Here is a 143,267-nt window from a genome sequence, read left to right on the forward strand (position 1 = left end):
AAGAACGGGCAGACAATGCCCAGAAATTCAAACTTTGTATAACTGGAATTGATGGAGGAGAGGGATACAGAATAGGGGGATGCAATACTTATTCAACAAGATTATTACCTAAAATTTCCCTAATCTTAAAAGATAAAATCTCACCTACATATCAGAAGTATACAGAACACCTAGCAAACAGGATCCAGGAGGAGCACTTCTAGACACATCATAGTAAAAAAAAGAAGAGAGGAGACCCAAATCCATAAGATCAGGGATGCCAGAGCAAAAATTACAACAAACATCCAAGACATCAAAATGATCATAAAGAACTATTTCCAGAATCTTTATTCACTAAACAAGGAAAACCTAGCAGAAATGGAACACTACTGCACTGATGGTGGGAATGTACACTAATATAACCACTCTGGAAAGCAGTCTGGAGGGTCCTCAGAAAGCTAAGTTTAGACCTCCCCTATGACCCAGCCATACCACTCCTAGGCATCTATCCTGAGCAACAGGAACCAGGATACAAGGAAACATGCACCTCCATGTTCACTGCAGCACTGTTTACAATAGCCAGGATATGGAAACAACGCAGATGCCCCACTACAGATGAATGGATCCAAACACTGTGGTACCTATATACAATGGAATATTATGCAGCCATTAGAAAAAACAAAACAATAGCATTTGCAGGGAAATGGATGGAACCAGAAGAAATCATGTTGAGTGAAATAAGCCAAGATCAGAGAGACAAACGGCACATGGTCTCCCTGATATGCAGATGTTAAATTCAAACTGCAACAAGATAGGACAACGTAAACAGGACTCAAGAAGCAAAGGACCTCTTCTTAATTTGTTGCATCATTGTTAGATGACTCCATGTTCCTGACCTCATGGTATATATACCTGCACACCTGAGGGAAGTCAGGAGGAGGGCAAAGCACCAGAGGGCAATGGATGAAAAAATACACCACAGGAGTCCATCGGCTGCACCGGACCTTGATGAACGTGAACTAAGCAACTCGAGGGCAGCGATGGGAGGGAGGGGACGAGCGAGAATGATGGAATGGCTGACACTGAGCAGAAGGAAAGAAATGTATGTATTACCCGACTTGGAAAAGATAGGTGTAGTGTCAAAGTTTGTAGCGTTCCTAAGCTTTGTAGACCATGACAATGGTTAAAATGTGTCTGTGAATTTAGGTAAGACCAACCCCCCCACAATACTGTGAAATTTACTTCTCACTTAATCTCAGTAAAGAAATAAAAGGTTCTTATTTGAAGGACCTTGACGTAAACAAACAGAATAACCTTTGATGTAGTCCTGCAACACTTTACACACTTGCCATTACATGAGCACTCACGTAAGGGGAAAGCTCTGGCACATTTGTAAGGTGCCCAATCTTCTGAGCTTCTTCGCGGTTTGAGTTTTAAAGCTCACGTTTTTTCTGTTGGCCTGCAGAGCCAGTTAAGCAAAGATATGACAGAAGCACTCTAGTTTGGTAGAAAAGACTTCTTCTCACACCATGATGAGTTTTTATGCATTAAAATGAGGTTGTTTTCAGCAAGTTCATCACACACACACACACACATACTTACTTGAGCACAAACGTTTTGAGTCACGCTTAGAGTTGTTTTGGGGTGTTTTTTTATAAGGATACTTGTTGGCTCAATTAGATTAGTCAGACTTTGCCAGGGAACCACACAGACATTCAGGTACAAAGAACAATGAACAGGTTTATTGCTAGGAAAGGGGGACCAGCAAGACCCCTTCTCACAAGGGAGAAGTGAGAAGCAGCGCCGGCTATTGTCTGGGGTGACCTATGTAACCTAGGGGGTTAGGAGGGGCTGGGAGGGGCCAGGAGGCGGAGACCCTGGTGTGGACGTGCGGGCCAGGGGCTTCATCGTGGTGGACTAGGATGTATAGTAGACAAGGGTCCTGCAGCTGCCCAGACCTGAAGTCACTCTAAGGGGCTCTGGCGGCCTTCTAGGGTGGTAGCTGCCCCAGAGGAGTGCCATCCCAAGGTACAGAGGGCTGGAGGCTGATGATTTACTGACTTTACTACATGGGTCTGGTATTGCCTAGGAAGGGAGCATGCTGAGCAGTGGAGAGGGGAAGGAATGGACTAAGCTATGGGAAAGGACTCATTTTGCTAATTCTGTACAGAGGGGTTACAGTTATGTCAGCAAGGTAATGAGTCCATTTCCTACACTTGGGTTTTAAAAACAAAAGTTGGCTGTAATGTTCTGGAATTTCAGTGGCAAAGCATTTTTCCCCAATGTGTGATAGAACCACATGGTCAATGCCACAACAACAAAAGCTTAAAAACAAATACTTTTGCCAACAAAATATTTAATAGAATTTAATAGAATCTCCAGGCTTAAACATGGGCTGCCTGAGCTGGCTTGGAACTGTGGTCCCCCAATCTTAGTCTCCTGAGAAGCTGAGATTACAGATGTGAGCCACAGTCACAGAGTGCAGAGCCAAGTCCTCTCTACCTTTCATCCTTAAATACATTTCTGGAGGTGCTGACGATGGAGTTCGCCAACCTAGCAATCCAGAGGGGAAAATGCTAAGGAGACACAGCTGTTTAATGGCAGCAATGAAACTCTGGCAGGTGTCTTAACTTTCATCTGTGATGTGTGAACCGCCCTTTACTGAGTCACCTTCAAACTAGAATTCACTACAAAGGTCCAGCCATCCATTGACAGGACCTAAGGACCTAATCTTAGCACAAGGCCTTCTTCTGCTCCTATACATACCACCAGGGACACGGAGATGACTGGTGAAGCCAATGGGCAGAAAGGAGGAGACAGACCACAGAGCCACACGTGATGCGAAGACTTCACCTCCAGCCATGCGCTCACTTGCTGTTATCAATTCATAATTCACCTGTTGCACTCTCAACTTTAACCACCAGTAATGGGGCAGATCCATGTTGTCCTCAATGGTGACGGTTTTATTTAACTTGAAGAGCTTTCCAAAGGTGGGAAATGTAAGGTAAGAAATGGATGTGTATAATACTCTTAGAGAAAAACCCTCTGTGCCTCTGATCAGACAGAATAATATTTATCAAAATGAACTCCAGGAAATGGAAACAAGAGGTTTCTATAGCTGTTGTTGTTTTGTCTTGTATGGTCATTTATCTGTCTTCGGGAGGGTAGACGGTGACACAGAAATGAAGTACAAAGGGTGCTCACTGCACATGATAAGGGAAGTGAACTCTGCAGCTGGTGGGTGGGGGCTGGAGGGAACAACTGGGAGAGAGCACGGGAAGGGGGGACGTTGTCCAAGAAGAAATGTACTTATGATCTGACTTACAGCACTGTCGTCTCTCTGTCCATCGCCTTTATAGTAACAAAAAAAAAGAAATGGATGCCTATACTTGTAGCTACTCGAGGCTGAGAGCTGAGGATCACAGGTCGAAGCCAGCCTGGGCTGGAAAGTCTGTGAGACTCATCTTTAAGGAACCAACAATATTCCAGAAGGGGAGCGGTGCTAAACTAACAGAATGCTAAGCTTGAGCAGAAAAGCTCGGGGCCAGTGCTTAGGCCCTGAGTTCAAGCCCTAGGACTAGTACACGCACATGTGTGAATACACACACATACACACAGTTTGCTTAGAAAAACAGAAGTGGTATAAGCAGTGGTTGTGTGGACAAGTCTTTGTTTCTGCGGGAAGCATAGAGGGCACCCCGGGGCCGGCCCTCTCCTCTTCCCTGCGTACAAAGGGAGCCACAAGCTGCGGAGCACCTATGGAGGAAGTTGGAGAGCAGCCTGTGTTGGTGGGGGTGGAAACCTTTCTTGACCACCCTCCTATTCTAGAAGCCCTTTCTCTCATGCCAGGGGAACAAAGAGGCCGTGCATACCTCTGCTGTACCCCCAAATACTTGGATCTACTTTCTTTGGGCCTTCAGGTTCTACCTCATGCTTCAGCCCCATTCTCTGTCGTAGATGTTTCCTCTGGGACCATGCTGGAAGTCCCACCGCACACCTGTGTGAAAGTCTGAGGTCTCTCCCCCAGCCCCTGGACACCAGGGTCAAACCCCATTTGATCCCCACACCCTGGATCTACCCCGCATCTAGAGAGAGCCACCCGAGGGCATGGCTTACACACTGTACCAATGACACACAAGGATCACGCCTATAATCCTGGCTCCCGAGGTAGCTGAGAGATGAGGATCCCAGAGGCTTTTAGTTCCAATGAACCAGAAAAAAAGGCAGAAGTGTAGGTGTGACTCAAGTGGTAGAGCACCTGCCTTGAGCACAAAAGATGAGCAAGAGTGTGAGGCCCTGAGTTCATATCCCACTACTGTCATGATCAGTATGTAGCTAGGAGAGAGAGACAGAGACAGAGAGACAGAGACACAGACAGAGAGACAGAGAGACAGAGAGACAGAGACAGAGACACAGACAGAGAGACAGAGAGACAGAGACATAGACAGAGAGACAGAGAGACAGAGACATAGACAGAGACAGAGAGACAGAGACATAGACAGAGACAGAGAAACAGAGACAGAGAGACAGAGACAGAGAGACAGAGACAGAGAGACAGAGAGACAGAGGCTGAGACAGAGACAGAGAGACAGAGACAGACAGACAGACACAGAGAGACAGAGACAGAGAGACAGAGGCAGAGACAGACAGAGACAGAGAGAGACAGAGGCAGAGATAGAGAGAGAGACAGAGAGACAGACAGAGTGACAGAGAGACAGAGGCTGAGACAGAGAGACAGACAGAGACAGAGACAGAGAGACAGAGACAGAGACAGAGAGGCATTAATGTAAGTCTGTATTTTCAGGTTTCTTCCTTCCATGGCTCCTTTCTCTTTCCCATGTTTCTGAAGCAGTCTTACATTGGTTTCAATGACTCTCCCCCATTGGCCAAAGAGAGAGAGCTGGTGAAGGACAGAGAAAGGAGGTGGATTCAGGGCAGCCGGGGGCTGACAGCACCTGAGGACGTCTTCGGCGTCTTCAGGGTGCAGACACGGGCTTCAGGTTCAACAGGGAGAATTGTGGTTGGGGTGGGGGGACTGGGTGGGAAAGATCTGCAGAGTGACCATTGCAGTCTTTGATGCAGCCTTTGTCCTTGGAGGAGATCCGTGGGATCGCTGTCCTTGATTCCCAGGATGGAGCAGGAGCGAGGTGAGCTCCTGAGTTTGGGTGTTCGCCTTGAGATGCTCAGAAGGAGGCATGGCTTTTAAGAGGAAGTTTGCCTGCCACAGGAGCTGCTGCTCCCAGAATTTTGTGTAGCTTGTGGAATAGCAAAGGGGCTGCAGCAGAGACCATCTCAGATCACAGGGGGCAGGTATGAAGTCGGGGGCCGTTTAGTTAGCTCAGGCCCCAGCAAGAGCATCTCTTAGGTTTGCCTCTGACATTTCTGCATGTTTCTTTGCTTTTTTTTGGGGGGGGGGGAGAGGAAGAATGTATACTGGTTTCTTCCGATGTGAGCCATGTCTCTTGTCAGCAGCAAAGGCGAGAGTGAGCGCAATGAAAGTCAGAACCTGCAGAGGAGCCACAGGCCATCATGAGCCCGGTGAAGCAGCTGTAAAGCCAGCTGGCCGAGCTCAAGGAGCAGGAGTAGAGTGGGTGAGGGGCTTGGGCACCAGGGGCCAAGCCTCCGGTGGGGGCCGACCTCCGGTGTGACCTGGGCCTCCTGGGGGTGCCGGGCCTCCGGTGGGGAGCCAGGGAGAGGAGGCTGTGGAGCAGGCAGGGTCTCCCCCACCTTGCACCAGGGGCCCGGGAGGTCCAGGGAGGCTTGATGGCATCTCTGAGGATTCTAAGTTCCACCAAAGAAACCACCGGTGGCTCACCCTGAAATACAGATTACTCAGGAGGCTGAGATGGGAGGATGGAGGTTCTAACCCTGCCTGTGCAGGAAAGTCTGTGAGACTCTTATCTCCAATTAATCTCACAAAAAAGCCAGACGTGGAGCTGTGGCTCGGGTGGTAGAGCGCTAGTCTTCAGCACAAAAGCTCAGTGGCGGTGCCCAGGCCCTGAATGCCCTGTGTCTTTTCCTCCCCAGATGACAGAACAAAGGGAGAACAAGCAGAGGCTTCCTGGGCTGCCACATCCCCACGTGAGCCGTCCCTTGTCCCCACGCTGAACGCAGGGGGACAGCGTGACTGGCCTCTCCCATTGGGGTCCTTTCTCCTCTCTGAAAAGAAGACTTGAAAGGAGGAGCAGAACGGTGCCTATTGTTTACAAAGTGGCTGAGCTCCAAGAACGACTGGTAACTGGCTTTTCATGGTGGAGAAGCAGCAGCCAAAAAGACAAGCAGCTTGAACACAGCTCACGCGCTCAGTGCAAGTGGGGGCCGCCTGCTCCCAGGGCCGTGGAGGGTGGAGGAGCCAAGCGGCCGGAGGCTCGGGGATGGCAGAAACACTGTCTGCTGGATCCATGGGCGACGTCTAGACTGAAATACAGACAGCTCTGCGTGGCTGGAATTTCTTTCTTTTCATCGTGGTCTGGGGAAGAAACTTTGGTGGCCACGTTTTGCTAAGGCAAATCACTGGATGGCTTCAAAAGCAGACTCTCGGAGAAAGGGTTCAGCTGGCCATGTGCTGGTGGCTCTTGCCTGAATCTCAGCTGGAATATGACGGCTTTTGTCCGAATACCAATGAATTGTTAGAGCACAGCACAAAAGGGGATCTTCATGTAACTTGTTAAGAATGGGTTTTAAGGCAGGTTCAGGTGAAGACTGCAAAAGACTTGCAGGAAAGAGGCTACTAATAATTCCCGGGCAAGAATTCTAGAAGAGTGTGTATCTATTAAAATATACTGAAGCTGGACCTTGTGGCCCATCCCAGAATTCCTAATTTCACAGTGGACTGAGATCTAACTATCACAGTTTGAAGACAGCACAAGCAAGAAAGTGCATGAGATTCTCATCTTCAGGGAACTGGCAAAATGTTAGGAGTCAGGCTGTGGCTTAATTGATAGATAGAGGGCCAATCTTGAGGGAAAATGCTCAGCAACAGTGCCCAAGCTTTGAGTTCGGTCCCTAATACTGACACACAAAAATGTATATATAATATTAATATTAATATTAATATTAAGATTGGGAATGTTTCAAGATGACCTGGAATATTGAAAAGTTAGGATGGTGGACTTCCTTGTCTGTTTTGTTTTGTTTTGTTTTTGGTTCAGTCCTGAGCCTTGAACTCTGGGCCTGGGAGCTGTCCCTCAGCTGTACAGCTCCAGGCAAGTGCTCTACCACTTGAGCTACAGTGCCACGTCTGATTTTCTGGTGGTTAATTGAAGATAAGAGTCTCACAGACTTTCCTGCCCAAGCTGGCCTCCCTCCCTCTCTCACTCCCTTTCTCCTCTCCTCTCCTCTCCTCTCCTTTCTTTTCGTCCCTCCCTCCCTCCTTCCATCCCTCCCTCCCTCCTTCCCTCCTTCCCTTCCTTCCTTTTTCTTCCTTCCTTCCTTCCTTCCTTCCTTCCTTCCTTCCTTCCTTCCTTTCTTTCTTTCTTTCTTTCTTTCTTTCTTTCTTTCTTTCTTTCTTTCTTTCTTTCTTTCTTTCTTCCTTCCTTCCTTCCTTCCTTCCTCCTTTCCCTTCCTTCCCTTCTTCCCTCCCTCCATCCTTCCTTCCTTTCTTCATTCCTTCCTTCCTCCTTCCCTCCTTCCTTTCTTACTTCTGTGTTTCTTCTTGTGTCCATCCTAGAACTTTAACTCTGAGCCTGGGTGCTGTCCCTTACCTCCATATTGTCAGGTAGTGCTGATCTACTTGAGCCACAACATTACTACTCACTTTTCTGGGGAGTTTATTATAAATAAGAGGCTTGATACTGGCAGAGAAAAAGCTGTTTACTAGAGGACCATATAAATACAGTATGAAAAGACAATCGTGGCCCCAAAGAAGATAGATAAATGGCAGAAATTACCAAACACTTCTCAGTCCTGTCAATATTCACAGACTTAACTCCTAATTAAATGACATAGATTGACTAACTGGATCCTAAAGCAAGATCCACCTATCTTCTGTCACCAAAAAGCACACATTGCCCAAGGAAGCAAACATTCTGAATGTGAAAGGCTGGAATAAAATCTATCAAGCAAAGAGCCCCATAAACAGGCCAGAACAGCAAAACCACTAGTGGATAGAAAAATAGACTTCAAATTAAAATTATGAGAGGACACTAAGAAGGACGTGACATATTAATAAATGGATCTCTCCTACAGGAGGACATAACAATTCTTTTTCTTTTTTTGGGTCTGGCTGTGGGGCCTAAACCCTGGGCCTGGGCGCTGTCCCTCAGCTCTTCAGCTCAAGGCTAGTGCTCTATCACTTGAGCCACAGTGCCACTTCGGACTTTTCTCTTTTTGCTTATGTGGTGCTGAGGACTCGAGCCCAGGGCCTCATACATGCAAGGCAAGCACTCTATCACTGAGCCACCTTCCCAGCCCAGGACATAACAATTCTAAACATCTATACGCCAAATGCTGGAGCATCTAATCTCATCAAACTGATACTTTTTACCCTAAAACACATGTGGTTACAAGTGAACAGATTGTTGGTGAGTTTAATACATCAAGTCATCTCTCAATAGATCAACCCAGCAAAAATTAATCAGAGAAAACTCAGAACTAAAGAACTTCATTGACCAATTAGACTTCACAGATGTCTATAGAGTATCTCACCTAGCAGCATCAGAATACACGTTCTATTCAGAAGCACATGCAATTTACAAAATGGGTTATATTTTAGGTTCTAAAGAAAATCTGTGCAAATTCAGAAATGTTGAAATTATCTCCTGCATTCTCTCAGATCAAATTGGAATAAAATTAGAGCTTAACATCAAAAGCCATCATGAAAAATTCTCTAAATCATGGAGACTGAAGGTACCCAGTGTGTGTCCTGTGCATACACCCTCAGGACTTGGAGTATCTGACCTGAAAAGAACTGGAAAACAATATTCTTTTCCTTGATGGTTATAAGCAACCCTCTGAGATGTGGGACAATCCCTTACTATCTATAATTTACTGTATCAATCAATCATAAATAGAGCTCATTTTTCAAAACCATGTAATGAAAGTGCTGTTTTTGCCTAGAATCCTAGCTACTCCAGATATCTGAGATCTGAGGATCACAGTTCAAAGCCAGCTTTGGAGGACCTCTGGCTCCAAAAGAGCCAGAAGTGGGCCTGGGGCTTAAGCATAAGATCAGGAAAGCTCAGGGACAGCACCTAGGCCCTGCGTTCAAGACCCACAGCTAGCACAACAGAACACAACAAAACAAACAAGGAAACAAACCCCTGACCAACCTCAAACATACGAAGGTCAAATTCTGTGGAAAAGCTAGAGAAAGAATTCAAAACCAAATGCCAAAAGACATCCCAATGTATTTGGGACGACAAATCTCAGGATGTAAAGCCAGTTCAGAGTTGACCTAACTTTCCTTGAGAATGGAGGCCACACATCATTTGCTCTTCTACAAGTGACATTCGCTTCCTGCCCACCCAGATGTACACACAACAGCCAGGTCCCACACCTACGAAAATGTACAAACAGAAAGGTATGATTACTTAATATCTAACCATCATCAGTGAAATGGGGCCTCAGAAAGACTTCTTACTGAGTTCAGCTCTCAGTACTGGCCCAGAGCCAAAAACCAAAACATACTCTAAAAATGCTACACAACACACAGCCTGTGAATATCTGAGCACCCATCCAGGGAACTGGTAGTGAAGGTGCTGAGGAATCAAGCTGTTATCCGTGTGTGACCCCTTCCAGCTGGCAAACCCTGCTCTATTAGATAAACCAATGTTTGGTGCTACTACCTATTGAGGATGGAAATTAAGAAGGGAAAAGGAGTGAGGAACAAATAGTAAATGCAAGTAGCAGGTAGGTTACGTAGTGGAGCTGAGCAAAGTGCCTGAGTGGGGAAAGAACTCCCCTTCGTAATAATAGTCTGTGAGCATCACTGAGACCTTTTACCTTCTTTTGCCTCAAGGATGGTGGCGGAGCAACTAATACAATAGAGATGGTAGAAAAGTACCAAAGGCTTTTAGCTGCTCGGGTAGCACTGGGGGTGGGGGGTGCTTTTAGATTGTCAGTGTTCATTTATTCAGAGATGTTAGGGCCGATGGGTCATCATTTGTCAGTTAGTGGGGCCCAAAGCAGAGATAGCATAAGAGCAGAAATGTACAGCTCTGAGAATGGCTGTCTCTGCATCCCATGGCTCTGTAACTGCTGACCCCTGACCATAGATGATTGGTGGGGGGCATGGGGACGGGGGGACTACTTTCTCCTGTGTGGTGTTTGCCACACTTCTGGTGTGTGTGTGTGTGTGTGTGTGTGTGTGTGTGTGTGTGTGTGTGTGTGTGTGTGTGTTTGTGGTCCTGGGGCATAAAAACAAGACTTAAATGCTGTTGGGCTCCAGGCTCCAGGCTAGCAATCCACTTCCAGCTCTTTGCTGGTTCATTGGAGATAAGAGTCTCATGGACGTTCCTGCCCTGGCTGGCTTTGGACCACGATCCTCAGAGCTCAGCCTCCTGAGTAGCTTGCTTTACAAATGTGAGACATGGGGGTCACTATGTTCGTTTAGGTATTTCATTATTTAAATACTTTTTATGAGTATATATCAGTTGCTCAAAGTGAGGGGTGGGTGGCTTTCATTGTTACACAAACATACAAACTCCCAATTTTTACTCATGTTTATGCAGTTCCTTATCAGGAGAAGCCATTGTCACAGCTAAAATCATACATATCAAATCTAGAAAGATCTGTGATTGGATCCTGATTCAAGTTCTTATTTACCAAGCACCATATATAAGAAGCACCTTTGTTATATGTTTTAATTCTCATACAGTTCATGTGCGAAGTTAATAGATTCCTCTACTCTTAATTTCCTTTCTTTTGGTTTTAGTATTCAGGGTCTCACAATCTTTCTTAGCCTTTTCTACTCAAGGCTAGTGCTCTACCACTTGAGCCACACTACCGCATCTGTTTTTTTGATGGTTAATCGGGAATAAAGTTCTTTTACCACTATCAGCTGCCTGGAGTTTTAAACTGTGGTCCTTAGTTCTCAGCCTCCTAGTCTCTGGGATTACAGAAATGTGCTGCAGGAGTGCCAAGGTGCACTATACTTTTTGATGGATATGTACTTCTCATTAAACTGCAGATCTGTGTGGTTTTATTTGTGTGTTAATCACTTCTCACCAATAAATACCTACAAATGAAGCTGACACATTGCAGTCACTTTCTGTCTTGAGTTTAATTGTCCTACATGCAATCTTGTCACTTCTAATCTTTATTGGAATCATACAGTGGCCAACCAGCTCTGGAGGAGTTGTCTCATTCCCTGCCAGACTTATTCAGTCCTGTGGACTGAATGTCTATACTTCTTGATGTAAGGTTCGTTGAAAGGAAACCACCTCGTGGTCCAGGCAGAAAAGAGTTTATTTGGGGGGACAGCAAACTGTGAGCCCACACAGGATGGAAAGAGAGAGGGGAAGGAAAAATAATAAAAGAGGAGGGGACTCGTGTTAAGCCAAATTACACAGGGAAAGGTGGGAGGCGAGACCAGCATGGAGGCAGAAGTAATTCCTCAGCTTTTTAACTCGCAGCTCCCACTCTACTTCTTGAGCCACAACTCCTCTTCCAGCTTTTTGCTGGTGTACTGGAGAAGCTAGGAATCCATAGAACATTCCTTAATATAACAAAGACTGAATATGACAAACCTACTGCCAGCATTAGATTCAATGGTGATCAGTGAAAAGCATTCCATTTAAAATCAGGAACAAGAAAGGGATGTCTTCTCTCTCCACTCCTCAACAATATAATATTGAAATTCCTAGCCAGAGCAATAAGGAAAAACACAAACATAAAGGGAATACAAATAGGGGGAAAAAAGAACCTCATAAATTCCTAACCAAAGTTACAGCAACTAATCTGAAATTTTGACAAAGTGGCAGGGTGTGAAATTAATAATCAAAAACCAGTAGTATTTTTTATGCCAACCACGAGGAGAGCAAGACCAAATTCAGGAAAGCAATTCCATTTGCAATAACATAAAAAACGCAACAGAACAATTGACTTAAAGATACAAAGAACCTCTATGATGAAATTTAAAATTTAAAGCAGATTGAAGGAACTGGAAAAACTTCCTATGTTCCTGGATTGGGGGATTAACATTGGGAAAATGGCAACACTGCAAAAAGATCTACAAATTCAATGCAATACCCATCAAAATCCCTATGACCTTCTTTCATGATATGGAAGATGCAATCCAAAAAATTCATGTGGAATAATAGAAGATATTGGATACCAAAAACAATCCTCAGCAGGAAGAACAGTGCTGGTGGAATATCAAAACCAAGCTTCAAACTCTATTATAAATCCATAGCAATAAAACAGTGTGATACTGGCACCAGAATAGGCCTTAGGACCAAAGGAAGACATGACCCATAAATGGACCTCAGACCTATAACCACCTTACATATGATAAGGGAGCCAAAAACAGAGGAATGAAAGGGTACTGGCAAAATTGGCCATGCACATAGAGAAAACTGAAGTGATTTCATTCTATATCATCCTGCACCAGAATCAATTCCAACTGGATAAAAAAATCAGTGGAAGAGCAGATACCCTGAAAATACAACAGGAAGGTATATGGGAAACATTAGGGCTCCTTGACATTGTAGAAACTTCCAGAGTAAAGATCCCAAATCCTAAAAAATAAAAGAAAAACTAGATAAATGGAATTGTATAAATTGAAGAGTTTCTTCATGGCAAAGGACACAGCTAGCAAGACAAATATCCCACAGAATGGAATAAGATCTTTACTAGCTATGCATCAGACAAGGACCTTATATCTAAAACATAATTAGAGCTCAGAAATTAAACCCACCAAAACAAAACCTCAAATAAATGACAACCCAATTAGTATGTGGGCTAGAGACTTATAGACTTCCCTGAAGAAGAAATAAGAATGGCCAGTAGACACACGAAGAGATGTTCCATGTCCCTGGTCATAAAAGAATTGCAAATCAAAACAATTTTGAGATTCTACCTCATCCCAGTTAGAATGGCCATGATAAAAAAAATAAGCTAAAAATAACACATGACAGAGGGAATGTCACCAAAAGGGAACAGTTCTACAAATATTGGTGGGAATGTAAACTTGTTCAGCTACTCAGGAAAGTAGTATGGAGGTTCCACACACAACTAAACATAAAACTTCCCTCTGACCCAGCACCTCAGTCCTGGGTATTTATGCAAAGGACCACAAACCAGAACACACGGAAGCCACCAGCACAAGCATGTTCACTGCAGCATGGTTTGCCCAGATAAGACAGGGAATCAATCCAGAAGCCCTCAATGGAATTATATGATTCCTCCAGAAAGAACGACATTTCACCATTCATGCAGAAATGGAAAGACTTGGAGAAAATTACACTAAGTGAAACATAGGCTGCATGGTGTCCCTCATTTGTAATCATTAGAATATGTTTGTAAATCTACGAGTGAACCCAATGGACAGTAAAAGACAAGATTAATTAAACAGCACTGCAAATATCCATCCAGTGAGAACAAAGGAGGATATTCTTAGGAGAGGATCACAAGGGCTGGACCTCCTGAGCCACACAGCCAGGCTGGGCCATTTGAGATGAGGACTCTATCCTGTCCTTCTGGGGACAGTGCCAGTGCCAGTGCCCTGGGACCATCTACACTGAGGGATTTGCCTAAGTTTGGGCTGGGTTGGCACATGTTTGGAAGGCAAAAGGACAACCCAGAAGGTCCAGATCTGTACTCATTTCTGCAGCCTCAGAACAAGTGTCAATTCTATAACCTGAGGCTGGATGGCAACTGGATGCTCACATAGGAAGGTCTCCCTGGCCTTTCTGCTCTGTCTGTGTCGTTGGGCACCTCTCTCCTGAGCTGCCAAAACAACAGCCACACAACTCAAAAGCTTGAAGGTTTTCACAGCAAAATCCGCCCAGCACTCTGGGGGCAGTAACGGGTAGTATGGAGACCCAGGCTGCAGGGTCAGTGTGTACAGCCGCTCTGAGTGTCCATATCCATGGTCTCTGCCCACAAAACCTTTCTTTAATATTCTCGCATTATAATAATATGCTCATCTTTCCAAATAATCCCACTGTGCCAGGGTATTTCTCCCTTACCAAGCTCTCATTGCCTGAATCAACTAAAGACAATTTGAGGACAAGACTAGGATCTTTCTGAATATATATATGTATATATATATATATACATATATATATATATATATATATTGTGTATGTATGAGAGAGAGAGAGCACACATGTGCACACATCACATGTGTACTGGACATGAACAGCATTTAGGTGCTGCCCTTAGCTTTTTATTACTAAAGGCCAATGTTCTATCACTGGAGCCATAGCTCTACTCGTGGCTCTTGCTGGTTCTTTGGAGATGAGAGTCCCATGGACTTTTCTGCTAAGGCTGGCTTTGAACCTCAATCCTCAGATCTCAGCCTTCTGAGTAGCTCGGGTTATGGGTGTGTGCCATCAGTGGCCATTTTGAATATTTTTAGATATTCAATGCAATGCTTCTTTTTCTTGTGAAGTTAATGAATTTCTTGCGTTCCTTTGCCCTGAACCACAGGAAGATAAATAAAAACAGTTACTTAAGCACAATGATCATGAGTCAAATTGTATTTATTCCATGTTTATAAAAGGCAAGGAAAAGCCGGATGCTGGTGGCTCATGCCTGTCATCCTAGCTACTCAGGAGGCTGAGACCTGAGGATCACACAGTTCAAAGCCAGCTTGGGCAGGAAAGTCTGTGAGACAATTATCTTCAATTAACCACCAGAAAATCAGACGTGGCACTGTAGCTCAAGTGGTAGAGCACTTGCCTGGAGCTGAACAGCTGAGGGACAGCTCCCAGGCCCAGAGTTCAAGGCTCAGGACTGAACCAAAAACAAAACAAAACAGACAAGGAAGTCCACCATCCTAACTTTTCAATATTCCAGGTCATCTTGAAACATTCCCAATCTTAATATTAATATTAATATTAATATTATATATACATTTTTGTGTGTCAGTATTAGGGACCGAACTCAAAGCTTGGGCACTGTTGCTGAGCATTTTCCCTCAAGATTGGCCCTCTATCTATCAATTAAGCCACAGCCTGACTCCTAACATTTTGCCAGTTCCCTGAAGATGAGAATCTCATGCACTTTCTTGCTTGTGCTGTCTTCAAACTGTGATAGTTAGATCTCAGTCCACTGTGAAATTAGGAATTCTGGGATGGGCCACAAGGTCCAGCTTCAGTATATTTTAATAGATACACACTCTTCTAGAATTCTTGCCCGGGAATTATTAGTAGCCTCTTTCCTGCAAGTCTTTTGCAGTCTTCACCTGAACCTGCCTTAAAACCCATTCTTAACAAGTTACATGAAGATCCCCTTTTGTGCTGTGCTCTAACAATTCATTGGTATTCGGACAAAAGCCGTCATATTCCAGCTGAGATTCAGGCATGAGCCACCAGGACATGGCCAGCTGAACCCTTTCTCCGAGAGTCTGCTTTTGAAGCCATCCAGTGATTTGCCTTAGCAAAACGTGGCCACCAAAGTTTCTTCCCCAGACCACGATGAAAAGAAAGAAATTCCAGCCACGCAGAGCTGTCTGTATTTCAGTCTAGACGTCGCCCATGGATCCAGCAGACAGTGTTCCTGCCATCCCCGAGCCTCCGGCCGCTTGGCTCCTCCACCCTCCACGGCCCTGGGAGCAGGCGGCCCCCACTTGCACTGAGCGCGTGAGCTGTGTTCAAGCTGCTTGTCTTTTTGGCTGCTGCTTCTCCACCATGAAAAGCCAGTTACCAGTCGTTCTTGGAGCTCAGCCACTTTGTAAACAATAGGCACCATTCTGCTCCTCCTTTCAAGTCTTCTTTTCAGAGAGGAGAAAGGACCCCAATGGGAGAGGCCAGTCACGCTGTCCCCCTGCGTTCAGCGTGGGGACAAGGGACGGCTCACGTGGGGATGTGGCAGCCCAGGAAGCCTCTGCTTGTTCTCCCTTTGTTCTGTCATCTGGGGAGGAAAAGACACAGGGCATTCAGGGCCTGGGCACCGCCACTGAGCTTTTGTGCTGAAGACTAGCGCTCTACCACCCGAGCCACAGCTCCACGTCTGGCTTTTTTTGTGAGATTAATTGGAGATAAGAGTCTCACAGACTTTCCTGCACAGGCAGGGTTAGAACCTCCATCCTCCCATCTCAGCCTCCTGAGTAATCTGTATTTCAGGGTGAGCCACCGGTGGTTTCTTTGGTGGAACTTAGAATCCTCAGAGATGCCATCAAGCCTCCCTGGACCTCCCGGGCCCCTGGTGCAAGGTGGGGGAGACCCTGCCCGCTCCACAGCCTCCTCTCCCTGGCTCCCCACCGGAGGCCCGGCCCCCACAGGAGGCCCAGGTCCCACCGGAGGCCAGGCCCCCACCGGAGGCTCGGCCCCTGGTGCCCAAGACCCTCACTCACTCTACTCCTGCTCCTTGAGCTCGGCCAGCTGGCTTTACAGCTGCTTCACCGGGCTCATGATGGCCTGTGGCTCCTCTGCAGGTTCTGACTTTCATTGCGCTCACTCTCGCCTTTGCTGCTGACAAGAGACATGGCTCACATCGGAAGAAACCAGTATACATTCTTCCTCTCCCCCCCCCCCAAAAAAAAGCAAAGAAACATGCAGAAATGTCAGAGGCAAACCTAAGAGATGCTCTTGCTGGGGCCTGAGCTAACTAAACGGCCCCCGACTTCATACCTGCCCCCTGCGATCTGAGATGGTCTCTGCTGCAGCCCCTTTGCTATTCCACAAGCTACACAAAATTCTGGGAGCAGCAGCTCCTGTGGCAGGCAAACTTCCTCTTACAAGCCATGCCTCCTTCTGAGCATCTCAAGGCGAACACTCAAACTCAGGAGCTCACCTCGCTCCTGCTCCATCCTGGGAATCAAGGACAGCGATCCCACGGATCTCCTCCAAGGACAAAGGCTGCATCAAAGACTGCAATGGTCACTCTGCAGATCTTTCCCACCCAGTCCCCCCACCCCAACCACAATTCTCCCTGTTGAACCTGAAGCCCGTGTCTGCACCCTGAAGACGCCGAAGACGTCCTCAGGTGCTGTCAGCCCCCAGCTGCCCTGAATCCACCTCCTTTCTCTGTCCTTCACCAGCTCTCTCTCTTTGGCCTATGGGGGAAAGTCATTGAAACCAATGTAAGACTGCTTCAGAAACATGGGAAAGAGAAAGGAGCCATGGAAGGAAGAAACCTGAAAATACAGACTTACATTAATGCCTCTCTGTCTCTGTCTCTGTCTCTCTGTCTCTGTCTCTGTCTGTCTCTCTGTCTCAGCCTCTGTCTCTCTGTCACTCTGTCTGTCTCTCTGTCTCTCTCTCTATCTCTGCCTCTGTCTCTCTCTGTCTCTGTCTGTCTCTGCCTCTGTCTCTCTGTCTCTGTCTCTCTGTCTCTCTGTGTCTGTCTCTCTGTCTGTCTCTGTCTCTCTGTCTCTGTCTCAGCCTCTGTCTCTCTGTCTCTCTGTCTCTGTCTCTCTGTCTCTGTGTCTCTGTCTCTGTCTCTCTGTCTCTGTTTCTCTGTCTCTCTGTCTATGTCTCTGTCTCTCTGTCTCTGTCTATGTCTCTGTCTCTCTGTCTCTCTCTGTCTCTCTGTCTATGTGTCTGTCTCTCTGTCTCTGTCTCTCTGTCTCTCTGTCTGTGTCTCTGTCTCTGTCTCTCTGTCTCTCTGTCTCTCTGTCTGTGTCTCTGTCTCTCTGTCTCTGTCTCTCTCTCCTAGCTACATACTGATCATGACAGTAGTGGGATATGAACTCAGGGCCTCACACTCTTGCTCATCTTTTGTGCTCAAGGCAGGTGCTCTACCACTTGAGTCACACCTACACTTCTGCCTTTTTTTCTGGTTCATTGGAACTAAAAGCCTCTGGGATCCTCATCTCTCAGCTACCTCGGGAGCCAGGATTATAGGCGTGATCCTTGTGTGTCATTGGTACAGTGTGTAAGCCATGCCCTCGGGTGGCTCTCTCTAGATGCGGGGTAGATCCAGGGTGTGGGGATCAAATGGGGTTTGACCCTGGTGTCCAGGGGCTGGGGAAGAGACCTCAGACTTTCACACAGGTGTGCAGTGGGACTTCCAGCATGGTCCCAGAGGAAACATCTACGACAGAGAATGGGGCTGAAGCATGAGGTAGAACCTGAGGGCCCAAAGAAAGTAGATCCAAGTATCTGGGGGTACAGCAGAGGTATGCACGGCCTCTTTGTTCCCCTGGCATGAGAGAAAGGGCTTCTAGAATAGGAGGGTGGTCAAGAAAGGTTTCCACCCCCACCAACACAGGCTGCTCCCCAACTTCCTCCATAGGTGCTCCGCAGCTTGTGGCTCCCTTTGTACCCAGGGAAGAGGAGATGGCCGGCCTCGGGGTGCCCTCTCTGCTTCCCGCAGAAGCAATGACTTGTCCACACAACCACTGCTTATACCACTTCTGTTTTTCTAAGCAAACTGTGTATGTGTGTGTATTCACACATGTGCATGTACTAGTCCTAGGACTTGAACTCAGGGCCTAAGCACTGGCCCCGAGCTTTTCTACTCAAGCTTAGCATTCTGCTAATTTAGCACCGCTCCCCTTCTGGAATATTGTTGGTTCCTTAAAGATGAGTCTCACAGACTTTCCAGCCCAGGCTGGCTTCGACCTGTGATCCTCAGCTCTCAGCCTCGAGTAGCTACAAGTATAGGCATCCATTTCTTTTCTTTTTTTTTTTTTTTTTGTTACTATAAAGGTGATGGACAGAGAGACGACAGTGCTGTAAGTCAGATCATAAGTACATTTCTTCTTGGACAATGTCCCCCCTTCCCGTGCTCTCTCCCAGTTGTTCCCTCCAGCCCCCACCCACCAGCTGCAGAGTTCACTTCCCTTATCATGTGCAGTGAGCACCCTTTGTACTTCATTTCTGTGTCATCGTCTACCCTCCCGAAGACAGATAAATGACCATACAAGACAAAACAACAAGAGCTACAGAAACCTCTTGTTTCCATTTCCTGGAGTTCATTTTGATAAATATTATTCTGTCTGATCAGAGGCACAGAGGGTTTTTCTCTAAGAGTATTATACACATCCATTTCTTACCTTACATTTCCCACCTTTGGAAAGCTCTTCAAGTTAAATAAAACCGTCACCACTGAGGACAACATGGATCTGCCCCATTACTGGTGGTTAAAGTTGAGAGTGCAACAGGTGAATTATGAATTGATAACAGCAAGTGAGCACATGGCTGGAGGTGAAGTCTTCGCATCACGTGTGGCTCTGTGGTCTGTCTCCTCCTTTCTGCCCATTGGCTTCACCAGTCATCTCCGTGTCCCTGGTGGTATGTATAGGAGCAGAAGAAGGCCTTGTGCTAAGATTAGGTCCTTAGGCCCTGTCTATGGATGGCTGGACCTTTGTGGTGAATTCTAGTTTGAAGGTGACTCAGTAAAGGGCGGTTCACACATCACAGATGAAAGTTAAGACACCTGCCAGAGTTTCATTGCTGCCATTAAACAGCTGTGTCTCCTTAGCATTTTCCCCTCTGGATTGCTAGGTTGGCGAACTCCATCGTCAGCACCTCCAGGAATGTATTTAAGGATGAAAGGTAGAGAGGACTTGGCTCTGCACTCTGTGACTGTGGCTCACATCTGTAATCTCAGCTTCTCAGGAGACTAAGATTGGGGGACCACAGTTCCAAGCCAGCTCAGGCAGCCCATGTTTAAGCCTGGAGATTCTATTAAATTCTATTAAATATTTTGTTGGCAAAAGTATTTGTTTTTAAGCTTTTGTTGTTGTGGCATTGACCATGTGGTTCTATCACACATTGGGGAAAAATGCTTTGCCACTGAAATTCCAGAACATTACAGCCAACTTTTGTTTTTAAAACCCAAGTGTAGGAAATGGACTCATTACCTTGCTGACATAACTGTAACCCCTCTGTACAGAATTAGCAAAATGAGTCCTTTCCCATAGCTTAGTCCATTCCTTCCCCTCTCCACTGCTCAGCATGCTCCCTTCCTAGGCAATACCAGACCCATGTAGTAAAGTCAGTAAATCATCAGCCTCCAGCCCTCTGTACCTTGGGATGGCACTCCTCTGGGGCAGCTACCACCCTAGAAGGCCGCCAGAGCCCCTTAGAGTGACTTCAGGTCTGGGCAGCTGCAGGACCCTTGTCTACTATACATCCTAGTCCACCACGATGAAGCCCCTGGCCCGCATGTCCACACCAGGGTCTCCGCCTCCTGGCCCCTCCCAGCCCCTCCTAACCCCCTAGGTTACATAGGTCACCCCAGACAATAGCCGGCGCTGCTTCTCACTTCTCCCTTGTGAGAAGGGGTCTTGCTGGTCCCCCTTTCCTAGCAATAAACCTGTTCATTGTTCTTTGTACCTGAATGTCTGTGTGGTTCCCTGGCAAAGTCTGACTAATCTAATTGAGCCAACAAGTATCCTTATAAAAAAAAACACCCCAAAACAACTCTAAGCGTGACTCAAAACGTTTGTGCTCAAGTAAGTAAGTGTGTGTGTGTGTGTGTGTGGGTGTGTTTGTGTGTCATGAACTTGCTGAAAACAACCTCATTTTAATGCATAAAAACTCATCATGGTGTGAGAAGAAGTCTTTTCTACCAAACTAGAGTGCTTCTGTCATATCTTTGCTTAACTGGCTCTGCAGGCCAACAGAAAAAACGTGAGCTTTAAAACTCAAACCGCGAAGAAGCTCAGAAGATTGGGCACCTTACAAATGTGCCAGAGCTTTCCCCTTACGTGAGTGCTCATGTAATGGCAAGTGTGTAAAGTGTTGCAGGACTACATCAAAGGTTATTCTGTTTGTTTACGTCAAGGTCCTTCAAATAAGAACCTTTTATTTCTTTACTGAGATTAAGTGAGAAGTAAATTTCACAGTATTGTGGGGGGGGGGTTGGTCTTACCTAAAGTCACAGACACATTTTAACCATTGTCACGGTCTACAAAGCTTAGGAACGCTACAAACTTTGACACTACACCTATCTTTTCCAAGTCGGGTAATACATACATTTCTTTCCTTCTGCTCAGTGTCAGCCATTCCCTCGTTCTTGCTCGTCCCCTCCCTCCCATCGCTGCCCTCGAGTTGCTTAGTTCACGTTCATCAAGGTCCGGTGCAGCCGATGGACTCCTGTGGTGTATTTTTTCATCCATTGCCCTCTGGTGCTTTGCCCTCCTCCTGACTTCCCTCAGGTGTGCAGGTATATATACCATGAGGTCAGGAACATGGAGTCATCTAACAATGATGCAACAAATTAAGAAGAGGTCCTTTGCTTCTTGAGTCCTGTTTACGTTGTCCTATCTTGTTGCAGTTTGAATTTAACATCTGCATATCAGGGAGACCATGTGCCGTTTGTCTCTCTGATCTTGGCTTATTTCACTCAACATGATTTCTTCTGGTTCCATCCATTTCCCTGCAAATGCTATTGTTTTGTTTTTTCTAATGGCTGCATAATATTCCATTGTATATAGGTACCACAGTGTTTGGATCCATTCATCTGTAGTGGGGCATCTGCGTTGTTTCCATATCCTGGCTATTGTAAACAGTGCTGCAGTGAACATGGAGGTGCATGTTTCCTTGTATCCTGGTTCCTGTTGCTCAGGATAGATGCCTAGGAGTGGTATGGCTGGGTCATAGGGGAGGTCTAAACTTAGCTTTCTGAGGACCCTCCAGACTGCTTTCCAGAGTGGTTATATTAGTGTACATTCCCACCATCAGTGCAGTAGTGTTCCATTTCTGCTAGGTTTTCCTTGTTTAGTGAATAAAGATTCTGGAAATAGTTCTTTATGATCATTTTGATGTCTTGGATGTTTGTTGTAATTTTTGCTCTGGCATCCCTGATCTTATGGATTTGGGTCTCCTCTCTTCTTTTTTTTACTATGATGTGTCTAGAAGTGCTCCTCCTGGATCCTGTTTGCTAGGTGTTCTGTATACTTCTGATATGTAGGTGAGATTTTATCTTTTAAGATTAGGGAAATTTTAGGTAATAATCTTGTTGAATAAGTATTGCATCCCCCTATTCTGTATCCCTCTCCTCCATCAATTCCAGTTATACAAAGTTTGAATTTCTGGGCATTGTCTGCCCGTTCTTGGACTTCTCTTTGGTAAGTTCTGAGTATTTTCTCCAAATCTATGACTTTTTCTCCAGCTGCTGCATTTTGTCTTTGGCTCCTGATATTCTATTTTCCATCTCATTCATTCTGTCAACTATGGCTTCCATTGTGTTTTGCATGGTGGAAATGGAACCATTTATGATATCTATATCGGTTCACAAAGTGTTAATTTCATTTTTAACAGCTATGTACCATGTCTATTCTTGACTGTATCTCTTGAAATTCTTTGGCTATCTCTTCTTTGTATTTGAATCGTGGATCTATTCATCACCCTATTTCTTTGGCCAATTCCTTCATCATCTCTTTCATTGATCATTTGTCCTCCATTTCTTCTTTACTCTCACTAGAGTTCTTTCCTGAGTTGCTGCTGGCTATGGAGTTGTTTTTCTGTCTTGACGATTCATGCGTTTTATAATTTTTTTGCTGCGATGTTCACCAGAGGATCTGGGGATTAGCAGAGTCAAAGCCCAAACTCTGACTGATTTTGGTCAATAGGTGGCAGCCTTTGCTTGGTTCTGGGTTTGTTCCTGGTTGGTTGTCAGTGGTGATCTCCAGTCACAGGCTGGCTGAAAGGAATTCTGCCCAGTCTGCAGCCAAGAATGAGCGGGTTGATGGGTTTTCCAGGGTAGTAATTACTTTCAGAAGGGTTGGGCTTGTGATGGGTGCACTGGGTGTGTTTTTGGTTGTGTGTGCCTTGGCCCTGGGTGGTTTCTCTCCTCTCCAGGGGTGCTTGATCCCTTGCTTCTTATGCATACGGGCGTGCTCCGCCCACGGTCAGCACGCACACTTATGGCACCTCAGACTGGACAGGGATTTCAGCACACACAACACCCGTGGGAGTGTGCTGGCCGCGGGGTCAGGTATGCTCTTTCCCTGCAGGAGCTGTAATTCAGGTGCCCCGGGTGGGCAGATCCTGTGAGGAGAGAGGCCCAGGCCTCCAGCCACAGGGTTGTGGCACACACATCGGTGCCCTGGGTGCTGGGGGGGGTAGGGAGTGGACGTCCTCTGCTGCTGGGCATCCCAGCTAGCAGGGGAGGGGTGGACACTTGCCTCTGAGCTTTGCCAGGTGTGAGTGCAGCTTAGCTCCCCAGCTTGGCAGGTTTGGGTGGGGGTAGTGGTGGAGGAGTCTTCTGTCCTCTCTGCCCCCTTACAGTGCCGCAGTCCTTCCTGGGCAGGGCAGTGGGGGTCCAGTAAGCCCTGCTGGTCACCGCCAGTGTTGGCCTCTATGGAGGAGGCCCCCCCCCCTGGCAGGATACGCAGGGTCCTGGGACCGGTTGTGGATTGACCAGTGTGCTGTGGGAGGTGCTGCACTCCTGGTCTCAGCCTGTCTGCTCTATCCAGGTGGGACTCTTCTACATCAGGGTTCCCACAGATCCCTGATGGTGCTGAGATGCTGAGCAGCTGCAGGGCGCTGTCCAGGCCTGGGGTGCTGAAACATGTTCCCGCCCTGTGTACACAGGGAGGTCCCTCTTAGTGTGCACAGTTGACTTGCTTCCCCACCCTTCTTTTCTCTGTCTGTTCCTGTGATTCTCTCTTACTCAGTTGTTTTGCTGTTGGAGGTCTCTTGGAGGGTTTAGGGGGTGTGGATTCTCCTTTCTCTCTTTTTGGTTGGAGAGACTTAGGGTGAGTCTTGGGGTCCTCCAAATAAACACCTATAACTCAAATGTTATTTTCCATTGTTTAAGGTCTGTTTCCCCGAGTATGTAAGGTACAGTGGATACAGTGCCAACAATGGTTTCAATCTTCATTAGTAACCTACAGGGCTATATTCAGCTAAATTTAATCAGTTCCATAAGTTGTGGTTTCTAAACTCTCATCATGACCACGATTGAGATTTGTTGTCACAGATTTGATCCTCTGCAACATTTACAGTCAGACACACAGAAAGATAAACAACTCTTACCAATATTTTTTGGTCAAACTTAACTTTTATTGTTAATAAGTTCCAGGTAAGCCTTGCTTAAAAAATGATTTATGAAGTTCTCCTCGTTGCTTCAATTGGAAATGAAAAGGGCCTCTTGGCATCGACGCTCTCTTGATCTGCCAGTCACTCCCTATCCACCATGGGACATGCCATCTCAGCACCTAGTAAGAAGAGACCTCCTAGACCCCCGGGACAGAGCTAGTCCTGGTGATAAAGTCTACCCTGAGGCACTTGGAAAAAACTGCATAAATGAGGGTGGATGGTGCGAGATCCTAAATGGAGTCACTCGGTGCTTGCCCTTCAAAACTCACCAGAGCGAGAAGGTCAAAAGAAAATATTTATAAGTATGCCTATTTAATGCCCATACCCGTCTTTCTTGTAAGTGGACAGGAACTTACACTCTTGACCTTGATACCTACTACGTCTACTTATACCGGGTCTCCCATACATACTCTGTAGTGCAAACATCTGTAATCCAGGTATCTATAGTCCAGATACCGTAAGATCAAGGCCTCCCACTGGGATCTTAACCACTGCAATCCAGCCATAGCTTCAGAGTGGTAATTCTTAACCAGTCCATTTTGCTCTCCCCTATGCAGTTGCTGGATATTAATCAGTCAGAAGTAGTCAGGGACCTGATCCACCAGTCACAGGGCCACCTGGATTGCAAGAGAGAGGGACTTGCCAGATCATCCACCGTTTGCCCTTTCCACTGTGACTGGATGGCTGCCGGTCCCTCTGTGTTTGTGTGCCCTCTAGTAATGTTTTGACTTACTGTTCAGTCTCTGCCTCATAAGACTTCTTTCAGATTTCAGCCAAGGATGCTTACATGTGTTCACCACCCAGGAAGGGTTACTGCTGCCTCCTCCTGGACCACATGACACCTCTGCCTTCTTATCCCCAAGCTTAACTCCACCTGCTAGTAGGAAGTAGCTATAGAGATTTGGTGCTCCTTTTTAACTATCAAAAGTTGGGAATGTTAAGCATGCTCAGGGAACAATGGACGCTTCTCTTCTCTCTTCTCCAGGGGAAAGCATATGTGGATGCACAACCCTTTGGTATCCCCAAGGGACAGCAGGCAGAACAACCTAGAAGTCTCTGCCCAGCACCATATACCCAGATAACTGGTGTACCTGGGAGTACCCCATGCTAATGGGTCACTTCTACATTGGTAGCCATACCCCCTCGTGCCTGCCCTAAGTTGGCTCTGTGCACACCAACAGATCATGAAGGGTACAAGATGGGCTCTCCCCAATGAACTCCCTTCTTCCTGAACCACGTGGCAGTCTCCTCTCAGAAAACTGTACACTTGGGTGCTGAGAAATCATAACCTTCTGCGTACTTTTTTGGAAATGACTTTATTGATTCATTAATACAGTAAATTGTGAACAGTCAAGGACTGCCCTAGAACATGATCCAGTTGCTAACAATCATTTAGAAAAACAAGGTAATGGTCCAGTTCTTTCCAGGCTGAATCCACTACAGATTCCTGATAATGTGTGCCCATGTAGCCCAACATAGTTATGATTGAAATGAAAAGTCCAGAAACAGAGGTTCTCTCTCTTTCACCCATTTAGAATGTTGGGGACAGTGCTCCTGGAGAATGCTCATATGTCACATCTTTCATTTTGTCTTTTTCTTTCTTAATTTTTTCCAGCCCAATGACTTTAAATAAGGACCTAGACACTGTCTCTGAGCTTCTTTTGCTTAAGGTTAATACTCTGCCACATGAAAAACAGTTCCACTTCCAACTTTTTCTGTGTATGTGGTACTGATGAAACAAACAAGGGCTTCGTGTAAGCCAGGTAAGTGCTCTACCACTGAGCCACAATCCCAACCCCAACTTTCATTTTGGAGTGTTCAGATGAGAGCCCAGGAGAGGCTCCTGACTACAGAGGCAGAGCAGAAAGGCGAGGAAGATTCTCGATAGAGATGACCCAGTAGCCATCAGGCCCCAGGGTGTAAAATGTCCAGTATTTGTAATGATGACAGAAACCGATACAGATCTGGACCTTCTGAGGTGTCCCCATGTCTCTCAATGACTGCTCCAACTGAGCCTGAACCTGGGCAAATCTCTCAGGTTCGAAGTCCCCTACCCACCGTTCATGATGGGAGTAGCACTCCAGAGGGGCAGGATAGATCCCTTGTCTCAAACAGCTCAGTCTGGCTGTGTGGCTCAGGAGGCTCTGCAGGACAGAAATGGAGATGTGGTTTCCATAGAAACTGAAGAAGCTGAGGTGGGAGCACTGGCTCAGGGCGGGCAGCATGCACAAGAGCTGGGGATCCGTGATGGCACAGTCCTCCAGGGCCAGGGTTTCCAGGGTGCCGGCCCCGTGCTCCAGTAGGGCTCTCAGGGGCTCAGGACTGAAGTTGTCCAGGGGCAAACTCCTCAGACGCAGGTGCTTGAGCTGCCTGGAGCAGGGACACTGGGACAGGAACCACAAGTCAGCCTCGTTCAGTGGACACGAACTCAGAGACAAGGTCTTCAAAAGGGTGAGGTTCCTGAGGATGGTGGGCAGCTGTCCATAAAGGAAGAAGACTTTGTGCACATACAGCTCCTGCAGATGCTGCAGCTGTCCCAGATGTTCAGCGTATTTGCAGGAATATGAGAAATTCTTGTATCTGCAAGTGACGTTGACTCTCATCCTGGAGAATTGGAGGATGCGAAGGTCCTTCATCTGACTTAGGTAAGGGACAACTTTTTTCATGGTTTCTCGATGCCAGAATTTATTCACCTTTAGCTCCTGGATGGAGTCCAGCCTCACCACACGCAGAGCCTTCTGGATTTCAGAGATGGAGTCAGACAGAATCAGCAGCTTCCTGGAGCACAGCTGGACTCGTTCTCCCCTCTCCCTGGCCCACTGGAGCAGGCGGGCTTGGAGAACATCCTGGGCGCCATCTTTGATGGTCAGGTCCATGAGTACAATCAAGGGCTGCTCTTCAGTCATCATTAAACGACAGCTCTCTGCTGGCTTGTCAGTCAGGACATCTGGATAAGCGACTCGGGCCATTGAAGGGTAGCCCTCTATCCAGATGTTGGGGTGCTCATTCCGCAGGTCGAGAACTTGCAGTTTCCACTGACTGGGGCGCTCTTTCTTGGCCAGTAGCAGATGGAGCCCATCCAGGACAGTGCTGAAGGTTTCCAGGTCTGGAGACTCTGCCAGGTCCCCCAGGGGGAGGCAGGAGAAGGGCCAGGCCTGCACCAGGGCCTTCAGCATCTCTGTGTGGGCCCTGGCATAGACCTCCACGAACAGCGAAGGGAACAGCAACACCGGTAGATCGTCCAGGGCAGAGATGGCCAGGGCCTGGTTGCTCAGCAGGCTCTGCATGGCCAGATACTGGAGCGAGGGTGGGGTCCTGTCGCTCATCTTCAAGGCCAGAAGTGGAGCAGATGTGGACCAGGTGTGCAGGACTCTCTGAATCCCAGCAGGGCTAAGCACTCAAGGCAGACTCAAGGCCTCTGCTCTTCTCTGGCCCTTTGGCATCTTTATACCCCAGTCCCACCCTCCCCTCTGTGTATCTAGCAATGGGAGAGCAGATTCTGATGGGATTTCTGAGTAACACCCACCACACCCTGGCTGGGTCTAACAATCTAGATTACTTGAAAGAGAGATTCTACTCAGAGTGATAAGATTATAGGCAGGACCCACTGGGCCCAGCTTCCATTTCAAATGTGTAACACACACACACACACACCCACACACACACACACACTCACACACTTACACACTCACACACTTTGGCCCTTATTTGTTAACCCTTTGAGAAATTTCCACTGATATTTCACTACCTTGAGCCTGCAAACGTTCCAAGAACATCAGCCAGCCCAATCTGATAGCATCCACAAACACTTCTCTAGAAAATTATTTCCCTCCCTCCCTCCCTCCCTCCGTCCGTCCCTCCCTTCCTACTTCCCTCCCTTCCTCCCTCCTTCCCTCCCTCCATCCCTTCCTCCCTCCCTTCCTTCCTTCCTTCCTTCCTTCCTTCCTTCCTTCCTTCCTGTGTTTTTTTTATTGTTCATCTCACAACTTGAATTGAGGGCATGGCCAGTGTCCTTGAGCTTCTTTTCCTCAATGCTTTTGCTCCAACATTTGAACCAAAACAGTACTTTCATCTTTTTTCTGTGGAGTTCATTGAAGATAGGAATATAAGTCATGGCAGAGATATGGCTGTTTATCAGAAAAGCAGAGAAATACAGTGAGATATGTCAAGGCAGAGTCCCTAAAAAGGTGGATAACATGGCAGGATTACCAAACACTTCCTAGTCCTCACTCTCAATGTTAATAGACTTAACTCTTTAATTCAATGACATAGATTCACTAGTAGGATAAAAGAGCAAGATCTATCCATGTGCAAGACACATCTTGCCAAGAAAAACAAACATTTTGAATGTGAAAGACTGGAATAAAACTTTTCAAGAAAATTGCTCCCATAAACAGGTTGGAGTAGCAATAATAATATCAGAAAAATAGATTTCAATTTAAAATTAGAAGAGACAAAGGGCATTACAAACCAATAAAGGGATCTCTTCTAGAAGTTTCTAACAATTCTAAATATCTATTCACCAATATCAGAGCACCCAACTTCATCAAACTAAAACTACAGGACCTAAAAAAACCCCATAGAATCAAAAATAGTAATTGTTGGTGATTTTAACACACCACTGTTGCACTGGATAAATGAACCCATAAAGTGTAACAGAAAAACCTCAGAACTAAATCCCCTAAATATCTGCATTGACTGACTAGACTTCACAGACATCTACAGAATATTTGACCAGGCATCATCAGAATACATATTTTTCTGAGAAGCACATGGAATATTTTCCAAAACAAATAATATGTAAGTCTGTGCAGAAAGTCTGCACAAGTTCTGAAATACTAAAATTATTCCCAGCATTCTGTCAGACCACATGCTGTATTATTATAGTTCAATATAAACAGTCATCATGGGCTGGGAAGTCAATGGAACACCAGACCCCCTGGAAATATTACTGGAAGGGATAGGAGAAGCAGGAAGGCTCCTTGGCATAGGCCAAAACTTCCTAAATAAAGATCCAGAATCACCACAAGTTAAATAATAACTAGATGAATGGAACTGAAAAAACTGAAGAGCTTCTGCACAGCAAAGGACACAGTAGCAAGACAAATAGCCCACAGAATGGGATAAAATCTTTACTTGCATTTTATCTGACTAGTGCCTCCTATCTAAAATATAAGTACAGCTAAACAAATTAAACCTACCAAAAACAAAATCTCAAAGTAATGACTAGCCAGCTAGAGATTTAAAGAGTGATTTCTATGAAAAAGAAACATGAATGGCCCATAAACACATGAGGAGTTGTTCCACATCCCTAGCCATAAAAGAAATACAAATCAAATCAACATTGAGATTCTACCTCATCCCAATTAGAATGGCTACTATCAAAAAACAAACAAACAAAAAAATCATCCAAAAATCCCTAACAATAACAGATGATGTTGAGGATATAGCCAAGAGGGAACAATACTACAAATGTTGGTGGGGAATGTAGACTTGTGTAACTAAAAAGTGTACAACAGGTGCTGTAACCCTGGGCTTGGGGCCGCCTCTCAGCATTGTAGGCTGCTGACTTGTACACAGCGGGAGGGGGGAGAGGGGTTGAGAGGGGGAGGGCAATAGGGAGACCAAGCTTCAGTTTGAAATAAAGACTCCTTTGCTTTTACATTGGTGACAGTCTCTGGTGGTCTTTTGGGTAAGGATTTCCGAATCCAGCTTTACCTTATGATCCTGAGATTTTCAGGTCAATTGTAGCTCTGGAGCCCCAGGTGTTTTTGGGTACTTTCGGGGTACATGTGTCCTGTGCACCCACCATCAGAAATCTCAAATGAATTCTGCCTAGAAAGAACTCAAATACGATCTTGTCTTTCTAAATTGTTGTAAGCAAACTTCTGACTGTGTACAGTTTTCTATGTCTACACATCAATTAATTCATTTCCAAAGAAAAAAGAACAGTAAGCAGAAGGATGTCATTTCTCAGAATCCAAAAATCAGAGTACTGCTTCTGCCCAGAATTCTAGCCCCTAAACCACTTAGAAATCTGAGAATCACAGTTCAAAGACAGCTGGTCAGGAAAGTCCACGAGACTCTCATCTCTAGTGAACCACCAGAAAACCAGAAGTGGAGCTGTGGGTCAATGTGGTAGAGTACTGGCCTTGAGCAAAAGAGCTCTGCATTCAAAGTCAAGATCAGTAACAACAACCCAAAGAGAATAAGTCACCCCTCAGGCTCAGGCTGGTGGCTCACACCTGTAATTATAACTAGTCTGGGGATCACAATCTGAGGATCACATTTCACCTTCAATCTGGGCAAGAGCCTCTTAGACTCTTATCTCCAATTAGCCACCAAAAGCTGGAAGTGGAATCTGTGGGTCATGTGGTAGATTGCCAGCTTTGAATGGAAAGAGCTGGGGGACAGACAGTGCCAGACCATGAGTTCAAATCCCACTAGAAGCACACACACACACACACACACACACACACACACACACACACACACACACACACAAAGACACACACACACGCACATACACACACACACACACACACACACACACACACTGAAAGAACAAAGAAGAGAAAACCAGAAAGCATGAAAAGAAGAAATAATCTTGCCTTCTTAGAGACTGAAAGCATTTTTTGAATGAATCAATAAAATAACTGAATTAATGAATATGTGTGTCCTGCTTTCTGGATGATACTTACAAAGAGCAGTCAAATGCCCTTTCTTATCTTCCAAATCTGATGCTGAACCGCAGGGTTGGTGATATCAGCTGGGCCCAGCATGTACTGAACACAACAGGTTGAGACCTTAGAAAGAGAGAGGGCCTCTGTCCTGTCCTACAAAAGAAACTAGCTGCTGGCACCTAGTGTATCACTCTTGTAATCCCAGGCAAAGAGGAGGCTGAGCTCTGAGTTTCATGGTTCAAAGCCAGTGAGGCAGATGAGTTCAAGGGATTCTTGTCTCCAGTAAACCCACAAAAAAACAGAAGTAGAGCTGTGGCTTGAGTGCTCGGCCATCAGCCTTGAGGGAAAAAGCCAAATCAAAACAAGAGGCCCTGAGTACTTGCATAAAAAGAGAGGGGGCAAGAGGGAGGGAGGGATGGTGAGAGAGAAGGTGAGAGAGAGCAGAAAAAGGGATAGAAAAAGAAAAAAGGGACAGAGAGAGAGGGTGAGAGAAAAAGCAAGAGCAAGAAAGAGGGAGAGAAAGAGAGAAAAGAGAGAAAGGGAAAGAGGGAGGGGCAACGTAAGCAAAGGAGGACAGGAAGGAAGGAAGTGAAAGAATTTTCTAGAAAAGTGTTTGTGGATGCTATCAGATTGGGCTGGCTGATGTTCTTGGAACATTTGCAGGCTCAAGGCAGTGAAATATCTGTGGAACTTTCTCAAAGGGTTAACAAATAAAGGCCGGATGTGTGTGTGTGTTTGTGTGTGTGTGTGTGTGTGTGTGTGTGTGTGTGTGTGTGTGTGTGTGTGTGTGTGTTACACATTTGAAATGGAAGCTGGGCTCAGTGAGTCCTGCCTTTAATCCTATCAGTCTGGGTAGAATCTCTGTTTAAATTAATCTAGATGGTTAGACCCAGACAGGGTGTGGTGGGTGTTACTCAGAAATCCCATCAGGATCTGCTCTCCCATTGGTAGATACACAGAGGGGAGGGTGGGGCTAGGATATAAAGATACCAAACAGCCAGAAAAGAGCAGAAGCCTGGAGTCTGCTGTGATTGCCTGGCCCTACTGAGATTCAGAGTGTCCTGCACACCTGGTCCATATCTACTCCACTTCTGGCCCGTGAAGATGAGCCGCAGAACCCTACCCTCGCTCCAGTATCTGGCCATGCAGAGTCTGCTGAGCAACCAGGCTCTGGCCATCTCTGCCCTGGAGGATCTACCGGTGTTGCTGTTCCCTTTGCTGTTCGTGGAGGTCTATGCCAGGGCCCACACAGAGATGCTGAAGGCCCTGGTGCAGGCCTGGCCCTTTCCCTGCCTCCCCCTGGGGGACCTGGCAGAGTCTCCAGACCTGGAAACCTTCAAGGCTGTCCTGGATGGGCTCGATCTGCTACTGGCCAAGAAGGAGCGCCCCAGTCGGTGGAAACTGCAAGTCCTCGACCTGCGGAATGAGCACCCCAACATCTGGATACAGGGCTACCCTTCAATGGCCCAAATCTCTTATCCAGATGTCCTGACTGACAAACCAACAGAGAGCTGTGGTTCAATGATGACTGAAGAGCAGCCCTTGATGGTCATCAGGGATCTCACCATCAAAGATGGCTCCCAGAAAGCTCTCCAAGCCCACCTGCTCCAGTGGGCCAGGAAGAGGAAAGAACGAGTCCAGCTGTGCTCCAGGAAGCTGCGGATTCTGTCTGGCTCCATCTATAAAATCCAGAAGGCTCTTCATGTGGTGAGACTGGACTCCATCCAGGAGCTGCTGGTGAGTAATTTCCCATGTCAAGAATTTCTGAAAACATTTGCCCCTTACCTGGGCCACATGAAGAACCTTCACATCCTCAACTTCTCCAAGATGTGTGGCAGCTTCTTCACTTCCAGCTCCAGGAATGGCTGGTGTTCCTGCAAATTTGGGGCACAGCTGGGGCAGCTGCAGCATCTGCAGGAGCTTTATGTACACGATGTCTGCTTCCACTACGAACAGCCGCCCTCCATCCTCAGGATGCTGACGTCCTTAAAGACCTTGTCTCTGAGTTCATGTCTGCTGAGCGAAGCTCACCTGAGGTTCCTGTTCCAGTGTCCCTGCACCAAACAGCTCAAGCACCTGCGTCTGAGGAGCCTGTCCACGGTCTGCTTCAGTCTTGAGACCCTGCTAGACCTGCTGCATGGAGTGGCCGGCACCCTGGAGACCCTGGCCCTGGAGGACTTAGCCTTCACGGATGTCCAGCTCTCGGCCATCCTGCCCGCCCTGAGTCAGTGTTCCCAACTCAGGTTCTTCAGCTTCTATGGAAACCACATCTCCATGGCCGCCCTGAAGATCCTCCTGTGCCACACGGCCCAGATGGGCCATTTGAAACGAGGGCTCTATCCTGCCCCTCTGGAGAGCTACTACCCTCAAAATCAGTGGCCATGGGACATCCACCCGGAGAGATTTGCCCAGGTTCTTGCTGTCTTGGCACAGACTTTGAGGGACATGGGACCAAGCCATAAAGTCCAGATCTGTACCAAATTCAGTCATTACCTGAACAAATACCGATTCTGTACCCTGGAGTCAAATGGCTCCTGGCTGCTCACAGAAGAGCATCTTTCTGGCCTTTCTACTCTGTCTTTGTAGTTGTGCACCTCTCTTCTAGAATTGCTTCCTAGCAGCAGAAATGAAAGCCAGGAAGAGCATTCTCCAGGGGGCACAGACCCCCGTGTTCAGTGTAGATGGAAGAGACAGGGCATCTGGTCCTGAGTTTGTCAGTTCAATTGTAACTCTGGAACCCCAGGAGTTTGTGAGTGCTTTGGGGTTCCATGTGTTCTGTGCACACAGCAGCAGGAATCTGGAGTCAATTCTGCCTGGAAAGAACTGGATCATGATTTTGTTTTTCTGAATGGTTGTAAGAAAACCCCTAAGTTGTAGAATAATCCCTTACCATCTATAATTTTCTGTATCGATCAAAAATAAAAAAATGAAAAAGCATGAGTAGAAAGATATCATTTTTCAGCACCAAAGAATGAGGAGTGTGCATACCTAGAACCTTAACTCTGCAAGTCGGAGATCTGAGCGTTTCCATACATAGGCAGCCTGGGCACAGACATCTTTGAGACTCTTATCTCTAGTGAACCTCCAAAAGTGGCAAGAAGTGGAGCTGTGGCTCAAGTAGTAGAGTTCTGGCATTGTGAACCAAAGCTCAGAGATAGCACCTAGATGCAAGAACTGGCACAAATACACAAACAAATAAACCCTTACCCAAGGTCTAGAATGGGGATTAAAAAGAAACTTGCAAGAAAGGAAGGGAGGAAGTTGCCCAAACTGAGCAAAGAAGAAGTTAACCAATTAAATAAGCCAATATCCTATAATGAGATACAGGAAGCTATCAAAAGTCTTCCAACAAAAAAAAGCCCAGGACCAGATGGATTCACAGCAGAATTCTATAAGACCTTTAAACAAGAACTAATACCCATACTCCTCAAGCTCTTCAGAGAAACAGAGAAGGAAGGAACTATCCCAAACTCATTCTACGAAGCCAATATCACACTCATCCCCAAACCAGGCAAAGACCCAACCAAAAAGGAGAATTACAGGCCAATCTCCTTGATGAACACAGATGCAAAGATCCTTAACAAGATTCTAGCTAACAGAATCCAGAAACACATAAAAAAAATAATTCACTATGACCAGGTAGGCTTCATCCCTGAGACACAGGGATGGTTTAACATACGTAAGTCAATAAATGTAATCCAACATATCAACAGAGCCAAGGTCAAGAATCACATGATTATCGCTACAGATGCAGAAAAGGCCTTTGACAAAATTCAACATTCATTCATGCTAAAAGCTCTGGAGAAAATAGGAATAGAAGGAACATTTCTAAAAACAATAAAAGCCATTTATGACAGACCAATAGCCAATATTATACTTAATGGGGAAAAGCTACAACCAATTCTCCTAAAATCAGGAACAAGGCAAGGATGCCCACTGTCTCCACTCCTCTTCAATATAGTCCTAGAACCCTTAGCCAGGGCAATAAGGCAAGAAAAAGACATTAAAGGGATCCTCATAGGAAAAGAAGAAGTTAAACTATCCCTTTTTGCAGACGACGTGATACTATACCTCCACGATCCCAAAAACTCCATCCCCAAACTCTTAGAAATCATAAATCACTTTGGCAAAATAGCAGGATACAAAATAAACCCACAAAAATCAGTTGCCTTCCTATACACTGATAATGTACAGGAAGAGAGGGAAATAAAGGGAGCAACCCCATTCACAATAACCTCCCGAAAAATAAAATATTTAGGAATTAACCTGACCAAAGATGTAAAAGAACTATTTAATGAGAACTATAAAAAGTTAAAGAAAGAAATTGCAGAAGACACTAGGAAATGGAAAGACCTCCCATGCTCCTGGATAGGCCGACTTAATATAGTAAAGATGGTAATACTTCCAAAACTAATATACAAATTCAACGCAATTCCTATTAAAATCCCAATGACGTACATCACTGAAATACAGAAAACAGTCCAAAAATTCATATGGAACAACAAAAGACCTAGAATAGCCAAAACAATTCTAGGGGATAAAGACAATATGGGAGGGCTATCCATGCCGAACTTCAAACTCTACTACAGAGCTATAATAACAAAGACAGCATGGTACTGGCACAAAAACAGACCCGAAGACCAATGGAACAGAATAGAAGATCCAGAAATAAATCCACAGGCCTACAGCCAGCTGATATTCGACAAAGGAGCCAAAGACATACAATGGAAGAAACACAGCCTCTTCAACCGCTGGTGCTGGGAAAACTGGGCAGCCACATGCAGAAAACTAAAAGTGGACCCCAGCCTATCACCATGCACCAACATCAACTCAAAATGGATTAAAGACCTTAACATTAAACCTGAATCTCTGAAACTACTGCAGGACAGAGTAGGAGAGACACTTGAACTAATAGGCACAGGAAGGAACTTCCTGAACAGAGTCCCAGGGTCACAACAAATTGGAGAGAGACTCGACAAATGGGACTACCTTAAAATAAAAAGCTTCTGCACAGATAAAGCTATCGCAACCAAGCTAGAAAGACAACCAACTAATTGGGAAAAAATATTTACCAGCAATATATCAGACAAGGGGTTAACATCCTGTATATACAGGGAACTCAAGAAACTAATCCCTCCCAAACCCAACACACCAATTACTAAATGGGCAAGGGAACTAAAGAGGGACTTCTCAAATGAAGAAATAAAAATGGCAAAGAAACACATGAGGAAATGTTCATCATCCCTGGTGGTGAAGGAAATGCAAATAAAGACAACCCTGAGATACCACCTTACCCCAGTCAGAATGTCCCACATCCACAAATCAGCCAACGACAAATGCTGGAGGGGATGTGGAGAACGAGGAACGCTATTACACTGCTGGTGGGAATGTACACTCATACAACCACTTTGGAAAGCAGTCTGGAGGGTCCTTAGAAAGCTAAAGATTGACCTCCCTTACGACCCAGTCATACCACTTCTAGGCATCTACCCTGAACAACAGGAACCAATATACAAGGACACGTGCACCTCCATGTTTATTGCAGCACTGTTCGCAATAGCTAGGATATGGAAACAACCTAGATGCCCCACCACAGATGAATGGATCCAAAAATTGTGGTATCTATACACAATGGAATATTATGCAGCCATTAGAAATGACAAAATAATGGCATTTGCAGGGAAATGGATGGAGCTAGAAGGAATCATGTTGAGCGAGGTAAGCCAAGAACGAAGAGACAAACAGTACATGGTCTCCCTGATAAGTGGATGATGAATCCAAAATGTTAGGTGATATGACAAAAGTAACAGGACTTAAGAAACAAAGAACTCCCACTCATCTGGTTGAACCACTACTAAATATCCCCATGCTGCTGATCACATATATGGTATATAACATATGAGCACCGTTATATATTACAGACTGTGATAGACAATTTGCTCCAGGAAAGTTAGAATGAACTTGTGACTTTAAATGAGCATCATTATTCCACAATACTGTGAATTTCCGGAAATTAAGTAATCACTTAATCACGATCAAAAAAAAAAAAAAAAAGAACCTTGGGGAAGGGAGGGAGGGAGGGGATGGTAGGGGGAAAACAATGGAGGGGGTAACAATGTTCAAGAGGAAGTGTACTCATTACCTCACTCATGTAACTGTAACCCTCTGTATAGTATCTCTACAATAAAAAAAATTAAAAAAAAAAAAAAAAAAAAGAAAGGAAGGGAGGGAAGGATATACGAAGAGAGGGAGGGAGGGAGAGAAGGAAGGAAGGATGAAGAAGAATAGGAAGGGATTCAGAGAGGGAAAGAACTCCAGAGAAAAGATTTCCTGCAGGCTTTGTGGATGTTATCAATTCGGATGACTTCTCTCCTTGCAGGCTTTGCAGTGGAACATCTGTGAGAATGTCTGGAGGGATTAAGGAATAAAAGTGGAGGTCATTTTGATAAAGTGTGATTTACAATACAGAGAGAAGCTGGGCTGTGTGGGACAGGCCTTTAAACCTATCCCTTTTTGGTTAAAATCAATATTTGAATTAATCTCAAATGCAAAAGCCAACCAAGGTGTGCATGGTGTGTCTCAAAAATTCCATCAGAAGCTGCTCTCTCATTGGCAGGTATGCAATGGTGAGGCTGGGGTTGGGCGTGAAGGATATCTAGGGATCAGAGAACAGAAGAAGAATTCTGGATTGCACAGTGAGTGCCTGGCCCTGTTGGGATTCAGAGAGCCCTGCACACCTGGCCCACATCTGGTCCATCAAGATGAGCATTGGAGCCCCACCCTCGCTCCAGCATCTAGCCATGCAGAGTCTGCTGAGCAACCAGGCCCTGGCCATCTTTGCTGTGGACGATCTTCCTCTGCTGCTGTTCCCTTCACTGTTCATAGAGATCTATGCCCAGGGCCACACAGAGGTGCTGAAGGACCTGGGGCAGGCCTGGCCCTTCCCCTGCCTCCCCCTGAGGGATCTGGCAGAGTCTCCCGACCTGGAGACCTTCAAGGCTGTCCTGGATGGGCTGGATCTGCTACTTGCCAAGAAGGAGCTCCCAGGCAATGTAAACTACAAGTTATCAATCTGTGGAGATATGGACATGGGGGTATGTCTCCATGCCCGCATCGCTCCTCCAGATGTTCTGACTGACAGGCGAGCTGTAAATCACTGCTCAGCAAAGACTGCAGAGAAACCCTTGGTGAAAATTATGCATCTGCTCATCGAAGATGGCGCCCAGGATGCCCTCCAAACCCACCTGCTACACTGGGCCAGGGAGAGGAGAGAATGAGTCCAGCTGTGCTCCAGGAAGCTGCAGATTTGGTTTGACTCCATCTCTGAAATCCAGAAGGCTCTGCTTGTGGTGAGGCTGGACTCCATCCAGGAACTGGTGGGGAGTGAATTTTGGCATCCAGGAATTAGGAAAGAACTTGCTCCTAACTTGGGTGGAATGAAGAACTTTCACATCCTCAACTGTCCCAATACGGGTGGCGACTTGGACCCTTACCCTCACAAGGAGTTCCAGTATCCCTGGATGATCAGGGAGCATCTAGGACAGCTGCAGCATCTCCAGGAGCTTCATGTGCATCACATTGTCTTGCTTAATGCAAATATACCCACCATCATCAGGAGCCTGCCGCCTTTGAAGACCTTGTCTCTGACTTCATGTCTTCTGAAGGTGTTATGCTAAGGTCACAGGCCCCCCTCCAAGAAGACCACCAAGAGTCAGACTCTATAGCTGTTTTATCTAAATGGGCTGCAGCTCAGGCCTCTTCCTACACTCCGACACAGCGGAGCCTAGGAGGAGAGCCCCGAGCTAAGGATTTGCAGGTCTTATAAAGGCACACAATCAACGAGGCATTTTGATTACCACCATATGTTGCTTTGCTAGATAGAAACAAGCAACAAGTGGTCACTGCCTCAAACTTTAACCTTTCATTCCCCTCCTTGACTTATGGTCCTGAGCCACAATCTTGTAGCTCTGGCCCGAAACTAAACTCCAACAGCTCTTGATCTTGAATGAGTATACCAATAACAATCAGTCCATTTTTCTTTTCTTGAGGCGTATGCGGAGTGGTTGGGTAGGATGCTTGGAGACTTCCCATGTTTCTCCATGGTCGTCCAGGGCAAAGGGGTCAGCCGGTCTGGCGTGGGAGCAGTGGATCCAAGCAGCAATGCCATCCACCTTAAGAGCAGTGGGTGTAGCCAGTAGCACCATGTAAGGTCCCTTCCACCATGGTTCCAGAGATCTCAAGTTGTGCCTTCGAACACCCAGTCCCCTGGTTTAAACAAATGGGGGGGGTAGGAATAGAAGCAGAACCTTATAATGCTCTAAGCTGGGGCCACATATGCCCCAGCTGTAAATAGTCAAGCTTACACAGAAATTCAGTATCATCCAAATCAGCAAGCAATTCAGTCTGAAGGCTAGGGATAATGGGTGGAGGCTGTCCATACATTATTTCAAAAGGAGTAAAGCCAAGCCGATAGGGTGAATTTCTTATTCTAAACAAGGTGAAAGGAAGGAGTGATACCCAGTCTGCGCCAGTCTCTAAGGCCAATTTAGTTAAGGTCTCTTTTAGAATCCCATTCATACCTGCCCTGAACTCTGGGGTCTATAAGCACAGAGCAATTTCAAATCCATCCCCAGTGCTGCGGCTATTCCCTGACTTACTTTTGAGCCAGTACATTGTCTGACCCGATGGTGGATGGGAAGCCATACCTGGGTAGGATTTTTTCCAGGATCTTCTTAGCCATGATGTTCGTGGTCTCATGCTTTGTTGGGTAAGCTTCAACCCATACTGAAAAGGTGTCTACAAAAACTAGCAAATATTTATATCCAAATTTTCCAGTTTTAATTTCTGTGAAGTCTACTTCCCATTACACACCTGGCCTATCTCCACCGAGGCAAGCTCTTTTGGAACCGGTTGATTGGGGGCATTGGTGAGCTGACAGGCTTTGAAATTTTTTTTTTAATTGTATTTTATTTTATTTGAGAACATACTGTACAGAGGGGCTACAATTACATGGGCAGGATAATGCATACATTTTTACCAAGCATTGCAGCCTCCTCCTTTGTTTACCCTTCACCTCCCTTCCCAGCCTCCCCCCTCCCCCCACCCAATTATACCCCCCTCCCCCCCACACCGACATTGTAAAGTTGGTTTTGACATGACATTTTGTACTTCTCATTGTTGCAACAGGTCCACCTGAATCCTTAAACGACTTGTTTGTCCCCATCTCCTCCACATGTTATACTGACATCAAATATAGCGAAAGCGGGGGTTACACTGTGGGGGAGGGACATACAAAGCAACAAAGAAATAATCTTATAAATGCGTTAGAAACACATGCATGAAAGAAACGAAAACATTAAAATACATATTTAAGGGTTCGTTTTCCTAACATCACATTATCTGACCTTTTCTGCTTGACTCATACGTATACTAGATATTGCAAATAAGGGAAACCATGGGACCTATGCTTCTTTGGGCCTGGCTTACTACACTTAATATAATTTTTTCCAAGCCTTTCCATTTCCTAACAAATGGGGAAATGTCATTTTTTCTGATGGAGGCATAGAATTCCATTGTGTATATATACCACATTTTCTTGATCCATTCATCTACTGAGGGGCATCTGGGTTGGTTCCATATCTTAGCTATGGTAAATAATGCTGCAATAAACATAGTTGTGCTGGTAGCTTTAGTGTGGTCTTGTTTGTAAACATTTGGTTAAATGCCCAAAAGTGGGATTGCTGGATCATAGGGGAGATCTATGTGAAGTCTTTTGAGGAATCTCCATACTGCTTTCCAAAGTGGTTGAACAAGTTTACATTCCCACCAACAATGAAGTAAGGTTCCTTTCTGTCCACATCCCCTCCAGCATCTGTTGTTGTTAGAGTTCTTGATTTTTGCTGTTCTAACTGGAGTGAGGTGATATCTCAATGTTGTTTTGATTTGCATTTCTTTTATGGCTAGGGATGTTGAACATTTCTTCATGTGTCTATTGGCCATCCTTCTTTCTTCTTCAGAGAAGCTTCTCTTTAAGTCTTTCGCCCACTTATTTATTGGGCAGTTGTTTCTTTGAGGATTTGTTGTTGGGTGGTTTAATTTTTTGAGTTCCAAGTATATTTTAGATATGAGACCCTTGTCCGTTGTATGGCTAGTAAAGATCTTCTCCCAATCGGTGGGCTTTCTATTGATCTTGCTAGCTATGTCATTTGCCCTGCAGAAGCTCTGCAGACACTAATTGTTGGGGATTTTAACACACCACTCTCCCCACTAGATAGATCAACTCGGCAAAAACTCAACAGAGAAACAGCAGATCTAAACAGCTGCATAGATCAACTAGACTTAACAGACATTTACCGAACATTTCACCCAGCAGCATCAGAATACACGTTCTTCTCAGCAGCACATGGAACGTTTTCTAAAATAGACCACATTTTAGACCACAAAGCAAACTTGTCTAAATTCAGAAACATTGAAGTTATACCTTGCATTCTCTCTGACCACAAGGGAATAAAATTAGAACTCAACACCAAAAGCCACCAAAGAAAGTCCGGTATCACATGGAGGCTGAACAACACACTGCTGAATCATGAGTGGGTCATGGAAGAGATTAGAATGGAAATTCAAATGTTCATGCTATTCAACAAAAATGAACACACAAATTACCAGCTCCTCTGGGACACAGCAAAGGCAGTACTCAGAGGCAAGTTTATAGCTCTGAGCTCCTACATCAACAAATTGGAGAGACCTGAAACTAACAATTTAATGACACATCTAAACCTCCTTGAAAAAGAGCAGCAAGATAAACCCCAATCCAGTAGACGGAAAGAAATAATCAAAATTAAATCAGAATTAAATGAATTAGAATCCAAAAAAAACTATAGAAAGAATCAACAAAACAAAGAGTTGGTTCTTCGAAAAACTTAACAAAATTGAAAGACCCTTAGCAAACTTTATCAGAAAAAGGAGAGAACACCCCCAAATTAATAAACTCAGAGATGAGAATGGAAACATCACCACGGAAACAACCAAGATTCAGAACATTATAAGGGAATACTTCTCAAAACTATGCTAATAAGTTTGAGAACTTGACAGAAATGGACCTTTTCCTAGCAAATATTGACATGCCAAAACTAAACCAAGATGAGTTAAACGAGCTTAACAGGTCCATATCAAGCATTGAAATAGAAACAGCAATAAGAGACCTCCCAGCTAAGAAAAGTCCAGGACCAGATGGTTTTACAGTGGAATTTTACAAGGCCTTCAAAGCAGAGCTCACACCAGTACTCCTCCAACTCTTCAATGAAATTGAAAGAGAAAGCTCACTACCGAACACATTCTATGAAGCCATCATAACCCTCATCCCCAAACCAGGCAGGGACTCATCAAAGAAAGAGAACTATAGACCCATTTCTTTGATGAACATTGATGAAAAATTCTCAACAAAATTTTGGCCAAACGACTTCAAAAATTCATCCGAAAAATCGTACACCATGATCAAACAGGATTCATTTCAGGGATGCAAAGCTGGTTCAATATACGCAAATCAATTAATATTATTCATCACATCAACAGGAGCAAGAATAAGAACCACATGCTTATCTCAATAGATGCAGAAAAAGCATTTGACAAGATCCAACACCCCTTTATGATGAAGGTTCTGGAAAAATTAGGAATCCATGGATCATTCCTCAATACAATAAAGGCTGTATATGACAAACCTACAGCCAGCATTATACTCAATGGTGAAAAACTAAAGCCAGTTCCTCTTAACTCAGGAACAAGACAAGGATGCCCACTCTCTCCACTTCTCTTCAATCTAGTATTAGAATGCCTAGCTACAGCAATAAGACAAGATGCAGACATAAAAGGGATCCAAATAGGGAAAGAAGAAATAAAACTCTCCCTCTTTGCAGATGACATGATCTTGTATTTAAAGAATCCCATAGACTCCACTCCCAAATTACTCAAGCTGATTCAAAACTTTGGCAAAGTAGCAGGTCATAAAATTAACCCCCAAAAGTCAATGGCTTTTCTATATGCCAATAATGAGAAAAGTGTGGCTGAAATTAGGAAAGCAACTCCATTTGTAATAGCCCCACAAAAAATAAAATACCTAGGAATTAACTTAACCAAAGAAGTAAAGGACCTCTATGATGAAAACTTTAAAATCTTGAAAAAGGAAATCAACACAGAACTTAAAAAATGGCAAAACCTCCCATGCTCCTGGATTGGCAAGATTAACATCGTGAAAATGGCAATACTTCCCAAGGCTATCTACAAATTCAACGCGATACCTATCAAAATTCCACCCTCATTCTTCAAGGAAATAGAAGAGGCAATCCAAAAATTCATATGGAACAATAAAAGACCCCGAATAGCAAAAACGCTCCTCAATGGAAAGAACACTGCTGGAGGAATATCAATACCAAATTTCAAACTCTACTATAAAGCCATAGTAATCAAAACAGCTTGGTATTGGCATAAGAACAGACATCAGGACCAGTGGAATAGAATTGAAAACCCAGAAATGAACCTACACACCTATAGCCATCTAATCTTTGATAAGGAAGCTAAAACAATAGAATGGAAGAAAGACAGCCTCTTCAGTAAATGGTGCTGGCAAAATTGGTTAACTACATGTAGAAAACTAAAGCTAGATCCTTATATATCACCCTGCACCAGAATCAACTCCAAATGGATCAAAGACCTTGAACTCAAAGCAGACACTCTGAAAACATTACAGGATGCAATAGGAGAAACCCTAGGTCTCCTTGGCTCAGGCCGAAATTTTCTGAATAGAGACCCGGAAGCACAACAAATCAAAGAAAGGTTGGACAAATGGGATTGCATAAGGTTGCAGGGCTTTGAAATTTTTAACAATGTCCTCAATAAGTTGATTTCCTTGCCTAATTTTTACTTCTGAGTGTCAGAGCAAGTCCTACATTCTTCGGGTTCCCATGTGAGAAACCCGATGGATTCTCTTAATAATCCCCTTGCCCAATCTTTGTGGCAAGGTAAGTTTCCTCTCACCAGTTTTCCACCAGTCTTTGTTTCCTTCTTTGTCTGGGGGTTTATAGGCCATGGGAATTTTCTTCATCCACTCCAAGTCTTCTTGGGAGTACTGAGGCTCAGGAGGCAAAGCTCATGGTCCTGGGTCTACTAGAGTCAGTAATTCCGCTCTGGGTTGGAGGGCTGCCTCCTTAGCTGCCTGATCAGCCCAGTTATTTCCTTTGGTTATAGAATCAGTTCCCTTTTGATGGCCAGAGCAGTGCATAATGGCAATATTTCCTGGTTCCCATATGGCCCGGATGAGGCTTTAAATTTCTTGTTTGTTTTCAATAGTCTTTCCCTCAGCTGTCAGCAGCCCCCTCTGTTGGTAAATGGCTCCATGTATATGGACAGTGACAAAAGCATACCGACTGTCTGTGTAAATGTTTAGTCTCTTCCCTTTTCCCATCTGTAGGGCTTTTGTTAGTCCCATTAGCTCTGCTGTTTGTGCAGACATTCCCTGGGGAAGTGCTTCTGCTCACACTATCTCAGTGTCCGTGGTGACTGCTGTGCCCGTGTACCTTTTTCCATCTCGAATGAAACTGCTGCTGTCTGTGAACCAGGTATGCTCAGCATGAGATAGTGGATAGTCCAACAAATCTGGCCTCTTTTCCTTACCCCGCTCTCTCTTTTCACACTCAATTTCATGTTCTCGGTCCTTCCTTTCCTGTCTTTGCTCCTCTGTCTCTCTCTTATGTAGAGAGCTGCGAGAGGCCGCACCTGGAAGATGGTGCGGGGGGATTTTTGCTCTTCTCGGTAGATAAAGAGAGAGTGAGAACCCGGGGCTAGTCAATAGAGTAGCCAAAAGTGAAAGTAAAAGTTTGTTTACCAGCTTTAAATGTTTAAAACATGGGCGCTTCTTCTTCGCACCCAATTTTTTTTGGCTCTCAATGAGCTACTGCACTCAAAAAAGTTAAAAATATAAAAGAGTACTTTAGAGAGATTTTTGAATGAATGTGACACCGTTGCCCCATGGTTCGCCGTCTCTGGAAGCCTTACGGTGGCCTCTTGGGAGAAACTAGGGAGGCGACCTAGATTTTGCCTCTGAACAAAGAACGCTTAAGAGCGGAGTGAGACCAATATGGAAACTGATAAGAGGCTGTCTCCAGGACCAGCGTTGCAGTGAGGTGGTAGAGAATGGTCAGGCCGCCTTAGAAATGCTGCAGGAAGAAAGATCAGAAAGGGCAGACAGCGAAAAGGAGGAGAGCAGGGGGGGGGTCATACCCTGATTTTGCCGAAGTGGAGACCTCTGAGTCTACAGACTCAGAGGAACTACAATCATTCATAGAACAAATAGAAAAAACAAAGATAAGAAAGAGGAGGAAAGGGAAGGAGAGAGAGGACCCAGATAAAGACGAATGCACACCCTCCGTGCACCGCCCCACACCTTCGGCCCCTCCGCTCTATGCGGAGGACCCCGGAAGTGGCAGCCCCGGCTGTTCTTTCAGCCCAGGAGTGTGGAAAGCGGTCAGAACCGAGTTACATCTAGCCTGTCCAATATTTCAGGATCCACAGGGACAGCGATATCATGAACCCTGAGATTTTAAGGTTATAAAATCTTTAGCTGAGTCTGTGCGGACATATGGAATCACAGCCTCCTTTACTGTAGCACAGGTGGAGGCCCTAAACAGACATTGCATGACACCCGGTGATTGGAGTGGGCTCGCACGAGCTTGTTTGAGCCAAGGTCAGTATTTAGATTGGAAGGCCTTTTTGATTGAATTTGCTAGTGAAGAGGCTGCGGCCAATCAGGCTGGGGGAAACCCAGCTTGGGACAGAGATATGCTGCTTGGACAGGGGAGATTCGCCAATCAGCAGATAGGCTACCCGGTCCAAGTTTATGAACAAATCAATAAAATTGGCATAAAGGCATGGAAGGCCTTACCAAATAAAGGCGAGGTGAGTGGCAATCTCACCAAAATCCTGCAGGGCTCTATGGAGCCGTTTTCGGACTTTGTTGCTCGTATGGTTGAGGCCGCTGGCAGAATTATTGGTGACCCAGACGCAGCCATGCCATTAATTAAACAGCTTGTTTACGAGCAGTGTACTAAGGAATGCAGAGCCGCCATAACCCCATATAAGAATAGGGGACTAGAAGCATGGATGAAAGTTTGCAGAGAGCTGGGCGGACCACTAACTAATGCTGGATTAGCTGCTGCTGTGGTGCAATTAACCCAGAAGAAAGGAGGAGGCTCAGGTGCGTGCTTTAGATGCGGCAAGATGGGACACATAAAGCGTAATTGCCCTGAAAGAGGAAGTGTGATAGAAACAGGAAAGGGACAACAGCCTAAGCGGCTTGGGCTGTGCCCTAGATGTAAAAGGGGGAAGCACTGGGCAGTTGAATGCCGATCTGTGAAAGACATCAACGGTCGAACCTTAACGCAGGCCCATTCAAAAAACGGGCAGCAGGGCCCCCGCCCTCAGGGCCCGCAAATATATGGGGCAGTCGAGAACCAGGACAGGAGCTACTACCCAGAACAGTGGCCGACCCTCCGGCACCCCAAGGACCGCGGAGAGCCACTGCGGGCTCAGCAGGACTGGACCTCCGTGCCACCACCAGACTCGTATTAACTCCCCGAATGGGGGTCCAGTTAGTTGACACAGACTTCCAAGGACCCCTTGAGCCTGGCACGGTGGGATTGTTGATAGGGAGGTCATCCACAATTCTGCGGGGCCTTAAGGTGCATCCTGGTGTGATTGACCCAGACTATACTGGAATTGTAAAGATTATGGTTGAATCTCCTAAAGGAATTTTAGCCATCTCCCCAGGAGATAGAATTGCTCAGCTTTTGATTTTACCCAGTTTACATGACCATTTTGCGGCTCAGCCCAAGCTAAGAGGAAAAGGGGGTTTTGGATCCACGGGAACAGACTTAACATTCCTGTCTCTTGATTTGGACCAAAGACCAGTTCTTGAACTCAATGTTGATAATAAGAAAATTTTGGGCCTTTTGGATACTGGGGCAGACAGGAGCATTATTGCCAGAAAAGATTGGCCATCAGGATGGCCTGTACAAGCGTCCTCCCAAACCTTACAAGGTCTGGGATATGCTAAGGCCCCTGACATGAGTGCGAGACAGCTGCACTGGAGTGATGAAGAAGGACATTCTGGTATAATACAGCCTTATGTGTTAGAGCTCCCGGTTTCCTTATGGGGCAGAGACCTTATGAAAGAAATGGGATTTAAATTAAGTAATGACTATTCCCCTGCATCACAGGACATGATGGTGCGTATGGGTTATCACCCCAGTTTTGGACTAGGTAAATTTCTACGAGGGAACAAGGAGCCTATTAAAGTGTACCAGAGAAACCACAGGCAGGGCTTGGGTTTTTCCTAGGGGCCACTGGGGGAGGGATCCCCATATCCTGGAAAACAGAGGAGCCGGTGTGGGTGCCTCAGTGGCCACTTTCCTCTGAAAAATTAACTGCCGCCAGGACATTAGTACAGGAACAGTTAACCCAAGGACACATTAAGCCATCAGTATCCCCGTGGAATACACCCATTTTTGTTATTAAAAAGAAGTCCGGAAAATGGCGTTTGTTACACGATTTACGAGCCATCAATAACCAGATGCAAATTATGGGCCCCGTACAACGAGGCCTACCTTTGCTTTCTTCCTTGCCGGCCTTTTGGCCCATTATTGTGATTGATATAAAGGATTGTTTTTTTTTCCATTCCCCTGCATGATCAAGACAGTGTGAGGTTTGCTTTTACTATTCCCTCCTGCAATCATGAGGAGCCAGATAAAAGATATGAGTGGGTAGTTTTGCCTCAGGGGATGGCCAATAGTCCTACTATGTGCCAACTTTATGTGGATGAAACTCTTGCCCCTCTTAGACAAAAATATCCCAAATTAAGATGCATTCATTATATGGATGATATTTTACTAACAGCAAAGAGTAAACATATGCTGGAAAAGGCGTATGTGGATTTGATTGAGATGCTAAAGCACAGAGGACTGTCTATAGCTCCTGAAAAGGTACAGCAGGACCAGGTTATAGATTACTTAGGAGCGAAAATATGTAAACATTGCGTTACTCCACAAAAGGTAGAGTTGAGAAAAGATAATCTAAAAACCTTAAATGATTTTCAAAAATTGTTAGGAGATATTAATTGGGTTAGAAGCTATTTAAAGCTACCAAATTATGAGTTGAGACCCCTTTATGCTATATTACAAGGAGACTCTGCTTTGGATTCTCCTAGACAGTTAACCAAAGAGGCAAGAGAGACTTTACATAAGATAGAAGAGAGATTACAAAATGCCTGCTTACAGAGAATACAGGAAGACAAGAGTATTACCCTGTGTATACTCCCTACCTTGTCTCAACCTACTGGGTTGTTGTGGCAAGAAGGCCCGCTGTTTTGGATTCACCCGAAAATATCACCGGCCAAGTCCATTGAATATTACCCTACTGCTGTGGCTGGTGTTGCACTCTCTGGAATTCAACAATGCTTACAGTATTTTGGAATTGCCCCGTCTATCATTATAGTTCCTTACACCAGCCATCAAGTTCAAACTTTGTGTGCTACTATAGATGATTGGGCTATTTTACAATGTAGCTTTACTGGACAAATAGACAACCACTTTCCAAAACATCCCCTTTTGGGGTTTTTCAAGGAACACCCAATTATCTTTCCTAAGGTAATGACTTCTCAACCTATTGTAAGTGCCCCTAATGTATTTACTGATGGCTCAAAAACGGGATGTGGTGTATACATAGTTGAGGCACAACGACCGGTACAACACCAGTTTCAGCCCGGTGCTCCTCAGATGGTAGAGTTAAAAATTGTTATAAAAGTTTTTGAAGCATGCCCGTTTTCTTTTAATTTAATATCTGATTCTGCTTATGTTATTAATGCTCTCAAGGTTTTAGAGGTTGCCGGACCTATTAAGAGTTCCAGTCCGGTTGGTCCATTGTTTCAACAATTACAACAGTTGATTTGGCAGAGGAAATCATGCTTTTATCCCTTGCATATTCGGGCTCATACGGGCCTGCCAGGACCCCTGGGCAAAGGAAATGATGTAGTGGATCAATGGACCAGACAAGAATGGGTATTTATTAGCTCTGCCTTAGACAGAGCCAAAACCTTTCATAAAACATTTCATGTTAATGCAAAAGCACTACAACAAAAATTTCAAATTTCTCAAGCCGATGCGAGACAGGTGATATTAGACTGTCCTCGATGTGTAATTTATCAGCATCCGCCTAGTGTTGGGGTTAATCCCCGGGGTTTGCTCCCGCTAAAAGTTTGGCAGATGGATGTGACTCACATCTCTGAGTTTGGACACCAAAAATATGTACATGTGTCTGTGGACACCTGTTCAGGTGTTATACATGCCACGTCCTCGGCTGGAGAAAAGGCACGCAATGTTATTGCCCATTGTTTGGAGGCCTGGGCAGCCTGGGGAAAACCTTATCAACTTAAGACTGACAATGGACCTGCGTACACAGGACAACAGTTTGCCTCCTTTTGTCATCAAATGGAGGTGCAACTTATACATGGTTTGCCTTACAATCCCCAAGGCCAAGGCATTGTGGAACGTGCTCACCGCACGATAAAAGAGTGCCTACAAAAACAAAAGGGGGGAATTGGCCATGGCCGTACCCCAAAGGAAAGACTTTCTCTTGCTTTATTTACTATTAATTTTTTAAATTTGGATGCTCAGAGACAATCCGCAGCAGATAGACATAATGAACCTTATGGCCCAGCAAAAGGGATGGTAAAATGGAAGGATGTCTTGACAGGGCTCTGGCGTGGGCCCGATCCCGTACTGACATGGGCATGAGGCTCTGTTTGTGTTTTTCCTCAGGACCAACAAGATCCGGTGTGGGTGCCTGAACGCCTCACTAGAAAAGCCCAGTGTGAAGAGGCACGAGATGCGGGGGGTGATGGTCCTCCTGCTCATCCTTGCGATGGTGCAACTGGGAAGACCAGTACCGAGATGGGGAACCCTGTCTGTGTTCCCGAGACCGATGCCCATACGACATGATGCATAACTGTTTCCTTGATTACAGCCTCTTCGGGTTCTGGTACCGTGACTGGTGTTGTGGCAACTGCTACGGGTTGCGGCGGCCAAAGTGTTAAACCTAAATCTTCTATTACTCACAGGCCTACCTCTGTGCGTGTATCCCCCATTTTTGTTCATTGTGAGTATGGAAGAACTTACCTTGTGCATTAACCCAATACTGGAATGCCTCAAAGTTTAAATATGCTTTAGTTACCCGAATGCCTCGTTGGGTGTCTGTGCCTGAGGATGCTCCTAATGCTATGACCCAATCATCTTAAGGAGAAGGGCTGGGAAGGTGGCTCAGTGGTAGAGCACTTGCCTTGCATGCCTGAGGCCCTGGGTTCGATTCCTCAGCACCACATAAGCAAGAAGAGAAAAAAGCCGGAAGTGGCGCTGTAGCTCAAGTGGTAAGAGTGCTAGCCTTGAGCTGAAGAGCTAAGGGACAGCGCCCAGGCCCAGAGTTCAGGCCGAGGAAAAAACCTATTCAAAAAACGCTGCAAATTTGTCTAAACAGTTGTTTAGTTATCTTTTAGGTAATTGAACTGGGGAGTTCGACAGCCTGATGGAACAGCTCAGGGTTGCCATCGTCATGGTGAACTCGACCCGAGTGGATGCTGGATTGGCGGAGGGGTTATCTTCATGGATCTCCGCTGCTATGATTCATCTCAAGGAGGGGGCGGGTTTGGGAGCCCTGACAGGCCTCCTGGTGTTAGCCTCCTTGGTATGTCTGTGGTGCATTTGCCAAATTAGAGGTTCTCAGCGTCGCAGTGCAGCCATGATTATCCAAGCCTTTACAGTCATTGGAGCAGGTCAGTCCCCCTAAGCGTGGCTTGCCACCCTAAAACAATGAACACAGATTGCAAAGCCAAAGTACTGCAGTCGAGAGGCATGAGTTTTGCCCTCGAGGAGAGCATGTTTGATTGCACACGGGTTCGATTCGCCTTTTCCCGTCCTTGTGAAAAACGAATCAATGGACAGGCTGAGTCATCCCTAGAGAAGGCGCCCTCTGGGAGAAGGCTTGTATGCAGTCCTTGCAATTGCACAACAGGGATCAGACCTCTGTTCTCATCTGTGTTCTTTAAACAAAAAAGGGGGAACTGTAGAGAGCTGCTAGAGGCCGCACCTGGAAGATGGTGCCGGTTTCCGCCCTCCGCCTTCCCGATGGCGAGTGCTCTCGTGGTAAACAACTCCTGATATGGCTAAGGCAAAGAATCTGGCTTGCTTCCGCGCACCTGAACCTATTGGTGGTTCCCACGTGGCGTATCAGGGTTGGCTACCCAGCGGGTACTTAAGGCTGTGGGGAATTCTCCCCGGTGTTGGGGTCACAAGATTAAAAAAAGGTCCTGAATAAACGGCAGAGAGAATAGTCCAGTGTCGCGTCTCCTTGCTGGTCGAGGCGGTAGCGACACTCTTATTGTAATCCTTTTCTGCCACGGCTACTAGATCCCTAATAGGCTTTTCACCAAGTTTGTCTAGAGCCTGCAACTTTCTCTTTATGTCTGGTGCAGCTTGATTTATACAGGCAAACATGATCATCTGAGCCGACTCCTGGGTCTCAAGATCATATGGGGTATATTGACTAAAAGCTTCCATGAGCCGCTCAAGATATGCTGCCTGACTTTCACTTCCTCCCTGTCTAACCTCATAAATTTTGACCATATTAAATCCTGGGGTTTCTCAGCAAAGGGGGCATTTTGGGTGCACCCTTTGTGTAGATATCTGGTTGAAAATGGCCAATATTGGAGTTGCTGTTGACCATCCACATCCACAGTCCCTAGGGCGCGTAAGGGAAAAACAGCTGCATTAGATGGGGGGTTGATCCCACGGCGGCGTCAAGTGACTGGCCCCTCAGAAACTTTAAGAGTAGGTACCGAGGGTTCTATAGATCCCTCCTCCTCTTGATCATTTTCAGGTTCTGCAAAAGGAACCTGGGAAGGGGAGTATGGGGGAGGAAACATTACTTCTTTCAAGTTATCTCCCTGAAAAACTGGGGGGTACCTTTTCTTTTCTTCTTTCTCAGCTTCTTTTTATAAGTCTAGGGGGCTAGATGGAGTGGTGACCATGGTTTCCAGTCCCATCAGTCATTTAGTCCAAAAAACAATAAACAGTACAAACAAGACACATGCAGGCCTGACAGTTACCAAAAAAAGAAGTGGAGATCTCCTGAATTGGTCTGCTGAATCCCGTAATGGGACACACACCCCCACAGCAGAAGGGGCAGACCCACAGTGGGCAAGTTGGAACTCGGAACCGACTCTCACCCCACAATTCACACAGGCAAGGTTCCAAGGACCCTCACCCCACATGGCAGGGTTCCAAGGACCTCTGACCCACACGGTGGGGTTCCAAGAACCCCCGACCCACATGGCGGGCTTCCAAGGATCCCGGGCCCACATGGCAGGGTTACACCCGCCCCACAAGAGGATCTGGGATGCCTGGCATTTCATCGCTGGATTCCAGTTCCTTCTCCAGAATGAAAGCCCTGGCCCGGGTGGATGGAGACGTGATTATTGTGGGCTTCTTCCCCCTCAACACTTTTGGACTGGACCGCAGGGACGGTGGCTCAGCCCAGGACGAGCCCAGGCCACAGTGAGTGAGCTGGCTCTCTGTCTGTGGTCGGCCTGCTGATGAGAGGGGGGATTGCGAGAAGTGTCTGTAATCACCTCCAGTGTGCTCACCACAGCCTCGCCAGAAACAGCCTTATTGTACTGTGTTGCTCAGCTCCCTTCAAAGGTGAAGAGTGTCCGTTTCACATCTGCTTAGCTTCCTGGCAGGGCCAGGAACTCATCTCATTCCTGGTTTACAGGTCACCCTCCTCCTAGAACCCCTTTTCTTATTGACTTCTTCTATTTTTTTCATGTTTCCTTGTTTTCCTTTAACTTTCTAAACTGTACCTGAATATTGTCTGTCAATGTGCGTATGTAGACACATTTATTCTTGTGCTTGCTGCTGATGCCCATTGATTTGTTCACTGCGTTCTCATCTATAATGTTTTAGGGTGGTTGTGAAGAGAGTTTGGTCTGAATACCATTTTGGGCTTTTTTTTTTTTTCTTTTGCTGGTCCTGGGTTTTAACTAGGAGCTGTGTCCAAGCTTCTCAGACTCTAGGCTAATGCTCTACCACTGGAGCCACAACACCTCTTCAAGCTTTTTCTGAGTAGTTTATTAGGGATAAGGGTCTCAAGTACTTTCCTGCCTAAGCTGGCTTAGAGCCGCAGTCCTCAGGTCTCAGATTATTGAGTTGCTAGGATTATAGTCATGAGCAACCTGCACCCTGCACTAATTCTGTTTTACATACATATATAGAGTAAATATTTGTCTACCTTACTTGTTAAAATAGCCAGTGATGCTGGGTGCCGGTGGCTCAGGCCTGTCATCCCAGCTACTCAGGAGGCTGAGATCTGAGGATCACATTTCAAAGCCAGCCCAGGCAGGAAAATATGTGAGACTCTTATCTCTAATTAACCACCAGAAAAAAAAAAAAAGAAGTGGCACTGTGGCTCAACTGGTAGATGGCTATCCTTGAGCTGAACAGTTCAGGGACACTGCCCAGGCCCAGATTTTACTACTGTCCTGTCCAAGTTTTCTCCATTTTCTCTGATCGTGATTGGGTAAGCTGTAAAACCCTAGGGGTTTGTCCATTTCTTCTGTTATCATGTTTATAGACATCAGTTATTTGTCCTGAAAAATCTCCCTCTTGTCTTAGACTAACCATGGATCCTTTTGTGTACTTTTTGAAGAATCACTTCTTTGTTTTGTTTACCTTTGGTAGTGTGTGTATGTGTGCTGCTTGTATTAGAATTTGAACTTGGGGCCTGGGCACTGTCCTTGAGCATTTTTGCTCACAACTAGCATTTTACTACCTTGAGTCACAGCTCCATTTCCATATTTTTGGTGGTTAATTGGACATAAGAGTGTTATGGGCTTTCCTGCCTAAGCTGGCTTTGAACTCTGATCCTCAGATCCCAGCCTTCTGAGTAGCTAGATTACCCATGTGAGCCACTCATATCTGATTCTGGTTGTTTTTTTATTAGCCTATTTTAGCAATATGTAATTGTGATGTTTGCAGGCATGAGTACAGTGTATCCTAATCAATTTGCACCCCAACCTCCCATAATGCTCAGTTTCCCCTCCCCCTTCCTAATTTTTGTTCTGTTTTTATGTCAGCCACAATTTTTATGTTTTATTTTCTTGTATTAATTTTGTATTAATTTTGTGTAGTTTTGTTTTGCTTTTCTAGTTTTGCTTGAAATGATGCTAAAGGTTATCTGGACATCTTTCTGTTCCTTTAATTTCAGCATTGATTGTTATCTAGCTGCTTGGTTTTCCTTTTCTGTATCCCATGAATTTCATTATGCTTTGTTTCCATTTTGGTCTCAAAAATCATTTTCTTCTCAATTTTTGCTTTGCTACATTGGTTGTGCAAAAACAATGTATTTAGCTTTCATACATTTCTGTTGCTTTCCAAGGTTTTTGTTTTGTTTTGTCAGTCCTGGGGCTTGAACTCAGGATCTGGGCACTGTCCCTGAGCTACTTTCACTCAAGATTACAACTCTACCACTTGAGCCACAGTGAGCTTTTTCTGTTTATGGGCTGCTGAGAAATTGAACCCAGGGCTTCATACATGTGAGGCAAGCAAACTACTTCTAGGCCACATTCCCAAGCCTCAAAGATTTTCATGTTCAGTGATTTCTAACTCTTTTACAGTATGGCCTAAACATATGTCTGATATGATTCAATTTTTATGAAAATATTTTAAATCTTTCTTATGGTCTGTCACACGATCTAAAGAGATAAAAGAAACAAAGATTTGCACTTCACATGTGTGGGACCAGAACCCAGGTCCTGAGTGTTGGTCTCAGAATGGCCAGTTCATGTTTCATGGATAGCAGTCACTTTTCTGTGTCCACATCTGGCAGAGAAGAGACGCTCCCTGTCTGTCTCTCTGGGCTGTCATGAGGAGATGAGCCTCATACAGTAAAATCCTCTTTTGTGACCTCCCATTGTCCCAGTGACCAACATTCAAAGTTGGACAGCAGTGTGCACAATGGTTAATGTTTCATTATTGATTGTGTGGAGTAACTCCTTCATAGTCCTGTCATTGGATCTGAAGGGAGTCATCTGTAATTCCTCCTCCTCTCTATTCCCACTTCAAGAACTACCAGTTTGTCTTGGCCTTGGCTTTTGCCGTTGAGGAGATCAACAGGAACCCCCATCTTTTGCACAATGTGACTCTGGGATTTGAGATCTACCAGATGGATCACACTGCATCATTGGTATTGGAAAGCCCCTTCCTCTGGTTCTCGGGGAAGCACGGGCTCCCAATTACACCTGTAAGGGCATGAGCAAGTCGGCAGCTGTGCTGACGGGCCCGTCAGCCCTCACCTCTGCCATGATCGGCACTCTGCTGGCACTCTACAGATTTCCACAGGTGAGGGCTCTGGGCCAGGGAGACGTGAACTCGGCTGATGTGCAGGGGTGTGAAGAGAGCAAAGGGAAGATACTGCATTTAGATGCTGCATCAGGGTGTGCAGCCCCAGTGGGGCATCCACAGTCCCTTCATTTGGAAAAGAGGAGAGGGAGAGGATGTGGCACAGGTTCTTAGCCTGATGATTCACTTCCCAGAAAGCTGTCAGGAATTACAAGATGAGCTAAAACGGGATGCACAAACCTTCCTTCCTATCTCTCCCAGATGTGATTGTGGTTCAGGCTGACCCTCCTCCTCTCATGTTCCCTTTCCTTTTAGCTCACCTTTGGGCCCTTTGACCCTGTCCTGAATGTCCATGGCTAGTTTCCTTCTCTCTACCAAGGATTCTCTCTACCAAGGATTCCTCTCTTGCTCTGGGCCTGGTCTCCCTGATGCTCCACTTTGGCTGGGCCTGGGTGGGGCTGTTGGTCTCAGAAGAGGAGAATGGGATTTTGATTCTTCCACAACTGAGAGAAGAGATGGGCAGACATAGGATCTGTGTTGCCTTTGAGGCTTTGATCCCAGTGAAATTTCTGTCAAATATAATAAAAGCCTTGGTAATACAAAGAGAGATTATGAAATCCTCCACAAATGTGATCGTCATTTATGGTGACACTGAACTCCTGGTTAATTTCATGAGCTATTCGATGGATTTTCTTGTGACAGGGAAAATCTTGGTCATGAACTCTCAGTACAATGTATTGGTCAAAAGGAGGTATTTCATGTTTGACACATTCCACACCCTTCTGACTTTTTTACACCACCGTGAAGAAATCGCTGGATTCACCAGTTTTATGCAGTCAGTCAGTCCTTCCAAATATCCAGAGGATGTTTACCTTGCTCAGTTGTGGTTTCTGAATTTCAACTGCTCTGAGTCTGAGTCTGCCGGTGTGGCCGGGGAGAGCTGTCCTCGAGAGGCCTCCCTGGCCTGGTTGCCCGGGCACCTTTTCAACATGGCCATGTCTGAAGAGAGTTTCAATGTCTACCAAGCCATGCATGCTGTGAGCCAGGCCCTCCACCACATGTTCCTTCACCAAACAGTCCTGCCACAGGTGGGAAATGGGAAAAGAATGGTGTTCTCCCCTTCTCAGGTAACTTTCTAGGGGGGTTGCTTTCCTAGAGAAAATCTGTTTTACATCCCCATTGGTACTTTGTGTTACAAATCACCCCCATATCCTCATTTTTTCACTGTTATAAGTTAATCTTTTTTCAATAAATTTCTTAATTCGGAAAACAGGATAATTAGTTCTTTGTTATTTTTTTGGTTGGTTGTGGAGCTTGAATTCAGGGCCAGCACCCTGTCTCTGAGCTCCTTTGCTCAAGGCTAGGGCTCTATCACATGAGCCACGGCTCTACTTCCAGTTTTCTGGTTTTGTTGGACTTAAGAGTCTCATAGACTTTCCTAGGATCCTGGCCTTCAACCCCAATCCTTAGATTTCATCCTCCTGAGTAGCTAGGACTACAGGTGTATGCCACTAGTGCCCAATGATAACTGTTTAATAACCAGTTTCCATGGTGCACATTTCCAACTTCATTTAAAACTCTGGGACTATTCCCAAAATTAATGGTGACAGCTAGCTTTAGTTAGGCTGGCCTGAGACCTGTGGTCTTTCTAAATAAGTGGGTGTACTTCCTCCTGAATGTAGGTCTTCAATCCTCTCCTGAGTCACCAAGACTTAGAAACAGGAGGACACGCTGTTTCTGTTCAGGTTTTCATTGATTCTGTTGCCCTGGCTGCTTGTGTTGCACTTGGACAAGGCTACTGGAGTAAGATGATGGGGCGTCCCCTCCTCCGGGTTATCTGATTCGTTCTGGGTCACCCTTCACCGTGAGCTGCATCTCTTTCAGCTGCAGCCCTTTCTGAAGAACCTCCACTTTGAGATTCCTACTGGAGACCACATCATTCTGGATGATGAAAGGAAGCTCGAGGCCGAGTATGACATTGTGAATTTTCAGGATTTTCCAGGAGGTCTTGAACTAAAGGTAAAAGTGGGAAGGTTTTCTCCATATGGTTCACGTGGTCTACAGCTGTCCTTGTGTGAAGATGTGATCGAGTGGCCCCAGGCATTTACACAGTGCTTGTAATCATGATGCTGGAACTCAGCCAGGTTTCTCCTGGATTTTATGCTGTTGTGCTCATTGCTCAGCAGTGTACATGTAGCAACATCCAAGCAAATGAATTTTGTCATTAATTGATTCTTGATGGGAAGCTTACTTACAAATGTATTTCTATATCTTCATGTGTTGCATATTGTACAATATAAATGACAGCTGAGTTCCTGAGCGATCTCTCCCTGAGGCAAATCAATTTACAGAGAGGAAAGGGTGAACTTACAAAGTCTGAAGGTTGATTTGCTCACAGGTGTGGGCGCTTTTGTTGTGGTTGTCTGGTCCTTGGCTCCGTATCTTTGGTGAGATAACACTATGGCAGGGTGTGTGCAGAGGAAGACCTCATTTCTAGTAGGGAAATAACAGCTATTGGCCTGAGATATCTATAACCACCAAAAGAGGAAATTAGTGCTTCAGGGTGTGCTTTTAAATGCTCTGGAATCTAGGGGCCATTTGCTGGAGCCTCTCAGGAGGTGTAGTGATAGAGGGTCCTGGGCCAAAGCAGCCCAGGCAGAAAAATCTGTGAGAATCCATCTTGTTGTGGCTCTAGTGGCAAAGGCCGGCCTTGAGCAAGAAGGCCGAGCAAGCTTGAGGCCCTGAGTTCAAGCTCCAGTAGCACCAGATCATTCGATACATACATGCATGCATCCAACCATCCATCCATCCTTCCATCCATCCTTCCATCCATCGTTCATGTCCTTTCCTTATATATTTAGGGGGAGGATAGACACTAATGACGACAAAAAGCAGCATGATAGGTTTGCTTCTAGAATGTACTTTCCCTCCTCCTGAAGCTTCCAAGATTTCCCAGGGAGCTCACACCTTAGGATTCGATGAAGATTTTAAGCCAAGAGCCCCCAGGGGCCATGTCCCCTTCATCTGAGAAGAGAATCTAATGTCTAGATGTCTGTGGCTGCCATAACCAGGGGTAAGACAGTCCTGGGAGACCCGGCCAAAGAAATGATACATCAAGGGATGGAGGGAATCCAAAGGCTCATTGTGCTTTGATTGCATGGCCTTCTGAACAAGTATGACAGGGGGAGGAGTGACCGCAGATTAGCGCAGAAACTGGGGCATGGGTTTGTCCTGTGGTTACAGCCATTCCTAGGAGATATGATTTGCACACATAGGAGTAGCTGGCCCCTTCTTGTTGCAGTAACACATCCAAGGCCCCCGCCCCGCACCCCGCTGGGCCCTGCACCCTGCCGGCCCCTCCTGAGTCCCAGGCCCGTGGGATCGGCCTTGCATGCGCACAGCGCACGCGCAGCCTCCCTGGGACCCCGTGCGCGTGTGCATGCGCCGGGGGAGGCAGGGACTGCTAGGAGCCACGCCTCCCCCCGACTTCCTGCCCCGGTTCGGGGCGGGCTCAGGCCGGGAGTGCCGCTGCTGGGCAGGGAGCAGGTCCCGCACAGGCGGGAAGGGTCGGCCCCGCCGGGACGGGCAGGCTGCCCCAGGGCCAAGGCTGGAGCCTGGTCTTTCCGGGAGGGGCGCACGCCCGTCACTCATCTGAGCAGTCCAATCAGAGGCCGGCAGCTGGAGCGGCTTCCGGTGCCGCCATTTTCGAAGCAGGCGTGCACGCAGTGTTGTGAGAATTGCGGCCACGTGACTGCCCCCCCCATCCGGAGCCTTGGCACCCACGGTGGGCCCGAGGCCGGCGGAGAGGGTGAGCCCTGGGAGCGTGGTGCCGGCCCCGCGGGCCCAGCGGGCCTCCCTGCTGGCCGGGTGGTGCGGGCCGGGCGGGCAGGGGAGTGGGCCAATGGCTTTCTAGAAGGAACTGGCCGGGGGCGAGGCTGTGGGGGCGGGGCCAGTGTCACAGGGGCGGGGCCGTGGGGCGTGGTCACGAGCCAGGCCCGTGCGGAGGGGCGTGGTCAGTGCCACGGTGGGGTGGAGCCTGTGTGGAGAGGCGTGGTCAGTGCCTCAGGGGCGGGGCCCACATGGAGGGGCATGGTCAGTGCCTCAGGGGCGGGGTCCTGGGGCGGGGCCCGCATGGAGGGGCGTGCAGGGGCCTGGAGTGGCTCTGGGCAAGTCATGAATAGTTTGCTTTAGTTCCTCTCTTGGGGAGGGGCTGAGAGGTTGCCCCTCCGTCGGTTTTTTGTTTCCTCTTGAAGAGGAGTTCCGTCTTTATGGAACTTAGATCTACATTCACTTTTCCAATGGTACCCTTTTTGACACCGAGCACATAAGTCTGGTGCTTTTCCTAATCCCTTCTGTTGCTTTTGAGCTCTACACTCCTTTTGAACGTGGCCTGGTTTGCCACAATTATGACATACTCTTTGTTCAGGATTATATCCTGAGCCTCTGGTTACCTTTTTCACATTTGTTTGAAAAGGCGTTTCTTTTATGGCAGCAGCATACGCAAGTCCCTGAATCATAGCAGGAGAAGCATCTATGCAAGCCTTAACATAGTCTTGTAGGCCTCCTGTTTTCCTCACTGGCCTGATTAATTCCTGACACACAGTGTTAGCATTCTCCCATGCCAATTGTTTGAGAATGATTTGAGCTCCCTCAGAAGGAGGGAACATTCTTGTAATAGCTTCCTCCAACCTAGCTATGAATTCCTCATATGGCTCCTCAGGCCGTTGCTTAATTCCTGATAGAACAGTGGTCTTTCCTTCCCCTGATGGTAACTTTTTCCAGGCCGTAATAGCAAGCTTAGTGATGGTTTCTAAAATCTCCTTTGAGAGTTTAAGTTGTTTTCTAATGTCTGCATAATCCTCCTGACCAGTTAACATGGAGACTGTAGGCTTAGGGCCTGAATTTGTGAATAATCGCCGTTGCACTTCTTTAACAAGGTCCTCATATTCTGTTCTCCATAATATGTATTGCCCCGGGGTTAGCACTGACTTTGCAGTTTGATACCAATCATAAGGAGTTAGCCAATCGGCTGCTATAGAGTCAAGGACTGTTAAAGTAAAAGGGGCAGAAGGACCCATAGTTTTTACTGCTGTTTGTAATTCTTTTAGTAATTTTAAGGATAATGGCTCCCACTGAGGTGGGCCCTGGTCCAGGTCAACAATAGGGAAAGTGAACGTAGTATCGCCGAGCTTTTTTGCCTCTAACATAGCTGCTCGGAAACCTGTGAGCGGAAGTGCGGGCGTTTTCATTTCTTCAGCATTATTGTCCCCGTCTTTATCTAAATCTATACATGGTTTTTCCTTGTTACCTAAGTTTGTAGTTTCCATCGTTGTGCCATAGTTTTGACACCGATCGGAGCTCTTTAACTCAGAGGTTTCTTTGACTGCGGGACCTGCTTCCTCAGCTAAGCATTTTTGCTCAGCCTTTTCCTCCATAAGATCTCTTATCTGAATCCATGACGAATAGACTGTCATAGGGACTGCTGCTGAGCCATGAGCTTGGTAGAACTCTTTTATCCCTTGTCCTACTTTTTGCCAATCTTGTAGAGAAAGGCTTCCTTCCTTCGGGAACCAAGGATTAGTTTGTAACACAAAATTATAAAATTTTTTCACTGTTGCTGTGGAGGTCTTAATGCCTCGTGCTTTTAGCATATGTTTTAAGATAGAGACAAACTTATTCTTATTTTTAGAAGATGAACTCCCCATGATTTACTCGTTATCTTTCTCAGTCACAACTGAGGGGCCTGCAGCACCCCAACGAGCTTCTGACTACTATTCCAGGTGAAAGGAAAAGAGAGAGAGATGCTTACCTCCCAAGGTTCCTTGACTGAAGAAACTGCTTCGTGCCCGCTCTGAGCCCCACTTTGGGGGCCACCTGCCGCGGACCGGGTTCTGTCGGGACGACGGAGGATACCTAGGGGAGGAACCTGGAATAGGATGGGGAGATGGCAAACAGACAACTCACACACATTAGGAGTGGATGCTGAGTGCTGAGTGCTGAGTGCAATTTAATGCAGAGGATAACAAACTTTTATAACAGAAGTCTTCATAAGAAAAGGGGCAAAAGGTTACACAATCTTGCTGTAAGGCTTTGTTCTTGGATGGTCACCAGCTGGTCACCTGAAAGGGCAAAAGTTTACACAATCTTGCTGCAGGGCTTCATTTTTAGTGGTCACCAGCTGGTCGCCTGAAAGGCACTTGTTTCCGGCTTATCTCTAAGAAATATAATGGGTTTCGACGTTTGTCACCATCTCACCATTACCTTATTTTTATAGAGGCCTTAATTATCCCATAAGATTTTTCCTGTTCCTTCTTTAATAGTAAGGTCACAGAGGCCTAGATCTAGCAAGTCTCTTAGTAAATGAGAGTACCAGGAAGTTCTTTCTCCTAAGTAGTTATCTCAGCAATTGCCATACATTCCTTCTGTTCTAGCCGCGCCTACAGCTTCTTGTAAATTTCTTACAATTCCTTCTGCTGGAGTGACTTTGTGAAACCCCCAATACTTTTATATTTGCTTATGGCTTGTCTACTAGCCTCCATAAGAGGGGTTTCAGGGTAGCACTTAACTCTGGTGAGTTAGTCATATTTTTAAGACACTCATCAGATATTGGAGTCATCAACCCTCTTAAGAAAGAGCTTTGAATAAGGGAACGTTGACAATGAGTAAGTACAATGAACAGCAGAAAGATTGATAGGCACTCTTATGAGAAAGACAAAAACACATCTTTTCCCAGGGGTTTTTCCAGCCTTTTCCCAGGAGTAGGCCTCTTAGAAGCCCTATTCTCCGAGGTAGACTTCAGTGAAGTCCCAAAACTCAGAGATAGGTCTCTGAAGCCTCTATCTTGGTCTGATAGATGGTTTCCCATGCTAAGCAGACTCTACTGGGGTCGGCGTGGCAGTCTTTGCCATGGGGTGGGGTCCCGGGGGCAGGGCCCGGATGGAGGGGCATGGTCAGTGCTTCTGGGGCGGGGTCCCGGGGGCGGGGCCCGCGTGGAGGGGCGTGGTCGGTGCCGGGGGGCGGGGCCCTGCCTCTAGTCAGCTTCCTGATGGTAGGCTGGCGGGAAAGGCGGCCAGCTCGGTGCTCGGTAAAGTCAGGGCGGTGGAGTCGGACATCACAGACCTGAAGGAGGGACAGAGCCTGAAGGGAATTTTCTTCTTTTCTGCCAGTCCTGGGGCTTGAGCTCCGGCCCGGGCGCTGTCCCGGAGCTGCTTCTGCTCGAGGCTGGAGCTCTACCCCTTGAGCCACAGCTCCACTTCTGGCTTTCTGCTTTAATTAGAACTAAGAGTTTCACAGACTGTCCTACCCAGGCTGCATCTGAAACACGGTCCTCCGACCTCAGCCTCCTGAGGAGCGAGGATTACAGGGGTGAGCACCGGCTCCCGCTGCATGGTGAATTACTCATGAGCAACTGCTCCTCCGCTTGGGAACATGCATCTCCCTGCCTTTGGTTTCCATGACATAGACCCTCAGAAAGGTGGGGTTTGGTCCAAGAAGTAGTTATCTGCCTGATGCGTGGCAGGGTCCCTGAGCTCTTCATTTCCCACGGATTCACAGATGAGTGGGAGAGACAACCTGCATTCAACATCCTACAAAACCCTTCCATGAGCACCTGCAGAGATGGATGGGGAAAGTTGGCTATCACCACGATGTCGCATGTGGTTAATGTGATCTGTGCAGAATCATGAGAGTTAATATGATATCATGAAAACAAAACCAGAAACCCTGTAGAATACATTCTTAGCACAATAAAAATGAAGCAATGGTACATTACCAATACATGTTATGGTCATGTGTGAGGTATAAAGATGACAAGGCTGGGTGCCAGTGGCTCACACCTGTCAGCCTAGTTCCTCAGAAGGCTGAGATCTGAGGATTGCAGTTCAGTGTTAACCCAGACGGGAAAGGCCATGAGACTCTTCTCTCCAATGAACCACCAGAAAAGTGGAAGTGGTAGGGCATTAGCCTTGAGTAGAAAAGCCCAGGGACAAGGCCCAAGCCCTGAGTTCAAATCCCATGACCAAAAAGAAAGGGAAGTACTGAATGGTACCTTATTGTCACCAGACATGGACCAGTGCACAAGATGTGCAGATCATCAGTACGCCAACCCTGAGAGAAGCCGCTGCCTGCTGAAAGCTGAGGGCTTCCTGGCTTATGAAGACCCCTTGGGCACGGCTCTGGCCTGCACCGCTCTCTGCTGCTCTGCACTTACAGCTGCTGTTCTAGGGGTGTTTGTCAAGCACCAAGACACCCCCATTGTCAGGGCCATTAACCGGGCCCTCAGCTACATCCTGCTCATCTCCCTCACCTGCTGCTTCCTCTGCTCCTTGCTCTTCCTGGGCCGTCCCCACACAGCCACCTGCATCCTGCAGCACAGCACATTCGCAGTGGTCTTCACCGTGGCTGTGTCCACGGTCCTGGCCAAGACCCTCAATGTGGTTCTGGCCTTCACGCTCACGGCTCCAGGCAGAAGCACCTGGCAGTGGCTGGTGTCCCAGGCTCCAAACCTCCTCATCCCCATCTGCACCCTCCTCCAGGAGACTCTCTGTGGCCTCTGGCTGGGGACCTCTCCTCCATTTGTGGACACAGATGCACACTCTGAATATGGCCACGTCATCATCCTGTGCAACAAGGGCTCCCTCACCGCCTTCTACTGTGTGCTGGGATACCTGGGCGGCCTGGCCCTGGCCAGCTTCACGGTGGCTTTCCTGGCCAGGAACCTGCCTGACACCTTCAATGAGGCCAAGTTCCTCAGCTTCAGCATGCTGCTGTTCTGCAGTGTGTGGCTCAGCTTCCTGCCTGTCCACCACAGTGCCAAGGGGAAGGCCATGCTGGCCATCGAGGTCTTCTCCATCGTGGTCTCCAGTGAGGGCCTCCTGGGCTGCATCTTTGCCCCTAAGTGCTATGTTATCCTGTTAAGGCCGGAGAGAAATTCTCTGCATAGACTCAGGGATAGACCCCATTCTGGGAGAAACATAGGCTTAAAAACATAGGCTACCTAAAATTAATGAAGGGTCTTAGACAAATCTGTTCTGTTGCTCTGGACAGGTGTTTATACTATGGGATATCTTTGAACTTCTTTTCTCCAGTTGTGCTGTAGTCACTACAAATTGTAACCCACATTCCTGTAAGTTTGCATTGTATTTTAGGTAGTAGCTGTGCCTCTAATTTAAACTATGTCTAATCCTGCCAATCCCTTCCATGCATCTGTCTTGTCTTCTTTTGTCTTCCCCTTTGCTCTCTGTTATTTTTTCCTAAACGTTATCCTGATCAAATTCCTGTCTAAGCCTTAGTAGTGCTGAGTTCTCGAACTCACTGACATTTTTCTCCCTTAAAAAGTTCTGTCTTGCCTGGAGTCAGTGACTCATACCTGTTATCCCTGATACTTAGGAGGCTGAGATCTTAGGATCATGGTTCAAAGCCAGCCTGGGCAGGAAACTCTTTGAGACTCCTATTTCCAGTTAACTACGAGAAAACCAGAAGTGGTGCTGTGGTTCAAGTGGTCGAGTGCTCGCCTTGAGCTGAAGAGCTCAGGACCAGCACCCAGGCACAGAGTTCAAGCCCCACGACTAACAACAACAATAAAAAGTTCTGTCTTGAATAAATGTGTTGACGATAGCATGTTTTGTTAGCTACTAGTGTATTTCTACTTACACATTTGCGTTTTGGAGTATTTTCTAGTCTATTTTTGCCAAATCTTTTTATAATAGGCCTTCAGACTTGAAGAATAGTACAATTAGCTGGTTATATGTAACCAGAGTATCTGTATGTAGCTGTGTGATATGCAGGATGGCCTAGGGAAAGTAAGGCAAAAACTAAAAGTGGACCCCAGCCTGTCACCATGCATTAACATCAACTCAAAATGCATTAAAGACCTTAACATCAAACCGGAAACTCTGAAACTACTGCACAGGCAGGAATTTCCTGAATAGAGCCCCAGGGTCATCATAAATTGGAGAGAGATTTGACAAATGGGACTACCTTAAAATAAAAAGTTTCTGCACAGCTAAAGACATAGCTACCAAAGTAGAAAGACAACCAACTAATTGAGAAAATATATTTACCAACAATATATCAGATAAGGGTCTAATATCCATTATAGACAGACAACTCCAAAAACTAATCCCTCCCAAATCTATTAAACCAATCATTAAATAGGCAAAGGAGCTAAAGAGAGACTTCTCAGAAGAACAGATAAAAATGGCAAAGAAACACATGAGGAAATGTTCATCATCCCTAGCTGTAAAGGAAACGCAAATAAATACAACCTGTGATACCACCTTACCCAACTCAAAATAACCTATATCCTAAATTCAATCAATGACAAATACTGGAGGGGATGAGTTCATTGCTGGTGGGACAGCCAGTTTGGAAAGCAGTCTGGAGGGTACCTCAGAAAGCTAAATATAGACCTCCCCTGTGATCCAGCCATAGGCATCTACCTTGAGAACAGGAACCAAGAAACAAGGACACATGCACCTCTATATTTATTGCAGCACTATTCACAATAGCCAAGACATGGAAACGACCCAGATGCCCCACTCCAGATGAATGGATCCAAACACTGTGGTACCTATATACAATGGAATATTATGCGGCCATTAGAAAGGACAAAATAATGGCATTCATGGGGAAATGGATAGAACAGAGAGACAAATGGTCTCCCTGATATGTGGATGTTAAATACAAAATGCAAGTCGATTCCACACAGTAGACAAGACTGAAGAAACAAAGGACCCCCATGCAATTTGTCATATCATCTCAAAATGACTCCATGTTCTTGACCACATATATGGTGTGTGTGTGTGCGCACGCACAACTGAGGGAAGGTAGGTGGAAGGCACAGAAATATAGAAGATAGGGGCCCATCAACTGCACTGGACATAGATGAAAATGAGCTAAGCAACTCAAGGGCAGCAATGGGAGGGAGGGAATGAGAGGGAAAGAGGGAATAGCTTACACTAAGCAAAAGGAAAGAAATGTGCATATCACCTGAGGTGGAAGAAATAGTTGTCTTCTCAAAGCTTATAGAATTCACAAACATTATAGACCATGATCATGAAAATTTGTCTTGTGAAGTTTAAAATGTGCTTGTGACTTTAAGTGAAATTTGTGAAATGTATGTAATTAATCTCAATGAAAAATTATTTTTAAAAGGTTCACTGATATTTGACTTGGTTTGCGTTTGAACTATGACCCTCAGATCTCAGAATTCCTAAGTATCTAGGATTTTAGGAATCCTAGAATTTTTTGAGAGGAGTTTCTTGGAGATAATATTCTCAGATACATTCCTGCCTGGTTGGCTTCTAACTGACAGCCTCAGACTGCAGCCTCCTGAGTAGAATTACAGGCATGAGACACTAGTAGCAGATATATTTCTTTCCTGCTTTTTGTTTTGGATTTTTTGTGTGTGTGTACCTAGGTGGGCAGAAAGTAAATATTACTTATAGTAGTACATAGGAACATAATTGGCATTTTGAACACATATTTGATCAAATCTCAACCACAACAGCTTTAATTAATGAAAATTCTCATCCCCAAATATCTGGGAGAAGTAATAGTTTTCTGGCTTTAATGAGACGTTATTTCGAAGGAAATGAAGGATAGGGTGACAGAGTACAAACAGAAATGTAGTCATTACCTGAGTCATGAAACTGTAGTCCCTCTGTACATCACCTTAAGAAAAAAAATTAAAAATATAAAAGACTCACAGACTTCTTGCTAGACTGGCTTCTAACTTCCATCCTCTGATCTCAGCCTTTGACTAATAGATTGACCAACAGGATTGCAGGATCCCAGTGTGAAGCTTACTTTCTTTCTTTCTTTTCTTTTTTTTTGGTATGCATGGGTGGCCAGGAAGTGAATATTTCTAGTAGAGCAAATAAAGTATGGCCTGCATTCTTAAAGCAAGTTTAATCAAATCTCAACCACTGTGGTTGAACTACTGAGAATCCTTATCGCAAAGATGTGAGAGACATAGAAATGGTTCTCTAGCCCTCAGTGGAGGCCATTTGGTATTTGGTGTTGAAATTTCCCCCCTTATATTCCCCCAGAATATGATTTATGTATGTTTGATCTTGGTCTACTACCTGAGCCACAATTCCACTTCAGGGTTATTTGGAGTTTCAAGGGCTCTCCTGCCAGGCTGGCTTTGAACTGTGATCCTTAGTTTTCAGCCTTGCTGAGTAGGTAGGATTCTTGCCATGAACAATACTCTCATTCTTTAATGCCAAAAATGGTATCTTTCTACTCATGCTTTTCCATTCCATTACTGTGGGATAGTCCCACAATATAGACTTTTGTTTACAACCATTAAGACAAACAAGATAGTAACTGGGTGCAGGTGGCTCACATTTGTAATCCTACCTACTCAGGCTGAGATCTGAGGATCACGGTTCAAAGCCAGCTTGAGCAGGAAAGTCCATGAGACTCTTATCTCCAATAAACCACCAAAAAACCGGAAGTGATGCTGTGGCTCAAGTGGTAGAGTGCTTGCCTTGAGCTAAACAGCTGAGGGACAGTGCCCAGGCCCAGAGTTCAAGCCCCACAACTGCCAAAAATGAAAGAAGAAAAACAAGATTGTTGTCCAGATCACTCCAGGCTGAATTCACTCCAGACTCCTGATGTTGTGTGCACAAGACCTATGTAAACCCCCCGCCCCCAAGCACTCAGCAACTCCTGGATCTCCAGAGCTAAGGACTAAACCGCCTATCTCTTCCATGAACCCTGATGTTTGGAGGTTTTGCCCCCTGGAGAATGCATTTCTGTCCCTGCTTTCATTTCTGCTATTGAGAAGAGATTGCAGGAGAGAGCCACCATACAACATAGGCAGAGCAGAGAGGCCAGCAAGATCCTTTTCTGTGACCACACAAGAACCATCTGGTTCCAGCCTGTGATCGGTAGTTGTTCTGGTAATGACAGAAAGTGATACAGATCTGGACCTTCTGGGTTATCTCCATGTCTCTCAATGCCTGTGCCAAGCCAGCCCAAACCTTGGGCTACCTCTAAGGTAGCTCCCCAGAGGGGCAGGATAGAGTCCCCATCTCAAATGGCCCAGCCTGGCCATGTGGCTCAGGAGGCTCTGCAGGGCAGACAGAGATGGGGTTTCTGTCAAAACGGAAGAATCTGAGCTGGGAGCACTGGCTCAGGTTGGCAGGATGGCTGAGAGATGGGCATCAGTGATGGCACAGTCCAGGATTGCAAGGGTGCCAGCTGGCTACTTAATTCAGGATGGCTTGCAAAGGCTCAAGAACAAGTATGTTCATGTATAAACTCCTTAAACAGGTGCTTGAGCATTGGGACAGGAACCAAATGTTGGCTTCCTTTAGTGGACATGAACTCAGAGACAAGGTCTTCAACAGCTTCAGGCTCTTGAGGATGGAGGGCAAGTTTTCATCAGGGAAGATCATATCATACACATGAAGTTCCTGGAGATGTTGCAGGTGCTCCAGATATGCCCCAAATTTCCAGGAATATGAGAAATTCTTGGGACTAAATATGTTGAAGTAGCCACCTATCTTAGAGAAGTTAAGGATGCGGAGGTTCTTCATCTGCCCCAGGTAAAGGGTAAGTTTTCCCATAGTTTGTGGGTACCAAAATTCACTCACCCCTAGTTCCTGGATGGAGGTCTGCCTCACCACAAGCAGAGTCTGCTGGATTTCAGAGATGGAGCCACAGCGAATCTGGAGCTTCCTTAAGCACAACTAAACTCATTGTTTCCTCTTTCTGGCTGACACATGGGAGCACATAGGCATGCTGATCATCCTGGGTACCATCTTTGATGATCAGGATCATGGTGATCCTCAAGGGCTGTTCATCATTGCTCAACCACAACTCTCTGTGGGATTATCAATGAGGACCTCTCGAGACGAACTTTGGGCCAAGGAGAGATATCCCTGTGTCCAGATCTCTTGAGTACTTGCAGTTTCCACTGACTAGGAGGCTCCTTCTTGGCAAGTAGCAGATGGAGTCCATCCAGGACAGCATGGAAGGTTTCTAGATTTCTAGGAAGCATATACTTGGGCAAGGATCACAGGGCTCAATACCTTTGGGTGTATTACTACACAATGACACTTGTTGAGGTGGTTGATGGTGGCACATTACAGTAATCCTAGCTACTCAGGTGGCTGAGAACTGAGAATCAGGTTCCAACCCAGCCAGCCTGGGCAGAAACGTCCCCATGAGACTCTAATCCCCAATTAACCACTCAAAAACAAGAAGTGGTGCCGTGGCTCAAAGTGATAAAGAGCTAGCTTTGAGCAAAAAGAGCTCAGGGACACAGCCAGGTCCTTGAGTTCAAGTACAACAATGGAAAAAAACCAATGTGCTTATTGAAAGGAACTGCAAGAAATGGAATGTACCATTTGTAGTTCCCCACCCCCTTTCATTTATTCCCTTTTGTCACTTTTTTTATTCTGTACCCTTTGTCTTATTTATATTTTTCTGATTTGGGGAAGAGAAGAAGTGGAGAAACAGTGGGACAAAGGGTGTCCTGATTCATCAGTGATATTAATCACACACTCTGTTGGAAATGAACTTTACACCTTAGGGGTGATGAAAGTGGGAAGGGGGGATTGGAAGGGAATGTAGAAGAGGGTGACACTGTGTGAAAGGAAATGTACTTATTTTCCGAATCATGGAAATGTAATCCCTCTGTACATCACCTTCACAATAAAATTTTAAAATATTAAAAGAACGAGTCTCCCAGACTTTCCTGCTAGACTGGCATGGAACTGCCGTCCTCTTATCTCAGCCTGTTGAATAGTACAATTACAGGCAGGATCCACCAGATCTCAATGTGATCCTTCTTTTTATCTTTCTTTCTTTTAGAGTGACTGGATGATCAGGAAGTGAATATTTCTTATAGAAGAACAAATGAATTGTGGCCTGCATTTTCAAGGTGCCTTTCATGAAATCTGAACTGGTATTAGATATTGACATTTGTCATCCCAAGTATGTGAGAGAAGCAGGAAGAGTTCTCTTGCTTGCATGGAATGTCTTTTGGCATTTGGTTTTGAATTTCTTCCCTAGTTTTTCTACAAAATTTGTTTTATGTATGTTTGAGGTTGGTCATGGAATTTTTTTGAATTTTTCTTTTGTTACATTTTGATGTTCCACCTGTGGGGCTTGAACTCAGGGCCTGGGTACTGTCCCTGTGCTGTCCTGCTTAAAGCCAGCACTCTTACCTGAGCCACAGCCCCACTTCTGGCTTTTTTGGAGGTTCACCTCAGATGAGCATCTAGAGGCCTTTCCTGCCCTAGCTGGTTTTGAATTGTAATCCTCAGATCTCAGACTTGCTAAGTAGCTAGAATTTGGGGGTGGGGGGACGGATAATACTCTCATTCTATGGTGTCTTTCTACTTCCTATTTTCCTTTCTTTTACTTTAAAATAAATTGATTGACTCATTATACATTAAATAGTATAGAGTGCTGGGCTGCCCCAGGTTTAGAGGGTTTACACATAATCATTTAGGAAAACAAGATCATGTTCCAATTCTTTCCAAGCTGAATTTCTCCTGATTCCTGATGGTGTGTGCACAGAACACAAGCACCCATAAAAACTCAACAACACAGCCCAGCTTCTTTTGCAAATGTATAAAATGAACTGAACACAAAAGATTTCCCACCTAATTCCTCAAGACATTCCTACAGATGTCCCCCTGCCCTGAGCCTGCAAAGAACGTGAAAAGAACATCCAGCCCAACTTACAGCTTCCAACAAGATACCTGGAAATTCTATCTCTGCAGTTCTTTCCCTCCCTCTCTCCTTCCTTCACACCCAACTTTCCTTCACTCCATTCCTTCTTAGCTTTTCTCCTTCCCTCCCACCTTCCTTCCGTCCCTCCTGCCTGCATTCCCTCCTTCCCTTCACTCCCTTCCCTCTTACCTTCCTTTCTTCCTTCATTCCTTCCCTCCTTGATTCCTTCATACCTTTCTTCCTTCTTCCCTTCTTTCCTTACTTTGTCCTCTCTCCCTCAGTCACTGCCTTCTCTTCTGCCTGGCTGCCTTCTTCTCTTCCTTTCTTTTTTTATTGTGTGCTGAACTTGGACTTGCACTCAGGGCCTTGGGAGTATTCCAAGTTGCTTTATGTCAAGGCCAGTGCTCTACCAATTGAGCCACAACACTAATCACCCAATTGGTAAAAAGCTCTCACCGATTTTTGGCCCAGAATGGGTTTTAACTCTGACCCTCAGATCTCAAACTTTTTGAGTGCCTTCAATTCTAGGAATCCTAGAATATTTTGTGAGGAGTTTCTTGGAGACAGTACTCTCAAATATATTCCTGCTTGGCTGGCTTCTACCTGAAACCCTAAGATATCAGACTCCTGAATAGGATTACTATCATGAGATGCTAGAAACGAATGCATGTTTTCTTCTTTTTGTGTGTGTGCATGTGTGTGTGTGTGTGAGTGTGTGTGTGTGTGTGTGTGTGCACGCATGTACATGTGTGTTCCTCTGTGGGTATAAAGTGAATTTTATCTTAGAAGTGCAAAAGAACTGTGGTTTGCATTATGAAGGCACATTTGATCAAATCTCAACCAATACAGATTTATCTATTGAAAATTCTTATCCTCAAATATGTTGGAGAATTAGAAAGAGTTCTCTTGATTTATAGAATGTCATTTGGCATTTGATGTTCAATTTTTCCTCAAACTTAATCCCCAGAATTTGATCTATGATTGACCCATGTCATAAGTTTGTTTGTTTGTGCCAATGTTGGCACAGTGCTCAATGCCAGCACTCTACTAGTTGAGCCACAGTTCCACTTGTGGCTTTTTTGGAGATTCACTAGAGATGAGAATCTCAAGGACTTTCCTACCCAAGCTGGCTTTGAACTGTGATCCTCAGATCTCAGATGTCCTGAGCAGCTATGCTTCTAGGTGGAACCAATACACTCATTTTTTTGGTGCTGAGAAATGATATCTTTTTACTCATGTTTTTCTTTTCTTTTTATTTATGATTGATTGATACAGAAATTTATAGATAATAACGGATGTTCTCACAGCTTAGATTGGCCCACAGCAAGATCTTGTTTCAGTTCTTTCCAGGCCTAATATACTCCAAATTTCTGAGAATGTGTGTACAGGGCACATGGACCCAAAAGCACTCTTAAACTCCTGGGGCTTCAGAGTTATGTTTGACCTGAAAAACTAAGGACCAGATGCCCTGTGTCTTCCAACCACATTGAACTTTGGAGTTTGCTAGGCCTGGAGAATGCACTACTGTCCAGTCTTTCATTTCTGATGCTGAGAAGAAATTCCAGGAGAGATGGCCAAACTACACAGGCAGAGCAGAAAGCCCAGGAAGATCTTCCTCTGTGACCACCCAGGAACCATCAGGTGCCATGCTGTAGGACTGGCACTTGTTTCGGTGATGACAGAAACGTGTACAGATCTGGACCTTCTGGTTTGTCCCGATATCTCTTAATACCTGTGCCAAGCCAGCCCGAACATTGGCAAATCTCTCATGGTCAATGTACCTTTGCCTCCACTCTTGTGGGCGGTAGCTCTCCAGAGGGGCAGGATAGAGCCCTCGTCTCAAATGGCCCAGCCTGGCCATGTGGCTCAGGAGGTTCTGCAGGGTGGCTATGGAGATGTGATTTCCATAGAAACTGAAGAGGCTAAGCTGAGAGCATTGGCTCAGGATGGGCAAGATGGCTGAGAGCTGGGCGTCATTGATGGCACAGTCTTCCAGGGCCAGGGTCTCCAGGGTTCCCACCACTCTACCCAACAAGGCTTTCAGGGGCTCAGAACTGAATGACTCCATGGGCAATCTCCTCAGACGCAGGTGCTTGAGCTGCCTGGAGCAGGGACACTGGGACAGAAAGCTCAGGTCAGCTTCCTTCAGCAGACATGAACTCAGAGACAAGGTCTTCAAAGGCGGCAGGCTCCTGATGATGGCGGGTATATTTGCATTAAGCAAGATAATGTGATGCACATGAAGCTCCTGGAGATGCTGCAGCTGCCCTAGATGCTCCCCTATCATCCAGGGATACCATAAATTCTTGTGAGGGTGACTGTAGAAGTCGCCACCCATGTTGTAGAAGTTGAGAATGTGAAGGTTCTTCATTCGACCCAAGTAAGGAGCAAGTTCTTTCATAATTCCTGGATGCCCGAATTCACTCACCACAAGTTCCTGGATGGAGTCCAGCCTCACCACAAGCAGAGCCTTCTGGATTTCAGAGAAGGAGTCAGACAGAATCTGCAGCTTCCTGGAGTAGAGCTGTACTTGTTCTCTCCTCTCCCTAGCCCACTGGAGCAGGTAGGCTTGGAGAGTGTCCTGGGCGCCATCTTTGATGGTCAGGTCCATGGCTATGGTCAAGGGAGGCTTTTCAGTCATCCCTGAGCAGTGGCTCTCTCTTGGCTTGTCAGTGAGGACATCCGGACAAGATAGTCGGGCCATGGAGGGGTAGCCCTGTATCCAGATGTTGGGGTGCTCCTTCCGCAGGTCGAGGACTTGCAGTTTCCACTGACTGGGGCGCTCCTTCTTGGCCAGTAGCAGATGGAGCCCATTCAGGACAGCATTGAAGGTTTCCAGGTCTGGAGACTCTGCCAGGTCCCCCAGGGGGAGGCAGGAGAAGGGCCAGGCCTGCACCAGGGCCTTCAGCACCTCTGTGGGGCCTTGGGCATAGACCTCTATGAAGAGCGAAGGGAACAGCAGCAGAGGCAGATCTTCCAGGGCAGAGATGGCCAGGGCCTGGTTGCTCAGCAGACTCTGCATGGCTAGATGCTGGAGCGAGGGAGGGGCTCCAGTGCTCATCTTGATGGACCAGAATTGGACCAGGTGTGCAGGGCTCTCTGAATCACAGCAAGTTGAGGCACTGACTGCAGGATTCAGAACTCTGCTTCTGTTCTCCATCCCTAGGCATCTTTAAAGCCCAACCCCTTCCCCTCCCCATTCCATATCTGCCAATCAGAGAGCAGCTTCTGATGGGATTTCTGAGTCACACCCAGCACACCTTGGTTGGGTGTTTCACTTGAGATCAATTCAAACACTGGTTTAACCAAAAAATGATAGGATTAAAGGCCTGTCCCACACAGCCTAGCTTTTCTTTGAAATGTAAATCACAAGAAATGTACGCATTATCCTGCCCATGTAATTGTAACTCCTCTGTACAGTATGTTCACAAATAAAATAAAATAAAATTAAAAAAAAAGAAATGTAAATCACACTTTACCAAAATGACTTCCCACTCTTATACTTTAATCCCTTCAGACTTTCCCACAGATGTTGCACGGCCCTGAGCTACAAAGCATGCAAGGAGAGAAGTCACCCGAAGTTATAACACCCACAAGACATCAGGAAATTGTTCTCTGGATTTCTTTCCCTCTTCCTTCACTTCCTACCTTCCTTGCTTCCTTCCTCTTCTCTTTCCTTCCTCTCATGTTTCTTTTTGTACCCATTCTAGAACTTTAACTCTGAGCCTGGGTGTTGTTCCTTATCTTTTCTTTGTCAAATGTAGTGCTTTACCACTTGAGTCATAACAGTACTTCTCCCTTTTCTAAGCAGTTGATTGGAAACAATAGTCTTCTGGCAGAGAAATCCCTGTTTAACAGAGAACCATAGTATAAAAAGACAAGTCATGGCCCCCCAAAACATGGATAAATGGCAGAAATTACCAAACACTTCTCAATCCTAACTATTCATATTCATGGACTTTATCAATTAAATGACATAGATTGACTAGGTGGATCAGACAGCAAGACCCATTTATCTTCTGTTACCAACAGGCACACATTGCCCAAAGAATCAAACAGATTCTGAATGTGAAAGGCTGGAATAAAAATCTATCAAGCAGCCGGGCGCTGGTGGCTCACGCCTGTAATCCTAGCTACTCAGGAGGCTGAGATCTGAGGATCGCGGTTCAAAGCCAGCCCGGGCAGGAGAGACCATAAGACTCCTATCTCCAATAAACCACCAGAAAACCGGAAGTGGCACTGTAGCTCAAGTGGTACAGCACTCGCCTTGAGCTGAAGAGCTGAAGGACAGCGCCCAGGCCCAGAGTTCAAGCCCCATGACCCACCCCCCCCAAAAAAATCTATCAAGCAAAGAGCCCCATAAACGGGCCAGAACAACAAAACCAATGGCAGATAAAACAGACCTCAAATTAAAATTACTGAGAGGAGATCTTTCCTACAGGAGGACATAACAATTCTAAATATCTATACACCAAATGCCAGAGCATCCATTTTCATCAAACAGATACTACCTCCCCTAAAACACAGGACTGTCAAACAGCAAAACAACCAAAAAAAAAACAAACACAAACAAACAAGATTGAAGCTGGGCACCGGTGGCTCACACCTGTCATTCTTACTACTCAGGAGGCTGAGATCTGAGGATTGTGGTTCAAAGCCACTAGGGCAGGAAAGTCCATGAGACTCTGATCTCCAGTAAACCACTCAGAAAACCAGAAGTGGCACAGCGGCTCAAGTGGTAGAACGCTAGCCTTGAGCTGAAGAGCTGAGGGACCGTGCCCAGGCCCAGAGTTCAAGACCCATGATGCACACACACAAAAAAAGGGGGGAAAAAGATTGTATTCCAGTTCTTTCCAACTTGATTTGACTCCAAATTCCTGATGATATGTGAGCAGGACACATGTACCCCAAAAGTAGTCAGAAACTCCTAGGGCTCCAGAGCTATGATTGAACTGAAAAGTTCGGGACAAGACACCCTGTCTCTTCCAACCACACTGAATGTTTCGGTTTGGGTCCCTTAGAGAATGCTCTTGTGTCATAGCTTTCATTTCTGATTCTGAGAAGAGAGTCCAGGAGAGAGGCCCCCTCCTACACAGGCAGAGCAGAAAGACCTCCTCTGTGACCAGCCAGGAACATCAGGCCCCATGCTATAGAACTGGCACTTATTCTGGCAATGACAGAAATTGGTACAGATCTGGGCCTTCTGGGTTGTCCCACTGTCTCACCATGCCTGTGCCAAGCCAGCCTGAACCTGAGCTAAACTGTCAGGATCCATATTCCTCTCCAGAGAGGCAGTATAGGCCCAGCCTGGCTGTATGGCTCAAGAGGTACTGCAGGGTGGCCATGGAGATGGGGTTTCCATAGAAACTGAAGAAACTGAGTAGGAAGCACTGGCCCAGGGTGGGCGGGATGACAGAGAGCCTGTCATCAGTGATATAACAGTGCTCCAGAGCCAGGGTTTCCAGGGAGCCAGCTACTTGCTCCAGCAGGGCTCACAGGGGTTCAGGACTGAAGAAGTCCATGGGAAATTCCCTCAGATACAGGTGCTAGAGTTGGCTTGTGCAGGGACACTGAGACAGAGATGAAAGGTCAGCTTCCTCCAGTGGACATGAACTCAGAGACATGAACTCAAGCCTCAGGCTACTGAGGATGGCTGGCAGATTTCGATCAAAGATGACATCATACACATGAAACCCCTGGAGATGCTGCAGCTGCCACAGTACATGGCCTGAATTTGTACTAATATCACTAATTCATGGGACTGGAAGTGTAGAAGTTGTCACCAATCTTAAAGAAGTTGAGAAGGTGAAGATTCTTCATCTGGCCAAGGTAAGAAGCAAATTTTTCATGGATCCTGGATGCCAGAATTCAGTCACCACTAGTTCCTGGATGAAGTGAGCCTGACCACAAGCAGAGCCTTCTGGATTTCAGAGTTGGAGTCATACTATCTGCAGCCTCCTTGGGCACAGCTGAACTTGTTCTTGCCTCTCCATGGCCCACTGGAGCAGGTAGGCTTGGATATCATCTTGGGCACCATCTTTGATGGTCAGGTCCAGGGTGATCACCAAGATGCACCCTTCAGTCATCACTGTACAGCGACTAGCTATTGAGTTGTCAGTCCCTTAGCTTTCTTTCTCCCAATGCTAGTGATTTAAGATATGTGCAACAACTCCACTTTTAGGTTTTTGGTACTTCAGTGGAGATAAAGAGTTTCACAGACTTTTCTGCATGAATGGTGAAACTATAATCCCTCCATTCATCAACTTCACAGTAAAAAAATTAAAAAAAGTCTCACAGAATTTCCTGCCAGCCTGGTTGTGAACTGCCATCCTATGGTCTCAGCCTGTTGAGTAGTAGAGTTGAAAGCAGGAGTTACAGAATCCCAGTGTGAACCTGTGTGTGTGTGTGTGTGTGTGTGTGTGTGTGTGTGTGTGTGTGTGTGTGTGTGTGTGTGTGTGTGTGTGTGTGTGTGTGTGCAGAAGGTGAATATTACTTATAGAAGAGAAAATGAAGTGTGACTTGTATTCTAAGGGTGTCTTTGATCAAATCTGAACTGGCTTTGTACTGAGATTTGTCATTCCAAATATTTTGGTGAAGCAGAAAGAGTTTTCTTGCTTTCGTGGGATGTATTTGGCATTTGGTTTTGAATTTTTTTTCTGAACTTTTTCTCCAAAACTTTATCTATGTATGTTTGATGTTGGTCATGGGTTTTGTCCTGTTTATTTTATTATATATTATCTAGCTGTGGTGCTTGAACTCAGGTCCTGGGAGCTGTCTATTAGCTTTCCACGCCAAGCCAGGACTCTACTATTTGAGCCACAGCTCCACTTCTGGCTTTTATGGAGGTTCACCAGAGTTGAGAGCCTCAAGGACTTTCCTGTCAAACTGGCATTGAACTATTATCCTCAGAGATCAGACTTGAGGAGCTAGGTAGGATTCTAGGTGAGAATAATACTCTCATAATATGGTCTTATTTCCCATTCATTTCAAAATAAATTGACTGGCTCATTTATAAATTGGAGACAGTCAGGGATTGCCCTGGGATTTGGGTGTTTGCACACAGTTCTTTAGAAAAACAAGATTGTGTTCCTGTTCTTTCCAGGCTGAATTCACTCTAGATTTCTGATGGTATATGCACAGGACACATGTACCCCCAAAGCCTCATTGACACTGCCTGGCTTCTCTTTCAAATGTATAACAAACTGAATATAAAAGTTCTCCCACCCATGTACCCTAAATCTTCAATTTCTACAGATGTCCCACTGCCCTGAGCCTACAAAGGACCCTAGAAGAGCAGCCAGTCCAACTTACAGCATCCAACAGCATCTATCTCTGCCTCCCTCCCTCCTATTCTCCCTCTTTCTTTCTTTCCCTCTTTCCTTCCTTCATTCCCTCCCTCCTTCCTTTCTGCCTTCCTGCCTTCCTCCCTCCTTCCCTTTCTCCCTCCCTCCTTCCCTTCTCTCCTTTCTAGCTGCATTCTTCATATCCTTTCTTCCCTCCTCTCTTTTTTATTTTGTACAGAACTGTGACTTGAACTCAGGGTCCTGGGCTGTACCTGAAATGCTTTATATCAAGCCAGGGCTCTACCACTTGAGTCACAACATGCATTACTGAATTTAAAAAACTCACCAATTTTTGGCCCAGTTTGGGTTTGAACTGAGACCACCAGATCATAGACTTCTTGAATACCTAGGATTCTAGGAATTCTGGAATTTTTGTGAGAAGTTGGCTGGCTTCTAACTGAGATCCTTAGATATCAGACTCCTGAATAGAGTAAGAGGCATGAGACACTAGACCTTGGAGTACCTTTTTGTTCTGTTTGTTTTGGATTTCTTTGGTGTGCCTGTGTGGGCACAAAGTGAATATTTCTTATAGAAGAGCAAAGGAACTGTGGTTTACATTTGAAGACACATTTGATACAAAAAATTCTCACCCCCAAATATGTTGGAGAAGTAGAAACTTCTCTTGGATTTCATGGATGTCATTTGGAATTTGATGTTTAATTTTCCCTCAGACCTTTTCCCCAGAAATTGGTCTATGTGTGACTGACCTTGGTCATAGGTGGGTATGTTTGTTTGTGCCAATTCTGGCACGTAGGTGCTGTCCCTAATTTTTGTGCTCAATGTCAGCACTCTACTACTTAAGCCAGAGCTCCATTTCTGGGTTATTTGAAGGTTTGCTAGAGTTGAGAGTCTCAAGGACTTTCCTGCCCACGGTAGCTTTGAACTGTGATCCACAGATCTCAGACTTGCTGAGTAACTAGGAATCTAGCCACAAACAATACTCTCATTCTATGGTGCCGCAAAAAGATCTCTTTCTACTCATGCTTTTCCATTCTTTTTATTTGTGATTGATTGATACAGTAAATTATAGATAGTAAGAGATTGTCACATGATACGAGTTTGCTTACAACCATTAAGAAAAACAAGAGTATATTCCAGTTCTTTCTAGGCTGAATTGACTTCAGATTCCTGATGGTGTGTGCACAGAACACACTCAGAATCCTGGAACTGCAGAGCTATGATTTTTCCACCCACACAGAACTTTGGAAAGTGTGCCCCGTGGGAGAATGCATTTCTGCCCCGGCTTTCATTTCTGAGGTTGAAAAGCTTGTAGGAGAGAGTGGCGCCTTACTACACAGGCAGAGCAGAAAGGCCAGTAAGGTCCTCTTCTGTGACCACCCAGGTACCATCAAGAGTCAGACTATACAGTTGGCACGTGTTATGGCGATGACAGAAACTGGTACAGATCTGGACCTTCTGATTTGTTCCCACATCTCTCAATGTCTGCACCAAGGTAGCCCCAACCTCAGCAAATCTCCCAGGGTTGAAGTTCTCTAGATACCAATCTTCAGGGTGGTAGCACTCTAGAGGGGCAGGATAGAGCCCCCTTCTCAAATGACCCAGCCTGGCCATGTGGCTCAGGAGGTTCTGTAGGGTGGCCATGAAAATACAGTTTCCATAGAAACTGAAGAAGCGGAGCTGGGAGCATTGGCTCAGGGTGGGCAGGATGGCCGAGAGCTGGGCATCAGTGATGTAACACTCCTCCAAGGCCAGGGTCTCCAGGGTGCAGGCTACATGCTCCAGGAAGGCTCTCAGGGGCTCAGCATGTTTCATTGGCAAAGTCCTCAAATGCAAGTGCTTGAGCTGCCTGGTGCAGGCATACTGGGACAAAAACCTCAGGTCGGTTTCCGGCAGTGCACATGAGCTCAGAGACAACATCTTCAGAGGCGGCAGGCTCCTGAGGATGGTGGGCATAGTTGCAATAAACAAAATGTTGTGCACATGAAGCTCTTGGAGATGCTATAGACGCCCCAGATACCCCCCGATTATCCAGGGATATTGGGAATTTTCGTGGGAGCGAGGGATGTCAGTCCACATGCTGGAGCACTTGAGGATGAGAAGGTTCTTCATATGGCCCAGGTAAAGAGTAAATATTCTCAAGGTTCCTGGAAGCCAAAATTCACTCACCACCAGTTCTTGGATGGAGTCCAGCCTCACCACACCCAGAGCCTTCTGGATTTTAGACACGGAGCCAGACAGAATCCGCAGCTTTCTTGAGCACAGCTGGACTCGTTCTTTCCTCTTCCTGGCCCACTGGAGCAGGTGGGCTTGGAGAGCATTCTGGGTGCCATCTTTGATGGTGAGATCCCTGATGACCATCAAGGGCTGCTCTTCAATCATCAATGAACCACAGCTCTCTGTTGGCCTGTCAGTCAGGACATCTGGATAAGAGATTTGGGCCATTGAATGGTAACCCTGTATCCAGATGTTTGGGTGATCATTCCGCAGGTCAAGTACTTGCAGTTTCCACCGACTGGGGCGCTCCCTCTTGGCAAGTAGCAGATCAATTCCATCCAGGACAGCCTTGAAGGTTTCCAGGTCTGGTGACTCTACCAGGTCCCCTAGGGGGAGGCAGGGCAAGGGCCAGGCCTGCACCATGGCTTTCAGCATCTCCGTGTAGCCCTGTTTATAGATCTCCATGAAGAGCAAAGGGAACAGCACCGCCGGCAGGTCGTCCAAGGCAGAGATGGACAGGGACTGGTTGCTCAGCAGACTCTGTATGGCCAGATGTTGGAGCGAGGGTGGGGTTCTCATGCTCATCTTGATGGATCAGATGTGGACCATGTATGAAAGGCTCTCAAAATCCCAGCAGGGCCAGGCACTCCAGGATTCTCCTTTTGTTCTTTGATCCCTGGGCATTTTTATAGCCCAACCCCACCCTCACCTTTGCATTTCTACCAATGAGAGGGCAGCTTCTGATGGGATTTCTGAGACACACCCAGTACACCTTGGTTGGGTGTTGCCCTTGAAATTATTTCAAACAGTGAACCAAAAAGTGATAGGATTAAAGTCCTGACCCACACAGGACAGGATCTCTTTGAAATATAAAACACACTGGAGCAAAAAGAATCACCACCCTTGTACCTTCATCTTTCCAGACATTCCCACAGGCATTCTGCTGCCTTGAGACTGCAAAGAGTCCAAGCCGAGCACACAGCCCAACTTTGTAGCATCTACAACTAATTCAGTAAATTTAGTTTCTGTACTTTTTCTCTTCCTTCTTTCATTTCTTTCTTTCTTTCTTCCTTCCTCCCCTGCCTTCCTTTCTCCTCTTCCTTTCTTCCTTCCTTCCTGCCTCCCTCCCTCCCTCCCTCCCTTCCTTCCATCCTCCTTTCTTTTTTGGTGCTGGTCCTAGAAAGTTACCTATGAATCTGATCACTGTCCCTTAACTTCATAATGTCAGTGATAATATTCTACCAAAGAGCCACAACAGTATCTGACTTTTTCTGAGGGGTTTATTGGAGATAAGGATCTTGATATTAGAATAGAAATGGCTGTTTACCAGGGAACCAAATACAAGTTTTGAGATATGACAAGGCGCAGGCCCTAAGAAGGTGGATAACATGGCAGGAATTACCAAATTCTTGTCACTCCTAATTATCAATATTCATGGACTTCACCTTGCTCACAAAAAACAAACATATCCTGAAAGTAAAAGGCTGGGATAAAATCTTCCAAGGAAATGGCCCCCATAAACAGGCAAAGTTGCAATTCTAATATCAGATAAAATAGATTTCAAATTAAAATTAGCAAGAACAGGTAAAGAAGGTCACTACATACAATTTAAGGGATCTCCCCTTCAGGAGGATTTTACAATTCTAAATACATATTCACCAAACAACAGAGCACCCCAATTTATCCAAGAAACACTACTTTCCTTCAAATCTCACATAGATCCAAAGACATTAATTGTTGGGGACCTAAACACAGCACTATCCCCCCTGGATAGATCAACCAAGCAAAAACTCAACAGAAAAACCTTGGATCTAAACATCTGCATAGATGAACTAGAATTAACAGATATTTACCTAATATTTCACCCAGCAGCATCAGATTATCTTCTTCTCAGTAGCACATGGAACATTCTCCAAAATAGACCACAATCTAGGCCACAAAGCAAATCTGTCCAAATTCAGAAACATTGAAGTTATGCCCTGCATTCTCTTAGACCACAAGGGAATAAAATTATAAAACACCAAAAGCCATCAAAGAAAGTCCTGTAACACATGGAGAATCAACAAGACACGAGTGGGTCATGGAAGAGATTAGAAAGGAAATTCAAATGTTCATGATATTCAACAAAAAGAAATACATAAATCACCAGCTCCTCTGGAACAAAGTAAAGGCAGTACTCAGAGGCACGTTTATAGCCCTGAGTTCATACATCAACAAATTGGAGAGATCTGAAACCAACAATTTAATGAGATATCTGAACCTCCTTGAAAAAGAGCAGCAAGATAAACCCCAATCCGGTAGACAGAAAGAAATAATTAAAATTAAATCAGAATTAAATGAATTAGAATCCAAACAAAACATAGCAAGAATAAAACAAAGAGTTGGTTCTTTGAAAAAATTAACAAAATTGACAGATCCTTAGCAAATCTTAGAGAGAGAGAGAGAGAGAGAGAGAGAGAGAGAGAGAGAGAGAGAGAGAGAGAGAGAGAGAGAGAGAGAGAGAGAGAGAGAGAGAGAGAGAGAGAGAGAACACCCAAATAAACAAACCCAGAGATGAGAATGGAAACATCACTACAGAAGCAATCAAGATCTAGAACATTATAAGGGAATACTTCTCAAATCTTTATGCTAAGAAGTTTGAGAATCTGGAAGAAATGGATGATTTTCTAGCAAATATCTACATGCTGAAACTAAACCAAGATGAGTTAAACCAACTTAACAGACCCATATCAAACATCAAAATAGAAACAGCAGTAAGAGACCTCCCACCCAAGAAAAGCCCAGGATGAATGGATTTACAGATGAACTGCAAGACCTTCAAAGCAGAACTTACACCAATACTCCTCCAACTCTTCAATGAAATTGAAAGTGAAAGTTCACTACCAAACTCTTTCGATGAAGCCATTGTAACCCTCATCCCCAAACCAGGCAGGAACTCATCAAAGAGCACTATAGAGTCTTTTCTTTGAAGAACATCGATGCAAAACTTCTCAACAAAATTTCGGTCACTTGACTTCAACAACTCATCAAAAAATCATACACCACGATCAAACAGGATTCATTTTAGGGATGCAAAGTTTGTTTAATATGTGCCAATTTATCACACCAACAAGAGCAAGGATAAGAACCACATGATTATCTCAATAGATGCTTCTGCATTTGACAAGATCCAACACCCCTTTATGATGAAGGCTCTGGAAAAACGAATCCATGGAACATGCCTCAATACAATGAAAGCTGTATATGACAAACCTACAGCGTTATACTTAATGGTGAAAAGCTAAAGCCATTTCCTCTAAACTCAGGAATGAGACAAAGATGTCCACTCTCTCCGCTTTTCTTCAGTTTAGTATTAGAATGCCTAGCTACAGCAATAAGACAGCATGCATAAAGGGGATTAAAACAGGAAAAGATGAAGTAAAACTTTCCTCTTTGCAAATGACATCATCTTGTCTTTAAAGAATCCCATAACATGAGGCTGGGAAGGTGGCTCAGTGGTAGAGCACTTGCCTTGCATGCCTGAGGCCCTGGGTTCGATTCCTCAGCACCACATAAGCAAAAAGAAAAAAGCCGGAAGTGGGGCTGTGGCTCAAGTGGTAGAGCGCTAGCCTTGAGCTGAAGAGCTGAGGGACAGTGCCCAGGCCCAGAGTTCAGGCCCCACAACCAGACCCCCCCCAAAAAAAAAGAATCCCATAACTACACTCCCAATTTACTGAAGCTGACTTGAAACTTTGGAAAAATAGCAGGATATAAAATTAACCCTCAAAAACCAATGGGTTTCTTCAGAAAATGGTGCTGGCAAAATTGGTTAATTGCCTGTGAAAAAAAAAAACAAAAAACTAAAGCTAGCTACTTATATATAATCTTTTTTTGGGGGGGTGGAGGTCTGGTCGTGGGGCACCACTCCATCTAGTCCCCTGAACGTCTTCAGGCACTGTCTGTCCCTGGCTGCCCTGGAATCCAGCTCTTTTCTCTGCCCTTCACCAGCTCTCTTTATTTGGCATATGGGGATGAATGGCCAGAAATAATGTAAGACACTCCAGGACTGGGCCTGGGGTCTAGCAACCTGCTTACAGAAACTCAGGAATAAAAACGGAGACCTACAATGAATAATCCTGAAATTACACAATGCATTATTGCATCTATCTATCTATCTATCTATCTATCTATCTATCTATCTATCTATCTATCTATCTATCTATCTATCTATCTATCTATCTGTCTATCTGTCTGTCTGTCTGTCTGTCTGTCGTCTGTCTGTCTGTCTGTCTGTCTATCTATCTATCTATCTATCTATCTATCTATCTATCTATCTATCTATCTATCAATCAATCTATCTATCTATTACCTATCTATAGACCTATTGATCATGCAAATAGAGGAGTTTGAACTCAGTCTCACACTCATGCTCATTTTTTTTTGCTCACATAGGTGCTCTACCACTTGATCCACACATTCACTTCCAAATTTTGCTGGTTCACTGGAGTTAAAAGTGTATGGGATCCTAAGATCCCAGCCACCCAAGTAGCCAGCACTATAGGCATGAGCCTTGTGTGCTAATATTACAACATCTAAGCCACACACTAAGGCAGCCTCTGTCCAGAGGAGGGGCAGAGCAGGGCCAAGGGAATCAAATGGGGTTTTGACACTGGTCCCCAGAAGTTGGGGAAAGATTTCAAATGTTCACACAAATGTGCTGTGGGTCTCTCAGGTCCTCGATGAAAGATCTAGGAGAGAGAATGTTGCTGAAGCATGAGGTAGGATCAGTGGGGTGGGCTGCAGAAATGAGGTCCAAGTATTTAGGGGTACAGCAGAGGTATGCACTGCTTCTCTTTCCCCTGGTATGAGAGAAAAGGCTTCTAGAATAGGAAGCTGGTCAAGGAAATGTTTCAACTTGAGCTGCCACAGGCTCTCCTCCAATGTGCACCCCAGGTTTGCTGGCAGCTCCAGCCTCCTGCTGTACTCAGGGAAGAGGACCGGCCCTGGGTTGCTCTCTATGCTTCCTACAGAAACAGCTGTTATGGAGAAATGATTTGCCCACACAGCAATCACTTGTACATCTGTTTTCCTAGGCAGATTGTGTGTGTAGTATGGGGTGTGTGTGTGTGTGTGTGTGTGTGTGTGTGTGTGTGTGTGTGTGTGTGTGTGTGTGTGTGTCTGTGTGTGTGTGTGTGTCTGTGTGTGTGTGTGTGTGTGTGTCTGTCTGTCTGTCTGTCTGGGTGTCTGGGTGTGCTCATATTGGGGCTGAACTCAGGGCCTAGTCACTGGACCTGAGCTTTGTTGCTCAAGCTTAATTCTTCTAGTTTAGCCACAGCTCCACTTCTGGAATTATGTTGGTACATTGGAGATAAAAATCTCAGGATTTAAAGACCAAGGTGGCTTCTACCTCTGATCCTCAGATCTCAGCCTCAAGAATAGCTAGAATCTGAGTCATCATATTTTTTTGCAATCATTATTATAAAGTTGATGGACAGAGATTTGACAATGAAATAAATCAGCTCATGAGAACATTTCTTTTTTAGACAATGACCACTCTTGGACTCTTGGCATTGATTCTCATTTGATCTGTCAATCACCCCTCATCCAACATGAGACATGCCATCAGTCAATGAAGATATGCCATCCTAGCAATGAGGAGAAGAGACCTCCTAGACCCACCAAGACAGAGCTAGTCCTGGTGACGAGGGTCTACCAGAGGCCCTAGGCAAAAACATCCTAAATAGAGTCACTCTGTGCTTGCCCTTTCAAAATTCACGAGTCAGGAGGTTAAAAGAAAATAGATCATAAGTATGCCTATTTAATACTCATCCCTATCTTGTAAGTGGACAGGAACTTACATTCTTGATCATGATGCCTGCTATTTCTATTTACGGTGTTTTTCCATCCATACTCTGTAGTTCAAATGTCTGTAATCGAGGCATTTTTGCCCATTTACAGGAATGATGCAGGACTCCCACCAGGCCCTTAACCACTCCAATCCCCCTAGCTTCTAAATTTTTATTCTTAACTAGTCTATTGTGCTGTCCTATGTGCGGTTGCCAGACCTTAATCAGTCACATGTATTCAGGGACATGATCCACCAGCTCCAGGATCATCTGGCTTACAAGAGAGACAAGTACCCATGACATCCAACATCTTTCCTTTCCACTGTGAATTAATGGTTGCCCTTTTATCTGTCTTTGTGTGCCTTCTGATAATGTTTTGTCTTATTGTTCAGTTGCTACCTTATAAGATGTCTTTCAGATTTCAACCAAGGATATATACATGCATTCACCACCTCGGAATGGTTACTGTTACTTTCTCCTGGACCAGATGAAATCCTGCCTTCTACCCCTAAAGTCCACTCTGCTTGACAAAAGGAAGTAGCTATAGATAGTCAACGCCCCTTTGTAACTATAAAAAGGTTGGAATGTTAAGTCTGCTCAGGGAGAATGGACCCTTCTCTTTTCTCTTCTCCAGGGGATACCATAAGAAGATGCCCAAATGTTTGTTCTCCCCGAAGAACAGCACATGGATCTGCTGAGAAGCCCCTGGCCCAACACCTTAAACCCACGTAAATGGGAACATAGGGAGGCCCCCATGTCACTAGGTCACTTGCAGCAAACCCTCCTTCCCTCCCTAAGTTGGCTTCCTGCACAACCACATATCTTGCAAGCTGCAAGAGGGGCTCTCCCAAATGAACTCTTTCTACCTGAACCACGAGGCAGTCTCCTCTCAGAAACCTGTACACTTTGGTGCTGAAAAATGATAACCTTCTTATTCTTTATTCTTTTGGAAATGACTTTATTGATTCATTGATACAGTAAATTGTGGACAGTCAGGGACTGCCCCAGGCCTGGGGGGATTTCCTCACAATCATTTAGCCAAACAAGATCATGGTCAAGTTCCTTCCAGGCTGAATTCACTCCAGATTCCTGAGGATGTGTACCCATGTAGACCAAAAGTGCTCAGCATCTCCGGGAGTAACATAGCTACGATTGAAAAGAAAAGCTCAGAAACAGGTCTCTCTCTTCCACCCACACTGACTTATTGGGGTCTATGCCCCCCTGGAGAGTGCTTTTACACCAAAGCCTTCATTTCTTTTTTATTTTTATTTTGCCAGTCTTGGGAGTTGGTCTGAGGACAAGGGCACTATCCATGAGCTACTTTTGCTCAAGGCTAGTACTCTGCAACTTGAAAAACAGCATCACTTCTTGCTTTTTCTGAGTGGGACTGAGGAAATGAACTCAGGGCTTCATGCATACTAGGCAAGCACTCTACCACTAAGACCCAATTCCAGACTCCAACTTTCATTTCTGAGTGCTCAGAAGAGAGCCCAGGAGGGACGCACCTGACTACAGAGGCAGAGCAGAAAGGCCAGGAAGACGCTCCATGGTGACCACCCAGTTGCCTTCGGGCCCCAGGGTATAGAATTGGCATGTTTTGTGACGATGAGAGAAATTGGTACAGATCTGGACCTTCTGAGTAGTCCCCATGTCTCTCAATGCCTGTGCCAACTTAGCCTGAACCTGGGCAAATCTCTGAGAGTCAAAGTTCCCAACCCTACAGCCTTGAGGGGGGTAGCTCTCCAGAGGGGCAGGGTAGAGCCCTCGTCTCAAATGAGGCAGCCTGGCCGTGTGGCTCAGAAGGCTCTGCACGGCAGACATGGAGATGTGGTTTCCATAGAAACTGAAGACGCGGAGCTGGGAGCACTGGATCAGGGCAGGCAGCATGCCCAAGAGCTGGGGATCCGTGATGGCACAGTCCTCCAGGGCCAGGGTCTCCAGGGTGCCGGCCGCCTGCTCCAGTAGAGCTCTCAGGGGCTCAGGACTGAAGTTGTCCAGGGGCAAACTCCTCAGACGCAGGTGCTTGAGCTGCCTGGAGCAGGGACACTGGGACAGGAACCACAAGTCAGCCTCCTTCAGTGGACACGAACTCAGAGACAAGGTCTTCAAAAGGGTGAAGTTCCTGAGGATGGTGGGCAGCTGTCCATAAAGGAAGAAGACTTTGTGCACATACAGCTCCTGCAGATGCTGCAGCTGTCCCAGATGTACAGCGTATTTGCAGGAATATGAGAAATTCTTGTGTCTGGAAGTGTTGAAGTTGGCACTCATCCTGGAGAATTTGAGGATGCGAAGGTTCTTCATCTGGCTCAGGTAAGGAGCAAATTTTTTCATGGTTTCTCGATGCCAGAATTTATTTACCTTTAGCTCCTGGATGGAGTCCAGCTGCACTGCAAGGAGAGCCTTCTGGATTATGTAGATGGAATTGGAATGAATCTGCAGCTTCCTCGAGCACAGTTGGACTCTTTCTTGCTTCTCCCTGGCCCACTGGAGCAGGTAGGCTTGGAGAGCATTCTGGGAGCCATCTTTGATGGTCAGGTTCTTGTGTATAATCAAGGGCTGCTCTTCAGTTTTCAACAAACTACTGCTCTCTGTTGGCCTGTTAGTCAGGACATCTGGATAAGAGATTCGGGCCATTGAAGGGTAGCCCTGTATCCAGATGTTGGGGTGATCATTCCGCAGGTCGAGGACTTGCAGTTTCCACCGACTGGGGCGCTCCTTCTTGGCAAGTAGCAGATCAAGCCCATCCAGGACAGTGTTGAAGGTTTCCAGGTCTGGAGACTCTTCCAGGTCCCCCAGGGGGAGGCAGAAGAAGGGCCAGGCCTGCACCAGGGCCTTCAGCATCTCTGTTTGGGCCCTGGCATAGACCTCCTCGAACAGCGAAGGGAACAGCAACACCGGTAGATCCTCCAGGGCAGCGATGGCCAGAGCCTGGTTGCTCAGCAGACTCTGCATGGCCAGATGCTGGAGCGAGGGTGGGGTCCTGCGGCTCATCTTCATGGATGGGATGTGCACCAGATTTGAGCCAGCAGTGCAGGCTCTCTGCTGGACACTGATTGCAGGCCCCAGGATTCTGTTGCTCTCCTCTCATCTCTGGGCATCTTTATAACTAAAACCCACACTCGCCCTTACATATCTACCAATCAGAGAGCAGCCTCTGATGGGATTTCTGAGACACTCCCATCACACCCAGTCTGCTGGATTAATTGAAGCATTGGTTCTAAGCAGACTGATAGGATTATAGGTGTGACCCGGTTGGTGAGGCTTCCATTTAAAATTTATAACACAGTCAAACAAGCATTTCCCACACTTACATGTTAATCCGTTGAGAAACATTCACAGATATTTCACTATCCTGAGGCTGTAATGATTCCAAGAATATTAGCCAGCCCAATGTTATAGCATCCACCAACATATCTCTAAGAAATTTTCTTTTCCTTTCCTTCCTTCTTCCCTTCCCCCCTCCCTCCCTGCTTTCCTTTCTACTTTCCTTCCTTCCTTTCTCCCTCCCTCCCTTCTTTCTTTCCTGGCTGCCTTTTCCTTTTTTAAATCTTGTGCTGGACTGGGACTTAAACCCAGGGCCTAGGGGCTGCTTATGTGTTACTTTAAGTCAAGGACAGTGCTCTACCACTTGAGCCATAACAGAAATCCTGAATCCAAAAAAGTCTCACTGGGCTGGGAAGGTGGCTTATTGGTAGAACATTTGCCTTGTGTGCATGAGGCCCCGGGTTGGATTCCTCAGCACCACATAAGCAAAAAGAAAAAAGCCAGAAGTGGTGCTGTGGCTCAAGCGGTAGAGCGCTAGCCTTGAGCTGAAGAGCTTAGTACAGCGCCCAGGCCCAGAGTTCAGGCCCCACAACCGGACCCCCCAAAAAAACAACCAAAAATGTCTCACCTGTTACTGGCCCAGTGTGTGTGTGAACTGTGACCCTCAGATCTCAGACTTCTTGAGTAGTCAGGATTCTAGGAATCCTAGAATTTTTGTGAGAAGTTTCTTGGTGATAATATTCTCACATGCATTCCTGCCTGGCTGGTTTCTAACTGACATCCTCAGATCTCAGTCTCCGGAATCAAATTAAAAGCAAGAGACATGTGTCTAGGTGAGCACAAAGTGAATTCTTCATATAGAAGTGCGAAGGAACTGTCATCTGCATGCTTCAGACACATGTGACCAAATCTCAACCAGCACAGCTTTAAGTACGGAAAATTCTCATCCCCAAATATTGGAGAAAGAGAAAGAATTCTCTTGGCTTTAGTGGGATGTCATTTGGAAAGGAATGCAGGATGGGGTGACACTGTACAAGAAGAAACGTAGTCATTACTTGAATCATGAAACTGTAGTCCTGTACCTCAACTTAAGAAAATAATTTAATAATTTAAAAGAAAGAGTCTCTGATTTTCCTGCTAGACTAGCTTCTAACTGCCATCCTCTGATCTTAGCCTTTGGCTAGTAGAATTACAGGCAGCATCTACCAGATGCCAGTGTGAATCTTTCTTTCATTTTTTTTTAAATTTTTGGTGTTTCTGGGTGGACAGGAATTGAATATTTCCAGTAGAAGAGCAAATGAAGTGTGGCCTGCATTCTCGAGGCAAATTTGATCATATCTCAATCACTATGGTGTAAACTACTAAGAATACTTACTCCAAAAGGTGTGAGATGTGGAAAGGGTTCTCTTGCCCTCAACAGAGGCCATATGGTATTTGATGTTGAAATTTACCGTGTAACTTTCCCACAGAACATGATCTATATCTGTTTGTTCTTGTTCATAGGCTTGTTGGTTTGTGCCAGCTTTGTCACCAGGGCTGTCCCTGAACTTTTGTGCTCCATGTCAGCAGTACACTACTAGAGCCACAGCTCAACTTCCAGGTTATTTGGAGGTTTACCACAGATGATAGTCTCAAGAACTCTCCTCCCCGGCCTGATTTTTCAATGTGATCCTCAGTTCTCAGAATTGCTGAGTAGCAAAGATTCTAGCCACAAGCAATACTCTCTTTGGTGACAAGAAATAACATCTTTCTACTCATGGTTTTCCATTCTTTTTATTTTTCATTGTCTGATACAGTAAACTATACATATTAATTATACACATTGTCCCACAATGGAGAGCTTTGCTTACTTAAAACCATTAAAAAAACAAAATCATCTTGGCGCCGGTGGCTCATGCCTGTAATCCTCGCTACTCAGGAGGCTGAGATCTAAGGATCATGGGTCAAACCAGCCCGGGCAAGAAAAGTCCGAGACTCTTATCTCCAATAAACTACTAGAAAACCAGAAGTGGCACTGTGGCTCAAGCAGTAGAGCACTCGCCTTGAGCTGAAGAGCTGAGGGATAGCACTCAAGCCCAGAGTTCAGGCCCCACGACTGACCAAAAAAGAAAAAAACAAAAAAGAAAAACAAGATTGTGTTCTTGTTGTTTCCAGGATGCATTCACTGCAGATTCCTGATGCTGGGTGCAGAGAACATATGTACCCCCTGGGCACTCAGAAACTCCTGGAGTTCCAGAGCTACAATTGAACTGATAAGCTAAGAACAAGACCCCCTGTTTTTTCCACCTGTGCTGATCTATGGAGTTTGTGCCCCCTAGAGAATGCACTTCTGTCCAGGCTTTCATTTCTGATGACAAGAAGAGATTCCAGGAGAGAAGCACCCTACTACACTGGCAGAGTAGAAAGGCCAGCAAGACCTCCTCTGTGACCACACAGGAAACATCTGGGCCCAAGCTGTAGAAGTGGCATTTGTTTTGTTAATAACAGAAATTGATACAGATCTGGACCTTCTGGGATATCTCCATGCCACTCAATGCCTGGACTAAACCAGCCCAAACCTGGGCAAATCTCTCAGGGTTGATGTTCCCTAGCCACCAAGCCCCTCAAAGGTAGCTCTTCAGAGGGGCAGAATAGAGCCCTCATCTCAAATGGCCCAGCCTCGCCGTGTGGCTCAGGGAGTTATTCTTGACCTTGTTACCTGCTATTTGTGTTTACAGTGGGTCTCCTGTCTGTACACTATAGTCCTGACTTCAGTAATCCAAGCTTCTAGCTAGACCAGTTACAGGAATGATCAAGGCCTCCCACCGGATCTTTGCCTGCTCCAGTCTAGCCCTAGTTTCTGAGTGGTTATTCTTAACTAGTACATCATGCTCTCGCTACAAGTTGCCAAACATTAGCCCCAGGCTCTGAGGTCACTTCCACATTGGTTGCAGCAACACTCCTCCTACTCTCTCATATATAATTAATCTCCCCAGAATATGTTGGCTCTCTACACACCAATATATCCTGCAGGCCAGAAGATGGCCTCTCCCAAGTGAACTCCCTTCTGCCTGAACCATGTGGCTATCTAGCCTCAGAAACCTTTACACTTTGGTGTGGAGAAATAATATCCTTCTACCTATTCTTCAGAAACCTTTACACTTTGGTGCGGAGAAACACTATCCTTCTACCTATTCTTTTCTTTCTTTTGAAAGTAAGTTTATGGATTGATTGACAGAATAAATTGTGCTGGTCATTATGTAATTTCTTTTAGAGTTTATTTTGGTTTTTGATTTGTGCCAGTACTGGGATTTGAACTCAGTAAGCAAGTTCTCTGAGCCCCATTTCCCTGATGATCTTTAGGTATTTAGATTGTGTGTGTGTGTGTGTGTGTGTGTGTGTGTGTGTGTGTGTGTGTGTGTGTGTGTGTGTGTGTGCCATATGTTTGTATGTGTGGGGCCTGGGTGTCGCTACCGCCTCGACCAGCAAGGAGACGTGACACCGGACTCTTCTCTCTGCCGTTTATTCAGGACCTTTTTTTAATCTTGTGACCCCAACCCCGGGGAGAATTCCCCACTGCCTTAAGTACCCGCTGGGTAGCCAACCCTGATACGCCACGTGGGAACCACCAATAGGTTCAGGTGCGCGGAAGCAAGCCAGATTCTTTGCCTTAGCCATATCAGGAGTTGTTTACCACGAGAGCACTCGCCATCGAGAAGGCGGAGGGCGGAAGCCGGCACCATCTTCCAGGTGCGGCCTCTCGCAGCTCTCTATAGTTCCCCCTTTTTTGTTTAAAGAACACAGATGAGAACAGAGGTCTGATCCCTGTTGTGCAATTGCAAGGACTGCATACAAGCCTTCTCCCAGAGGGCGCCTTCTCTAGGGATGACTCAGCCTGTCCATTGATTCGTTTTTCACAAGGACGGGAAAAGGCGAATCGAACCCGTGTGCAATCAAACATGCTCTCCTCGAGGGCAAAACTCATGCCTCTCGACTGCAGTACTTTGGCTTTGCAATCTGTGTTCATTGTTTTAGGGTGGCAAGCCACGCTTAGGGGGACTGACCTGCTCCAATGACTGTAAAGGCTTGGATAATCATGGCTGCACTGCGACGCTGAGAACCTCTAATTTGGCAAATGCACCACAGACATACCAAGGAGGCTAACACCAGGAGGCCTGTCAGGGCTCCCAAACCCGCCCCCTCCTTGAGATGAATCATAGCAGCGGAGATCCATGAAGATAACCCCTCCGCCAATCCGGCATCCACTCGGGTCGAGTTCACCATGACGATGGCAACCCTGAGCTGTTCCATCAGGCTGTCGAACTCCCCAGTTCAATTACCTAAAAGATAACTAAACAACTGTTTAGACAAATTTGCAGCTTTTTTTGAATAGGTTTTTTCCTGGGCCTGAACTCTGGGCCTGGGCGCTGTCCCTTAGCTCTTCAGCTCAAGGCTAGCACTCTTACCACTTGAGCTACAGCGCCACTTCCGGCTTTTTTCTCTTCTTGCTTATGTGGTGCTGAGGAATCGAACCCAGGGCCTCAGGCATGCAAGGCAAGTGCTCTACCACTGAGCCACCTTCCCAGCCCTTCTCCTTAAGATGATTGGGTCATAGCATTAGGAGCATCCTCAGGCACAGACACCCAACGAGGCATTCGGGTAACTAAAGCATATTTAAACTTTGAGGCATTCCAGCATTGGGTTAATGCACAAGGTAAGTTCTTCCATACTCACAATGAACAAAAATGGGGGATACACGCACAGAGGTAGGCCTGTGAGTAATAGAAGATTTAGGTTTAACACTTTGGCCGCCGCAACCTGTAGCAGTTGCCACAACACCAGTCACGGTACCAGAACCCGAAGAGGCTGTAATCAAGGAAACAGTTATGCATCATGTCGTATGGGCATCGGTCTCGGGAACACAGACAGGGTTCCCCATCTCGGTACTGGTCTTCCCAGTTGCACCATCGCAAGGATAAGCAGGAGGACCATCACCCCCCGCATCTCGTGCCTCTTCACACTGGGCTTTTCTAGTGAGGCGTTCAGGCACCCACACCGGATCTTGTTGGTCCTGAGGAAAAACACAAACAGAGCCTCGTGCCCATGTCAGTACGGGATCGGGCCCACGCCAGAGCCCTGTCAAGACATCCTTCCATTTTACCATCCCTTTTGCTGGGCCATAAGGTTCATTATGTCTATCTGCTGCGGATTGACTCTGAGCATCCAAATTTAAAAAATTAATAGTAAATAAAGCAAGAGAAAGTCTTTCCTTTGGGGTACGGCCATGGCCAATTCCCCCCTTTTGTTTTTGTAGGCACTCTTTTATCGTGCGGTGAGCACGTTCCACAATGCCTTGGCCTTGGGGATTGTAAGGCAAACCATGTATAAGTTGCACCTCCATTTGATGACAAAAGGAGGCAAACTGTTGTCCTGTGTACGCAGGTCCATTGTCAGTCTTAAGTTGATAAGGTTTTCCCCAGGCTGCCCAGGCCTCCAAACAATGGGCAATAACATTGCGTGCCTTTTCTCCAGCCGAGGACGTGGCATGTATAACACCTGAACAGGTGTCCACAGACACATGTACATATTTTTGGTGTCCAAACTCAGAGATGTGAGTCACATCCATCTGCCAAACTTTTAGCGGGAGCAAACCCCGGGGATTAACCCCAACACTAGGCGGATGCTGATAAATTACACATCGAGGACAGTCTAATATCACCTGTCTCGCATCGGCTCGAGAAATTTGAAATTTTTGTTGTAGTGCTTTTGCATTAACATGAAATGTTTTATGAAAGGTTTTGGCTCTGTCTAAGGCAGAGCTAATAAATACCCATTCTTGTCTGGTCCATTGATCCACTACATCATTTCCTTTGCCCAGGGGTCCTGGCAGGCCCGTATGAGCCCGAATATGCAAGGGATAAAAGCATGATTTCCTCTGCCAAATCAACTGTTGTAATTGTTGAAACAATGGACCAACCGGACTGGAACTCTTAATAGGTCTGGCAACCTCTAAAACCTTGAGAGCATTAATAACATAAGCAGAATCAGATATTAAATTAAAAGAAAACGGGCATGCTTCAAAAACTTTTATAACAATTTTTAACTCTACCATCTGAGGAGCACCGGGCTGAAACTGGTGTTGTACCGGTCGTTGTGCCTCAACTATGTATACACCACATCCCGTTTTTGAGCCATCAGTAAATACATTAGGGGCACTTACAATAGGTTGAGAAGTCATTACCTTAGGAAAGATAATTGGGTGTTCCTTGAAAAACCCCAAAAGGGGATGTTTTGGAAAGTGGTTGTCTATTTGTCCAGTAAAGCTACATTGTAAAATAGCCCAATCATCTATAGTAGCACACAAAGTTTGAACTTGATGGCTGGTGTAAGGAACTATAATGATAGACGGGGCAATTCCAAAATACTGTAAGCATTGTTGAATTCCAGAGAGTGCAACACCAGCCACAGCAGTAGGGTAATATTCAATGGACTTGGCCGGTGATATTTTCGGGTGAATCCAAAACAGCGGGCCTTCTTGCCACAACAACCCAGTAGGTTGAGACAAGGTAGGGAGTATACACAGGGTAATACTCTTGTCTTCCTGTATTCTCTGTAAGCAGGCATTTTGTAATCTCTCTTCTATCTTATGTAAAGTCTCTCTTGCCTCTTTGGTTAACTGTCTAGGAGAATCCAAAGCAGAGTCTCCTTGTAATATAGCATAAAGGGGTCTCAACTCATAATTTGGTAGCTTTAAATAGCTTCTAACCCAATTAATATCTCCTAACAATTTTTGAAAATCATTTAAGGTTTTTAGATTATCTTTTCTCAACTCTACCTTTTGTGGAGTAACGCAATGTTTACATATTTTCGCTCCTAAGTAATCTATAACCTGGTCCTGCTGTACCTTTTCAGGAGCTATAGACAGTCCTCTGTGCTTTAGCATCTCAATCAAATCCACATACGCCTTTTCCAGCATATGTTTACTCTTTGCTGTTAGTAAAATATCATCCATATAATGAATGCATCTTAATTTGGGATATTTTTGTCTAAGAGGGGCAAGAGTTTCATCCACATAAAGTTGGCACATAGTAGGACTATTGGCCATCCCCTGAGGCAAAACTACCCACTCATATCTTTTATCTGGCTCCTCATGATTGCAGGAGGGAATAGTAAAAGCAAACCTCACACTGTCTTGATCATGCAGGGGAATGGAAAAAAAAACAATCCTTTATATCAATCACAATAATGGGCCAAAAGGCCGGCAGGGAAGAAAGCAAAGGTAGGCCTCGTTGTACGGGGCCCATAATTTGCATCTGGTTATTGATGGCTCGTAAATCGTGTAACAAACGCCATTTTCCGGACTTCTTTTTAATAACAAAAATGGGTGTATTCCACGGGGATACTGATGGTTTAATGTGTCCTTGGGTTAACTGTTCCTGTACTAATGTCCTGGCGGCAGTTAATTTTTCAGAGGAAAGTGGCCACTGAGGCACCCACACCGGCTCCTCTGTTTTCCAGGATATGGGGATCCCTCCCCCAGTGGCCCCTAGGAAAAACCCAAGCCCTGCCTGTGGTTTCTCTGGTACACTTTAATAGGTTCCTTGTTCCCTCGTAGAAATTTACCTAGTCCAAAACTGGGGTGATAACCCATACGCACCATCATGTCCTGTGATGCAGGGGAATAGTCATTACTTAATTTAAATCCCATTTCTTTCATAAGGTCTCTGCCCCATAAGGAAACCGGGAGCTCTAACACATAAGGCTGTATTCTACCAGAATGTCCTTCTTCATCACTCCAGTGCAGCTGTCTCGCACTCATGTCAGGGGCCTTAGCATATCCCAGACCTTGTAAGGTTTGGGAGGACGCTTGTACAGGCCATCCTGATGGCCAATCTTTTCTGGCAATAATGCTCCTGTCTGCCCCAGTATCCAAAAGGCCCAAAATTTTCTTATTATCAACATTGAGTTCAAGAACTGGTCTTTGGTCCAAATGAAGAGACAGGAATGTTAAGTCTGTTCCCGTGGATCCAAAACCCCCTTTTCCTCTTAGCTTGGGCTGAGCCGCAAAATGGTCATGTAAACTGGGTAAAATCAAAAGCTGAGCAATTCTATCTCCTGGGGAGATGGCTAAAATTCCTTTAGGAGATTCAACCATAATCTTTACAATTCCAGTATAGTCTGGGTCAATCACACCAGGATGCACCTTAAGGCCCCGCAGAATTGTGGATGACCTCCCTATCAACAATCCCACCGTGCCAGGCTCAAGGGGTCCTTGGAAGTCTGTGTCAACTAACTGGACCCCCATTCGGGGAGTTAATACGAGTCTGGTGGTGGCACGGAGGTCCAGTCCTGCTGAGCCCGCAGTGGCTCTCCGCGGTCCTTGGGGTGCCGGAGGGTCGGCCACTGTTCTGGGTAGTAGCTCCTGTCCTGGTTCTCGACTGCCCCATATATTTGCGGGCCCTGAGGGCATGGGCCCTGCTGCCCGTTTTTTGAATGGGCCTGCGTTAAGGTTCGACCGTTGATGTCTTTCACAGATCGGCATTCAACTGCCCAGTGCTTCCCCCTTTTACATCTAGGGCACAGCCCAAGCCGCTTAGGCTGTTGTCCCTTTCCTGTTTCTATCACACTTCCTCTTTCAGGGCAATTACGCTTTATGTGTCCCATCTTGCCGCATCTAAAGCATGCACCTGAGCCTCCTCCTTTCTTCTGGGTTAATTGCACCACAGCAGCAGCTAATCCAGCATTAGTTAGTGGTCCGCCCAGCTCTCTGCAAACTTTCATCCATGCTTCTAGTCCCCTATTCTTATATGGGGTTATGGCGGCTCTGCATTCCTTAGTACACTGCTCGTAAACAAGCTGTTTAATTAATGGCATGGCTGCGTCTGGGTCACCAAAAATTCTGCCAGCGGCCTCGACCATACGAGCAACAAAGTCCGAAAACGGCTCCATAGAGCCCTGCAGGATTTTGGTGAGATTGCCACTCACCTCGCCTTTATTTGGTAAGGCCTTCCATGCCTTTATGCCAATTTTATTGATTTGTTCATAAACTTGGACCGGGTAGCCTATCTGCTGATTGGCGAATCTCCCCTGTCCAAGCAGCATATCTCTGTCCCAAGCTGGGTTTCCCCCAGCCTGATTGGCCGCAGCCTCTTCACTAGCAAATTCAATCAAAAAGGCCTTCCAATCTAAATACTGACCTTGGCTCAAACAAGCTCGTGCGAGCCCACTCCAATCACCGGGTGTCATGCAATGTCTGTTTAGGGCCTCCACCTGGGCTACAGTAAAGGAGGCTGTGATTCCATATGTCCGCACAGACTCAGCTAAAGGTTTTATAACCTTAAAATCTAAGGGTTCATGATATCGCTGTCCCTGTGGATCCTGAAATATTGGACAGGCTAGATGTAACTCGGTTCTGACCGCTTTCCACACGCCTGGGCTGAAAGAACAGCCGGGGCTGCCACTTCCGGGGTCCTCCGCATAGAGCGGAGGGGCCGAAGGTGTGGGGTGGTACACGGAGGGTGTGCATTCGTCTTTATCTGGGTCCTCTCTCTCCTTCCCTTTCCTCCTCTTTCTTATCTTTGTTTTTTCTATTTGTTCTATGAATGATTGTAGTTCCTCTGAGTCTGTAGACTCAGAGGTCTCCAGTTCAGCAAAATCAGTGTATGACCCCCCCCCCTCCTCCTTTTCGCTGTCTGCCCTTTCTGATCTTTCTTCCTGCAGCATTTCTAAGGCGGCCTGACCATTCTCTACCACCTCACTGCAACGCTGGTCCTCGAGACAGCCTCTTATCAGTTTCCATATTGGTCTCACTCCGCTCTTAAGCGTTCCTTGTTCAGAGGCAAAATCTAGGTCCCTCCCTAGTTTCTCCCAAGAGGCCACCGTGAGGCTTCCAGAGACGGTGAACCATGGGGCAACGGTGTCACATTCCTTCAAAAATCTCTCTAAAGTACTCTTTTATATTTTTAACTTTTTTGAGTGCAGTAGCTCATTGAGAGCCCAAAAAATTGGGTGCGAAGAAGAAGCGCCCATGTTTTAAACATTTAAAGCTGGTAAACAAACTTTTACTTTCACTTTTGGCTACTCTATTGACTAGCCCCGGGTTCTCACTCTCTCTTTATCTACCGAGAAGAGCAAAAATCCCCCCCCCCCCCCGCTCTTGTGGCGGATTCCCCTTTTACCTGGGAACTTACTCCCCGCTCTTGTGGCGGATTCCCCTTTTACCTGGGGACTTACCCCCGCTTTTGTCGCGGATTCCCCTTTTACCTGGGGACTTACCGGTGCACCACCCTGACGGCAGAGAGTTCTGAGTCCTCGTTGGGGTTATGGCTGAGTCCCCGTATGGGCCACCACGTGTCGCTACCGCCTCGACCAGCAAGGAGATGCGACACCGGACTCTTCTCTCTGCCGTTTATTCAGGACCTTTTTTTAATCTTGTGACCCCAACCCCGGGGAGAATTCCCCACAGCCTTAAGTACCCGCTGGGTAGCCAACCCTGATACGCCACGTGGGAACCACCAATAGGTTCAGGTGCGCGGAAGCAAGCCAGATTCTTTGCCTTAGCCATATCAGGAGTTGTTTACCACGAGAGCACTCGCCATCGAGAAGGCGGAGGGCGGAAGCCGGCACCATCTTCCAGGTGCGGCCTCTCGCAGCTCTCTACATAAGAGAGAGACAGAGGAGCAAAGACAGGAAAGGAAGGACCGAGAACATGAAATTGAGTGTGAAAAGAGAGAGCGGGGTAAGGAAAAGAGGCCAGATTTGTTGGACTATCCACTATCGCATGCTGAGCATACCTGGTTCACAGACAGCAGCAGTTTCATTCGAGATGGAAAAAGGTACACGGGCACAGCAGTCACCACGGACACTGAGATAGTGTGGGCCGAAGCACTTCCCCAGGGAATGTCTGCACAAACAGCAGAGCTAATGGGACTAACAAAAGCCCTACAGATGGGAAAAGGGAAGAGACTAAACCTTTACACAGACAGTCGGTATGCTTTTGTCACTGTCCATATACATGGAGCCATTTACCAACAGAGGGGGCTGCTGACAGCTGAGGGAAAGACTATTGAAAACAAACAAGAAATTTAAAGCCTCATCCGGGCCATATGGGAACCAGGAAATATTGCCATTATGCACTGCCCTGGCCATCAAAAGGGAACTGATTCTATAACCAAAGGAAATAACTGGGCTGATCAGGCAGCTAAGGAGGCAGCCCTCCAACCCAGAGCAGAATTACTGACTCTAGTAGACCCAGGACCATGAGCTTTGCCTCCTGAGCCTCAGTACTCCCAAGAAGACTTGGAGTGGATAAAGAAAATTCCCATGGCCTATAAACCCCCAGACAAAGAAGGAAACAAAGACTGGTGGAAAACTGGTGAGAGGAAACTTACCTTGCCACAAAGATTGGGCAAGGGGATTATTAAGAGAATCCATCGGGTTTCTCACATGGGAACCCGAAGAATGTAGGACTTGCTCTGACACTCAGAAGTAAAAATTAGGCAAGGAAATCAACTTATTGAGGACATTGTTAAAAAATTCAAAGCCCTGCAACCTTATGCAATCCCATTTGTCCAACCTTTCTTTGATTTGTTGTGCTTCCGGGTCTCTATTCAGAAAATTTCGGCCTCAGCCAAGGAGACCTAGGGTTTCTCCTATTCCATCCTGTAATGTTTTCAGAGTGTCTGCTTTGAGTTCAAGGTCTTTGATCCATTTGGAGTTGATTCTGGTGCAGGGTGATATATAAGGATCTAGCTTTAGTTTTCTACATGTAGTTAACCAATTTTGCCAGCACCATTTACTGAAGAGGCTGTCTTTCTTCCATTCTATTGTTTTAGCTTCCTTATAAAAGATTAGATGGCCATAGGTGTGTAGGTTCATTTCTGGGTTTTCAATTCTATTCCATTGGTCCTGAGGTCTGTTCTTATGCCAATACCAAGCTGTTTTGATTACTATGGCTTTATAGTAGAGTTTGAAATTTGGTATTGATATTCCTCCAACAGTGTTCTTTCCGTTGAGGAGCGTTTTTGCTATTCGGGGTCTTTTATTGTTCCATATGAATTTTTGGATTGCCTCTTCTATTTCCTTGAAGAATGAGGGTGGAATTTTGATAGGTATCGCGTTGAATTTGTAGATAGCCTTGGGAAGTATTGCCATTTTCACGATGTTAATCTTGCCAATCCAGGAGCATGGGAGGTTTTGCCATTTTTTAAGTTCTGTGTTGATTTCCTTTTTCAAGATTTTAAAGTTTTCATCATAGAGGTCCTTTACTTCTTTGGTTAAGTTAATTCCTAGGTATTTTATTTTTTGTGGGGCTATTACAAATGGAGTTGCTTTCCTAATTTCAGCCACACTTTTCTCATTATTGGCATATAGAAAAGCCATTGACTTTTGGGGGTTAATTTTATGACCTGCTACTTTGCCAAAGTTTTGAATCAGCTTGAGTAATTTGGGAGTGGAGTCTATGGGATTCTTTAAATACAAGATCATGTCATCTGCAAAGAGGGAGAGTTTTATTTCTTCTTTCCCTATTTGGATCCCTTTTATGTCTGCATCTTGTCTTATTGCTGTAGCTAGGCATTCTAATACTAGATTGAAGAGAAGTGGAGAGAGTGGGCATCCTTGTCTTGTTCCTGAGTTAAGAGGAAATGGCTTTAGTTTTTCACCATTGAGTATAATGCTGGCTGTAGGTTTGTCAAATACAGCCTTTATTGTATTGAGGAATGATCCATGGATTCCTAATTTTTCCAGAACCTTCATCATAAAGGGGTGTTGGATCTTGTCAAATGCTTTTTCTGCATCTATTGAGATAAGCATGTGGTTCTTATTCTTGCTCCTGTTGATGTGATGAATAATATTAATTGATTTGCGTATATTGAACCAGCTTTGCATCCCTGAAATGAATCCTGTTTGATCATGGTGTACGATTTTTTGGATGAATTTTTGAAGTCGATTGGCCAAAATTTTGTTGAGAAGTTTTGCATCAATGTTCATCAAAGAAATGGGTCTATAGTTCTCTTTCTTTGATGAGTCCCTGCCTGGTTTGGGGATGAGGGTTATGATGGCTTCATAGAATGTGTTCGGTAGTGAGCTTTCTCTTTCAATTTCATTGAAGAGTTGGAGGAGTATTGGTGTGAGCTCTGCTTTGAAGGCCTTGTAAAATTCCACTGTAAAACCATCTGGTCCTGGACTTTTCTTAGCTGGGAGGTCTCTTATTGCTGTTTCTATTTCAATGCTTGATATGGGCCTGTTAAGCTGGTTTAACTCATCTTGGTTTAGTTTTGGCATGTCAATATTTGCTAGGAAAAGGTCCATTTCTGTCAAGTTCTCAAACTTATTAGCATAAAGTTTTGAGAAGTATTCCCTTATAATGTTCTGAATCTTGGTTGTTTCCGTGGTGATGTTTCCATTCTCATCTCTGAGTTTATTAATTTGGGTGTGTTCTCTCCTTTTTCTGATAAGGTTTGCTAAGGGTCTGTCAATTTTGTTAAGTTTTTCGAAGAACCAACTCTTTGTTTTGTTGATTCTTTCTATAGTTTTTTTGGATTCTAATTCATTTAATTCTGATTTAATTTTGATTATTTCTTTCCATCTACTGGATTGGGGTTTATCTTGCTGCTCTTTTTCAAGGAGGTTTAGATGTGTCATTAAATTGTTAGTTTCCGATCTCTCCAATTTGTTGATGTAGGAGCTCAGAGCTATAAACTTGCCTCTGAGTACTGCCTTTGCTGTGTCCCAGAGGAGCTGGTAATTTGTGTGTTCATTTTTGTTGAATAGCATGAACATTTGAATTTCCATTCTAATCTCTTCCATGACCCACTCATGATTCAGCAGTTGTTGTTCAGCCTCCATGTGATACTGGACTTTCTTTGGTGGCTTTTGGTGTTGAGTTCTAATTTTATTCCCTTGTGGTCAGAGAGAATGCAAGGTATAACTTCAATGTTTCTGAATTTAGACAAGTTTGCTTTGTGGCCTAAAATGTGGTCTATTTTAGAAAACGTTCCATGTGCTGCTGAGAAGAACGTGTATTCTGATGCTGCTGGGTGAAATGTTCGGTAAATGTCTGTTAAGTCTAGTTGATCTATGCAGCTGTTTAGATCTGCGGTTTCTCTGTTGAGTTTTTGCCGAGTTGATCTATCTAGTGGGGAGAGTGGTGTGTTAAAATCCCCAACAATTAGTGTCTGCAGAGCATCTGCAGGGCAAATGACATAGCTAGCAAGATCAATAGAAAGCCCACCGATTGGGAGAAGATCTTTACTAGCCATACAACGGACAAGGGTCTCATATCTAAAATATACTTGGAACTCAAAAAATTAAACCACCCAACAACAAATCCTCAAAGAAACAACTGCCCAATAAATAAGTGGGCGAAAGACTTAAAGAGAAACTTCTCTGAAGAAGAAAGAAGGATGGCCAATAGACACATGAAGAAATGTTCAACATCCCTAGCCATAAAAGAAATGCAAATCAAAACAACATTGAGATATCACCTCACTCCAGTTAGAACAGCAAAAATCAAGAACTCTAACAACAACAGATGCTGGAGGGGATGTGGACAGAAAGGAACCTTACTTCATTGTTGGTGGGAATGTAAACTTGTTCAACCACTTTGGAAAGCAGTATGGAGGTTCCTCAAAAGACTTCACATAGATCTCCCCTATGATCCAGCAATCCCACTTTTGGGCATTTACCCAAATGTTTACAAACAAGACCACACTAAAGCTACCAGCACAACTATGTTTATTGCAGCATTATTTACCATAGCTAAGATATGGAACCAACCCAGATGCCCCTCAGTAGATGAATGGATCAAGAAAATGTGGTATATATACACAATGGAATTCTATGCCTCCATCAGAAAAAATGACATTTCCCCATTTGTTAGGAAATGGAAAGGCTTGGAAAAAATTATATTAAGTGAAGTAAGCCAGGCCCAAAGAAGCATAGGTCCCATGGTTTCCCTTATTTGCAATATCTAGTATACGTATGAGTCAAGCAGAAAAGGTCAGATAATGTGATGTTAGGAAAACGAACCCTTAAATATGTATTTTAATGTTTTTGTTTCTTTCATGCATGTGTTTCTAACGCATTTATAAGATTATTTCTTTGTTGCTTTGTATGTCCCTCCCCCACAGTGTAACCCCCGCTTTCGCTATATTTGATGTCAGTATAACATGTGGAGGAGATGGGGACAAACAAGTCGTTTAAGGATTCAGGTGGACCTGTTACAACAATGAGAAGTACAAAATGTCATGTCAAAACCAACTTTACAATGTCGGTGTGGGGGGGGAGGAGGGTATAATTGGGTGGGGGGAGGGGGGAAGCTGGGAAGGGAGGTGAAGGGTAAACAAAGGAGGAGGCTGCAATGCTTGGTAAGAAATGTATGCATTATCCTGCCCATGTAATTGTAGCCCCTCTGTACAGTATGTTCTCAAATAAAATAAAATACAATTAAAAAAAAAATTTCAAAGCCTGTCAGCTCACCAATGCCCCCAATCAACCGGTTCCAAAAGAGCTTGCCTCGGTGGAGATAGGCCAGGTGTGTAATGGGAAGTAGACTTCACAGAAATTAAAACTGGAAAATTTGGATATAAATATTTGCTAGTTTTTGTAGACACCTTTTCAGTATGGGTTGAAGCTTACCCAACAAAGCATGAGACCACGAACATCATGGCTAAGAAGATCCTGGAAAAAATCCTACCCAGGTATGGCTTCCCATCCACCATCGGGTCAGACAATGTACTGGCTCAAAAGTAAGTCAGGGAATAGCCGCAGCACTGGGGATGGATTTGAAATTGCTCTGTGCTTATAGACCCCAGAGTTCAGGGCAGGTATGAATGGGATTCTAAAAGAGACCTTAACTAAATTGGCCTTAGAGACTGGCGCAGACTGGGTATCACTCCTTCCTTTCACCTTGTTAAGACTAAGAAATTCACCCTATCGGCTTGGCTTTACTCCTTTTGAAATAATGTATGGACAGCCTCCACCCATTATCCCTAGCCTTCAGACTGAATTGCTTGCTGATTTGGATGATACTGAATTTCTGTGTAAGCTTGACTATTTACAGCTGGGGCATATGTGGCCCCAGCTTAGAGCATTATAAGGTTCTGCTTCTATTCCTACCCCCCCCCCCATTTGTTTAAACCAGGGGACTGGGTGTTTGTTCGAAGGCACAACTTGAAATCTCTGGAACCATGGTGGAAGGGACCTTACATGGTGCTACTGGCTACACCCACTGCTCTTAAGGTGGATGGCATTGCTGCTTGGATCCACTGCTCCCATGCCAGACCGGCTGACCCCTTTGCCCTGGACGACCATGGAGAAACATGGGAAGTCTCCAAGCATCCTACCCAACCACTCCGCATACGCCTCAAGAAAAGAAAAATGGACTGATTGTTATTGGTATACTCATTCAAGATCAAGAGCTGTTGGAGTTTAGTTTCGGGCCAGAGCTACAAGATTGTGGCTCAGGACCATAAGTCAAGGAGGGGAATGAAAGGTTAAAGTTTGAGGCAGTGACCACTTGTTGCTTGTTTCTATCTAGCAAAGCAACATATGGTGGTAATCAAAATACCTCGTTGATTGTGTGCCTTTATAAGACCTGCAAATCCTTAGCTCGGGGCTCTCCTCCTAGGCTCCGCTGTGTCGGAGTGTAGGAAGAGGCCTGAGCTGCAGCCCATTTAGATAAAACAGCTATAGAGTCTGACTCTTGGTGGTCTTCTTGGAGGGGGGCCTGTGACCTTGGCAGAACACCTTCAGAAGACATGAAGTCAGAGACAAGGTCTTCAAAGGCGGCAGGCTCCTGATGATGGTGGGTATATTTGCATTAAGCAAGACAATGTGATGCACATGAAGCTCCTGGAGATGCTGCAGCTGTCCTAGATGCTCCCTGATCATCCAGGGATACTGGAACTCCTTGTGAGGGTGAGGGTCCAAGTCGCCACCCGTATTGGGACACTTGAGGATGTGAAGGTTCTTCATTCCACCCAAGTTAGGAGCAAGTTCTTTCCTAATTCCTGGATGCCAAAATTCACTCCCCACCAGTTCCTGGATGGAGTCCAGCCTCACCACAAGCAGAGCCTTCTGGATTTCAGAGATGGAGTCAGACCAAATCTGCAGCTTCCTGGAGCACAGCTGGACTCATTCTCTCCTCTCCCTGGCCCAGTGTAGCAGGTGTGTTTGGAGAGCATCCTGGGCGCCATCTTCGATGAGCAGATGCACTATTTTCACCAAGGGTTTCTCTGCAGTCTTTGCTGAGCAGTGATTTACAGCTCGCCTGTCAGTCAGAACATCTGGAGGAACGATGCGGGCATGGAGACATACCCCCATGTCCATATCTCCACAGATTGATAACTTGTAGTTTACATTGCCTGGGAGCTCCTTCTTGGCAAGTAGCAGATCCAGCCCATCCAGGACAGCCTTGAAGGTCTCCAGGTCGGGAGACTCTGCCAGATCCCTCAGGGGGAGGCAGGGGAAGGGCCAGGCCTGCCCCAGGTCCTTCAGCACCTCTGTGTGGCCCTGGGCATAGATCTCTATGAACAGTGAAGGGAACAGCAGCAGAGGAAGATCGTCTACAGCAAAGATGGCCAGGGCCTGGTTGCTCAGCAGACTCTGCATGGCTAGATGCTGGAGCGAGGGTGGGGCTCCAATGCTCATCTTGATGGACCAGATGTGGGCCAGGTGTGCAGGGCTCTCTGAATCCCAACAGGGCCAGGCACTCACTGTGCAATCCAGAATTCTTCTTCTGTTCTCTGATCCCTAGATATCTTTCAAGCCCAACCCCAGCCTCACCATTGCATACCTGCCAATGAGAGAGCAGCTTCTGATGGAATTTTTGAGACACACCATGCACACCTTGGTTGGCTTTTGCACTTGAGATTAATTCAAATATTGATTTTAACCAAAAAGGGATAGGTTTAAAGGCCTGTCCCACACAGCCCAGCTTCTCTCTGTATTGTAAATCACACTTTATCAAAATGACCTCCACTTTTATTCCTTAATCCCTCCAGACATTCTCACAGATGTTCCACTGCAAAGCCTGCAAGGAGAGAAGTCATCCGAATTGATAACATCCACAAAGCCTGCAGGAAATCTTTTCTCTGGAGTTCTTTCCCTCTCTGAATCCCTTCCTATTCTTCTTCATCCTTCCTTCCTTCCCTCCCTCCCTCCCTCTCTCCCTATATCCTTCCCTCCCTTCCTTTCTTGCAAGTTTCTTTTTAATCCCCATTCTAGACCTTGGGTAAGGGTTTATTTGTTTGTGTATTTGTGCCAGTTCTTGCATCTAGGTGCTATCTCTGAGCTTTGGTTCACAATGCCAGAACTCTACTACTTGAGCCACAGCTCCACTTCTGGCCACTTTTGGAGGTTCACTAGAGATAAGAGTCTCAAAGATGTCTGTGCCCAGGCTGCCTATGTATGGAAACGCTCAGATCTCCGACTTGCAGAGTTAAGGTTCTAGGTATGCACACTCCTCATTCTTTGGTGCTGAAAAATGATATCTTTCTACTCATGCTTTTTCATTTTTTTATTTTTGATCGATACAGAAAATTATAGATGGTAAGGGATTATTCTACAACTTAGGGGTTTTCTTACAACCATTCAGAAAAACAAAATCATGATCCAGTTCTTTCCAGGCAGAATTGACTCCAGATTCCTGCTGCTGTGTGCACAGGACACATGGAACCCCAAAGCACTCACAAACTCCTGGGGTTCCAGAGTTACAATTGAACTGACAAACTCAGGACCAGATGCCCTGTCTCTTCCATCTACACTGAACACGGGGGTCTGTGCCCCCTGGAGAATGCTCTTCCTGGCTTTCATTTCTGCTGCTAGGAAGCAATTCTAGAAGAGAGGTGCACAACTACAAAGACAGAGTAGAAAGGCCAGAAAGATGCTCTTCTGTGAGCAGCCAGGAGCCATTTGACTTCAGGGTACAGAATCGGTATTTGTTCAGGTAATGACTGAATTTGGTACAGATCTGGACTTTATGGCTTGGTCCCATGTCCCTCAAAGTCTGTGCCAAGACAGCAAGAACCTGAGCAAATCTCTCCGGGTGGATGTCCCATGGCCACTGATTTTGAGGGTAGTAGCTCTCCAGAGGGGCAGGATAGAGCCCTCGTCTCAAATGACCCATCTGGGCCGTGTGGCACAGGAGGATCTTCAGGGCGGCCATGGAGATGTGGTTTCCATAGAAGCTGAAGAACCTGAGCTGGAAACACTGGCACAGGGCGGGCAGGATGGCCGAGAGCTGGACATCTGTGAAGGCTAAGTCCTCAAGGGCCAGGGTCTCCAAGGTGCCGGCCACTCCATGCAGCAGGTCTAGCAGGGTCTCAAGACTGAAGCAGACCGTGGACAGGCTCCTCAGACGCAGGTGCTTGAGCTGTTTGGTGCAGGGACACTGGAACAGGAACCTCAGGTGAGCTTCGCTCAGCAGACACGAACTCAGAGACAAGGTCTTTAAGGACGTCAGCATCCTGAGGATGGAGGGCGGCTGTTCGTAGTGGAAGCAGACATCGTGTACATAAAGCTCCTGCAGATGCTGCAGCTGCCCCAGCTGTGCCCCAAATTTGCAGGAACACCAGCCATTCCTGGAGCTGGAAGTGAAGAAGCTGCCACACATCTTGGAGAAGTTGAGGATGTGAAGGTTCTTCATGTGGCCCAGGTAAGGGGCAAATGTTTTCAGAAGTTCTTGACATGGGAAATTACTCACCAGCAGCTCCTGGATGGAGTCCAGTCTCACCACACCCAGAGCCTTCTGGATTTTATAGATGGAGCCAGACAGAATCTGCAGCTTCCTGGAGCACAGCTGGACTCGTTCTTTCCTCTTCCTGGCCCACTGGAGCAGGTAGGCTTGGAGAGCATTCTGGGCGCCATCTTTGATGGTGAGATCCCTGATGACCATCAAGGGCTGCTCTTCAGTCATCATTGAACCACAGCTCTCTGTTGGTTTGCCAGTCAGGACATCTGGATAAGAGATTTGGGCCATTGAAGGGTAGCCCTGTATCCAGATATTGGGGTGCTCATTCCGCAGGTCGAGGACTTGCAGTTTCCACCGACTGGGGCGCTCCTTCTTGGCCAGTAGCAGATCGAGCCCATCCAGGACAGCCTTGAAGGTTTCCAGGTCTGGAGACTCTGCCAGGTCCCCCAGGGGGAGGCAGGGAAAGGGCCAGGCCTGCACCAGGGCCTTCAGCATCTCTGTGTGGGCCCTGGCATAGACCTCCACGAACAGCAAAGGGAACAGCAACACCGGTAGATCCTCCAGGGCAGAGATGGCCAGAGCCTGGTTGCTCAGCAGACTCTGCATGGCCAGATACTGGAGCGAGGGTAGGGTTCTGCGGCTCATCTTCACGGGCCAGAAGTGGAGTAGATATGGACCAGGTGTGCAGGACACTCTGAATCTCAGTAGGGCCAGGCAATCACAGCAGACTCCAGGCTTCTGCTCTTTTCTGGCTGTTTGGTATCTTTATATCCTAGCCCCACCCTCCCCTCTGTGTATCTACCAATGGGAGAGCAGATCCTGATGGGATTTCTGAGTAACACCCACCACACCCTGTCTGGGTCTAACCATCTAGATTAATTTAAACAGAGATTCTACCCAGACTGATAGGATTAAAGGCAGGACCCACTGAGCCCAGCTTCCATTTCAAATGTGTAACACACACACACACACACACACACACACACACACACACACACATCCGGCCTTTATTTGTTAACCCTTTGAGAAAGTTCCACAGATATTTCACTGCCTTGAGCCTGCAAATGTTCCAAGAACATCAGCCAGCCCAATCTGATAGCATCCACAAACACTTTTCTAGAAAATTCTTTCACTTCCTTCCTTCCTGTCCTCCTTTGCTTACGTTGCCCCTCCCTCTTTCCCTTTCTCTCTTTTCTCTCTTTCTCTCCCTCTTTCTTGCTCTTGCTTTTTCTCTCACCCTCTCTCTCTGTCCCTTTTTTCTTTTTCTATCCCTTTTTCTGCTCTCTCTCACCTTCTCTCTCACCATCCCTCCCTCCCTCCTGCCCCCTCTCTCTTTGTATGCAAGTACTCAGGGCCTCTTGTTTTCATTTGGCTTTTTCCCTCAAGGCTGATGGCCGAGCACTCAAGCCACAGCTCTACTTCTGTTTTTTGTGGGTTTACTGGAGACAAGAATCCCTTGAACTCATCTGCCTCACTGGCTTTGAACCATGAACCTCAGAGCTCAGCCTCCTCTTTGCCTGGGATTACAAGAGTGATACACTAGGTGCCAGCAGCTAGTTTCTTTTGTAGGACAGGACAGAGGCCCTCTCTCTTTCTAAGGTCTCAACCTGTTGTGTTCAGTACATGCTGGGCCCAGCTGATATCACCAACCCTGCGGTTCAGCATCAGATTTGGAAGATAAGAAAGGGCATTTGACTGCTCTTTGTAAGTATCATCCACATAGCAGGACACACATATTCATTAATTCAGTTATTTTATTGATTCATTCAAAAAATGCTTTCAGTCTCTAAGAAGGCAAGATTATTTCTTCTTTTCATGCTTTCTGGTTTTCTCTTCTTTGTTCTTTCAGTGTGTGTGTGTGTGTGTGTGTGTGTGTGTGTGTGTGTATGTGCGTGTGTGTGTGTGTGTGTGTCTGTGTGTGTGTGTGTGTGTGTGTGTGTGTGCTTCTAGTGGGATTTGAACTCATGGTCTGGCACTGTCTGTCCCCCAGCTCTTTCCATTCAAAGCTGGCAATCTACCACATGACCCACAGATTCCACTTCCAGCTTTTGGTGGCTAATTGGAGATAAGAGTCTAAGAGGCTCTTGCCCAGATTGAAGGTGAACTGTGATCCTCAGATTGTGATCCCCAGACTAGTTATAATTACAGGTGTGAGCCACCAGCCTGAGCCTGAGGGGTGACTTATTCTCTTTGGGTTGTTGTTACTGATCTTGACTTTGAATGCAGAGCTCTTTTGCTCAAGGCCAGTACTCTACCACATTGACCCACAGCTCCACTTCTGGTTTTCTGGTGGTTCACTAGAGATGAGAGTCTCGTGGACTTTCCTGACCAGCTGTCTTTGAACTGTGATTCTCAGATTTCTAAGTGGTTTAGGGGCTAGAATTCTGGGCAGAAGCAGTACTCTGATTTTTGGATTCTGAGAAATGACATCCTTCTGCTTACTGTTCTTTTTTCTTTGGAAATGAATTAATTGATGTGTAGACATAGAAAACTGTACACAGTCAGAAGTTTGCTTACAACGATTTAGAAAGACAAGATCGTATTTGAGTTCTTTCTAGGCAGAATTCATTTGAGATTTCTGATGGTGGGTGCACAGGACACATGTACCCCGAAAGTACCCAGAAACACCTGGGGCTCCAGAGCTACAATTGACCTGAAAATCTCAGGATCATAAGGTAAAGCTGGATTCGGAAATCCTTACCCAAAAGACCACCAGAGACTGTCACCAATGTAAAAGCAAAGGAGTCTTTATTGCAAACTGAAGCTTGGTCTCCCTATTGCCCTCCCCCTCTCAACCCCTCTCCCCCCTCCCGCTGTGTACAAGTCAGCAGCCTACAATGCTGAGAGGCGGCCCCAAGCCCAGGGTTACAGCACCTGTTGTACACTTTTTAGGGAAGGCAGGGGCTTTGCATACATCATAGCATCTTGTAACAAATCACTACACACCATGGGAAAATCATAAAACAACTCCATAGTATGATTGGCGCACTACACAGAGAGAAAGGACCAGAAACAGGTTGTTGGTTAGATCCAGACGTAATTTGCACTGGTTGCCTTGCACAAGGGAGTCTTCAAGAGGATGCATGCTAAACTGCAGGGTGTCCAGTTCAGAGAATGGTCACCAGACTCCAGGAAGGCTGTTCTGGAATTTCAGATACCTTGACATCCTAGCATCTCTGGTTCCCAGGATAGTCTGTGCAAGGCTATTTCAGATACTTCGAGATCCTGGCATCCAGGGTTCCCAGGACTGTCTGTGGCTGGCTTAGGTCAAGGGCTAAGTTGCAGAACTGAGCTGGGGTCTTAAGTAAAAAGAGAGTTGCTCAGGTTGCTCAATAAGCCCTGTCTCTTCCACCCACGCTGAACATTTGGGTCTGTGGCCCTGGAGAATGCTCTTATGTCCTGGCTTTTACTCTGATGCTGAGAAGAGATTCCAGAAGAGAGGAGCCGAACTACACAGACAGAGCAGAAAGGCTGGGAAGCCCCTCCTCTGTGAGCACCCAGGAACCATCCGGGCCCAGGCTGTAGAACTGGCACTTGTTCTGGTGATGACAGAAATCAGTACAGATTTGGACCCTCTGGGTTGGCCCCAGGTCTCTCAATACCTGCCCCAAGCTTGCCAGAACCAGGGCAAGTCTCTCAGGGTCGATGTTCTCTAGCCCCCACTCCTGAGGGTGGTAGCTCTCCAGAGGGGCAGGATAGAGGCCTCGGCTTAAGTGGCCCAACCTGGCCGTGTGGCTCAGGAGGTTGTACAGGGCAGCCATGGAGATGTGGTTCCCATAAACACTGAAGACGCGGAGCTGGGAGCACTGGCTCAGGCCCGGCAGGATGGCCGAGAGATGGGCATCCGTGAAGGCACAGTCCTCCAGGGCCAGGGTCTCCAGGGTGCTGGCCATGTGCTCCAGCAGGTCTCGCAGGGACTCAGGACTCGAGTTATCCATGAACAAACTGGTCAGTTGCAGGTGCTGGAGCTGCCTGGTGCAGGGAGCCTGGGACAGACACCTCAAGTCGGCCTCCTGCAGTGCACAGGCGCTCAGAGACAAGGCCTTCAAAGGCCTCAGGCTCCTGAGGACGGCGGGCAGCTTTCCATAAAGGAAGAGGACTTCGTGCACATGAAGCTCCTGGAGATGCTGCAGCTGGCCCAGATGGGCCCCAATTTTCCAGGAATACCAAGAGTTCTTTTGGCTGGCAGTGTAGAAGTCGGCACGCATCTTGGAGAGCTTCAGGAGGTGAAGGTTCTTCATCTGGCTGAGATAAGGGGCAAAGATCTTCATAGTCTCTCGATTCCAGAATTCACTCACCACCAGTTCCTGGATGGAGTCCAGCCTCACCACATGCAGAGCCTTCTGGATTTCAGAGATGGAGTCAGACCAAATCTGCAGCTTCCTGGAGCACAGCTGAACTCTTTCTCTCCTCTCCCTGGCCCAGTTGAGCAGGTGGGCTTGGAGAGCATCCTGGGTGCCATGTTTGATGGTCAGATCCATGGTGATCATCAAGGGCTGCTCTTCAGTCATCCCTGAGCAGTGGCTCTCTGTTGGCTTGTCAGTCAGGATGTCTGGAGAAGAGATACGGGCCATTGAAGGGTACCCCCATGTCCAGATGTTGGGGTGTTCCTTCTGCAGACTGAGCACTTGCAGTTTCCACTGACTGGGGCGCTCCTTCTTGGCCAGTAGCAGATCGAGCCCATCCAGGACAGCCTTGAAGGTTTCCAGGTCTGGAGACTCTGCCAGGTCCCCCAGGGGGAGGCAGCGGAAGGGCCAGGCCTGGACCAGGGCCTTCAGCACCTCTGTGTGGGCCCTGGCATAGACCTCCATGAAGAGTGAAGGGAAGACCAGTACTGGCAGAGTCTCCATGGCAGAGATGGCCCAGGATGGGTTGCTCAGTAGGCTTTGCATGGCCAGATGCTGGAAGGAGGGTGGGTTCCTGAGGCTCATCTTGATGGATGAGATGTGGATCAGAAGTGGGCCAGTTGTGAGGGGCTCTCTGCCTCCCAGCACGGCCAGGCACCCACTGCAGACTCCAGAGCACTCTGCTTCTTTCTGGACCCTGGGCATCTTTATCATCCAACCCCACCCTCAGCACTGCAGATCCACCAATCAGAGGGCAGCCTCTGATGGGATTTCTGAGACACACCCAGCACACCTGGAAAGGTGCCACCTTGCAGATTAATTCAAACTAGGATTCCGGGACAAAACCAATGGCCCTATAGACTGGACCCACTCAGTCAAGCTTCTCTTTCAAATCTGAAATAAAATGGACACAGAGACTTCCCTCCCTTATATCTTGTTCCCTCCAGACATTTCCAATGTTACTCTGCCCTGAGCCAGCAAAAGGCTCAAAGAAAATCACTCAGTCCAACCTTATAGCATTCACAACGAGTTCTACAAATTTCCTTATTTCTTTCCCGTTTTTCTTTCCCTCTTTCCCTCCTTCCTTCTTTTTATTCTGTCTTTTTCCCTTTTTCTTTCTTTCCTTTCCATCCTCCTTTCTTCACTTCCTTCCTTCCTTTCTTCCTGTCTGCCTTCTCTTATGTCACCCTCCGTCCTTCTTCCCTCCCTCCCTCTCTCTCCTCTCTCTCTCTTTTTTCTCTGTCTCCCCCCCTCTCCCTCCTTGTCTCTCTCCTTATATGAAGGTACTCAGGGCCTCTTGTTTTGACTTGGCTTTTTCCCTCAGGGCTGAGGCATACCACTCAAGCCACAGCTCCACTTCTATTTCTTGGTGGGTTTACTGGAGGCAAGAGTCCCTTGGACTCATCTGTGTTGCTGGCTTTGAATCATGAACCTCAGAGTTCAGCCTCCTGAGTGCGTATGACTACAGGTGTGATACACGGGACAGCAGCAGCTAATTTTCTTTTGAGTGACAAGACAAAGAGGCCCTCCCTCTTTCTAAGATTTTAACAGACAACCACAACTGGCACAAAAAAAACCTGAAACAAGCCAGCATCAAGGTCCAACATACATAGATCTAATTTTGCTGAAAAGATGTTGTGTAGGGGAATTGCCATCAAATACTGAATACTCCCTCATGAAAACATTAAATCTATTTCTTAAGCTCATGTGTACTCTTGGATGAGAATTCTCAGTAGTTAAACTGTAGTCACTGCGATTTGATGAAACATGACTTGAGAATAAGAAATATTCACCTCCTGTTCACCTAGCACACCAAAAAGAAGGAAGGCAGGAAGGAAAGAAAGGAGAGGAGGGGTGTAGGAGGGACGGAGGGAGGGAAGAAGGAAGGAAGGAAGGAAGGAAAGAAGGAAGGAAGGAAGGAAAGAAGGAAGAAAGGAAAGAAGGAAGGAAGGAAGGAAGTGAGGGAGGGATGAAGGGAGGGAGACAGGGAGGGAGGGAGGGAGGGAGAGGGAGGGAGGGAGGGAGAGAGGAAAGGAGGGAAAAAGAAAGAATATTGACTTACACAGGACTTTGGTGGCTCACACCTTTAATTCTCCTAGTCAGGAAGACTAGATGTCAGGATGGCAGTTCAAAGCCAGTCTGACCAGAAAGTCGTTGAGAAGTTTTCTGTTAACCTTTAAATTTAATTGTGAAGATGATATACAGAAGGATTACAATTTGAGTACATTTCCTTTAAAACGGTGTCCTTCATTCCTTCCACTTTTTCTCCTTCCCACTGACCTCCCCTCCAAAGTGTAAAGTTCATTTCCCACCATTTCCACGCTTCCCCATCCTCTCCCAAATGAGATAAATGTGCATACAAGACAAAGGCACAGAAATAAAAAACAACAAAAAGAGGCAAAAAAGAAAACAAAAATGAAATAAAAGGAACAGAGAATGCAATAAAATCGGGCTAGCTTCCATTTCTTAGAGTTCATTTTGATTAGCATCATTTTATATGATCCCATCATGCAAATTGAACCCTTGTGATCCTTTTCTAAGCATATCCTCCTTTCTTCTCACTGTGTGAGTATTTACAAGGCTGTTTGATTAATCATGTCCAAGTCTTTTACTATCCTTTGGATTTACCATAGATTTATACGCACATTTGAATGATAACAAATGAGGGAAACCGTGCATTTTGTTTCTTTGGGTCTGGCTTACTTTACTTAGTGTAATTTTCTCAAAGTCTTCCATTTCCACATGAGTAGGGAAATAACATTCTTTCTGATGGAAGCATAAAGTTCCATGGGATATATATACCATATTTTCCTCATTCCTTTATCCACTGAGGGACAACTGGATTGGCTCCATATCTTAGCTAGGGTATCAGTGCTGCAGAGATCAGGGTTGTGCTGTTTTAATGTGGCCTGATTTGGGCCATTTGCATAAGAATGAAGTTTTATGGATGGTTAGTTGGGGAACCTCCATACTGCCTTCCTTAGTAGTTACACAAGTCTACATTCCCCACCAACATTTGTAGTATTGTTCCCTTTTGGCCATATCCTCAACATCATCTTTTATTGTTAGGGATTTTTGGATGGTTTTTCTTTTTGATAGTAGCCATTCTAATTGGAATGAGGTAGAATCTCAATGTTGATTTGATTTGTATTCCTTTTATAGCTAGGAATGTGGAACACCTCTTCATGTGTCTATGGGCCATTCATGTTTCTTTTTCATAGAAATCACTCTTTAAAGCTCTAGCTGGCTAGTCATTACTTTGAGGTTTTGTTTTTGGTAGGGTTAATTTGTTTAGCTGTACTTACATTTTAGATAGGAGGCACTAGTAAGTAAAGATGTTATCCCATTCTGTGGGCTATTTGTCTTGCTACTGTGTCCTTTGCCATGCAGAAGCTCTTCAGTTTTTTCAGTTCCATTCATCTAGTTATTATTTAACTTGTGGTGATTCTGGGTCTTTATTTAGGAGTTTTGGCCTATACCAAGGAGCCTTCCTGCTTCTCCTATCCCTTCCAGTAATATTTCCAGGGGGTCTGGTGTTCCATTGATGTCTGTGATCTAATGGGAACTGACTCTTGTGCGATGTGTTATGGAAGGATCTAACTTCAGTTTTCTGCATGTGGATAGCCAAAACTGCCAGCACTATTTGTGGCACAGGCTGTTTATCTTCCATCTTGTGTTTCTACTTCCATTCTGATCTTTTCAATGAACCACTTCTTCTGCAACAATATATTATTCAGTCTCCATGAGTTATAGAGATTTTATGATGACTGGTTGGTGTGTGAGTGTGTGTGTGTGTGTGTGTTTGGTCAATAATGGTGGGGTGAACTCTGGGCCTGGGCACCGTCCCTCACCTCTTCAGCTCAAGGCTAGCACCCTACCACTTGAGCCACAGAGCTACTTATGGCTTTTTTCTGCTTATGCGGTGCTGAGGAATGGAACCCAGGGCCTCATGCATGCAAGGTAAGTGCTCTACCACTGAGCCACCTTCCCAGCCCATGATGACTGTTTATATTGAACTATAATAATACAGCATGTGGTCTGACAGAATGCTGGGAATAATTTTAATATTTCAGAACTTGTGCAGACTTTCTGCACAGACTTATATGTTATTGGTTTTGGAAAATATTCCATGTGCTTCTCAGAAAAATATGTATTCTGATGATGCCTGGTCAAATATTCTGTAGATGTCTGTGAAGTCTAGTCAGTCAATGCAGATATTTAGGGGATTTAGTTCTGACGTTTTTCTGTTACACTTTATGGGTTCATTTATCCAGTGAAACAGTGGTATGTTAAAATCACCAACAATTACTATTTTTGATTCTATGGGGTTTTTTTTTTAGGTCCTATAGTATTAGTTTGATGAAGTTGGGTGCTCTGGTATTGGTGAATAGATATTTAGAATGGTTAGAAACTTCTAGAAGAGATCCCTTTATTAGTTTGTAATGCCCTTTGTCTCTTCTAATTTTAAATTGAAATCTATTTTTTCTGATATTATTACTGGTACTCCAACCTGTTTATGGGAGCAATTTTCTTGAAAGCATTTATTCCAGTCTTTCACATTCAAAATGTTTGTTTTTCTTGGCAAGATGTGTCTTGCACATGGATAGATCTTGCTCTTTTATCCTACTAGTGAATCTATGTCATTGAATTAAAGAGTTAAGTCTATTAACATTGAGAGTGAGGACTGAGAAGTGTTTGGTAATCCTGCCATGTTATCCACCTTTTTAGGGACTCTGCCTTGACATTTCTCACTATATTTCTCTGGTTTTCTGATAAACAGCCATATCTCTGCCATGACTTAGATTCCTATCTTCAATAAACTCCACAGAAAAAAAGAGGAAAGTACTGTTTTGGTTCAAATGTTGGAGCAAAAGCATTGAGGAAAAGAAGCTCAAGGACACTGGCCATGCCCTCAATTCAAGTTGTGAGATGAACAATAAAAAAAAAAGACAGGAAGGAAGGAAGGAAGGAATGAAGGAACGAACCAATGAACAAATGAATGAATGAAGGAACAAAGGAAGGAAGGAAAGAAAGAATGAGGGAAAAAGGAAGGAATGAAGGAGGAAGGGAGGGAGGGAAATAATTTTCTAGAGAAATGTTTGTGCATGCTATAAGATTGGGCTGGCTGATGTTCTTGGAACTTTTGCAGGCTCAAGGAACTGAAATATCTGTGGAAATTTCTCAAAGGGATAAAAAATAAGCACAGGAAATGTGTGTGTGTGTGTGTGTGTGTGTGTGTGTGTGTGTGTGTGTGTGTGTGTGTGTGTGTGTTACACATTTGAAATGGAAGCTGGGCCCAGTGGGTCCTGCGTATAATTTTATCACTCTGAGTAGAATCTCTGTTTAAATTAATCTAGACCATTTGAACCAGGCGAGGTGTGGTAGGTATTACTCAGAAATCCCATCAGAATCTGCTCTCCCATTGGTAGATACACAGAGGGGAGGGTGGGACTGGGGTATAAAGATGCCAAAGGGCCAGAGAAGAGCAGAGGCCTGGAGTCTGCCTTGAGTGCCTAGCCCTGCTGGGATTCAGAGAGTCCTGCACACCTGGTCCACATCTGCTCCACTTCTGGCCTTGAAGATGAGCCACAGGACCCCACCCTCGCTCCAGTATCTGGCCATACAGAGCCTGCTGAGCAACCAGGCCCTGGCCATCGCTGCCCTGGAGGATCTACCAGTGTTGCTGTTCCCTTCGCTGTTCGTGGAGGTCTATGCCAGGGCCCACACAGAGATGCTGAAGGCCCTGGTCCAGGCCTGGCCCTTCTCCTGCCTCCCTCTGGGGGACCTGGCAGAGTCTCCAGACCTGGAAACCTTCAAGGCTGTCCTGGATGGGCTCGATCTGCTACTGGCCAAGAAGGAGCGCCCCAGTAGGTGGAAACTGCAAGTCCTCGACCTGCGGAATGAGCACCCCAACATCTGGATACAGGGCTACCCTTCAATGGCCCAAATCTCTTATCCAGATGTCCTGACTGACAGGCCAACAGAGAGCTGTGGTTCAATGATGACTGAAGAGCAGCCCTTGATTTTACTCATGGACCTGACCATCAAACATGGCACCCAGGATGCTCTCCAAGCCTACCTGCTCCAGTGGGCCAGGGAGAGGGGAGAACGAGTCCAGCTGTGCTCCAGGAAGCTGCTGATTCTGTCTGGCTCCATCTCTGAAATCCAGAAGGCTCTACGTGTGGTGAGGCTGGACTCCATCCAGGAGCTAAAGGTGAATAAATTCTGGCATCGAGAAACCATGAAAAAAGTTGTCCCTTACCTAAGTCAGATGAAGAACCTTCGCATCCTCCAATTCTCCAGGAAGAGACTGACTGTCACTTGCAGACACAAGAATTTCTCATATTCCTACAAATATGCTGTACATCTGGGACAGCTGTATCATCTGCAGGAGCTGTATGTGCACGACATCTTCTTCCTTTATGGACGGCTGCCCACCATACTCAGGAACCTCACCCTTTTGAAGACCTTGTCTCTGAGTTCGTGTCCACTGAAGGAAGCTGACTTGTGGTTCCTGTCCCAGTGTCCCTGCTCCAGGCAACTCAATGACCTGCGTCTGAGGAGTTTGCCCCTGGACAACTTCAGTCCTGAGCCCCTGAGAGCCCTACTGGAGCATGAGGCCGGCACCCTGGAAACCCTGGCCCTGGAGGACTGTGCCATCACGGATCCCCAGCTCTTGTGCATGCTGCCCGCCCTGAGCCAGTGCTCCCACCTCAGCTTCTTCAGTTTCTATGGAAACCACATCTCCATTTCTGTCCTGCAGAGCCTCCTGAGCCACACAGCCAGACTGAGCTGTTTGAGACAAGGGATCTATCCTGCCCCTCTGGAGTGCTACCCCCATCATGAACGGTGGGTAGGGGACTTCGAACCTGAGAGATTTGCCCAGGTTCAGGCTCAGTTGGAGCAGTCAATGAGAGACATGGGGACTACTCAGAAGGTCCAGATCTGTATCGATTTCTGTCATCATCACAAATACTGGACCTTTTACACCCTGGGGTCTGATGGCTACTGGGTGGTCACCGTCAAGAATCATCCTGGCCTTTCTGCTCTGCCTCTGTAGTCAGGAGCCTCTCTTGGGCTCTCATCTGAGCACTCCAAAATGAAAGTTGGGGTTGGGATTGTGGCTCAGTGATAGAGCGCTCACCTGCCTTGCAGGAAGCCCTTGTTTGATTCATCAGTACCACATACACAGAAAAAGTTGGAAGTGGAACTGTTGTTCATGTGGCAGAGTATTAACCTTAAGAAAAGAAGCTCAGAGACAGTGTCTAGATCCTTATTTCAAGTCATAGGACTGGCAAAAATAAGAAATAAAAAACAAAATGAAAGATCTGACATAAGAGCATTCTCCTGGAGCACCGACCCCAACACTCAGAATGGATGGAAGAGAGAGAACCTCTGTTTCTGGACTTTTCATTTCAATCATAACTATGTTGGGCTATACATGGGCACACATTATCAGGAATCTGTAGTGGATTCAGCCTGGAAAGAACTGGACCATGACCTTGTTTTTCTAAATGATTGTGACCAACTGGCTCATGTTCTAGGGCAGTCCTTGACTGTTCACAATTTGCTGTATTAATGAATCAATAAAGTCATTTCCAAAATAATACAGATAATGTTATTATTTCTCAGCACCAAAGTGTACAGTTTTCTGAGAGGAGACTGCCACGTGGTTCAGGAAGAAGGGAGTTCATTGGGGAGAGCCCATCTTGTGGCTTTCATGATCTGTTGGTGTGCACAGAGCCAAATGAGGGCAGGCACGAGTGGCTATGGCTACCAATGTAGAAGTGACCTATTAGCCAGTGTCCTCCCAGTACTCCCAGGTACACCAGTTACCTGGGTTTATAGTGGTGGGCAGGGATTCTAGGTTGGTCTGCCTTCTGTCCCTTGGGGATAACAAAGGGTTGGAGAAGAGAGAAGAGAAGGGTCCATTGTTGCCTGAGCAGGCTTACCATTCCAAACTTTTGATAGTTAAAGAGAAGCACCAAATCTCTATAGCTACTTCCTGCTAGCAGGTGGAGTTAAGCTTGGGGATAGAAGGCAGAGGTGTCATGTGGTCCAGCAGGAGGCAGCAGTAACCCTTCCTGGGTGGTAAACACATGTAAGCATCCTTGGCTGAAATCTGAAAGAAGTCTTATGAGGCAGAGACTGAACAGTAAGTCAAAACATTACTGGAAGGCACACAAACACAGAGGGACCGGCAGCCATCCAGTCACAGTGGAAAGGGCAAACGGTGGATGATCTGGCAAGTCCCTCTCTCTTGAAATCCAGGTGGCCCTGTGACTGGTGGATCAGGCCCCTGACTACTTCTGACTGATTAATATCCAGCAACTGCATAGGGGAGAGCTAAATGGACTGGTTATAATAACCACTCCGAAGCTAAGGCTGGATTGCAGTGGTTAAGATCCCAGTGGGAGGCCTTGATCTTACTGTAACTGGACTATAGATACCTGGACTACAGATGTTTGCATGACAGAGTATGTATGGGAGACCCGGTATAAGTAGACATAGTAGGTATCAAGGTCAAGAGTGTAAGTTCCTGTCCACTTACAAGAAAGACGGGTATGGGCATTAAATAGGCATACTTATAAATATTTTCTTTTGACCTCCTGGCTCTGGTGAGTTTTGAAGGGCAAGCACAGAGTGACTCCATTTAGCATCTCGCACCATCCACCCTCATTTATGCAGTTTTTTCCAAGTGTCTCGGGGTAGACCTCATCACCAGGACTAGCTCTGTCCTGGGGGTCTAGCAGGTCTCTTCTGGCTTGGTCCTGAGATGGCATGTCCCATGGTGTTCTGTGCTCATCCTGGGCCGAGCTATCTTCCCTGCAGTCCAGTTGCAAAGCGTTGAGGGGGAAAAACCCCACAATCATCATGTCTCCATCCACCCGGACCAGGGCTTTCATTCTGGAGAAGGAACTGGAATTGAGCGATGAAATTCCAGGCACGGAAAGGCAGAAGAGGAGGAAGAAGATCATTGAAGCTTCAGCTCAGCGGGGACTCCGGCTGGCAGCTTACATGACAATAGTGCAGGCAGATGATGTGTTGTGGGTGACAAGCCTTATTATGCCGCAGTGGCCACTGTGTCCCTCTCCTTCTTTCAGACTCCCCTGGAGGTCTGGGGAGCATGCCCTCAGACTCTGCAGCTGTGGTTCTCATCAGCAGAAAAACACGAGCTGTAAAACATGTTTGGTTATCTGCCCGTCCACATCCAGTGCTGTGACCTCATCCAGGAGAATGAGGCTCCAGGGAGGGAATCTTCCCGTTACTTTTAGAAACTTCACTGCAGCAAAAGGATGAATCAGTGAATGCAGCCCCAGGGTTGGGCCAGTAAAGGGGAACCAGTCTGCCAGCCCAGTAGCAAGGACTCCACCAGAGTCACCGGGACCTCACACCCTCCAAATTCCACATGGGGGGGAGGTCCCACAACTCCAGTCTGGCTGACCCACCCAGAACTTCAGTCGCCAAAGGCTGTATGAGAAATGAAAGGAACTTCCAAGAGCTGGTGGCTCATGTCTGTAATCCTAGCTACTCAGGAAACTGAGAGATGAGGATCTCAGTTCCAAGCCAGCCTGGGCGGCAAAGTCCATGAGACTCTTATCTTCAACAAACCCCTAGATTACTGCAAGTGGTCCTGTGGCTCAAGAGGCGGAATGGGAGCCTTGAGCAATAGAGCTCAGGGACTGCACCCAGGCCCTGTGATAAAGTCTTATTGAAGGAATGAGCTCCAGTGTATTATCTCAGGTGCATCCAGATGTCAGGCTAGACCCCAGGTGTGCATGGACATGCTTGACACAGGCTGGAAAATGGGACCTCAGCCTGGCCATCCACATTCTATTGTAGGCCTAACCTGTAGGGGGCACTGAGGCTGAGCTGTGAGGCAGGAAAGGGTTAGGAGGTTGGAATGCCAGAAGGCTGAGAATTGGACCCCCAGAAAGTCAGCCAAGACAAGACAGATGGAGAGCTGTGTGAACCGTACAAAGCTTGAGACTTTGGAAGTAAGATCACTCCCTTCTGCTCCCTAAAGATAAGGCAGCCAATATTCTCTATGCGCACCTACCTTATCTTCTGTCCACATCTGCAATCATCGCCCCTGTACAGAACCAAAGTAAACTCTACCTCCTTGCTCAGAATGTATAAAAGCCTAATTCCAGCCCCATCTACTTGCACAATCTCCAATCCCACAGTAAGGTTGCTACCCCTCACTGTTGCTCAATAAATTCTCCAGCATGTTTCTTCTGTTCTCCTCCACCAGCAAGGAAACAAGTAGAAAGAAGGAAGGAAGGAAAGAAAGAAAGAAAGAAAGAAAGAAAGAAAGAAAGAAAGAAAGAAAGAAAGAAAGAAAGAAAGAAAGAAGAAAGGAACTAGCCTCCATGGGTAGCTATAGTTCAAACCACAAAGTAATGTCCTCACCCTGACTGCTTGTAAATGGCCTGACCCCAGCAGGCGGTGGGATTCACCCCAAATCAGGGAACTTGGCAGTCAGAGGTCACTCAGGGCTTAGGGATTTCTGGGTTATGCAGCCATAGTATTTGGGCAAAGACTGTAATGGCAAGCTCACATAGAGATGGAAGGCTCTGATTCCAGCAAGCTGAGGGCCAGAGAGGAAGGAAAGCGACGGTAACACCACCTTAACTGCAGGGCCACAGGGCTGAACACTTCCAGCCAGTGGACTTACATTGGCTGCCTAAACCTCAGTGCAGAGTACAGACAAGATCAAACAGACAAATGAACCAGGGCCTGGAAAGGTCAACAATGCACAGTAACAGTTGTCTCTTGAACAGCAAAGAAGAAAGACAAAAGAAAGAAGGATGTCAACAAACTGTGAGAGGCCATGTATAAAAATAAGCTCAAACAGCTCAATGATTTGAGGAACAAAATATAAGATAAGAGAAGATGGAGATATAATCCTAGCTACTCAGGATGCCCAGATCTGATGATTGAGATTCAAAGCCAGCCTGGGCAGGAAAGTGTCTGAGACTCTAACCACCAGAAAACTGGAAGTGGTACTTTGGATTTACCGTACATTTATAGGCACATTTGAATGATAACAAATAAGGGAAAACGTGCATTCTGTTTCCTTGGGTCTGGCTTACTTTACTTAGTGTAATTTTCTCAAAGTCTTCCATTTCCACATGAGTAGGGAAATAACATTCTTTCTGATGGAAGCATAAAGTTCCATGGCATATATATATACCACATTTTCTTCATTCATTTATCCACTGAGGAGAAACTGGGTTGGCTCCATATCTTAGCTAGGGTATCAGTGCCGCAGAGATCAGGGTTGTGCTGCTTTAATGTGACCTGGTTTGGGCCATTTGCATAAGAATGAAGTTTTATGGTTGGTTAGTTGGAGAACCTCCATACTGCCTTCCTTAGTAGTTACACAAGTCTACATTCCCCACCAACATTTGTAGTATTGTTCCCTCTTGGCTATATCCTCAACATCATCTGTTATTGTTAGGGATTTTTGGATGATTTTTTTATTTGTTTGTTTTTTGATAGTAGCCATTCTAATTGGGATGAGGTAGAATCTCAATGTTGATTTGATTTGTATTTCTTTTATGGCTAGGGATGTGGAACAACTCCTCATGTGTTTATGGGCCATTCAAGTTTCTTTTTCATAGAAATCACTCTTTAAATCTCTAGCTGGCTAGTCATTACTTTGAGATTTTGTTTTTGGTAGGTTTAATTTGTTTAGCTGTACTTATATTTTAGATAGGAGGCACTAGTCAGATGAAATGCAAGTAAAGATTTTATCCCATTCCGTGGGCTATTTGTCTTGCTACTGTGTCCTTTGCTGTGCAGAAGCTCTTCAGTTTTTTCAGTTCCATTCATCTAGTTATTATTTAACTTGTGGTGATTCTGGATCTTTATTTAGGAAGTTTTGGCCTATGCCAAGGAGCCTTCCTGCTTCTCCTATCCCTTCCAGTAATATTTCCAGGGGGTCTGGTGTTCCATTGACTTCCCAGCCCATGATGACTGTTTATATTGAACTATAATAATACATCATGTGGTCTGACAGAATGCTGGGAATAATTTTAGTATTTCAGAACTTGTGCAGACTTTCTGCACAGACTTACATATTATTTGTTTTGGAAAATATTCCATGTGCTTCTCAGAAAAATATGTATTCTGATGATGCCTGGTCAAATATTCTGTAGATGTCTGTGAAGTCTAGTCAGTCAATGCAGATATTTAGGGGATTTAGTTCTGAGGTTTTCCTGTTACACTTTATGGTTCATTTATCCAGTGCAACAGTGGTGTGTTAAAATCACCAACAATTACTATTTTTGATTCTATGGGTTTTTTTTAGGTCCTGTAGTTTTAGTTTGATGAAGTTGGGTGCTCTGATATTGGTGAATAGATATTTAGAATTGTTAGAAACTTCTAGAAGAGATCCCTTTATTAGTTTGTAATGCCCTTTGTTTCTTCTAATTTTAAATTGAAATCTATTTTTCTGATATTATTATTGCTACTCCAACCTGTTTATGGGAGCAATTTTTTTGAAAGCATTTATTCCAGTCTTTCACATTCAAAATGTTTGTTTTTCTTGGCAAGATGTGTCTTGCACATGGATAGATCTTGCTCTTTTATCCTACTAGTGAATCTATGTCATTGAATTAAAGAGTTAAGTCTATTAACATTGAGAGTGAGGACTAGGAAGTGTTTGGTAATCCTGCCATGTTATCCACCTTTTTAGGGACTCTGCCTTGACATTTCTCACTGTATTTCTCTGGTTTTCTGATAAACAGCCATATCTCTGCCATGACTTAGATTCCTATCTTCAATAAACTCCACAGAAAAAAAGAGGAAAGTACTGTTTTGGTTCAAATGTTGGAGCAAAAGCATTGAGGAAAAGAGGCTCAAGGACACTGGCCATGCCCTCAATTCAAGTTGTGAGATGAACAATAAAAAAAAGACAGGAAGGAAGGAAGGAAGGAAGGAAGGGAGGGAGGAAGGGATGGAGGGAGGGAAGGAGGGAGGAAGGGAGGGAAGTAGGAAGGGAGGGACGGACGGAGGGAGGGAGGGAGGGAGGGAAATAATTTTCTAGAGAAGTGTTTGTGGATGCTATCAGATTGGGCTGGCTGATGTTCTTGGAACTTTTGCAGGCTCAAGGTAGTGAAATATCTGTGGAAATTTCTCAAAGGGTTAACAAATGAGGGCCAAAGTGTGTGAGTGTGTGAGTGTGTGAGTGTGTGTGTGTGTGTGTGTGTGTGTGTGTGTGTGTTACACATTTGAAATGGAAGCTGGGCCCAGTGGGTCCTGCCTATAATCTTATCACTCTGAGTAGAATCTCTCTTTCAAGTAATCTAGATTGTTAGACCCAGCCAGGGTGTGGTGGGTGTTACTCAGAAATCCCAACAGAATCTGCTCTCCCATTGGTAGATACACAGAGGGGAGGGTGGGACTGGGGTATAAAGATGCCAAAGGGCCAGAGAAGAGCAGAGGCCTTGAGTCTGCCTTGAGTGCTTAGCCCTGCTGGGATTCAGAGAGTCCTGCACACCTGGTCCACATCTGCTCCACTTCTGGCCTTGAAGATGAGCGACAGGACCCCACCCTCGCTCCAGTATCTGGCCATGCAGAGTCTGCTGAGCAACCAGGCCCTGGGCATCTCTGCCCTGGAGGATCTACCGGTGTTGCTGTTCCCTTCGCTGTTCGTGGAGGTCTATGCCAGGGCCCAAACAGAGATGCTGAAGGCCCTGGTCCAGGCCTGGCCCTTCTCCTGCCTCCCTCTGGGGGACCTGGCAGAGTCTCCAGACCTGGAAACCTTCAGCGCTGTCCTGGATGGGCTCCATCTGCTACTGGCCAAGAAAGAGCGCCCCAGTCAGTGGCAACTGCAAGTTCTCGACCTGCGGAATGAGCACCCCAACATCTGGATAGAGGGCTACCCTTCAATGGCCCGAGTCGCTTATCCAGATGTCCTGACTGACAAGCCAACAGAGAGCTGTCGTTTAATGATGACTGAAGAGCAGCGCTTGATTTTACTCATGGACCTGACCATCAAAGATGGCGCCCAGGATGTTCTCCAAGCCCGCCTGCTCCAGTGGTCCAGGGAGAGGGGAGAACGAGTCCAGCTGTGCTCCAGGAAGCTGCTGACTCTGTCTGGCTCCATCTCTGAAATCCAGAAGGCTCTGCGTGTGGTGAGGCTGGACTCCATCCAGGAGCTAAAGGTGAATAAATTCTGGCATCAAGAAACCATGAAAAATGTTGCCCCTTACCTGAGTCAGATGAAGAACCTTCGCATCCTCAAATTCTCCAGGATGAGAGTCAACGTCACTTGCAGATACAAGAATTTCTCATATTCCTGCAAATACGCTGTACATCTGGGACAGCTGCAGCATCTGCAGGAGCTGTATGTGCACAAAGTCTTCTTCCTTTATGGACAGCTGCCCACCATCCTCAGGAACCTCACCCTTTTGAAGACCTTGTCTCTGAGTTCGTGTCCACTGAAGGAGGCTGACTTGTGGTTCCTGTCCCTGTGTCCCTGCTCCAGGCAGCTCAAGCACCCGCGTCTGAGGAGTTTGCCCCTGGACAACTTAAGTCCTGAGCCCCTGAGAGCCCTATTGGAGCACGGGGCCGGCACCCTGGAAACCCTGGCCCTGGAGGACTGTGCCATCACGGATCCCCAGCTCTTGTGCATGCTGCCCGCCCTGAGCCAGTGCTCCCACCTCAGCTTCTTCAGTTTCTATGGAAACCACATCTCCATTTCTGTCCTGCAGAGCCTCCTGAGCCACACAGCCAGACTGAGCTGTTTGAGACAAGGGATCTATGCTGCCCCTCTGGAGTGCTACCCCCATCATGAACGGTGGGTAGGGGACTTCGAACCTGAGAGATTTGCCCAGGTTCAGGCTCAGTTGGAGCAGTCAATGAGAGACATGGGGACTACTCAGAAGGTCCAGATCTGTATCGGTTTCTGTCATCATTACAAATACTGGACATTTTACACCCTGGGGCCTGATGGCTACTGGGTCATCTCTATCGAGAATCTTCCTCGCCTTTCTGCTCTGCCTCTGTAGTCAGGAGCCTCTCCTGGGCTCTCATCTGAACACTCCAAAATGAAAGTTGGGGTTGGGATTGTGGCTCAGTGGTAGAGCACTTACCTGGCTTACACGAAGCCCTTGTTTGTTTCATCAGTACCACATACACAGAAAAAGGTGTAAGTGGCACTATTGTCCAAGTGGCAGAGTATTAACCTTAAGCAAAAGAAGCTCAGAGACAGTGTCCAGGTCCTTATTTAAAGTCATTGGGCTGGAAAAAATTAAGAAAGAAAAAGACAAAATGAAAGATCTGACATATGAGCATTCTCCAGGAGCACTGTCCCCAACATTCAGAATGGGTGAAAGAGAGAAAACCTCTGTTTCTGGACTTTTCATTTCAATCATAACTATGTTGGGCTACATGGGCACACATTATCAGGAATCTGTAGTGGATTCAGCCTGGAAAGAACTGGACCATTACCTTGTTTTTCTAAATGATTGTTAGCAACTGGATCATGTTCTAGGGCAGTCCTTGACTGTTCACAATTTACTGTATTAATGAATCAATAAAGTCATTTCCAAAAGAGTACGCAGAAGGTTATGATTTCTCAGCACCCAAGTGTACAGTTTTCTGAGAGGAGACTGCCACGTGGTTCAGGAAGAAGGGAGTTCATTGGGGAGAGCCCATCTTGTACCCTTCATGATCTGTTGGTGTGCACAGAGCCAACTTAGGGCAGGCACGAGGGGGTATGGCTACCAATGTAGAAGTGACCCATTAGCATGGGGTACTCCCAGGTACACCAGTTATCTGGGTTTATGGTGCTGGGCAGAGACTTCTAGGTTGTTCTGCCTGCTGTCCATTGGGGATACCAAAGGGTTGTGCATCCACATATGCTTTCCCCTGGAGAAGAGAGAAGAGAAGCGTCCATTGTTCCCTGAGCAGGCTTAACATTCCCAACTTTTGATAGTTAAAAAGGAGCACCAAATCTCTATAGCTACTTCCTGCTAGCAGGTGGAGTTAAGCTTGGGGATAGAAGGCAGAGGTGTCATGTGGTCCAGGAGGAGGCAGCAGTAACCCTTCCTGGGTGGTGAACACATGTAAGCATCCTTGGCTGAAATCTGAAAGAAGTCTTATGAGGCAGAGACTGAACAGTAAGTCAAAACATTACTAGAGGGCACACAAACACAGAGGGACCGGCAGCCATCCAGTCACAGTGGAAAGGGCAAACGGTGGATGATCTGGCAAGTCCCTCTCTCTTGCAATCCAGGTGGCCCTGTGACTGGTGGATCAGGTCCCTGACTACTTCTGACTGATTAATATCCAGCAACTGCATAGGGGAGAGCAAAATAGACTGGTTAAGAATTACCACTCTGAAGCTATGGCTGGATTGCAGTGGTTAAGATCCCAGTGGGAGGCCTTGATCTTACCGTATCTGGACTATAGATACCTGGATTACAGATGTTTGCACTACAGAGTATGTATGGGAGACCCGGTATAAGTAGACGTAGTAGGTATCAAGGTCAAGAGTGTAAGTTCCTGTCCACTTACAAGAAAGACGGGTATGGGCATTAAATAGGCATACTTATAAATATTTTCTTTTGACCTTCTCGCTCTGGTGAGTTTTGAAGGGCAAGCACCGAGTGACTCCATTTAGAATCTCGCACCATCCACCCTCATTTATGCAGTTTTTTCCAAGTGCCTCAGGGTAGACTTTATCACCAGGACTAGCTCTGTCCCGGGGGTCTAGGAGGTCTCTTCTTACTAGGTGCTGAGATGGCATGTCCCATGGTGGATAGGGAGTGACTGGCAGATCAAGCGAGCATCGATGCCAAGAGGCCCTTTTCATTTCCAATTGAAGCAACGAGGAGAACTTCATAAATCATTTTTTAAGCAAGGCTTACCTGGAACTTATTAACAATAAAAGTTAAATTTAACCAAGAAATATTGGTAAGAGTTGTTTATCTTTCTGTGTGTCTGACTGTAAATGTTGCAGAGGATCAAATCTGTGACAGCAAATCTCAATCGTGGTCATGATGAGAGTTTAGAAACCACAACTTATTGAACTGATTAAATTTAGCTGAATATAGCCCTGTAGGTTACTAATTAAGATTGAAACCATTGTTGGCACTGTATCCACTGTACCTTACATACTCGGGGAAACAGACCTTAAACAATGGAAAATAACATTTGAGTTATAGGTGTTTATTTGGAGGACCCCAAGACTCACCCTAAGTCTCTCCAACCAAAAAGAGAGAAAGGAAAATCCACACCCCCTAAACCTTCCAAGAGACCTCCAACAGCAAAACAACTGAGTAAGAGAGAATCACAGGAACAGACAGAGAAAAAGAAGGGTGGGGAAGCAAGTCAACTGTGCACACAAAGAGGGACCTCCCTGTGTACACAGTGCGGGAACATGTTTCAGCACCCCAGGCCTGGACAGCGCCCTGCAGCTGCTCAGCATCTCAGCACCATCAGGGATCTGTGGGAACCCTGATGTAGAAGAGTCCCACCTGGATAGAGCAGACAGGCTGAGACCAGGAGTGCAGCACCTCCCACAGCACACTGGTCAATCTACAACCGGTCCCAGGACCCTGCGTATCCTGCCGGGGGGGGGGGGGCCTCCTCCATAGAGGCCAACACTGGCGGTGACCAGCAGGGCTTACTGGACCCCCACTGCCCTGCCCAGGAAGGACTGCGGCACTGTAAGGGGACAGAGAGGACAGAAGCCTCCTCCACCACTACCCCCACCCAAACCTGCCAAGCTGGGGAGCTAAGCTGCACTCACACCTGGCAAAGCTCAGAGGCAAGTGTCCACCCTCCCCTGCTAGCTGGGATGCCCAGCAGCAGAGGACGTCCACTCCCTACCCCCCCCAGCACCCAGGGCACCGATGTGTGTGCCACGCCAGGCAGCAACCCTGTGGCTGGAGGCCTGGGCCTCTCTCCTCACAGGATCTGCCCACCCGGGGCACCTGAATTCCAGCTCCTGCAGGGAAAGAGCATACCTGACCCCGCGGCCAGCACACTCCCACGGGTGTGGTGTGTGCTGAAATCCCTGTCCAGTCTGAGGTGCCATAAGTGTGCGTGCTGACCGTGGGCGGAGCACGCCCGTATGCATAAGAAGCAAGGGATCAAGCACCCCTGGAGAGGAGAGAAACCACCCAGGGCCAAGGCACACACAACCAAAAACACACCCAGTGCACCCATCACAAGCCCAACCCTTCTGAAAGTAATTACTACCTTGGAAAACCCATCAACCCGCTCATTCTTGGCTGCAGACTGGGCAGAATTCCTTTCAGCCAGCCTGTGACTGGAGATCACCACTGACAACCAACCAGGAACAAACCCAGAACCAAGCAAAGGCTGCCACCTATTGACCAAAATCAGTCAGAGTTTGGGCTTTGACTCTGCTAATCCCCAGATCCTCTGGTGAACATCGCAGCAAAAAAATTATAAAACGCATGAATCGTCAAGACAGAAAAACAACTCCATAGCCAGCAGCAACTCAGGAAAGAACTCTAGTGAGAGTAAAGAAGAAATGGAGGACAAATGATCAATGAAAGAGATGATGAAGGAATTGGCCAAAGAAATAGGGTGATGAATAGATCCATGATTCAAATACAAAGAAGAGATAGCCAAAGAATTTCAAGAGATACAGTCAAGAATAGACATGGTACATAGCTGTTAAAAATGAAATTAACACTTTGTGAACCGATATAGATATCATAAATGGTTCCATTTCCACCATGCAAAACACAATGGAAGCCATAGTTGACAGAATGAATGAGATGGAAAATAGAATATCAGGAGCCAAAGACAAAATGCAGCAGCTGGAGAAAAAGTCATAGATTTGGAGAAAATACTCAGAACTTACCAAAGAGAAGTCCAAGAACGGGCAGACAATGCCCAGAAATTCAAACTTTGTATAACTGGAATTGATGGAGGAGAGGGATACAGAATAGGGGGATGCAATACTTGTTCAACAAGATTATTACCTAAAATTTCCCTAATCTTAAAAGATAAAATCTCACCTACATATCAGAAGTATACAGAACACCTAGCAAACAGGATCCAGGAGGAGCACTTCTAGACACATCATAGTAAAAAAAGAAGAGAGGAGACCCAAATCCATAAGATCAGGGATGCCAGAGCAAAAATTACAACAAACATCCAAGACATCAAAATGATCATAAAGAACTATTTCCAGAATCTTTATTCACTAAACAAGGAAAACCTAGCAGAAATGGAACACTACTGCACTGATGGTAGGAATGTACACTAATATAACCACTCTGGAAAGCAGTCTGGAGGGTCCTCAGAAAGCTAAGTTTAGACCTCCCCTATGACCCAGCCATACCACTCCTAGGCATCTATCCTGAGCAACAGGAACCAGGATACAAGGAAACATGCACCTCCATGTTCACTGCAGCACTGTTTACAATAGCCAGGATATGGAAACAACGCAGATGCCCCACTACGGATGAATGGATCCAAACACTGTGGTACCTATATACAATGGAATATTATGCAGCCATTAGAAAAAACAAAACAATAGCATTTGCAGGGAAATGGATGGAACCAGAAGAAATCATGTTGAGTGAAATAAGCCAAGATCAGAGAGACAAACGGCACATGGTCTCCCTGATATGCAGATGTTAAATTCAAACTGCAACAAGATAGGACAACGTAAACAGGACTCAAGAAGCAAAGGACCTCTTCTTAATTTGTTGCATCATTGTTAGATGACTCCATGTTCCTGACCTCATGGTATATATACCTGCACACCTGAGGGAAGTCAGGAGGAGGGCAAAGCACCAGAGGGCAATGGATGAAAAAATACACCACAGGAGTCCATCGGCTGCACCGGACCTTGATGAACGTGAACTAAGCAACTCGAGGGCAGCGATGGGAGGGAGGGGACGAGCGAGAATGATGGAATGGCTGACACTGAGCAGAAGGAAAGAAATGTATGTATTACCCGACTTGGAAAAGATAGGTGTAGTGTCAAAGTTTGTAGCGTTCCTAAGCTTTGTAGACCGTGACAATGGTTAAAATGTGTCTGTGACTTTAGGTAAGACCAACCCCCCCACAATACTGTGAAATTTACTTCTCACTTAATCTCAGTAAAGAAATAAAAGGTTCTTATTTGAAGGACCTTGACGTAAACAAACAGAATAACCTTTGATGTAGTCCTGCAACACTTTACACACTTGCCATTACATGAGCACTCACGTAAGGGGAAAGCTCTGGCACATTTGTAAGGTGCCCAATCTTCTGAGCTTCTTCGCGGTTTGAGTTTTAAAGCTCACGTTTTTTCTGTTGGCCTGCAGAGCCAGTTAAGCAAAGATATGACAGAAGCACTCTAGTTTGGTAGAAAAGACTTCTTCTCACACCATGATGAGTTTTTATGCATTAAAATGAGGTTGTTTTCAGCAAGTTCATGACACACACACACACACACACACACACACACACACACACACATACTTACTTGAGCACAAACGTTTTGAGTCACGCTTAGAGTTGTTTTGTGGTGTTTTTTTTATAAGGATACTTGTTGGCTCAATTAGATTAGTCAGACTTTGCCAGGGAACCACACAGACATTCAGGTACAAAGAACAATGAACAGGTTTATTGCTAGGAAAGGGGGACCAGCAAGACCCCTTCTCACAAGGGAGAAGTGAGAAGCAGCGCCGGCTATTGTCTGGGGTGACCTATGTAACCTAGGGGGTTAGGAGGGGCTGGGAGGGGCCAGGAGGCGGAGACCCTGGTGTGGACGTGCGGGCCAGGGGCTTCATCGTGGTGGACTAGGATGTATAGTAGACAAGGGTCCTGCAGCTGCCCAGACCTGAAGTCACTCTAAGGGGCTCTGGCGGCCTTCTAGGGTGGTAGCTGCCCCAGAGGAGTGCCATCCCAAGGTACAGAGGGCTGGAGGCTGATGATTTACTGACTTTACTACATGGGTCTGGTATTGCCTAGGAAGGGAGCATGCTGAGCAGTGGAGAGGGGAAGGAATGGACTAAGCTATGGGAAGGGACTCATTTTGCTAATTCTGTACAGAGGGGTTACAGTTATGTCAGCAAGTTAATGAGTCCATTTCCTACACTTGGGTTTTAAAAACAAAAGTTGGCTGTAATGTTCTGGAATTTCAGTGGCAAAGCATTTTTCCCCAATGTGTGATAGAACCACATGGTCAATGCCACAACAACAAAAGCTTAAAAACAAATACTTTTGCCAACAAAATATTTAATAGAATTTAATAGAATCTCCAGGCTTAAACATGGGCTGCCTGAGCTGGCTTGGAACTGTGGTCCCCCAATCTTAGTCTCCTGAGAAGCTGAGATTACAGATGTGAGCCACAGTCACAGAGTGCAGAGCCAAGTCTTCCCTACCTTTCATCCTTAAATACATTCCTGGAGGTGCTGACGATGGAGTTCGCCAACCTAGCAATCCAGAGGGGAAAATGCTAAGGAGACACAGCTGTTTAATGGCAGCAATGAAACTCTGGCAGGTGTCTTAACTTCCATCTGTGATGTGTGAACTGCCCTTTACTGAGTCACCTTCAAACTAGAATTCACCACAAAGGTCCAGCCATCCATAGACAGGGCCTAAGGACCTAATCTTAGCACAAGGCCTTCTTCTGCTCCTATACATACCACCAGGGACACGGAGATGACTGGTGAAGCCAATGGGCAGAAAGGAGGAGACAGACCACAGAGCCACACGTGATGCGAAGACTTCACCTCCAGCCATGCGCTCACTTGCTGTTATCAATTCATAATTCACCTGTTGCACTCTCAACTTTAACCACCAGTAATGGGGCAGATCCATGTTGTCCTCAATGGTGACGGTTTTATTTAACTTGAAGAGCTTTCCAAAGGTGGGAAATGTAAGGTAAGAAATGGATGTGTATAATACTCTTAGAGAAAAACCCTCTGTGCCTCTGATCAGACAGAATAATATTTATCAAAATGAACTCCAGGAAATGGAAACAAGAGGTTTCTGTAGCTGTTGTTGTTTTGTCTTGTATGGTCATTTATCTGTCTTCGGGAGGGTAGACGGTGACACAGAAATGAAGTACAAAGGGTGCTCACTGCACATGATAAGGGAAGTGAACTCTGCAGCTGGTGGGTGGGGGCTGGAGGGAACAACTGGGAGAGAGCATGGGAAGGGGGGACATTGTCCAAGAAGAAATGTACTTATGATCTGACTTACAGCACTGTCGTCTCTCTGTCCATCACCTTTATAGTAACAACAACAACAAAAAGAAATGGATGCCTATACTTGTAGCTACTCGAGGCTGAGAGCTGAGGATCACAGGTCAAAGCCAGCCTGGGCTGGAAAGTCTGTGAGACTCATCTTTAAGGAACCAACAATATTCCAGAAGGGGAGCGGTGCTAAACTAGCAGAATGCTAAGCTTGAGTAGAAAAGCTTGGGGCCAGTGCTTAGGCCCTGAGTTCAAGCCCTAGGACTAGTACACGCACACGTGTGAATACACACACATACACACAGTTTGCTTAGAAAAACAGAAGTGGTATAAGCAGTGGTTGTGTGGAAAAGTCTTTGCTTCTGCAGGAAGCATAGAGGGCACCCCGGGGCCGGCCCTCTCCTCTTCCCTGCGTACAAAGGGAGCCACAAGCTGCGGAGCACCTATGGAGGAAGTTGGAGAGCAGCCTGTGTTGGTGGGGGTGGAAACCTTTCTTGACCACCCTCCTATTCTAGAAGCCCTTTCTCTCATGCCAGAGGAACAAAGAGGCCGTGAATACCTCTGCTGTACCCCCAAATACTTGGATCTACTTTCTTTGGGCCTTCAGGTTCTACCTCATGCTTCAGCCCCATTCTCTGTCGTAGATGTTTCCTCTGGGACCATGCTGGAAGTCCCACCGCACACCTGTGTGAAAGTCTGAGGTCTCTCCCCGAGCCCCTGGACACCAGGGTCAAACCCCATTTGATCCCCACACCCTGGATCTACCCCGCATCTAGACAGAGCCACCCGAGGGCATGGCTTACACACTGTACCAATGACACACAAGGATCACGCCTATAATCCTGGCTCCCGAGGTAGCTGAGAGATGAGGATCCCAGAGGCTTTTAGTTCCAATGAACCAGAAAAAAGGCAGAAGTGTAGGTGTGACTCAAGTGGTAGAGCACCTGCCTTGAGCACAAAAGATGAGCAAGAGTATGAGGCCCTGAGTTCATATCCCACTACTGTCATGATCAGTATGTAGCTAGGAGAGAGAGACAGAGACAGAGACACAGAGACACAGACAGAGAGACAGAGAGACAGAGAGACAGAGACAGAGACACAGACAGAGAGACAGAGAGACAGAGACATAGACAGAGAGACAGAGAGACAGAGACAGAGACAGAGACATAGACAGAGACAGAGAGACAGAGACATAGACAGAGAGACAGAGAAACAGAGACAGAGAGACAGAGACAGAGACACAGAGACAGAGAGACAGAGACAGAGAGACAGACAGAGGCTGAGACAGAGACAGAGAGACAGAGACAGACAGAGAGACAGACACAGAGAGACAGAGAGACAGAGACAGAGAGACAGAGGCAGAGACAGACAGAGACAGAGAGAGACAGAGGCAGAGATAGAGAGAGAGACAGAGAGACAGACAGAGTGACAGAGAGACAGAGGCTGAGACAGAGAGACAGACAGAGACAGAGACAGAGAGACAGAGGCAGAGACAGAGAGGCATTAATGTAAGTCTGTATTTTCAGGTTTCTTCCTTCCATGGCTCCTTTCTCTTTCCCATGTTTCTGAAGCAGTCTTACATTGGTTTCAATGACTCTCCCCCATAGGCCAAAGAGAGAGAGCTGGTGAAGGACAGAGAAAGGAGGTGGATTCAGGGCAGCCGGGGGCTGACAGCACCTGAGGACGTCTTCGGCGTCTTCAGGGTGCAGACACGGGCTTCAGGTTCAACAGGGAGAATTGTGGTTGGGGTGGGGGGACTGGGTGGGAAAGATCTGCAGAGTGACCATTGCAGTCTTTGATGAAGCCTTTGTCCTTGGAGGAGATCCGTGGGATCGCTGTCCTTGATTCCCAGGATGGAGCAGGAGCGAGGTGAGCTCCTGAGTTTGGGTGTTCGCCTTGAGATGCTCAGAAGGAGGCATGGCTTGTAAGAGGAAGTTTGCCTGCCACAGGAGCTGCTGCTCCCAGAATTTTGTGTAGCTTGTGGAATAGCAAAGGGGCTGCAGCAGAGACCATCTCAGATCGCAGGGGGCAGGTATGAAGTCGGGGGCCGTTTAGTTAGCTCAGGCCCCAGCAAGAGCATCTCTTAGGTTTGCCTCTGACATTTCTGCATGTTTCTTTGCTTTTTTGGGGGGGGGAGAGGAAGAATGTATACTGGTTTCTTCCGATGTGAGCCATGTCTCTTGTCAGCAGCAAAGGCGAGAGTGAGCGCAACGAAAGTCAGAACCTGCAGAGGAGCCACAGGCCATCATGAGCCCGGTGAGGATTGAGGTTCAAAGCCAGCCTTAGCAGAAAAGTCCATGGGACTCTCATCTCCAATGAACCAGCAAGAGCCACGAGTAGAGCTAGTGATAGAACATTGGCATAAGATTGCAGAGCTTCTGCAGGGCAAATGACATAGCTAGCAAGATCAATAGAAAGCCCACCGATTGGGAGAAGATCTTTACTAGCCATACAACGGACAAGGGTCTCATATCTAAAATATACTTGGAACTCAAAAAATTAAACCACCCAACAACAAATCCTCAAAGAAACAACTGCCCAATAAATAAGTGGGCAAAAGACTTAAAGAGAAGCTTCTCTGAAGAAGAAAGAAGGATGGCCAATAGACACATGAAGAAATGTTCAACATCCCTAGCCATAAAAGAAATGCAAATCAAAACAACATTGAGATATCACCTCACTCCAGTTAGAACAGCAAAAATCAAGAACTCTAACAACAACAGATGCTGGAGGGGATGTGGACAGAAAGGAACCTTACTTCATTGTTGGTGGGAATGTAAACTTGTTCAACCACTTTGGAAAGCAGTATGGAGGTTCCTCAAAAGACTTCACATAGATCTCCCCTATGATCCAGCAATCCCACTTTTGGGCATTTACCCAAATGTTTACAAACAAGACCACACTAAAGCTACCAGCACAACTATGTTTATTGCAGCATTATTTACCATAGCTAAGACATGGAACCAACCCAGATGCCCCTCAGTAGATGAATGGATCAAGAAAATGTGGTATATATACACAATGGAATTCTATGCCTCCATCACAAAGAATGACATTTCCCCATTTGTTAGGAAATGGAAAGGTTTGGAAAAAATTATATTAAGTGAAGTAAGCCAGGCCCAAAGAAGCATAGGTCCCATGGTTTCCCTTATTTGCAATATCTAGTATAGGTATGAGTCAAGCGGAAAAGGTCAGATAATGTGATGTTAGGAAAATGAACCCTTAAATATGTATTTTAATGTTTTCGTTTCTTTCATGCATGTGTTTCTAACGCATTTATAAGATTATTTATTTGTTGCTTTGTATGTCCCTCCCCCACAGTGTAACCCCCGCTTTCACTATATTTGATGTCAGTATAACATGTGGAGGAGATGGGGACAAACAAGTCGTTTAAGGATTCAGGTGGACCTGTTGCAACAATGAGAAGTACAAAATGTCATGTCAAAACCAGCTTTACAATATTGGTTGTGGGGGGGGGAGGGGGGTATAATTGGGTGGGGGGAGGGGGGTAAAATTGGGTGGCGGGAGGGGGGTAAAATTGGGTGGGGGGAGGGGGGAGGCGGGGAAGGGAAGTGAAGGGTAAACAAAGGAGGAGGCTGCAATGCTTGGTAAGAAATGTATGCATTATCCTGCCCATGTAATTGTAGCCCCTCTGTACAGTATGTTCTCAAATAAAATAAAATACAATTAAAAAAAAAAAAAAAGAAAAACAAGAGTATATTCCAGTTCTTTCTAGGCTGAATTGACTTCAGATTCCTGATGGTGTGTGCACAGGACACACTCAGAATCCTGGAACTGCAGAGCTATGATTTTTCGGCCCACACAGAACTTTGGAAAGTGTGCCCCGTGGGAGAATGCATTTCTGCCCCGGCTTTCATTTCTGAGGTTGAAAAAGCTTGTAGGAGAGAGTGGCGCCTTACTACACAGGCAGAGCAGAAAGGCCAGTAAGGTCCTCCTCTGTGACCACCCAGGTACCATCAAGAGTCAGACTATACAGTTGGCACGTGTTATGGCGATGACAGAAACTGGTACAGATCTGGACCTTCTGATTTGTTCCCACATCTCTCAATGTCTGTACCAAGGCAGCCCCAACCTCAGCAAATCTCTCAGGGTCGAAGTTCTCTAGATACCAATCTTCAGGGTGGTAGCACTCTAGAGGGGCAGGATAGAGCCCCCTTCTCAAATGACCCAGCCTGGCCATGTGGCTCAGGAGGTTCTGTAGGGTGGCCATGAAAATACAGTTTCCATAGAAACTGAAGAAGCGGAGCTGGGAGCATTGGCTCAGGGTGGGCAGGATGGCCGAGAGCTGGGCATCAGTGATGTAACACTCCTCCAAGGCCAGGGTCTCCAGGGTGCAGGCTACATGCTCCAGGAAGGCTCTCAGGGGCTCAGCATGTTTCATTGGCAAAGTCCTCAAATGCAAGTGCTTGAGCTGCCTGGTGCAGGCATACTGGGACAAAAACCTCAGGTCGGTTTCCGGCAGTGCACATGAGCTCAGAGACAACATCTTCAGAGGCGGCAGGCTCCTGAGGATGGTGGGCATAGTTGCAATAAACAAAATGTTGTGCACATGAAGCTCTTGGAGATGCTATAGACGCCCCAGATACCCCCCGATTATCCAGGGATATTGGGAATTTTCGTGGGAGCGAGGGATGTCAGTCCACATGCTGGAGCACTTGAGGATGAGAAGGTTCTTCATATGGCCCAGGTAAAGAGTAAATATTCTCAAGGTTCCTGGAAGCCAAAATTCACTCACCACCAGTTCTTGGATGGAATCCAGCCTCACCACACCCAGAGCCTTCTGGATTTTGGACACGGAGCCAGACAGAATCCACAGCTTTCTTGAGCACAGCTGGACTCGTTCTTTCCTCTTCCTGGCCCACTGGAGCAGGTGGGCTTGGAGAGCATTCTGGGTGCCATCTTTGATGGTGAGATCCCTGATGACCATCAAGGGCTGCTCTTCAATCATCATTGAACCACAGCTCTCTGTTGGCCTGTCAGTCAGGACATCTGGATAAGAGATTTGGGCCATTGAATGGTAACCCTGTATCCAGATGTTTGGGTGATCATTCCGCAGGTCAAGTACTTGCAGTTTCCACCGACTGGGGCGCTCCTTCTTGGCAAGTAGCAGATCAATTCCATCCAGGACAGCCTTGAAGGTTTCCAGGTCTGGTGACTCTACCAGGTCCCCTAGGGGGAGGCAGGGCAAGGGCCAGGCCTGCACCATGGCTTTCAGCATCTCCGTGTAGCCCTGTTTATAGATCTCCATGAAGAGCAAAGGGAACAGCACCGCCGGCAGATCCTCCAAGGCAGAGATGGACAGGGACTGGTTGCTCAGCAGACTCTGTATGGCCAGATGTTGGAGCGAGGGTAGGGTTCTCATGCTCATCTTGATGGATCAGATGTGGACCAGGTATGAAAGGCTCTCAAAATCCCAGCAGAGCCAGGCACTCCAGGACTCTGCTTTTGTTCTTTGATCCCTGGGCATTTTTATAGCCCAACCCCACCCTCACCTTTGCATTTCTACCAATGAGAGGGCAGCTTCTGATGGGATTTCTGAGACACACCCAGTACACCTTGGTTGGGTGTTGCCCTTGAAATTATTTCAAACAGTGAACCAAAAAGTGATAGGATTAAAGTCCTGACCCACACAGGCCAGGATCTCTTTGAAATATAAAACACACTGGAGCAAAAAGAATCACCACCCTTGTACCTTCATCTTTCCAGACATTCCCACAGGCATTCTGCTGCCTTGAGACTGCAAAGAGTCCAAGCAGAGCACACAGCCCAACTTTGTAGCATCTACAACTAATTCAGTAAATTTAGTCTCTGTACTTTTTCTCTTCCTTCCTTCTTTCATTTCTTTCTTTCTTTCTTCCTTCCTCCCCTGCCTTCCTTTCTCCTCTTCCTTCCTTCCTTCCTTCCTCCCTCCCTCCCTCCCTCCCTCCCTCCCTCCCTTCCTTCCTTCCTCCTTTCTTTTTTGGTGCTGGTCCTAGAAAGTTACCTATGAATCTGATCACTGTCCCTTAACTTCATAATGTCAGTGATAATATTCTACCAAAGAGCCACAACAGTATCTGACTTTTTCTGAGGGGTTTATTGGAGATAAGGATCTTGATATTAGAACAGAAATGGCTGTTTACCAGGGAACCAAATACATGTTTTGAGATATGACAAGGTGCAGGCCCTAAGAAGGTGGATAACATGGCAGGAATTACCAAATTCTTCTCACTCCTAATTATCAATATTCATGGACTTCACCTTGCTCACAAAAAACAAACATATCCTGAAAGTAAAAGGCTGGGATAAAATCTTCCAAGGAAATGGCCCCCATAAACAGGCAAAGTTGCAATTCTAATATCAGATAAAATAGACTTCAAATTAAAATTAGCAAGAACAGATAAAGAAGGTCACTACATACAATTTAAGGGATCTCCCCTTCAGGAGGATTTTACAATTCTAAATACATATTCACCAAACAACAGAGCACCCCAATTTATCCAAGAAACACTACTTTCCTTCAAATCTCACATAGATCCAAAGACATTAATTGTTGGGGACCTAAACACAGCACTATCCCCCCTGGATAGATCAACCAAGCAAAAACTCAACAGAAAAACCTTGGATCTAAACATCTGCATAGATGAACTAGAATTAACAGATATTTACCTAATATTTCACCCAGCAGCATCAGATTATCTTCTTCTCAGTAGCACATGGAACATTCTCCAAAATAGACCACAATCTAGGCCACAAAGCAAATCTGTCCAAATTCAGAAACATTGAAGTTATGCCCTGCATTCTCTTAGACCACAAGGGAATAAAATTATAAAACACCAAAAGCCATCAAAGAAAGTCCTGTAACGCATGGAGAATGAACAAGACACGAGTGAGTCATGGAAGAGATTAGAAAGGAAATTCAAATGTTCATGATATTCAACAAAAAGAAATACATAAATCACCAGCTCCTCTGGAACAAAATAAAGGCAGTACTTAGAGGCACGTTTATAGCCCTGAGTTCATACATCAACAAATTGGAGAGATCTGAAACCAACAATTTAATGAGATATCTGAACCTCCTTGAAAAAGAGCAGCAAGATAAACCCCAATCCGGTAGACAGAAAGAAATAATTAAAATTAAATCAGAATTAAATGAATTAGAATCCAAAAAAACATAGCAAGAATAAAACAAAGAGTTGGTTCTTTGAAAAAATTAACAAAGTTGATAGATCCTTAGCAAATCTTAGAGAGAGAGAGAGAGAGAGAGAGAGAGAGAGAGAGAGAGAGAGAGAGAGAGAGAGAGAGAGAGAGAGAGAGAGAGAGAGAGAGAACACCCAAATAAACAAACCCAGAGATGAGAATGGAAACATCACTACAGAAGCAACCAAGATCTAGAACATTATAAGGGAATACTTCTCAAATCTTTATGCTAAGAAGTTTGAGAATCTGGAAAAAATGGATGATTTTCTAGCAAATATCTACATGCTGAAACTAAACCAAGGTGAGTTAAA

General features: G+C 45.9%; 9 protein-coding genes across 9 annotated transcripts; 4 read left to right on the forward strand and 5 right to left on the reverse strand.

Annotated features, from left to right (window-relative positions):
* Positions 1-25,927: 25,927 nt before the first annotated feature.
* LOC138820075 (PRAME family member 7-like) lies at positions 25,928-27,406 on the reverse strand. The gene has a single exon (XM_070011719.1). It carries the CDS (start codon positions 27,404-27,406, stop codon positions 25,928-25,930), a length of 1,479 nt encoding a protein of 492 aa, XP_069867820.1.
* A 4,461-nt stretch (positions 27,407-31,867) lies between these two features.
* Positions 31,868-33,349, forward strand: LOC138820076 (PRAME family member 12-like). The gene has a single exon (XM_070011720.1). It carries the CDS (start codon positions 31,868-31,870, stop codon positions 33,347-33,349), a length of 1,482 nt encoding a protein of 493 aa, XP_069867821.1.
* Positions 33,350-38,199: 4,850 nt separating this feature from the next.
* Positions 38,200-64,241, forward strand: LOC138820077 (vomeronasal type-2 receptor 116-like). The gene is given in 9 exon segments (XM_070011721.1): positions 38,200-38,273; positions 44,226-44,373; positions 54,977-55,124; positions 55,127-55,251; positions 55,567-55,629; positions 55,632-56,288; positions 57,136-57,270; positions 58,966-59,059; positions 63,313-64,241. Coding segments are annotated over 9 exon segments (2,373 nt in total).
* Positions 64,242-72,523: 8,282 nt separating this feature from the next.
* LOC138820078 (PRAME family member 8-like) lies at positions 72,524-74,005 on the reverse strand. Its single transcript, XM_070011723.1, has one exon. The coding sequence runs from the start codon at positions 74,003-74,005 to the stop codon at positions 72,524-72,526; it is 1,482 nt and encodes a 493-aa protein (XP_069867824.1).
* A 13,791-nt stretch (positions 74,006-87,796) lies between these two features.
* On the reverse strand, positions 87,797-89,284 carry LOC138820079 (PRAME family member 12-like). Its single transcript, XM_070011724.1, has one exon. It carries the CDS (start codon positions 89,282-89,284, stop codon positions 87,797-87,799), a length of 1,488 nt encoding a protein of 495 aa, XP_069867825.1.
* Positions 89,285-108,386: 19,102 nt separating this feature from the next.
* On the reverse strand, positions 108,387-109,868 carry LOC138820080 (PRAME family member 12-like). The gene has a single exon (XM_070011725.1). The coding sequence runs from the start codon at positions 109,866-109,868 to the stop codon at positions 108,387-108,389; it is 1,482 nt and encodes a 493-aa protein (XP_069867826.1).
* Positions 109,869-112,672: 2,804 nt separating this feature from the next.
* LOC138820081 (PRAME family member 8-like) lies at positions 112,673-114,274 on the reverse strand. Its single transcript, XM_070011726.1, has one exon. It carries the CDS (start codon positions 114,272-114,274, stop codon positions 112,673-112,675), a length of 1,602 nt encoding a protein of 533 aa, XP_069867827.1.
* Positions 114,275-118,475: 4,201 nt separating this feature from the next.
* On the forward strand, positions 118,476-120,629 carry LOC138820082 (PRAME family member 12-like). Its single transcript, XM_070011727.1, has 2 exons — positions 118,476-118,493; positions 119,151-120,629. Exons 1-2 carry the CDS (start codon positions 118,476-118,478, stop codon positions 120,627-120,629), a joined length of 1,497 nt encoding a protein of 498 aa, XP_069867828.1.
* Positions 120,630-127,110: 6,481 nt separating this feature from the next.
* On the forward strand, positions 127,111-128,589 carry LOC138820083 (PRAME family member 12-like). Its single transcript, XM_070011728.1, has one exon. The coding sequence runs from the start codon at positions 127,111-127,113 to the stop codon at positions 128,587-128,589; it is 1,479 nt and encodes a 492-aa protein (XP_069867829.1).
* The last annotated feature ends 14,678 nt before the right edge of the window (positions 128,590-143,267 follow it).

Source organism: Dipodomys merriami, unplaced genomic scaffold (genome assembly GCF_024711535.1).
Source record: "Dipodomys merriami isolate MVZ:Mamm:240054 unplaced genomic scaffold, mDipMer1.0.p SCAF_84, whole genome shotgun sequence".
Classification (NCBI taxonomy): Eukaryota; Metazoa; Chordata; class Mammalia; order Rodentia; family Heteromyidae; genus Dipodomys; species Dipodomys merriami.

Excerpts from the sequence above, each read along its gene's own strand:
- LOC138820075 (XM_070011719.1), bottom strand. The coding sequence starts at position 27,406 with ATGAGCGACAGGACCCCACCCTCGCTCCAGTATCTGGCCATGCAGAGC.
- LOC138820076 (XM_070011720.1), top strand. The coding sequence starts at position 31,868 with ATGAGCCGCAGAACCCTACCCTCGCTCCAGTATCTGGCCATGCAGAGT.
- LOC138820078 (XM_070011723.1), bottom strand. The coding sequence starts at position 74,005 with ATGAGCACTGGAGCCCCTCCCTCGCTCCAGCATCTAGCCATGCAGAGT.
- LOC138820079 (XM_070011724.1), bottom strand. The coding sequence starts at position 89,284 with ATGAAGATGAGCCGCAGGACCCCACCCTCGCTCCAGCATCTGGCCATG.
- LOC138820080 (XM_070011725.1), bottom strand. The coding sequence starts at position 109,868 with ATGAGCCGCAGAACCCTACCCTCGCTCCAGTATCTGGCCATGCAGAGT.
- LOC138820081 (XM_070011726.1), bottom strand. The coding sequence starts at position 114,274 with ATGCCCAGGGTCCAGAAAGAAGCAGAGTGCTCTGGAGTCTGCAGTGGG.
- LOC138820083 (XM_070011728.1), top strand. The coding sequence starts at position 127,111 with ATGAGCGACAGGACCCCACCCTCGCTCCAGTATCTGGCCATGCAGAGT.